The following is a 144,179-nucleotide window of genomic DNA, read 5'->3' as shown; positions in this document are numbered from 1 at the left end:
TGTACAAATAAATAAAACAAATCATTATCATGATCATGATTACTTCCCGTTAAAACAACAAACATTTGTATTTACGTAAATATGCATCCTGGTTATTTCATAGAAAAAAGGAAGCTTCTGATTTTTTTAATTACTAATTCGTAGGTTTACTAATCCCTAATATCCCTGGTTTAATGACATCATACATAATACATTCATGTTTCTGTTTAAATGATTAGATATTTTGTAGTTTACTAGAATTGTCTTGTCATGTTGTTGGCTGTTGTCTTGCTGATTTTTCAAATTATATCACAATTTTTAATCATCGAATAGAAAATGTAGTAATTTAAACACACAAAATCTGAGTTAAAGCTAATTCTTAGAATAAAATGAAAAGTAGAATAATTGATATAGAGATGACTGCCAAAAATACATGAAATGTGACTAGCCCAACCTTGACCCATGACCCAAATGATACTAAATGCACAAAACTATGTTAAGTTACTATAGAGGTGAAATATATCTTTGATAATTTAGTGAAATATTCTTATCACTAAAATTCTAAATGATGATCTAAACAACTTAACATGCTTAACAGTTGTTTTAAACTATTACAAAAGGCTTGTTAGATATTACCCTTAACCCTTCATTTGGACCAAACTGAACTTTTCATGGTGTTCCAGGGGTAGGATACCCCCCCCCCCCACCCCCCACCCCCCAATCAAAATGGCTTGCATCTGCACCTGTTTCATATTTGTCTTTTTCACATGATTGTACAGACTTCAGATCACTTGACCAGATTGCATGCACATGATACAAGAGAGTGTGTTCTTTATAAAGTGTTACAAAAACCAATAATGCCACACTTTTGAAGTGCTCTTAACTCATGTAACTGTAGAGTATACACAAAGTATATAACTTAACATTAATGGTACACTATAAAATATCAAGGCTATTTACATTTCTTTGACATTGCTTTTTTATATGAAATAAAATTGAAATTTTACTTCTAATGTCAAAATGATGATAGATGTTGCATAGAAACAAATTTAGAATACGCCTTTTGAGCATAGTAAAAATGTTCAGTTCCTTGCATTTGGAACTTAAAATGTCAAAGTCATTTATCAACTTCATATACACTTAGAATGAGTAGGTATGGCTTGTATGCAATGGATACAAAAATGTGGTTTTTAGACCATTCCTAAATATAAAAAAACATAACCAGTCACTAAAACTATGAAATATTTGACTGATTCTAAAGCCAATGATTTATCTTATTTTTACAGAAAATATATATACTAGTATGTATGACTATTATAGGAGACCTATGCTTGTTTACATCCTACTTATTGGTCAGACTAGATAACAAATGGTAATGTCAGGGTTATACTTGGATAACATTTGTATTTGCATACACGATGTACACCACAGGTAAAATGACTGGTATGCAGAAATATATCATACCTTAGACACTGCAGTGATTTAAATTTTCTGTGTTGACAGTTGACCTACATTTTTTGTTAATTAACAATGCATAACAACACTGAAACTATGTTTAGAATGTTCCTGTGTTGTAAAGTCTACAGAACTAAAATTAATTCATGTCTAAACATCACAAGTGAAATGTTGTTATTTCTGACCTTTTTTAAGGTAAACAATTTTTCACAGGTAAAATATCTATATCTAGTCTCTTGTGACTTAAAGCAATGTTAACAGATTTAACTATTGCTGGAGATAATTTTGAAAATACTTAACTTTATAGTCTACATTCAAATAGACCATATTCTACAGTAGCCCTCTTGTTACTTAGACTATTAAAAATATTCACTATAAAAAATGTCAAATATTTCGCCTGTTTCTGAAGCCGTTTAATTGTGATGAAAAAATTGTATTTACTATAATTACATGGTAGATACATATATATTCATCTCTATTATAGGAGACCTATGATTAACTAACCTAGTTATTGATCACAAACAATAGTTTACAAATGGTAATTTTAGGGTAATACCTGAATTACATTGGTTTTATATATATACACCACAGGTAAAATAACTGATATCCAGAAATAAACCATACAGGAAAAATTGCAGAGATTTAAATTTTCTGTATTGACCGGTTGACCTACATTTATGCAAACTAAACAAGCAGTATTTCAGATTGTTTACATATATATATATAACATTACTGAAACTATGATAAGAATGTACTGCCTAGAAAACGTAAGCAAGTCTAAACATCGCAAGTGAAATATTTTTTTTAAGTAACCAAATTGTTACAGGTGAAATCTATATAGTCACTTGTGACTTTAATCATTCTCAGCTGATTAGTCCCTTACTTAAAATGTCAAAAACCTTGGGTGTACAATGTACATATTTACACAATTTGTAGTCTATAAGTGGGGGAAATGTCTTACTAATAATATACTTAAGTGACCTCAGTCTAAAATTAGAGTAGAATCTATAAAAGCAATCAAATAATGTTGTTTGAATGCTGAAATGGAAGTGTCAATTCACAATTATACGACAATACATGTATTGCAGATGTGTGTACATGATGATGCGGTTCCATCATTAGCTATACATATATACTTTAAACATTGTTGTGAACATGCTCTGAATTCAACATTTACAGCATCATTCAAACATTTTTCAGTTTGTTGGCAAATATGATTCAAAATTAAATCTTGTAATTAAATTTTGAAGAAAGAAGAATGTATCAGATCTGTTTTTGTTTTTCAGGAACTTAAAGTTGCAGTTTTTACTACTATTTTGAATAAATATTTGTTTCTCAAATATTGCCACATGTCTCTGCTCTCTTTGTAATTTTTGTACTTTGTTAACTGCATGATTAACATAATTTAAAAATCTTTCATTCTTGCATTTGCTTTAAGTGTAGGTAACTTATAAAATACCAGACAAATCTTTTATTGTGCAAGAATAACAACAAACAATATATAGCTAAGACTACAAGACTATTTAATAAAGCTACCTACCTTTTTTCACATATAATATAAATGTTGACACATAACACATGTATCTGCTTACCTTACAAAAATTTAAATGATTCTGATAATAATTATTTAAATAGTAAAAAACTTCCTCTTTTGCTTCTCAGACAGGATGTGTGTTAAAAGTATTGCCTAGAGGAATTAATCAAATTTTCTCCCCATCATTAATTGTTAGGATCATGAAGATAAACCCTGGATGCATTTCTTTAACAATCATGTATATTAATAGAAGGTCTATATTTCTTACCGATGTGTCAATATCAACAGAATTGTATGCCTTTGGTTTCCATTGGTCTTGTTCTTTAATTAAGTTCTGCCTAAGCATCTGCATTAGACACTCAGCATCTATTCCATTGTGAAGCCTCATCCTGACCCTCAACTGTGCACCAAGATAACTAGAAAACAAACAACAAATCTAATAAAAACATTCCAAAAGTTTAATATACATGTATATGTAATATAAATATTATGTTCTACTTCTAGCATGTCTAGTCTTCAACTGAGTTCATAGAAAGTTGCAATACAACACTTTTTAAAAGCAATTAAGGGTCATGTTTCTAATTCTCAAAAGAATGACCATGTATGCCTATATAAATCAAAGAGCTGAAGAGCTCTGAGGGAAAAGACGGCCATTGTTTCAATTTTTAGGGGGGTATCTTTTGATAGTCTACAAACAAAGAATGAGCAAAAGAACAACTAGAACATATAGAAAGGCTAACAATAATGAAACTAATTGTTGTTTATTGTTATTTCATTTCCTTAGTCAAGAATTCATCATAGAGACAATTTGGACCAATGAGATCTGCACCTTCTAAATCAAAACATTTGATTAAAGTTGGGAGTTAATTATCTAAAATTCAATTGAATTTAACAACTACTACAATATATTTTAGAATTTTAATTATGTACAACTGAACGGCAAGCTAAGACCATTCTCAATTTTTTGTGACAGTATTCTCAAGAAAGTGAGGACTGAAAAATCTATTCAGTTTTAATTTTCCATTGATAAAGTTCCCAGTTACAACTCTCATCACAGGGATACATGTACTTATAAAATCAAATATGATTGATATAAGCTGTGTGAAGTTTGTTTCCAGATCCCATATTTTGATATATCTGTAAAATTCATGAATAAATAGCTTTAAACTACAAAAAGCAATATTTAAAAAAAAAATGAAAAAAAAAAATGACCACTTCAATAATTATGTTGGTACTCAAAATTTATTTTTTAATTGATGACTACTTATCATATATATACTTTATGTGACATTTTTAGTGTTCAGATACATAAACTTTCATTTTAGTGGGTAATTACTCATCAATTGAGGTGCTCCTTAATTGGAGAAGGATTCTAAAAACATAACTTTACAACTGCAGTTGCTCTCCCCAATCTCAATAGGTATAAACTACAAAAAGCAACATTTATTTTTTTTAATTTTTTTTTAACCATTTCAATAATTATGTTGGTACACAAATTTTTTTTATATAGAAGACTACTTATCATCTACTAAATGTCACATTTTAAGTGTTCAGAAACATTTACTTTGATTTTAGTGTATAATTACTCATCAATGGAGGTGCTCCTGAATTGAAGGAAGATTCTAAAAACAGAACTTTACAGAAACAATGAAAACTGTCGTTTCTCTCCCCAAGCTCAAGTATCCCCATTGACATTGTTTACCACGAAAGTTGACCTACAAATTATCTGATTATAGCCTCAGATTAAAGCATTGCATGTTGGTGTGTGAATAATCTACACTACAGCAAACATCATTAGGTTTACATTTAACAAATACGGATTTTAAATTAGTATACAAATACTGTGACTGGTTTTTATAATGAATAAAGGATATCCCTGTGTGGCATTCCAACAATGACGTCACTAGGTTAGATATATTTAGAATATTTCGTAATAATGATTTTTCCGGACTGTAAAAGAAACGTATATAGTGTAAGGGAAAGCTCAATATACGATAATTTCACGAGAAACAGAAGGGAAATGTGTAAAAAATGTATTTAAAGTCAATCTGTTCTCCTTGTCATCAATTTCAGTATGACATTTTGAGGGGGTTTCCAAACTATCAAAACAAAATGATTGACGTGAGGGAATGATACTCTGGCCAACCCCATTAGGGAATTGACGGCTTGAAGCCGTCTTTCCCCAAAAGAAGATTTGACTGAACTTTTATCTTTGAAAATATCCTTCATTTGACAAATGTTTGAGGTAAAATTCATGTTATTTGAAAAACTTCCCTATTCTGTGGAATATAATTCTCAAAAGAATGAACATGTATGCCTATATAAAAAAAAGATTTGACTGAACTTTTATCTTTGAAAATATCCTTCATTTGACAAATGTTTGAGGTAAAATTCATGTTATTTGAAAAACTTCCCTATTCTGTGGAATATGCCTCACCTAAAACCCATAAATTGGGGGACATTATTATTTCACAATTACATAGACACATACAAAATACATTATTTATTATCAAATATTTGTGATGTTAAATTACAGTAAAATGAGAAGTATAGCCTCTAGTCTGTAAGAAAAATTCTGGAATGTTCCACCTTAAAAATTATGAAATCCTTAGAAATCATTGATATAAGAATATGGTGAAACTATTAACAACATGATTAAAGTAAATTAGAAATAAGTAATTACCTTAACTAAGTCAAAACATGTTTGTATAATTATGTTTAGAAATTTATTGTCAAGCAAAAACAGCTGATGCAGTAAAAATGCCTCTGGGTATATGCCTATGGGTGGGTTGTCATAAGAAGTCTGATGAAATAAATTTAATGGGGAAAACAAAATACTATTTTTTTATTATTAAATACTGACATCTGACTTACAATTTTCATAAAAGTCTTCAGATGGATTTAGAAACAACATTTCATCATTCAATTTTGACATTTCTTATCATCTAAAATGGCTGCCATGACAAAAATTTGTTTCTGAATACACAAATTTGGGTGGTAACAGTGTATTATAAACTCACCTGTGCAATATCTAGGAACAGAGCCTGGACAAAGATGTTCCTTTGGCCCATGAAAATTAAAACGACCTCTTAATCTTCTCTTATACCTCCATGGTTTTTAGTATGCGAAATTTACGATATAAAAGGAAGAAATTCTTGTTGATAATGAGATGTAAAAGAAGTTCGCGGAATACACAAAAATATTTACATAATAAATTAATGCGCAATGCTACTAATTAACTTTTCGGGAAAATGCTTCGATTTTTCTACATATGCATCAACTTAAAACGAATAGAAATGGTTTTCGTCTATACATCTTTTGTATTTACACAAGTTGACTTAAAACTCTTTGGATACTATTGAGGCTTCAATTTTCAAGCGCATGCTGAATACACTATCTGTAAACAGGCTCCGTATCGACTGAACTGTCAAAACATAGCAGGTGCCCGTTTGGTAAGATATTTTCGTTAAACTGCAAATCTAGGCAAAAAATTGTTACATGCATTCTAAAAAGAAATTTATAAAGTTCTTAAATAGAATTATGGGCGTTAGAAATACCTTTTATCTACAAATTCTAATTTTCAAATTGTTTATTTACAAACTTTTATTTTATTTTTAGATCAGAAGAATTGATAAAGTTTCGACCAATGAGATAGCCAGGTTATTTTGTGAACCAATCGCGGCGAATGTTACAAACACTGGCTGTCCGCCAAGATTTGAATTTGCAGATGATATTGACAGCTGATCGTCTGCCAAGAACCACCAACAAAATAACCCAGATAATATTAAATAGGAGAAGCTGAAATCATCATGCTAACACAGTAAAGTAAGGCGGTTGTTGTAACCTGTGTGAGCTAATTTTGCCAGTTTAAAATTGAGTCAAGATGGTTAGTGGTCAACTTGTTGCGGCGTTACCATCGACATGCAATCCCAAAGACTCCGAGATCGAACAAAGGGATGAACGAAAGGTAGAATTTCTGCTTCTTTTGCAGCCCCTTACATAAAGTTGAGAATGGAATATCTTGTTCCATTTTGTTTTTTTAAAGTTGTTTTTTAACAAAACGTCTTCAAAATTTTATTTGTGTTACAAAAAATTTAGATAAGAAAAAAATCATAAAAATGTCCCTATAAAAAAAAATGTTAAATTTATATAATTTAGAATTTCTTGATATATTTAGGGCCACAGTTATATCCTGACTATAGGAAAAAACTTATGTCAGTTTTTTTTTAATTTCTTCAAATTTTGAACATATCAAGTATTCCATGTACATTCCTTGTTCATTTAATTGAAATACTATTTAAGGACCCCCTACCCCCATTTAAGATGAGAAGAAATTTTTATTTTTTGTATTATAAAGCATTGAATTCAAATGAGGAGCAGTCAACGGATACATGTCACTGATTTGCATTTTGTGAGTTCAGCATTTAGTCACAAAAAAAATCATTATAAATTTAGTTAAATATTCTTTAAATGAATCGATATCTTGATATATTTCTAATTTTGAAGTCAATCTTCTTGAATAATCAGGACAGTAGTATTTTCCAGATTTATCATTATTAACATTGATAGCAATAAAACACTTATTTAACCTAAAAAGCAATAAAACACTTATTTAACCTAAAATGGAATTTTGAACTGGGGAATTCTTTTATTCAATTATATTTTAACTGATCAAATTAAACATGTTAAATGAAAGGAAATGAAGTGTTAGTAACAATGATTGACAGACATAAAATTTGTTATTCATTTATCATGTTTATAGCAGTTAAAACATAATTTTTTACAATATAGACATGTTTAATACATATGCATATATATAGGTAATGTATAATTTACCTGTGAAAAGCCTTTGTGGAATGTTAGTGAAACTGATACAATAATTAAGAAATTGTTCTTTCATCATGTTTATTCAAATTTATGCCAATAATATAAGCCAGACAGCCTCTAGAATAAAAATTAATTACTTTTTATTAAATTTCATTAACATGAACAAAATAAGTACATGCATTATCATGATTATGGGTTAATGGTCGAGATATGTAAGATGAACAGCCCCTTTTATTGCTAATTCCTACATTAGGCTAAATTCTTGCTAAGCTACATTGTACATCTTTAAAATTTGTACTATTACATGTACATGCAATGCTTAATATGCTTAACTAGATCTGTCACTTGGAATATATGCTAACTTAGTCTTAAATGAAATTTATTGCTTAAGCATGTTACATATCAGACAAACAAGTTTCTGCTGAAAAAAGCACATACAGGTTTCACTACCAAATGTCCATGCCAAACATTTCTTCTGAGATTAAGTGTACCCACAAACATTGAAAGATGTGTTTTATTAGGCAACCTGGTTGTATATAAATACCTTCACATTAAGCAATTCTTCAGAAACTTGAAAGACTACTTAGTCAACACATATTTTTGTTTTAATTTAGGAGTCGATCTTGTATAAAGATCTGATGAATGATTTGGTGAAACTGGCAAAGTGTCCATTCAGAGAAAATCTGGTGAGTTTCTATTTTGAATTACATTCATGACATTACTGGTAATCTTATGAAATATGATTTAAACATACTCAGATATTCAATTTTAGGAATAATTGTTGCTTTCATGATATGTTCCATTTCATTGAATTAAAAAAGTATTTCTTGCGCTTGAAAAATAGTCCTTGTTTTGACATGTACATGATGTATAGTTATTTGGAGAATCAACTCATTCCTGTTCTTCATGTAAAGAAAGTAATTAAGTAATCTACTTTTTGCTAAAACTCTTCAAAGGCGCAGAATTTTTTAATCTTCCTAATCCTTTCCAGGTGAATTACATTTGTGTAGAACTTGAGACATTTTTCCTTAAAAATCCACAAGAATGTTACCAATATTAAGCTGAGACATCATCACTATTATGATTTTTATGCCCGACCTACGATAGTAGAGGTCAGTATGTTTTCTGGTCTGTGCATCTGTTGGTTCGTTCATTCGTCTGTCTGTCATGCTTCAAGTTAAATATTTTAGTCAAGGTAGTTTGTGATGAAGTTGAAGTCGAATCAACTTGAAACTTAGTACACATGTTCCCTAACAGAGTTTTTACCCCAATTTCACGGTCCACTGGACATAGAAAATGATAGTGCGAGTGGGGGCATTGTGTAATGGGGACACTTTATTATTTATACTTTATATAATTATAGGCTGGGAAGTTGGAGAATATGACAGACAATGACCAGAGGGACAATGCAGTGTCATCACTGAGATGTTTGAATCAGTTCTACAACTTCAGCTCCCAAACATTTGCAACAGCTGTACAGTATTTAGACTTTGTTCTCTCAAAAGTAAAGGTATGCAAATTAGTTATACATTTTACAATGTACTAAATAATAATATTCATTTAGATTTGGGAATTTAAGGTTAATGTTCACATGATAAGCATAGTTAATTTTCAAAAAACAAATTAATGCAGGTTTAAGGTTTACATGGAGGCTAAGCTAGTATCCAAAAAACAAATCAAGAAATTAATAAAATACAAAATTCATTCTTTATTCACACCTTAGGAGTCAACAAGAGAAATTGTTTTGCTTACACATGTCTGTAATTGGCCACCAAAGATTCTACACATGCATGTAAATTGAAGGTAATTGATAGCATTACAATAAAAAATACAAAGTATTCTTCTACTGACTACAAATAAATAAACTGAAATTCCTCCAATTACATCATGCAACCATTTAAACATGTTAAACAATGAATAACTATAAAGTATTGAGTTTTTGTATAACAATAATATTTGATTCCTTTCAGGTTCAGAACAAGTACCTGTCCTGTTTAGTTGCAGCTTGTCATTATATTTCCACAAAAATTAATGAAGAACCAGAGGTAAGCTCATTTATAAAATATCAAGGAATTTTAAATTATGTCAACAAATTAAAATCTTGTGACTTATTGATACTCTCCCAACATTAAATTTTTCACAGTAACTTTTTATTTGTCTTTTCGTCCTGAAAAGACAAATATAAAGTTACTGTGAATAATTTATTGATAAATGATAATCATGATAATCTAAAAATCAAAAAAATTCTGGCTTCAGCATATCTCAACATATTACTATTAAACAGCAGGTTCTTAGCTCAAAGTATTTGAACCAATAATTTCAGGTAAAGTGAGGCATGATCAAACATGTCAAACCTATTTTGAAATTTCATAGGTTTGTTGGAAAATATAGAGATGAACTTAGTATGGAAAGAAACTGTAACACAGGAAGTATACATTATTAATCCTAATGAAAAGTAGCCAATATGACAAAATAATCATGATAATTCTGTGTTTAAAATATAAAAGACTACTGTATCTTACTGAAATTTAAAGTTTTACTATGTTGTATACTTGTATAATTCAGGATACCCCATCAGCTACAGAGTTATCCCACATTCACAGACAGATGTGGAAAGCCTCAGATTTAAAAAGAATGGAACTGGTGGTACTCCAAAAGATGAACTGGAAACTCTGGCCTGTTACCTGTTCTAGTATTCTTAAACACATCTGTGATATAATGAGTAAAGTCAATCCAAGTCTTCCAAGCTCTTTACTAGATGACCTCCTCCAAAAGTTTGAAGTTTGCATAAACTACAATAACTGTGTGCTTTATACTGTAAGTACATTATTAAATTTGTTTTTATAACATGTATAGCTGGTTATTTTATTTTTTGATATGCATGATGAGAAATTGTTATGTAAGTCCTATCTGTATATTTGTACTACTTGGGAATGTAAACAGCTCCTGTGGTTATTTTATTTTTTATGGCGGTGATTTCAAAAATTCAAAATGTCAGCCTTCCTTTGTTGCAAACAGATGTAGATTTACCCCCTTTAGGAGGTGATCTATTCAAAATAGATTTTTTTCTCTTGATGAATTGGAAATTTTAGAATTTTTCTTGTTTTGGAATGAGGTATTTTAAATATTGTCATTTCATGAATTTTTAATATAAATGTTTTGACAAGAGTATCAGGATACAAATGTTATTACTAATATTAGACTGAAATTTGTATCTTTGTCTATTTGTTTTCAGAATGAAATAAATCAAATCATGATTAGGAAAATAAACTAAGAGTATACATCATGTAAATGGGCGTTAATGTATGTTTCTTAATTTCAGATTCCAACTCTTTCCCTTTCCTTGGTACAGTTACATTTGAAAGAATGTGATCTATTAACACCAGCTTTAAGTCTCTGTCTTCTACAGCTTCATGAAATATGTGATGTAAGTCTTGATATAGAAATCAATAGTATTATTATACGACCGCAAAATTTGAAAAAATTTTCGTCGTATATTGCTATCACGTTGGCGTCGTCGTCGTCTGCGTCGTCGTCGTCGTCCGAATACTTTTAGTTTTCGCACTCTAACTTTAGTAAAAGTGAATAGAAATCTATGAAATTATAACACAAGGTTTATGACCACAAAAGGAAGGTTGGGATTGATTTTGGGAGTTTTAGTCCCAACATTTTAGGAATTAGGGGCCAAAAAGGGCCCAAATAAGCATTTTCTTGGTTTTCGCACTATAACTTTAGTTTAAGTAAATAGAAATCTATGAAATTTTGACATAAGGTTTATGACCACAAAAGAAAGGTTGGGATTGATTTTGGGAGTTTTGGTTCCAACAGTTTAGGAATTAGGGGCCAAAAAAGGGCCCAAATAAGCATTATTCTTGGTTTTCGCACAATAACTTTAGTTTAAGTAAATAGAATCAATGAAATTTAAACACAATGTTTATGACCACAAAAGGAAGGTTGGTATTGATTTTGGGAGTTTAGGTCCCAACAGTTTAGGAATTAGGGGCCAAAGAGGGACCCAAATAAGCATTTTTCTTGGTTTTTGCACCATAACTTTAGTATAAGTAAATAGAAATCTATGAAATTTAAACACAAGGTTTATGACCATAAAAGGAAGGTTGGTATTGATTTTGGGAGTTTTGGTCCCAACAGTTTAGGAATAAAGGGCCCAAAGGGTCCAGATTTAAACTTTGTTTGATTTTATCAAAAATTGAATAATTGGTGTTCTTTGATATGCCAAATCTAACTGTGTATGTAGATTCTTAATTTTTGGTCCCGTTTTCAAATTGGTCTACATTAAGGTCCAAAGGGTCCAAAATTAAACTTAGTTTGATTTTAACAAAAATTGAATCCTTGGGGTTCTTTGATATGCTGAATCTAAAAATGTACTTAGATTTTTTATTATTGGCCCAGTTTATAAGTTGGTCCAAATCGGGGTCCAAAATTAAACTTTGTTTGATTTCATCAAAAATTGAATAATTGGGGTTCTTTGATATGCCAAATCTAACTGTGTATGTAGATTCTTAATTTTTGGTCCCGTTTTAAAATTGGTTTACATTAACGTCCAAAGGGTCCAAAATTAAACTAAGTTTGATTTTAACAAAAAATGAATTCTTGGGCTTTTTTGATATGCTGAATCTAAACATGTACTTAGATTTTTGATTATGGGCCCAGTTTTCAAGTTGGTCCAAATCAGGATCCAAAATTATTATATTAAGTATTGTGCAATAGCAAGAAATTTTCAATTGCACAGTATTCAGCAATAGCAAGAAATCTTCAATTGCACAGTATTGTGCAATAGCAAGAAATCTTCAATTGCACAGTATTGTGCAATAGCAAATATTTTCAATTGCACAGTATTGCACAATAGCAAGAAATATCTAATTGCACAATATTGTGCAATAGCAAGAAATTCCAATTGGATTTCAATTGGAGTTATCTTTCTTTGTCCAGAATAGTAGTTGAATCAACTTAAATCATTGTTTTATACAATATACAATGTATATTCACTTTTACTACCAACTGATAGATTAAAACAATCTTTACCATTCAGTGATAACAAGCACTTTTTTTACATTTTAATATTTTATGATGCATTTAAATGAGTAGTTATTGTTGCAAACTTCATTAGAAATTTGAATTGAGATCAGTTTTGAAATAAGGGAAAGGGGGATGTGAAAAAAAAATTGGAGGGTCAATTTTTTTCATTTCAGATTTCATAAATAAAAAGAAAATTTCTTCAAACATTTTTTTGAGAGGATTAATATTCAACAGCATAGTGAATTGCTCAAAGGCAAACATTTTTTTTTAAGTTCATTAGACCACATTCATTCTGTGTCAGAAACCTATGCTGTGTCAACTATTTAATCACAATCCAAATTTAGAGCTGAATCCAGCTTGAATGTTGTGTCCATACTTGCCCCAACCGTTCAGGGTTCAACCTCTGCGGTCGTATAAAGCTGCGCCCTGCGGAGCATCTGGTAGTAATTGTTGTTGGTAGTTTTTCATATAAAAGTAAAACTGATCCATCTTGATTTCGAAAAAAATATGAAAACAACACTATAAATTGTATGTGTCATAAGTGAGCCCTAATAGCTTTCCTGAATCTACCATCGTCTGGAATTCTCAAAGTCAAATATATGAAACCCAAGGAGGTATAAAGACAGAAACACATGATTCCATGAAGAAGAGTTATAAATATGATTAGGAGTGACCTAAAATAATAGCAAAATCCATCTATGGTCAACTCTGATTCAGGGAGATGAAAACTAAGTTACTTAGAAGTAGACAATTTAAGAAAAAATATTTAAAATAAAGCCAGAAATAATGCACTGACTTCTGATGCCAATTTTCAAATCTGCTAAATGCTATCTCATACCTGTTGATGGGAGTGTAAATTTCTTCAAGTGGTCAGATGTTATATCTGTTATCCATTTGTAAAAATTCTTATAACACAAAATGTGTTTTATTTTGTTTTCCAGGTTGGAGATTCTGAGTTTTATGAGTGCTATGAATCAATTACAAAGATTTTATATAATTATTGTAATTATCCAAGCAGTCATCCAGCTTGTCTCCCCTTGCCAAAACCTCAACCAAGGATCAACTTGATGACAAGACCTAGTGCCTATGGAGATACAGATCTACCCACTATTTATGAAAACCCTGTCACTACAATTTATGTGTAAGTAGACCATCATTTTATCACATGTCTGTTAGCATACATCAGTCAGGTTATAGAGTATGTTCTTCATAACTTACAAAGTATTTTTCAAAGGAAAATGCACAGTGCATGAAGTAGAAAAAATTTGCACCAAAACTTGAAATAATCAGAAAAAAAAGGAAAGCAGTCAATTAAGCATGAAAAATAAAAACCAGAAGACATTTTATGTATTCAAACAAAGTTATGAACACATGAACAGGAATAGCTCATTTTTTTCCTAAAGAAAACTACTATTTATATATCATTGAGTTATTATTTTAGGTGTTCAAATGACCACAACTTTCATGTTTTTATCTAAATTTAAAGTTCATGCTTGTTAGGGAAGACATCAAAAGATCGATGTAGGATAAAAAACTTAAATCAAATAGTTTGGGGGTGAGGGGGTCAACATTGCTGCAAGTTTTGTTAATCTAAAATCAATTTTACATATATCCCTATTGGTCAATCAATTTTTCCTAAATTAAGTGAAAAAACTATGTGAATTAAGTTTTTTATCCTTCATTGAACTTTTGATGTCGTCCCTTATTCAGTGTGCTTTATACTTGTCAATCAAACTTATACAGTTCAAGGTTTTTGTCCGGTCAACACAAGGCAATCATTTTATGTACATGCTCAAATTGATTCTTGAAAATCTGAATAAATGACAGTATTAGATATGAGACAGCATCCCAACAATACAAAACCAGAAAACATGAAATTTCCAGTACTTTTTTGAAAATCCATTTTCTATTTTCAGGTCTACAAGTGATTCTGATGAGTCCCCAGTTATAAAGAAAGAATATGACAGTTGGAGTTATTGTGTATTACCTAGAAGATGTTCCATCACAGCTGAATGATCACTATAAATCTTCCTTATATTCCAATGTAGGCAGCAGTTATATACAATACTCTGGAATTCTTATTGTTATTGTTTCTCTGTACTAAATCTTTCCTCCTTTGTTGACAATGATTCCTGTTACATTTTTATATGTGTATGTTTGTTGATAATCAATGCAAATCATATGTGTACCTGATATGGAGGATATAAAAAAGAAGCTGTAATTGGAAATTAGTGTGTGAATGTGTCAGTGTTGTATGATTGTTGTTGTGTAGTATAGTTGTTAGAGGGCAGATAGCTTAAAGTGTGATAGTATTATAACTTAGAGATGCAAAAAAATATCTAATGTTTTATTATATTTTATTATTTAATTTGTTTCAATTATTTGAAATTTTAGGATTCAACAGTTAACTGTTAAAAGAATATTTTTAATAAATGTAAAATTGAGCTTGAATGTATCAGCTGAAATTTGTTCTTAAAATAGACAGAAGTAGCCAGCTGGTTTATTATTAATTTAATTTTAGTTTCAATTTCACATTTTAAATTAATTTTTAGAATATTATTTCCCTCAAAAGAATATTTTCAGTCCATTTCTAACTATAAACAACAGATTTTGTTTCTTTTTAATTTTTGTTTTATATGTTTTTTAAAATATGCTATTCATGTTCTATATTTTAACAAATGTTAGTACCCATTTACTTACACTTGTATTTATTCTTTATATAAGACAGACCCAGGGTGATAGAAAGGAAGGTGGAATATTTCACTTCCAAAGAACAAATCAATCACGAACAATATATCTAATCTGGTACCTTCTTTTTTTAAGTAGAGGAAAGATAAAAAATATATATATATACCCTATTATGGTTGTGCCTGTCAACTTGCCAAAATTAAAAACAAATGTGTAAACTTTTAAAAAAAAATGACGAACAAATTTAACCTTGAACTTTTAATTTTTATATCATGGGCGACCAGAATTCTTTGGATTGAGATTAATGATGGATTAGAGTAAAAAATCTTAAAAGAAATAGCTTTCAAAATGTGTATTTATTTATTTCTGGAATGGAAGAAGCTTTTTATTGTAAAATATTTTTATTTAACTTACATTGTTTGATTTTATCAAATGGCAAATTGTGTAATTACCGGTATTGTACATATTTTTTTAACGACCAAATTATAATTACAAGTTGTGCAATAACTATACTAATTATCCCTCCATACTGTTGAGTCAGTATTGTTATTAATCTGTTGATTATGTTAAAATTTAACATTGTCAGATATTATTGTTATGTGTAAATATATCTATTATTTATTGACATTATGTGTAGTGCCATACAAAATAATTGTTGAATGACAAGAATGGAACGATTTACATATCAAAGATTGCATGTCACAAAAAAAAATTTAAATCGCTTTTTTTCTGAAAATTGGTGCATACTGTACTTCAAATTAAGATTTATTACAATTTGGTTGTTTGTAATACAAATTATAACATTTAGAGTTTGCATGACCAACCTATCCTTTTATAACCTCATTAAGGAAGGTTCAAACGAGTAAGAATAATGAAAACAAAATTGTACTTTTTACTGATCTCACATGTGCAGAAAAACTTCTGGAAAACCCTTTAAATTTTGGCAAAGTTTCTCCTAACCATGGCTAAACTGAGTGTAAATTAAGCAAGACAGACTTTGTTGCAGTTTATGAAATGTGTTAAATACACAGTTCTAGATATATACAGTTTTATTGATGCATTTAGTTAGATTAAACAACTGTTTTGTATGGCAAAATGTGATTGTACTCGTTCTATGCAGTAAGCATGAAAAAAAGTTTTATACATTTATATATTTTTAAAATGCAAAAATGGTGCAAAAAAGAATAAAATTTAAAAACAATGTGCAGTTTTTATTTTTACTTACTCTCTTACAGATTTGCTGAAGGAAAAATAGATAATTAATTTTTTTACAGACTTCTTAATAGCAGATGAAGATTAATGACCCATTAAAATTTTACCAATGTTATATTACCTCTTGAAATTGCACTTTATTGACATATTTGTACAATTATATAGAAAGAGACTTCCCTCCCTGTGCATAAACTGTTCACCTTGTGTAACTTTTACCTGGATTGTCGATTTGTCATTGAGTATGATCTAATTTTGAAAAGTGAAGGTCTGCTTTTTAAAGAGAAATAATTCAATACCTGCGTCACCAAACGCGAAAATCGGTCTTGTATCTGCCAGACTCCTTTCCGTACATCCATCAGAAAGAAAACATTTGTCAAACTTTTCTTATTTCATTTGTGATGGTATAAATTTATATTTGGTATGCAGGTTGATCATGTAGAGGTGAAGGGAGTAAGCAATTCATACATTCACTGAGTAGCCATTTCCTGTTTCGCTTGCTGATAGTTTGAATATTTACAACATTCGCTACAGAAAAAAAATCATCTTTTGGTTTGCTCCTATCAAAAAGAATGATTAGATATTTGGTCTGCACTCTGCAGGATGATGATTATGAGTTGTAGCTGAAAGCAAATACACATGTATTACATCTACGGTGTAACAACTTCCTATTTGCCAACAGTTTGAACCACTCATTGTGCAAGGAAAATTTGAGTCAAACTTTTCTTGGCTCCTTTTGAAATGAATGATTATATCATTTGGTCTTGGAATGATAAGTTATGCTCCAGTATACATGTTACCTCAATCAATTGCATGAATCAATGCAGATAAAGGTCTTGTTATAAAATAGAACTCCACCAGATTTAAAGCATAAAATGTTAGTCAGTGATGTTCTTTTTGTCAAATTCTTGTAAAAAAAAGAATGTGTTCATAGTGCAAGGATGCCCCACTCACACTATCATTTTATATGTTCAATGGACTGTGAAATTGGGATACTAACTCTTATTTGGCAATAAAATTAGAAGGATCATATCATAAGGAACATGTATACTAAGTTTCAAGTTGTTCAGACTTCAACTAAATAAAAAATTACCGTGACCAAATACTTAAACCTGAATCTTGACAGAAGGATGAACAAACAAAGGGATGCACAGACCAGAAAACATAATGCCCTTTTACTATTGAAGGTGGGGCATAAAAAAAATAGAAACGCAAAGTTTATCCTATCCCCTGGCATTAATATTTGTTCATAAAATGTTTATTCAAAACTATAACAGCAGAGGTACAGATATAACATTGAAACTTGCTTGATAATTTACTCCCAATACCATGACTTTGGGGGCAAGGCCTTGAAACTGATTTGTACTGATAGTTATGCAACTTCATACAAAATATCATTGATCTTTCACAAGTAGATCTTATCAAACTAATGTAAGTATATTCCCCTGTGTTTTTCATTCATTTTTTTGTTTGAACATGAATTAGGCCATTAGTTTTCTCGTTTGAGTTGTTTTACATTTGTCAATTCATGACTATGCTGTATGAGCTTTGCTTGTTCTTGAAGGTTGTACGGTGACCTATAGTTGTTAATTTCTATGTCATTTGTTCTCTTGTGTATAGTTGTCTCATTGGCAATCATACTACATCTTCTTTTTTATGTTCAAACAGAAAACTTTAAACAATTATAGACACTGTCATCCTCATCAGAAAAATAATACCCATGTTTTACCTCCAACAATTTTCATTGCAGGTGAGACAAAAACCTCTTAAAACAGAACTCTCTATGATCTAAACTTTCAAAGAAATATTGCTTTGGCTTAAACAAAGTTATACAACATCTAATCTTTATATTTTGAAAATTTACAAAATGTTATATAAAATGTTAATGTGTAGTATTAGGTGAATGTAGTTTCCAGTGTCCGCCACAAAGACAACTTTTCTGCCATCTTTGTTCCCACGCTTTCATGATTGACGACTTCGCCACACTTGACAACAATGAGAACGCCCCACATCTACAGCACTGCCGAACTAATGACGATAGTTTAACACCCAGGTGAATTTGGCGAACAATGTCATGATGTTGATGGTTTTCTATTAATCCATCAGGAATAAACATGGAATTAGTCTTCTTAATGTTATACAGATAATCAGGTTCTTCATCTAGAGTCATCATTTGTGGAAATTGTTGTAAAAACAAACTATATCCTTCATTTGATAACCGAAAACTTTGATTAATACCTGGAACTAGCATTTTACTGGGCAACACTAGACATTCATCTAAAAGTTCTTCGTCCAGATCGAGTTTGACATTTTCTTTGCAACATAACCACGCCTTAGTTAACAATTTGAAGAGGTGTGGTAGGCAGTCTAGAGATGATGCTGTGGTGAATACAGGTTGACATGACGGACATATGATACCCCAGATACGTATGACAATAATCAATTCTCGTAAGATGTTAAGTATCAGGTTGTCACTGAGTAAGGATGCTCCAGGGAAGTTGTTGTATGACTGAAACAGTGGTATGGATGCCAAGAGATGTAAGGTGAAATCTGCCACCCACTGGATCAATGGCTGTATTGACTGCAGTGCCACTGAAATAAACAAGTGCGTTAATTATAATTAGTCATCACATTTGCTGTAATCTAAAAAAACAAACGTGTAGATAATGGTAAATCTTAAGTAAATTTTCAATTTAAAAATCAAAAGTAGACAAAAAATAAAAAATTGGAGAATTTTTAGGATAGAAAATCAAATATCCATAAAAATACAATTTTCTCTTAATCATGTTAATCTATGAAAATTGGTTGTCATGAAATGAATAATTCTTTTTTCATTATTAGAAGTAATGCCATCATGTGATGCTATTAGTGATTAGTATGTATAAATTCCTGACTTAATCTTAAGCTTATTACATTTAATATGTCATTTAATACAAATACAGATATTGCTACATGTACAATGATGTCATTAAAAAGTGTTTGACACATTAATGTTACAAACCTCCCTTTTAATCTTATCTTATTAATCCTAAAACGATTTCTAACATAGGATTAAAATTATTAAGTTATTCCCATATTGAGTTTCCGATGTGTTGTTGAGCTTAATAATGATAACACATGCTTGTTCAACACATTTGTGTGAGCATTCCTTATCATGAGAATATAATAAAAATCTTATCAATTCATTTCTTTATTGAAATTGGAGAATGTGTCCATGATGAGTTATTGTTACTGGCACAGAACATGATGATCATCATCAACACACACATGACACATGTCATCATCACAGAATTATATGACTGTTCAAACTTTCATTTTCTCTCTCTCTCCTCTTTTTACTTATGACAGCTAGTATTATAATCTATTAACTGTTTGCCTTATATGCATGTCCATTATACAATCATTGGATTATACTATTATTGTAATTTTATATTGTATTATGGAGAAGACTTCATAAGTATGATTTACTTGTGTCTAATCCATTTTGTTTTAATTCAGCAAATAAAATATGTTTAAACTAAACTAGATGATGTCCCCACCAACATATATTGTTATCAAGGGGCATAATTTAAAAATTGTAAAAGTGACACCAGTAAATTAAAACTTGATCTGTGTTTCTTAAAGTTTATGATAATGGATGACAGGTGATGGCAAAAGCTCATATGGCTATACCTGAGCTACAAGTATACAAATCCATATAGAAACAAGAATATCCTTATATACCAAACCCCTATATCATACTAATGTCAACAAGAGTGCACACACTGAAATGTCTCGCCTTCTTTACTAATCATTGATATTATGTTGATAGACCTAAATATAAAGCTTTATTACAACTGTCACATAAACTCAACATTAACAAAGAAAACGAAACATTGATCAATGAACCATGAAAATGAGGTCAAGGTCAGATGAACCATGCTAGGCAGACATGTACAGCTAAAAATTCTTCAATACAACAAATATAGTTGACTTATTGCTTATAAATTAAGAAAAACAGACCAAAACACAAACACTTAACACTTAGCAATAGACCGTGAAAATGAGGTCAAGGTCAAATAAAACCTGCGTAACAGACATATAGATCATAAAATATTTCCATACACCAAATATAGTTGACCTAACGCATAAAGTATTAGAAAAATAGACCAAAACTCAAAAACTTAACTTTGACCACTGAACCATGAAAATGAGGTCAAGGTCAGATGACACCTGTCAGCTAGACATGTACACATTACAATCATTCCATACACCAAATATAGTAGACCTATTGCATATAGTATAAGAAAAACATACCAAAACACAAAAACTTAACTATAACCACTGAACCATGAAAATGAGGTCTAGGTCAGATGACACCTGCCAGTTGGACATGTACATCTTACAGTCCTTCCATACACCGAATATTCTAGACCTATTACTTATAGTATCTGAGATATGGACTTGACCACCAAAACTTAACCTTGTTCACTGATCCATGAAATGAGGTTGAGGTCAAGTGAAAACTGTCTGACGGGCATGAGGACATTGCAAGGTACGCACACACCAAATATAGTTATCCAATTACTTATAATAAGAGAGAATTTAACATTACAAAAAATATTAACTTTTTTTCAAGTAGTCACTGAACCATGAAAATGAGGTCAAGGATATTGGACATGGGACTGATGGAAAGTTCGTAACATGAGGCATCTATATACAAAGTATGAAGCATCCAGGTCTTCTACCTTCTAAAATATAAAGCTTTTAAGAAGTTAGCTAACGACGCCGCCGGCGGATCACTATCCCTATGTCGAGCTTTCTGCAACAAAAGTTGCAGGCTCGACAAAAACACAATTCAACAAATGGATTTAAAACTGATGCTTTCACTCCTTTCATGATCCTAATTGTGTTATTTTCATAATAAGCTGTTCACCAGACACCAGTTAGTGAGCTAACTATTAACCCTACATGATGATCTGACGTTTGTGATAACAGCATTACACAATATTATTATATATCTAACTTAAAATCAATGCCATTTATCATCATCCGACAGTAAAAAATAATCTGATTATATGTAATTAAACTGCTAAATAGTGATGTATTGACCAATTTATCTAGCTTTTATTTAATATCTATTATTATTTGTCATACCATTTGGATTTCCAGAAACTTTTCTGGTATCTATGAGAAATTCTTCTACTTCAAATTTAACTACCAAACTTTCTAGATCTCCATCTTTAGACTTAAGACACATAAGATTCAATCTCTCTGAGGGGCTCTAAAATAAAAACATACATTTTATCATGGATGAGTCATGAAATGGCAATTACCAATATAACATGCAGTAAGAATATAATTTTACAGTAAATCTGAGCTCCATGAGTACAACATATAATTGCCATATACTTTAAATCAAATTATTTTCCGCAGATACTTTATTTTGCATTTAGCTTTTTGTCACTCAATTAACAGTTATTCAATTTAGCAATTTCCAGATTTACTTGATCTAATTAGACAAGGGAGAGCAAAGTTTTAAATGTTTGCGAAGATTTATATTCGCATTATTTTTCTTCTGATGAAAGTTGTGAAAATAAATTGCTTGCCAAAATTAGCTGGTTTACATTACATATTACTTTCTGGATGGAGTGATGATGCTAGGAATAAAATCTGTAACATTCTTTGTTTGAGAAATCACCATAATTAAGAAGTAATATTTTTTTCTGACATTCCTAAGACTGAGAACAACCTTATTTTCCTGAACTATTTTCGTGTATTGTATTCTGTTATAAAAGTCACAAACAAATTCTTAATTAGGGCTTTTCCAGAAAAAAATGTATGGGGGGTTGGGGGGGGGGGGTGGGGTGGGGTTGGAAGGCACATTATATTAATAATACATGGGTGATGGGTATCAGAGCAACTTTTCACACTATAATGCACTATTATTCTCAATTACAATTGTCTGGGTGGCAGGTGCTGACAAAAACTGCCTTCCAACCTCTCCATACATTTTTTTCTGGAATAGCCCTTACAAAAAGGATGTATTTGTCAATAGGACCAGTCAACTTATCATAACTCAAAAAGATTATTAAAAAATATACTTATTTCCATGATCATAAATAAATGTATAGTAGATGAAAAAAAAATTTCAAAATCGGTGCAATTTGGGAACCCTCACGTTTGAAATAGCCCTGTAAGAAACATATTTGCTATGTTTGGTTTCATACCGTTCAGTGGTTCTGAGGAATATCCAAGAAGTGAAACTGTGAGCTATAAAAGCTCACTGATCATACCCCAGCCACAACTGGATAATTTCAATAATGTAAAAATATGCAAGTGTTTGGTAAACAATGGTTAACAGGAAGTTGTTGAGTGACGAATCTGAAAATGAATCAGACGGTATAGCAGAGTCATATAAACCCTGAAACCAAATTTAAGAAATCATTGTAATGTAGTTCCTGAGTAAAATGTGACGAACATTTTGAACTTGGATGTCAAGTGTTATAAGATTTTAGTGTTAGGTAAACAGGAAGATGTTGAGTGACGAATCTGAAAACGCATCACACAGTATAGCTGACTTATATAAACCCGGAAACCAAAGTTCAGAAATCCTTGAAATATTGTTCCTAATACGTAAAATATTCATGGAACTGACAGACAGACCAAGGTAAAACAGTATACCCCATTTTTATAAAGTGGGGGTAAAAATATGAGAAGCAAACACACAAAGAAAACCAAATGATGAAATAAGCTGACACTGGCTCTTCATAGTCTGTCAACTGAGCTAAATACGATATCAGACTAATTACTGTAATTGAAAAAAAAAATAAAATAAATACAGATTCTGATCATTCAGATGAAATCATTTCAGAAGTAAAAAAGCCGTAAATTTGGAACTCACACTGATGTATGGCTATACCTAATACAAATTTGGACAAAAGCTCAATAAAGGTTGTGATTTATTCCTCTATTCCAATCAACTAATGTTTTCTTATCATATCTTATCTATTGCTTTTCTTATTTCCAAAACAGACATAAAATGTCAGGAAAGAAAGGAAGTTATAAAAAATTAATGATTAAAAGTCTTTACCACATCCTGAATGGTAACATTCTTGGGTCTAAGTAATGCTTTGAACACAGCATACAGTGACAAGAGAACAAGTTTGGTATGACAGTCTGTGGCCTTCTGGTGACCAACACTACTACAGCAAAACAGCGCCATCTTCAGGGCAAGCAGACGTTGACTGAATACTTCTTGTGTAGCTACTGCCTGCTTGTTGTGCGTTTCTGTCAACTTCTGACAAATATTTTCAATCATACCTGAAATTCATACAGTTTTGTGATATCAATAACCTTTGACCAGGAAGATATTAACTGACACGACTAGTTCATAATAATATGACCATGGAAAAATAATTGATGGTTTCCCCTAACCCGCCTGGGCCATTAAATTTAACACTGAGTAAAAAAATTGATTTTTTTTTTTTTTTGCAGAGACAACTAAAAGTGTTGGAAATATGCAAGATTATAGTTCCGATATAGAAACAAAACATGTAGATATAAAATAATGCATGGTTACAAAAAAAAAAAAAAAAAAAAAAAAAAAAAAAAAGCCTGCCTGCCAGGTTTTTAAAATTTTCCCATGTTAGGGGAAATCAACAATTAATTTTCCATGGCCTATTGAAATGTAGTATGACTGCTAATGGTACAACTATCCACCAAAAAACAAAGGACACAGCTGAAAAAAGGAACATGGGAAAGTTGCAAGGATATCAACTTCATCAACTTCTAAACTGACTTTGCTCGTATCCAAAGAGCACTACAAATTAAATAATGTTGTCCTTAACCATGTTAACTTGGAAAATATTATTAGATCATGTACAAAGGACTTCAATCATACCTGTAAGAAGATTAATCCAAGAAAAAACTTTATACACAATTAATTTATTGTTTACACAAACTGGTATCCTAATAACAAAAGCGTAGTTATAACTCAGGTTTCTCGTTAAGCACATACATGAACCGATGGCACATGATTTTCTGTATAACCAAAACGTATCATGAACAAGTTCATTCCCTGGATGTGTCTTGGTGACACTAACTGAGTAATATCATCATCATAAAAATTACCCTTTAGCTGTAAAAATGAGGCAAAAACATGCTTCTTGTCAATATTTGTTTTTACCAGAAATTGACTTCCATTATTATTCCTGCTTGCAATAGAAATAGAATCTGAGAGGAAGGTGCAATTGTTATGTGCTCAATTCATAAAGATTGGAATGTGAACATATTGATCTAATGTAAGAAACAAATATTTGAATTTATTATACATTATACAAAAACTAACCTGGCTTGACTGCTAATAAAATATCCCACCAATCCTGACCTGTTATCATTGCATACTCTAACAACAAACACACATGAAGTGATGCCATTGTCATGCTTACATCTCTCACATTATAAACCTTTAACACAGATATCTGTCCATCATGTACGGCTATCAGTCCACATCCACTCAAGGTCTGAATTAAGTTAGTTATATGAACCGCTGTTTTCTGCCTCTTGCTTGGACTATACCCTTGAACCTGTTTTTGTAAGATATCTGAACTCGATTGCAAAACTTGATGCGTGAACCTGTGAATAAATTTGATACTTCCATCCCGATATGATACAGCAATGTATGGAGAAAATCCTGGTTCCATCTGGTTACTAAGAATCATGGGTAATCTTGGATTAGCTATAGAAGTTAGATAGGAAGCATGTTGAATCGTAGCTTTATGCATCCATTTTGGAATTTTGAAGCCAGCATCTTGTGTCTGTGGTATAGGGAACAATTTGTTCAATGGCATGTGTTGTTCAAGTAACTGCCAGACTTCCATACAACTGTAACCATGACTACCACAACATAGTATCAAGGTGTCGCTGGAGTCCATGTTTATAAACTCAACGTTAGTGATCATCATCCTCTGAGTACTACTGCTCCCGTACTCAATCTGACTTTTCATGTGAAGACTCGCTCCAGCACGGATTTCAATCTTTGCACAGGTACCATTCAGACTTAATGATACCAGATGGCATTGTATGGCAGACGACAGTTGACCATCAGTGGTTGCTATCATGACATCACCATTACCAGTGTGAGCCATACTTGCTATGTTGAGTCTGTTGTAAGATTTACCTAAACATTCCTGAACATACTCCACACTTTGATCAAGTTGATTAATGATGCCTGCTTGGACCTACAATAGATATCACGATTAAACTTTAACAAGAAAGTGTCTATAGTACATGGATGCCCCACTCCCACTGTCATTTTCACTGTTCAATGGACCATGATATGGTCAATGGGTCTATTTTTTGGCATTTAAATCAGAAAGATCATAATATAGGGAGTATGTGTCAATGTACTTAGTTTCAAGTTGATTGGACTTTTCAACTTCATCAAAAACTACCTTGAACAAAACGTTTAACCTGAAGCAGGACAGACATACAAATGGATGGACAGAAGGACAGAACGAAAAAATGTAATGCCCTTCCTATGTGGACTCACACAAAAACAGAAATCTTCAAATAACAACTTGATGGAAAATATCCTCAGTATTATTTGAAAGTATAATTAAATGCAATTGTTTAATTAATTTGTCAATGATATTAAATACTCCCTCCGATCCAATCGCCTTTTTAAAAATAAAATACATGCAACCTTATAGAACAGTTAGATTAAAACTGAACCAAGAAAGACAACTCAAATTTAATCATAGTTACTATAATGCAATTTCTCGTTGCATTGAAGACCTGTTGGTGACCTTCTGCTGATGTCTGCTCTATGGTCGAGTTGTTGTCTCTTTGACACATTCCCCATTTCCATTCTCAATTTTATAGTGTATTTAACTACTTTCTCATGATAACTTTAACTGTAGAAAAATAGATTTAATAAAACTGTTTTAAATTAATATTAACATTAATAAGGTTTTTCCATCCCCAGTCTTAGCAGGGGCGGATGCAGGAATTTTCGAAAGGGGGGGGTGCTAACCCAGGGCACCCAGGGCAAAGGGGGGGTGCAAAACATATGTCCCGATACAAATGCATTGATCGGCAAAAATACCCCCCCCCCCCTGGATCCGCCACTGCTTAGATTGCCTAAGCATTAGTTGACAGAACATTAGGAAATTTTCTGGTCTTTAATACTCTTCAACAACAATTCTGATTTTATTTGGAGTTGTAACTGTTTAGACTCTAGCGCAATTCATGTCGTTCCATTTCTAATATAAATAAGAAATGAATCATTTCAATAAGCAGATGAGATACAAAAGGAACACACAAAAATCAAATCAAAGAGAAAATCTGGAAGACAACCGATTTTCAACAATTCAAATAAAGGAAAGTGTGTATACTTATATAATTACTGCCTTATTTTCTAAAGTTGTTAACAAATTCAACAGAAATTACAAAATATCTCCCATTTAACAAAATAACCAAATTGCTTAACAAAAATAAAACATTAACATATAACTTAAGAAGTCACTTGCAAGGTTCCTGATTTGATACAGGCACATCTGACAATGTTCCTGGGTTGATACTGGCACATGTGACAAGGTTAAACTACATTAGTTTTTTTAAGCTAAGATTTCCAAATAACAAAATAATATTGAGAGAAGATTTGATCCATTAAATATACACAATAAGACAATTTAACCTACCAGTCCTGTAGCAGTGAGAACCAACCAACCATCTTCTGCTTTTCCACCAAACTTTGTTAATGTTGGACTGAATGATTTTGATTTTTGAAACTTTTCTATATAAGAATTTGTATCTTTTTTATCTGGGTTGAAAATAACCTGAAAGTATAATTTCTACTTGTACAAAAGATATGATTATAATTTGTTTTTATACAATGTTTTTTTTCCAATTCTAAATAACTCAGAACTAGTTTTGATTCATAATATGGCTTCAGATGCTCAATTTTATTATTTGCTGAAATCATATTGATATTCTCTCAAAATTGTGTGTAATGGATGAAAATCCAGGATGAGGGTGACATGGTCGGCAGAAAAAAGCAACAGGATCAGAGTCAAGAGTTGAACATGTGAAAAAAACTATAGAGGGCTACTCTCCCTAGATACACATCTGCCTTCATCTACTGACACCACATCAGTGTTATAAATAACCTATTCTTCATATGCACATTGAATTTTTCACTTCAAAACATTTTTTTGGAAGCGGAACCTATATACCTGTTTTTATACATCATATCATACTTTGCACTAAGTCCTGAATACTCCTGCAATTATAATTTTGTTGGTGTCATTTAGAATTGCTCTTGACCCAAATAGAAGGTCCTTTGTATGGTAGAATACCTACGAAATTTAACTGACAGCACCAAAAAATTAGGCCTTTTGATCTGGAGCATATTGAGAAGGTACGTGGACACAAAATCAGTATTAAACCAATCAAATTAAAAAAGGTTTTTTACCTGTACACCAGAATGAAACCAAACAGCAGACAATATTTCTTCTCCATGAAGTACACTTTTCCCAATATTCTTCCATTTATTCACTAAAAAATCCTACAAAAGATAATGACTTATGTTTAACAATTGTTCATGTTAAACAACCCAAGTCAATTGTTCATGTTAAACAACCCAAGTCAATTGTTCATGTTAAACAACCCAAGTCAATTGTTCATGTTAAACAACACAAGTCAATTGTTCATGTTAAACAACACAAGTCAATTGTTTCACATTTTTCATGTCATGGCCTTTTATGGATTTGATAATCATAGTTGAAAACCTTACATTAACCTATTATTTCTTACATCCACAATATTTAAACTATGATGAAAATTTGTCTCATTGGCAAACATACCACATATTTTATTTAAACAAGAGTGCACACACTGAAATGTCTCGCCTTCTATACTAATCATTGATATTATGTTGATAGTCCTAAGTATAAAGCTAAGCTTTATTACAACTGTCACATAAACTTAACATTAACCAAGATAACTAAACAAAGACCAATGAACCTTGAAAATGAGGTCAAGGTCAGATGAACCAAGCCAGGTAGACATGTACAGCTAACAATGCTTCTATACAACATATATAGTTGACCCATTACTTATAGTTTAAGAAAAATAGACCAAAACACAAAAACTTAACACTGTGCAATGAACCGTGAAAATGAGGTCACGGTCAAATAAAACCTGCGCAACTGACATAAAGATCATAAAATATTTCCATACACCAAATATAGTTGACCTATGGCATACAGTATTAGATAAAAAGACCAAAACTCAAAAACTTAACTTTGACCACTGAACCATGAAAATGAGGTCAAGGTCACATGACATCTGCCCGCTAGACATGTACACCTTACAATCATTCCATACAACAAATATAGTAGACCTATTGCATATAGTATGAGAAAAATAGACCAAAACACAAAAATTTAACTATAACCACTGAACCATGAAAATGAGGTCAAGGTCAGATGACACCTGCCAGTTGGACATCTACACCTAATTACAGTCCTTCCATACACCGAATATACTAGCCCTATTGCTTATAGTATCTGAGATATGGACTTGACCACCAAAACTTAACCTTGTTCACTGATCCATAAAATGAGGTCGAGGTCAAGTGAAAACTGTCTGACAGACATGAGGACCTTGCAAGGTACGCACATATTAAATATAATTATCCTATTACTTATAATAAGTGAGAATTCAACATTACAAAAAATTTGAACTTTTTTTTCAAGTGGTCACTGAACCATGAAAATGAGGTCAAGGACATTGGACATGTGACTGACGGAAACTTTGTAACATGAAGCATCTATATACAAAGTATGAAGCATCCAGGTCTTCCACCTTCTAAAATATAAAGCTTTTAAGAAGTGAGCTAACACCGCCGCCGCCGCCGTAGCCGCTGCCGGATCACTATCCCTATGTCGAGCTTTCTGCAACAAAAGTTGCAGGCTCGACAAAAAATTGTAAAAGGTGTAGACATAACTTGGGTTATAATTGACAAGGAATTGAAGGTTTGAAAGTTTTTCAGCATAAAGCCCTGGTCACAACGAACCTATGACACATCTATACAGCGCCACGACATGAAATTTGGTCAAATCGCGGGTCATCTGTGGTCGTCGTAAGACAATCGCAAATCAGTCACAGGTTATTTTGAGCATCTTGGCGCTGTTGTGTGACTGAAAATTGGACATGCACCTTTTTTGCTCCCTGATTTTTTATCCTGTCACTGTCTTGTGGCTGTCGTGAAGAAGTCTTACAATCGTCGTGCAATAAACACATTGTCGTTTGTATCAATATAATGCATTTTAATCAAACAATTGACGCACGGCTGTCGTACAACAATCTCACGACTGTTGCAAGACACTCGTGATAGTCGCATGATTGTCTCACGAATAAAAATTTTCGTACGATGATCGCACAACATTGATTGTCTGTTGTACGACAGTGATACATTCATCGTGCAACATATTTTCGTTGTATTTAGAAGAGCACAATTCGGCGGGAATGAATGTTTGGAAAATCATACCATCTACCATTTAAACAAGACGACGATTGTGCTTGGCCCTGCTGAATAGCTGCCTTGGCTGATTACAACAAGAGAAAAATATAGTCCTGTTAGAGTTCAGTTCATTCGAGCCCCTGAACAGTATAGGAACCAGCGAAATGTCCGACATTTGTGGGTTAGGCCAGGGATCGAGCGTCGCCTGAAGTTTTGGCAGTATAGTACACTGATGTAAGAGTTAGAGCGAGAATCTGCTGGTGATTTCGTTGGATTCATGCGTATATAGCCTTGCATGTTTCAAGAGCTTTTGTTGAGAGTCGCATCACAGTGACACTACAGTCGTACGACAGTAACACGCACATCCCATGACATGAAAACCTGAAAAAAAGCCCTAAAGAACTCACAATTGTCATACAATTATCGCACGACTGTCTCACAACCTACTTGCGACACATACACAACAGTACAATTACAATTTTTTTTCTGTTTTGTACCCATTTTGGAATCATCAGGGACATGTCGTAGCTGATGTGACCACTCCAGCTGATAATTGTTTTCAAAATAATTTTTAGTATCATTTAGAAATGCTTTCCAAGCTTTAGGGAAAAAAATCATATAAATTTATTTTTTTTTCTTCTTCAGAACTGGTGTACAGTAAGTGAATCCCAAACTCTGTCTGACTGACAAAAAGTCGACAATAAATTCATTCTGCAGAACAGGTGATTTTAATTTTTTAGTTAAAAATATAGTAAAAAATGACAAATTTTATTTTAGGTCAGAAGTGTCCTAAAACAGTTTGGTGTATACTCTACAGTGTATGAAACAAAACAAGTAGCTAATACCCTCAACCACTTATAGAAATTGTATTACATATCTATACCTCCATTAACCATACAGAACAGCAACCATCCACAGTGGTCAGAAGTAAACGATGACCTGTTCTGTCCCATATCATACAGGTTACAGCGGATAGTCCATCTGTGACAATATAGGAGTCCCATGGTCTGTCTAAATCTATCACTTTCACTTCATATGTTGTTGATAATGGTGTATCTCCCCTGAAAATAAAATAACAAAACAGAAACAATGAATCAGAACTCAAAAATATAACAATACATTTGTATGTACATGTATAGCAGTTTAAACAAAAAAATATAATAAATAATACACCTGTATAGCAACAAGGATTAGTTTGCTGTAGCTAATATCAGGTACCTATCACTGTTGAAGTAATGCTCTGACCAGAGAATATAATTACATCTTCATCATACTTCTTAACTCCAATATATATGATGCAAAGGTTACAAGGAGGCACATGCTCATGGCAAATTTAAAAATCTGAACATAGATATAAAAAAATGTGGTATGAGTGCCAATGAGACAACTCTCCATCCAAGTCACAATTTATAAAAGTAAACTATTATAGGTCAAAGTACGGTCTTGAACACGGAGCCTTGGCTCACACAGAACAGCAAGCTAGAAAGTCCCCCCCCCCCCCCCAAATTACTAGTGTAAAACCATTCACATTGGAAAACTAACGGTCTAATTTATATAAAAAACAAGAAACGAGAAACACTTATGAACAACAACAACAAACGACAACTATTTAAAATCAGATTCCTGACTTAGTTAGTATACATGTATTAACAATAAATTTGGAAAACGTCTTTAAAAAGAAAAGGTGTTTGTATATCTATAAATAAAATAGATAAAAAACATTTAATTGTTTTCTCAATATAAATGGGATTTTGAACTGGACTTAAATGTGTATAAGTCAGGCCTAAATACTGGCTACATGTACATGATTTAGGAAGGAATTCCACAACCTTATTGTTCATTGTTGTTCTACAATTTGAATGTCATTTGTGGAAGAGAATGGCTATACAAATGCATGCTCTCTTGATGGTAAGTATTACTTGTTGGAAACTTATTGATGTTGGACTTTGTAGAGTATGCTGGCTAATCATGTAAAATTTCTTTTTTGTTGGACTTTGTAGAGTATGCTGGCTGATGCAAAATTTCTTTTTTGTTCGACTTCGTAGAGTATGGTGGCTGATGCAAAATTTCTTTTTTGTTGGACTTTGTAGAGTATGGTGGCTGATGCAAAATGTCTTTTTTGTTGGACTTTGTAGAGTATGGTGGCTGATGCAAAATTTCTTTTTTGTTGGACTTTGTAGAGTATGGTGGCTGATGCAAAATTTCTTTTTTGTTGGACTTTGTAGAGTATGGTGGCTGATGCAAAATTTCTTTTTTGTTGGACTTTGTAGAGTATGGTGGCTGATGCAAAATGTCTTTTTTGTTGGACTTTGTAGAGTATGGTGGCTGATGCAAAATGTCTTTTTTGTTGGACTTTGTAGAGTATGGTGGCTGATGCAAAATTTCTTTTTTGTTGGACTTTGTAGAGTATGGTGGCTGATGCAAAATTTCTTTTTTGTTGGACTTTGTAGAGTATGGTGGCTGATGCAAAATTTCTTTTTTGTTGGACTTTGTAGAGTATGCTGGCTGATCATGCAAAATTTCTTTTTTGTTGGACTTTGTAGAGTATGCTGGCTGATCATGCAAAATGTCTTTTTTGTTGGTTTTTGTAGAGTATGCTGGCTGATGCAAAATTTCTTTTTTGTTGGTCTTTGTAGAGTATGGTGGCTGATGCAAAATGTCTTTTTTGTTGGTCTTTGTAGAGTATGGTGGCTGATGCAAAATTTCTTTTTTGTTGGTCTTTGTAGAGTATGGTGGCTGATGCAAAATTTCTTTTTTGTTGGTCTTTGTAGAGTATGGTGGCTGATGCAAAATGTCTTTTTTGTTGGTCTTTGTAGAGTATGGTGGCTGATGCAAAATTTCTTTTTTGTTGGACTTTGTAGAGTATGCTGGCTGATCATGCAAAATTTCTTTTTTGTTGGACTTTGTAGAGTATGCTGGCTGATGCAAAATGTCTTTTTTGTTGGACTTTGTAGAGTATGGTGGCTGATGCAAAATTTCTTTTTTGTTGGACTTTGTAGAGTATGCTGGCTGATGCAAAATTTCTTTTTTGTTGGACTTTGTAGAGTATGCTGGCTGATGCAAAATGTCTTTTTTGTTGGACTTTGTAGAGTATGGTGGCTGATGCAAAATTTCTTTTTTGTTGGACTTTGTAGAGTATGGTGGCTGATGCAAAATGTCTTTTTTGTTGGACTTTGTAGAGTATGGTGGCTGATGCAAAATGTCTTTTTTGTTGGACTTTGTAGAGTATGGTGGCTGATGCAAAATTTCTTTTTTGTTGGACTTTGTAGAGTATGCTGGCTAATCATGCAAAATTTCTTTTTTGTTGGACTTTGTAGAGTATGGTGGCTGATGCAAAATGTCTTTTTTGTTGGACTTTGTAGAGTATGGTGGCTGATGCAAAATTTCTTTTTTGTTGGACTTTGTAGAGTATGGTGGCTGATGCAAAATGTCTTTTTTGTTGGACTTTGTAGAGTATGGTGGCTGATGCAAAATTTCTTTTTTGTTGGTCTTTGTAGAGTATGCTGGCTAATCATGCAAAATTTCTTTTTTGTTGGACTTTGTAGAGTATGCTGGCTGATCATGCAAAATTTCTTTTTTGTTGGTCTTTGTAGAGTATGGTGGCTGATGCAAAATTTCTTTTTTGTTGGACTTTGTAGAGTATGGTGGCTGATGCAAAATGTCTTTTTTGTTGGTCTTTGTAGAGTATGGTGGCTGATGCAAAATTTCTTTTTTGTTGGACTTTGTAGAGTATGGTGGCTGATGCAAAATGTCTTTTTTGTTGGTCTTTGTGGAGTATGCTGGCTGATGCAAAATGTCTTTTTTGTTGGACTTTGTAGAGTATGGTGGCTGATGCAAAATTTCTTTTTTGTTGGACTTTGTAGAGTATGCTGGCTGATGCAAAATTTCTTTTTTGTTGGACTTTGTAGAGTATGCCATGGTGGCTGATGCAAAATGTCTTTTTTGTTGGACTTTGTAGAGTATGGTGGCTGATGCAAAATGTCTTTTTTGTTGGTCTTTGTAGAGTATGCTGGCTGATGCAAAATGTCTTTTTTGTTGGACTTTGTAGAGTATGGTGGCTGATGCAAAATGTCTTTTTTGTTGGACTTTGTAGAGTATGGTGGCTGATGCAAAATTTCTTTTTTGTTGGACTTTGTAGAGTATGGTGGCTGATGCAAAATGTCTTTTTTGTTGGTCTTTGTAGAGTATGCTGGCTGATGCAAAATGTCTTTTTTGTTGGACTTTGTAGAGTATGGTGGCTGATGCAAAATTTCTTTTTTGTTGGACTTTGTAGAGTATGCTGGCTGATGCAAAATTTCTTTTTTGTTGGACTTTGTAGAGTATGCCATGGTGGCTGATGCAAAATTTCTTTTTTGTTGGTCTTTGTAGAGTATGGTGGCTGATGCAAAATTTCTTTTTTGTTGGACTTTGTAGAGTATGCCATGGTGGCTGATGCAAAATTTCTTTTTTGTTGGTCTTTGTAGAGTATGGTGGCTGATGCAAAATGTCTTTTTTGTTGGTCTTTGTAGAGTATGGTGGCTGATGCAAAATTTATTTTTTGTTGGACTTTGTAGAGTATGGTGGCTGATGCAAAATGTCTTTTTTGTTGGTCTTTGTAGAGTATGGTGGCTGATGCAAAATTTCTTTTTTGTTGGACTTTGTAGAGTATGGTGGCTGATGCAAAATGTCTTTTTTGTTGGACTTTGTAGAGTATGCTGGCTGATGCAAAATTTCTTTTTTGTTGGACTTTGTAGAGTATGGTGGCTGATGCAAAATGTCTTTTTTGTTGGTCTTTGTAGAGTATGGTGGCTGATGCAAAATGTCTTTTTTGTTGGTCTTTGTAGAGTATGGTGGCTGATGCAAAATTTCTTTTTTGTTGGTCTTTGTAGAGTATGGTGGCTGATGCAAAATTTCTTTTTTGTTGGACTTTGTAGAGTATGGTGGCTGATGCAAAATTTCTTTTTTGTTGGACTTTGTAGAGTATGGTGGCTGATGCAAAATTTCTTTTTTGTTGGACTTTGTAGAGTATGGTGGCTGATGCAAAATGTCTTTTTTGTTGGTCTTTGTAGAGTATGGTGGCTGATGCAAAATTTCTTTTTTGTTGGTCTTTGTAGAGTATGGTGGCTGATGCAAAATTTCTTTTTTGTTGGACTTTGTAGAGTATGGTGGCTGATGCAAAATGTCTTTTTTGTTGGACTTTGTAGAGTATGCTGGCTGATGCAAAATTTCTTTTTTGTTGGACTTTGTAGAGTATGGTGGCTGATGCAAAATGTCTTTTTTGTTGGACTTTGTAGAGTATGCTGGCTGATGCAAAATTTCTTTTTTGTTGGACTTTGTAGAGTATGGTGGCTGATGCAAAATTTCTTTTTTGTTGGACTTTGTAGAGTATGGTGGCTGATGCAAAATGTCTTTTTTGTTGGTCTTTGTAGAGTATGGTGGCTGATGCAAAATTTCTTTTTTGTTGGTCTTTGTAGAGTATGGTGGCTGATGCAAAATTTCTTTTTTGTTGGACTTTGTAGAGTATGGTGGCTGATGCAAAATTTCTTTTTTGTTGGACTTTGTAGAGTATGGTGGCTGATGCAAAATGTCTTTTTTGTTGGACTTTGTAGAGTATGGTGGCTGATGCAAAATGTCTTTTTTGTTGGACTTTGTAGAGTATGGTGGCTGATGCAAAATGTCTTTTTTGTTGGTCTTTGTAGAGTATGGTGGCTGATGCAAAATGTCTTTTTTGTTGGTCTTTGTAGAGTATGGTGGCTGATGCAAAATTTCTTTTTTGTTGGTCTTTGTAGAGTATGGTGGCTGATGCAAAATTTCTTTTTTGTTGGACTTTGTAGAGTATGGTGGCTGATGCAAAATTTCTTTTTTGTTGGACTTTGTAGAGTATGGTGGCTGATGCAAAATTTCTTTTTTGTTGGACTTTGTAGAGTATGGTGGCTGATGCAAAATGTCTTTTTTGTTGGACTTTGTAGAGTATGCTGGCTGATGCAAAATTTCTTTTTTGTTGGACTTTGTAGAGTATGGTGGCTGATGCAAAATTTCTTTTTTGTTGGACTTTGTAGAGTATGGTGGCTGATGCAAAATGTCTTTTTTGTTGGTCTTTGTAGAGTATGGTGGCTGATGCAAAATTTCTTTTTTGTTGGTCTTTGTAGAGTATGGTGGCTGATGCAAAATTTCTTTTTTGTTGGACTTTGTAGAGTATGGTGGCTGATGCAAAATTTCTTTTTTGTTGGACTTTGTAGAGTATGGTGGCTGATGCAAAATGTCTTTTTTGTTGGACTTTGTAGAGTATGGTGGCTGATGCAAAATGTCTTTTTTGTTGGACTTTGTAGAGTATGGTGGCTGATGCAAAATGTCTTTTTTGTTGGTCTTTGTAGAGTATGGTGGCTGATGCAAAATGTCTTTTTTGTTGGTCTTTGTAGAGTATGGTGGCTGATGCAAAATTTCTTTTTTGTTGGTCTTTGTAGAGTATGGTGGCTGATGCAAAATTTCTTTTTTGTTGGACTTTGTAAAGTATGGTGGCTGATGCAAAATTTCTTTTTTGTTGGACTTTGTAGAGTATGGTGGCTGATGCAAAATTTCTTTTTTGTTGGACTTTGTAGAGTATGGTGGCTGATGCAAAATTTCTTTTTTGTTGGACTTTGTAGAGTATGGTGGCTGATGCAAAATGTCTTTTTTGTTGGTCTTTGTAGAGTATGCTGGCTGATGCAAAATTTCTTTTTTGTTGGACTTTGTAGAGTATGGTGGCTGATGCAAAATGTCTTTTTTGTTGGTCTTTGTAGAGTATGGTGGCTGATGCAAAATTTCTTTTTTGTTGGTCTTTGTAGAGTATGGTGGCTGATGCAAAATTTCTTTTTTGTTGGACTTTGTAGAGTATGGTGGCTGATGCAAAATTTCTTTTTTGTTGGACTTTGTAGAGTATGGTGGCTGATGCAAAATTTCTTTTTTTGTTGGACTTTGTAGAGTATGGTAACTGATGCAAAATTTCTTTTTTGTTGGACTTTGTAGAGTATGGTGGCTGATGCAAAATTTCTTTTTTGTTGCAGTGTTGACCAGCTTAGATGTTCCAGCAAAGCAGATACTCTTCTTTGGTAGCTGTATTGATTTAATGCATACCTGGCAGCTTTTCTGCTTATCATTGATAATTCACCGTTTCAAAAGCTAATGCATTCTGGGTAATATATCCAAAAGCGTACACCAAAACGTTGAGATTGGTTTACAATGTGATGAACAATGGAAATTCCACCAATGACGTAACGTAATTTTCATTTGGTGTACAACATGTACAACAAGTGAAACTGCGAGCTACTGCTCACTGATGATACCCCCGCCGCAAGTGGATAATATTAATAGTGTAAAAATATGCAAGTGTTCAGTAAACAGGAAGTTGTCGAGTGATGAATCTGAAAACGCATCACACGGTATAGCTGACTTATATAAATCCTGAAACCAAATTTCAGAAATCCTTGTATTGTAGTTCCTGAGAAAAATGTGACGAAAATTTTTAACTTGGTTATCATGTGTAAAATCATACAAGTGTTCGGTAAACAGGAAGTAGTCGAGTGATGAATCTGAAAACGCATCACACGGTATAGCTGACTTATATAAATCCTGAAACCAAATTTCAGAAATCCTTGTATTGTAGTTCCTGAGAAAAATGTGACGAAAATTTTCAACTTGGCTATCATGTGTAAAATCATACAAGTGTTCGGTAAACAGGAAGTTGTCGAGTGATGAATCTGAAAACGCATCACACGGTATAGCTGACTTATATAAATCCTGAAACCAAATTTCAGAAATCCTTGTATTGTAGTTCCTGAGAAAAATGTGACGAAAATTTTCAACTTGGCTATCATGTGTAAAATCAGACAAGTGTTCGGTAAACAGGAAGTTGTCGAGTGATGAATCTGAAAACGCATCACACGGTATAGCTGACTTATATAAATCCTGAAACCAAATTTCAGAAATCCTTGTATTGTAGTTCCTGAGAAAAATGTGACTAAAATTTTCAACTTGGCTATCATGTGTAAAATCAGACAAGTGTTCGGTAAACAGGAAGTTGTCGAGTGATGAATCTGAAAACGCATCACACGGTATAGCTGACTTATATAAATCCTGAAACCAAATTTCAGAAATCCTTGTATTGTAGTTCCTGAGAAAAATGTGACGAAAATTTTCAACTTGGCTATCATGTGTAAAATCAGACAAGTGTTCGGTAAACAGGAAGTTGTCGAGTGATGAATCTGAAAACGCATCACACGGTATAGCTGACTTATATAAATCCTGAAACCAAATTTCAGAAATCCTTGTATTGTAGTTCCTGAGAAAAATGTGACGAAAATTTTCAACTTGGCTATCATGTGTAAAATCAGACAAGTGTTCGGTAAACAGGAAGTTGTCGAGTGATGAATCTGAAAACACATCACACGGTATAGCTGACTTATATAAATCCTGAAACCAAATTTCAGAAATCCTTGTATTGTAGTTCCTGAGAAAAATGTGACGAAAATTTTCAACTTGGCTATCATTTGTAAAATCAGACAAGTGTTCGGTAAACAGGAAGTTGTCGAGTGATGAATCTGAAAACGCATCACACGGTATAGTTGACTTATATAAATCCTGAAACCAAATTTCAGAAATCCTTGTATTGTAGTTCCTGAGAAAAATGTGACGAAAATTTTCAACTTGGCTATCATGTGTAAAATCAGACAAGTGTTCGGTAAACAGGAAGTTGTCAAGTGATGAATCTGAAAACGCATCACACGGTATGGCTGACATATATAAATGTTGATACCAAATTACAGAAAAGGTGGATGTGTAGTTCCTGAGAAAAATGTGACGAAAGTTTCATGGGACGGACTGACTGACGGACTGATGGACGGACGGACGGACAGACAGAGGTAAAACAGTATACCCCCCCTTTTTTAAAGCGGGGGTATAATGAGATTACCCATAGTCCTATAGATTCTGAAAAGGCGAATTGATTCATATAATGCTGTAAATTATAGCCAATATAACTAGAAATTCTAATGTAACTATTTTGTATCAATGGTTCTGATTGGATGACAGTAAGCGTAAAATTATCTATCTCCTTGTCTAACTAAGGAAGCCGACATTTTGAATTGCTGAATGTATTGAAATGTAATTTCTACAATAATAAGCCAAAAAGCTTACATGTTGCACCTAAAAATCTTCTTTTTATGAAATTTTATTACATTCTGAAGCTGCACAGAAGCCAGAAAATGCCCTATGTTTATGTTTGACGCCGGAAGCATACCTATGACATCACCTTGTGTAGGGACCAAAGAAGATAACATCTTTTCGCACAATTTTCTTTAATGAAGATTTTACACAGAAATAATGTTTTAAATTTAATTATATACTTGTTTTGCATTAGAATAGAGATAACTGTATTGTATTTGAAGCTTTGTGGAAGTCCATCGGCAGTTTTACTGTCGCAAATACCCGTTTACCGGTCTCCGCTACGCGTCGCCAGGTAAACTAAATTTGCGACAGTAAAACTACAGATGGACGTCCTTAAAGCTTCAAATACAATACAGTTTTCTCTTAAATGATGTGTTGCTATATTTTGCTTTAAATCCAGTCTAAAAAAATATCCATCTACAGGATTATAGAAGGATTATCCCTCTATACAGGTATAAACACCATACAGAGGGTTTGTTCCCAACCTGTTTTATTGATGACCTGCAAGTTCCATGTACATGTAAGATCAATAGTTATGGTAACACCATTGCTTTGTATGTTGATATAGATAGGCATTCATGTGGTGTATATTTGAAAATTATAGGTTTTTGAGGGTCCGTCTTTTCACTGACCAAACACCCAAACAGACCAATAACCCTTAAGAAAAATAGTAATGTTACACAATACAACAATAAAATTGATTAAATTACGTATAATTATTTCCTATTCTCATGTTTTTCACATTTTTTATTGAGCATTAGTCAGGGGCTGCTCTGGCTCCCAAAAAGTTGGAGCCAGAAACATCGCCAGATCCTATAAATATTTTGTCGCCAGTTTAGGAAACTTAGAGCAAACTTTAGAACCAGCTAGAGTCTTTATTTCTTCTACCAATATTTTAACTATGTTCAATTTAAATTTCTTATGCACTCAGCCTGCTCTTTACATCATTTAACATGTCATACTTTTGTAAGTTATTGCATAGGGTTTATATACATACAACAAAATAACATGTGTACTTTATTTTCTTTTGTCAGTATTTCATATGTAGAAGAATATAAATTAGCTCATGGTCTGTATATACATTGTATGCTACAGAATAGAGAAAATGTCTTAAATTAAAATATAAAGAATAGAAAATGGGTATTTGAATGAAAAAAACAAAATAAGAGGTGTTTAAATTTACAGAATAGTGAAAATTTGTATTAAAAAAAAAGAATACAGAAAAAGATGACAAAAGGCATCCTACCCATACTGCTACTAAGACCCTCTTTAACTCTTCCCGTAACTCAAAAGACCTAAACACATAAATTCTAAGGCAGCAACCATTTGATTTTCTGGGGGGGGCTATGGTTTTTTTTGGAAAAAAAAGTTTGTTTCCAGTTTTTGGAGAAAAAAATAATTTGTTTTTGATTCTGAGAAAAAAAAATTGTTTGTTTCACCCCCAACTGCCACTATATGTAATGCTAAAATTGAAAGAAAAAAATTGTTTTCGACTTGTCGCGAAAAAAATAGATTGTTTTTCGCCGCAGGCGAAAAAAAAAGTTTGTACAGAAAAAAAAACCATAGACCCCCCCAGAAAATCAAATGGTTGCTGCCTAAAGCCAGAATTATGTAGACATATCTTAGACATGTCTAAAGTAGGTATCTCAATGATACGAAAAAGTAGAATTGAGTTACTTTTCTTTATTTGGGTGTGCTCCTTCATTGGAGGATTGTACACAGTACGTAGAAGAAGTAAATATGATCAACATGGCCCTGTATTTGTTATTTTGGTATCATAACTGCCGGCAGTGAAAGACCAATTTCGTCTGAATTTGCTACTTTTTAATGGAAAACAAGTAAAATGATGTTTTAAACAAGTTGATTTTGGTTTTCGACTTCCTGTCAATATCGCTTTCTTCATACAACTACTGTCAACATTGCAAATTGTGTTGTCGTATGAACATTTCTTCAAATGAAATAGACAAAATGCCGACTGACCAATTCCATTTGATTTAATTAATGTGGATGATCATTAATGACCTATCTGATAAATAGATAACCTGTAACAACAGATTATGACACCTGCTGTAACTGTTGTTTAGCTTGGGGTCGTAAACAAAGTCATACACTTGTCACCAGGTAAAATTTTGTACAATTTATCTTTTTAACTTTTACCAATTAAAATGAAGATCTATATAGTCAAGAAATGAAATTTTTTACATAAGAAAATGTTGGCGCAAGAAATATTGCCAGCAGCCATATTTTGTAGCCAGGTGAAATAAAAAAATTGTAAATTGTGACATTGGCGACACACAACCGGTCCCTGTTAGTGATGTAATTAATAAAGTTATGTTAAATTAAAAAAAAAATGCTTCCAGTTCCATCAATAGCTTTCCAGATTAACACTGTATTTCATTGTACTTGTATAGATTATATATTATATGTATCTTATGGTCTTTTACTTTTCAATTTTTATAATGTTCAGAAGAAAATTCAATATATATATATATATATATATATAAAAAAAAAAATTCCCGAAATTTTCATTGTAATCGTTCAAACTTTTTTATGTCATGTTTTGAATTCCCGCATCTGTGCAGAAATCTAAAATGTTCTTCCTTTTTCTGGTCTCGTTTGCATGAAATTTTGAGTAAAATATATATTTATCAGTCTAGTATAAAATAGGAAGGAACGCAATATCAATTTCATTTTTAATAATTCCTTGATATGAAAAAACGTTACCTAATGATAGCGTTTCTTTGTTTACATTGCACATGACGTCATAACTTAAATAATGTCAAAACTAAAATCCCTAACAACAGAACCAAAATCAGAAACGTTACGATATTTCCGTTTTAAAATTAAGATATGTTTGAATTAAAAAAAAATCATACAGACTTCGTCCCCTTTCACACAGGTAATGCCTGCCCCATATTAGAAACGAATTGTATAAGTTAAAACATTTTATTTAATGTGAAAATATCACAATAATTATATTTTAAAAAAACGTTAGACTTGAAAGTGTATTGTTCTGTCAACAGCCCTGAAAGACTGTTCTTTTGGGTTCTTTAGATATCATTTTGTTTGAAGGCATGACAGGACTAAATATATAAAAGTTAACTTTTTTTGTTTGTTTCAAGATATCAATTATTATCAATTTGTGCATCAAATAAAGATGAAACAATATATTTGTGTTAAATGGTATTTTAATGTGTTCAATGGTGTTCGGTGTTGAAAAGACCTACCAGGTTTTTGCTACACCATGCATGTGGAGATCTGAGCAATGAAAATTTGAAGGCATGACAGGACTAAATATATAAAAGTTCACTTTTTTCGTTTGTTTCAAGATATTGAAATCTTTTTTTTGAATGATTTGAGCTGAGATTCATTATTTAAAACGTCAGTGCAAAAAACTTTAAATGAACACCTCTACTGTGAGTACTGAGGCTCTAACATGTCTAAAGAATAATGTCTAAGACCCCGTTCACACGAGGACATTTTTATCGATTTAAACTAGACCGGTTCACTTTAGATCGATTTAAGGAGGTAGACCTAGGTGAAGGGAAATAACTCTTAAAATCATCAGTACGTTTGTGTCAACCATTTTCAAAAATATATTCTAAGCTTCTAGGTTACATAGATTATTTTCAATCTGTTTCAGGTAAATGCTTAAAATACATTGATGAACTTGACTTTTACAAACGCTTAACTGATTTAAAGAGTTATCTCCCTGAACCAAGGTCTACCCCCTTAAGGGCCAATGTGAACGCTTTGAATCGATCTTCAATCGGTCTGAACTAAAACACCAAAAGAGGTACTTTAGTTTGAATTAATCTAAAGTAAACCGATCTTACATTAAATGTGAACGCAGAGATCAGTTTAAACTAGTATGATTGAATCAAAAATAATGTACAACTGTATGTGCATGTGCAGCGCCAAACCTATCTCAGAGGTTCGTTGTTTAACCCATATTTTTCTGTTTACAGACATTTAAAACAAACTGAAAACATTTCGTCTTCACATCGCATAGATTTGCGAAATCTGTGGCTTCTTTTCTTATGATGATTTTCTTTCTTTCCAGGAACCGCAATATTTCGTCATGTTGTAACTTCGTTTCTACTGATATTTTTTTCAAAATTAAAGAAAACGGCAATAACACCTGTACCAAAATGTTAACTTCTGATTCAGGAGAAACAATAACTTTATCCTTTTTTTTTCAAGTGTGTGTGTCAGAGTATCAATAGATGAATTTAATAAATCAGTTCTATTTATACACAATGTTTACCATGTTTACCAGTTTTACGGGTAAAAAGGTTAGATCGATTGCGTTTTTAATTGTAGTGTGAACCCAGTGGATCGGTTTAGACCGACAAAGAGAGTTACGATTAAAGACAATATGACCAATAACTGGTATTATTTAGATCGATTAAAAAAAATGCTAGTGTGAACGGAGTTTTACTCATCTATCTCACCTATTCACAGTTATTTCGGTCGAAAAAGCCAAAAAGTTTTGGGGTGATAAAGAACAGCATGTCTTTTTCTCTGATATCCAATCTTTCTCTCCGCCAGGAACATCACAGTCCACCGTGTAAACTAACTCCATCCTTTTCCAATATTCAATTCCCTCCTTTCGATGTCAAAATTTATGTTTTATATCCAACCAAATATCACCTTTCATCAAGCACTTTGAAGACATAGATATTTCTTTTATAGGTGCGTTCTAAATTTAGTCATAAGTTACAATTATAAAAGAACGCGTTCTAAAATCTACGCTCAACAGCTTTACTCTCCAAGGCCGTAACTACCCTTGAGGCAAGTGAGGCAATTGCCTCACTAAAATTTCGACACTGATTTTTTTTATGCATATTTAAAAATATAAGTCATCTGTTGTTCTGTCTCAACCTTAATTTCTATAACTTGTCATAATTCCTTTTAAACCATTCTTCCTGGATATAACTCAGCATCGCAACGGGTGATGTTTCTCGATTACATTAACCTAGTAACGATAATCATCATGGATCTCTAGTTAAAAGCAGGCTCTTGCAGAAAAGGGAAAAGCGACACTGAAGGTAAAGAAGGAATAATTCTAGTATACTAGCTTTTTTGTGAACAGAGTCTGAGTATTGCATATAACTTCATTAGAACAATAAAAAAACGATAAGTAGACTGACAAATCAAGTACAGGTCTTCGGAAGGTGGCAGTCCTGTCTGCGTATTCATTTCTCCGTTTTCACCAACTTTTGACAAATCAAGTACTGGGAATCGCAAGGGGGCAGTCCTGTCTGCGTATTCATTTCATGGATTAGTTTTTATCCATGTTTCTTTAACCTTAAAAATTTAAAGAATGTATCCCATATTCCAATTTGATATTAATGAGGAATGGTAGAACCTTCAACACAGGCTTTTGTCTTTACTTATTCGGGACTATGGACATTCGTTTCTTTATATTCGGGTTTTCGGAATCGGACACCCCAACCCCTAAATTTATAGATTCTGGAACTAAAATACCACCAACTATTTCCAGAAATAATTTGAAATTACGGACCTACATGTAAACGTCCAAAACTCCATTCCAATTCCCCTGTACCCATATCATATATACTTACTCTATAGATAGAATCATATACATGTATCTTATCTCATTCTATCCCTAGTTTGTCTACTCTTTGTCAGCATAAAAGCGAGTTTAATATTTTGTAACTGCGACTGTATGATGGTGCTTACAGGAAAGCTTTACTACCGATGCTGCTACCGAATTGCTGATGGAGTAGATTGTGCGGTCTTGCTATGCTCCATGTTCATCGTGATATGAATATCAGTAGACCAAATTATGATTCTGAAACGATTTGACTGAACCAGCCATAGGAAAATTTGGCAAACTCTACTGACTCGATGTTTGCTCTATGTTCTGGCAGCAGACTCAATTAGTGAAATTTTGATGATTATCTTGCATATGAATTTAAATAAAGTTGTTAAAAATTTGGTGTTAGTTAAAGTCTTTAAATATAAAAAAATTATTTAAAAAGTGTCCAAATTCAAAACATTATCAAACTCTCTAAAAATGCCTAGAATGCAGGATTTTGCACCATTCATTTCATACACTCCAAAAACAATTTTCGCCTCGCTTCGCTCGGCTCAATTATTTTGCCTCACTAAAATAAGATGCCTAGTTACGGCCTTGCTCTCTTTCATCTAACATCGGCGGGTCCAGGAAAGGGGGGGAGGGGTTCCGGGGGTTGGAACCGCCCCTTTTTATGGCCGATTAAAAATGGCTGGATCCGCCCCATCTAAAGGAGCTACCATTTGATTTTTATGGGGGGCTAGGATGAAATTTGAAAAAAAATAGGCAGGACAGGAGTTTTGAGTAAAAAAAAGGCAGGATGAGACACTTTGCAAAAAAAAAAAGGCAGGATGACAATTTAGGTAAAAAAAGTCAGGATAAACTAATAAAAAAAAAAAGGCAGGACCGAATAGAGTGAAAAATAAAAAGGCATGACAGAGATTACAACTAAAAAAAAAATGCAGGACAAAATTTTTCATCCAAGCCCCCCCCATAAAAATCAAATGGTAGCTCCCTAACCTCTTCTTTTGTTTTCATAATTTTATTACATCTGGTTTTAAAAGGCCAATTTTGAAAATGTTAGTTTTTGAAAGAAAAAAAGGTGCCAAGGTAAATGTATGCAAAATCCAGAGACTCAGAGAATTATTTTCTGCCAAACTTTTGATTATGTATTATTTGTTTCAGATGGCATACATCTCCAAAACAACAGACGAACCCTTCATTTTTCTGCTTCTTAAGTTCCTTTATTTAGCATATTTACCCTGGGAACAGTATATATGTTCCTGATTTACCTGACGATATCGGGATATTGGTATTTAGTCGGATCTTAACATGTACTTGTGATTTGTTTCAAACCGGTATTTTTTAAAATAAACAAACAAATATCGAAATGTTCAGGGCTTAATTAAATTTGTATTTAGGTAACATGATGCAAGCATATGATGTTTATTGAGTCTTACACTTAGAGAGGCAAATAATCTTTTACTACTTTATCAAAATATTGTGTCAAAACGTTAATTATGAGCTATGAAAGTCAAGTGGCTCGAGCATTTTTCTGAGGAAGTTTTAAAAAATTTCAAAGAAATATATTTTACAGTGGGTTAGCTTTCATTGGTCTTCACTGAGACTAGCTGTTATAGTAATCTGAGGTCTTCACCATCCTATAGATTAACAACTTTTGGTTATACCTATAATTTAGAATCTTCATTGAAGGCGCAGCACGAATGCACAGTTAAAAAAGTTATTATATGGATGTGCCATTTGTATGCAAGAGTGACATTCTTTTGTATTTTGTGCCGATTCAAAAAAAAATATGCGTGTATTGTCTCCCTTTAACAGGTTCATTATTTTATCATTAAGTATAGGATTCTGATATAATTTTGAATAATTTAATTTTGGATGTAACGCGTCTACTGATTGGCTGACGTTATTTTGTTATCAGACCATAGACATAATTTAGTCATGTGACCGTGACGTCATCAACGTTTTTTCAAGGTTTTCTACGGTTTAAAATGGAATTTAGAATTAAGGAAGCTGGCTTGTCATGATTTAGATTTTTTGTCAGATTTTCGGAATCCTCTGGTTTTATCCATTTAAATGCCTTGGAAAAATTTGACCGGTGACCCCCATTTTTCTTTTATTAAATCTTTTACACGTATAATGATAAGCCATCTGTAAAAGTCTTATAAAATTTTAATTACTTTTTAAGAGTTTTTGAGAACTTCATCTTGTCAATGATAAAGCTATGAAAAGTCAAGAGAGAATATTTTCCCGCCAAAATTTCAATTGCTAATATCTCGAAAACAAGCACGGCGACCTATATATATTTTTTGCTCTTTGGATTTCTTTATTAATCATCTACCTATATAAACTAGTGTTTTGAAAAGTTAATTACTTTGAAACTGAGAAGCGAACTCCCTTAAGGTGGTACCGAACACTACAGGGAGATAACTCTGTAAAGTCATCTGAACGTTTTAACTACGTTATGTTGTAAAAGGAATATTAAGCTTCTCAATAATCAAAATTGGTAGTTGTCAAATTGCTATATATAACCAGTGTCATTTTTCTGACAAAACGGTTGGTTCAAAAGTTTTTAAATTTTTATATTTTTGTTAAAGTGCAAAAGTAAATACTTTGACAAAATTTTATGAAAATTGAACGAGCCAAATTAATTTTAGTGAAAGTGTTGGGTACCACCTTAAATTATAAGAAATGACTGTAATATTTTTTCTGTCTATTCGAAATAACATAAAAAAAATGTGGTGCACACTGTTAAATAACCCGCTACGTGCATTATTCAGTGTGCACCAAATTTTTTATGCTATTTCTTCATAGACAGAAAAAATATTACAGTCATTCCTTAAATAATAACAAAATGTATCAATTCAATATATTTCAGTTTTTGTTATTGATGTATCAAAAATATTGATGAACGAATATAATTACATAAATTTGAAACATTTAAAAGGATTACATACCAATATAAAGAACCGTTCATCATTTTTGAAAAAGACTATAAATGAATGTCGGATTCTTTCATTCCATTCAGTCACGTCTCAGTCATTACAGCTGAACGGACGTGCTGGGCCAGCTCTCCTTTACCTGCTATCTTCGATGAGGATTTACAGTTAATTGATCAACGACTTACTACTTTAGATGACAGAAACCAACCCAACGCCGTACAGTAGACGTAGTAGTTGGCGTACCCGCGTTAACATGCACTCCAAATACCATTGTATCATGGGGGAGTGTTATGCCGATTATTGTCCGAGGGCTGTATCCTAGGTGTTAGATGATTGACCTTCATTTCACTGCCTCACGGCTTTGGTCCTGATAACGCTTCCTGTCATCTTTAGAACTACGTCCACGACTCATCTACCAGTACTCTATCATCGAGGTTAGCGGGCTGCCAAGCTGACCAAACTGGCCCTGAAAACAGCCGTTGTGAAGAAATAACACCAAAATAGTCAACAAACCAAAACCAACTCACCAAAACCAAAATGGCGACCTCCAAAATGGCGTCCTCTACTACCTGTTCCTGACCCACGGCAGAAAATATTTAAACGCTCAACAATCGCCTTCGGGCACCGAGCCGACCGTGCGAGGGCTGTATAACCAGTCAAGGTCGTTACACACTTCCATTTGTTTGTTGTCAGATTGTTTCCGATCGTGCGAGGGCTGTATAGCCAGTCAAGGTCGTTAAACATTTCCATTTATTCGGATTGTTTAACTCCCCTTCATGACAGATTGATTGGGATATTAACCAGAGTTATCTAATATTAAACACAGAGAGGGCCTAGAAAGCAATTTTTTATTGTAGCTTATTTAACGTTAAAACAATTATGCACTATAAACGGATGTTACTTTACAAAAATATAAGGACTTCGTTAGCTAAATCTACAAATTTTATTAGATATCATAAATTTTTATTACAATAGATTAATAATATGCTACTTTATTTATATACTTTCAATTTAAAAACAGTCTTTTAAAAAGTCTGTAATTTCAGTTTAAAACAGATTAATATATGAAAAATGATCAAAGATATGTATAAATAAAGTTGAGAATGGAAATGGGAATATGTCAAAACAATAAAGACAATAGCCCTCCCAAAGAGTAGAAAACAACCCAAAGTTTTTCTTGCCCAGGTTCATCCGATGTTAACGATCATTCCCATTTCAAATGCATGTGATCATAAACAGACTGACTGACATGCTCTCAGAGGACATGCTAAATAGATATGTGGAAATGTCTTTATCCTACCTGCACCAATAGCATAAACTGTTTATCTGTACTAAAAGCACAAGTAAGTAGAATGCAATTGACACCAAGGGATGAACATTCTCATCTTTAGAAATTAAAACAAAAAATGTTTTATTCAATATCTTCCATCCTCAATGTGTGTTCTTCAATTTGTGCTATTAAAACAGCAGGTCTAAAGACATTTATGTTGTTTTTTCTTATTGCCAAAAAATTAGACTTTTTCAGATATTGTCTCATCTGTATAAGTAGCTGAACCAAAAAGTTTTTTCCCATATACAAAGGCATAAGAGAATATCGTTCTTGATTCCACGGGGTTGAAGGCCTCTACGGAGTCTATATGCACGACGATATCCTGGGGTTAATTCCATTGTATGCACATGAAAATTGTGGTGTTTTATTGTCCTGAATTGTTACGATGTTTTGTTGTTATTGGACAGTTGTCTCTTTGACAATCATATCACATTTTTTTTTATTTGACGCAACAGTCTTGAAAAGTCATTTGTATCAATTCATGTTGGAGGAAAGTTGTTGATGTAAAATCGACACCAATCTGTACACTATGATCAGTTGCAAGATAATTCGCTCTTTTAGTTACTCATGTTTTCTCAGCCTTGTTATTGACATTTTTGGAAGGCAATATTTATTAATGCCTGGCTCTGATAAATTATTATATCCGAAGAGTGGTTATTATTTTTATAAGTATGAATAGTGATTAGATTACTTCAAAGAAAATAGATATTAACGTCAGTACTGGAGTCTCATGCCGCGTGTTCGAAGCAACTGAATGGTCTAGATCTTTACAGAAAGTTTAAGCTATCAGATATGTTTGAAAATAAAGGCAATTTATTTATAGGACATTTATTTACATATAAAGTGCTTCATAAGTCTGGCTGATATCTGTATTGTAAATTGTATAATCATGTATATATTCAGGTTGCATTATTATAAACAAACTTATATATATGTATTTAATTGAAAATGCATATCCTCTGGCAATTAATGTTAAAACAATTTTTATGACAATAACCATTATTAAAAACAATTTTCTGATTCATTTAAACACAAGTATTAAAAATGAGGTACACCAGTTAGTGTATTCTTATAATTATAATACTTTTAAATTTCGATCATTTAGTTTTTCTAATCACATAGATTAAGAAGTGTTTTGCAATGTGTACAACTATCGTTACTAACAAAAGATGGAAAGTTTGTTCAACTCGTAGCTTGGATAAGGGGTCGATCACCGGCAAAGTAAACTGAAATAATTATCCAATTTTGATGTTTTTAATCCGATACAATTTCAGGCTCCGTTGTATCTAAAAAATAGAAGGTCGGGGATGATATTTACACGTTCTTGAACATGTTAAGTATCTTGCTGAAGTGTGACAATATTAAGATTGTTTGTATTCACACTTTCCACATTTTTTCTTCACTGTAATTGCTGATTGGCTATCGTGTAAATATCATACTTAAATAAATTAGTTTGTATCGATAAATTGTAATTTATATCAAGCACGTACGAATACTTGTTGATATATATTCAAAAAGTCACTAACTTGATTATAGTTTATCTGGTTTTTTTTTATAAATCATATCTCAGTTAGAATTACGCCATTTCGATTTAACAGTCGTAATATTTTCCGAATGATAACACAGCTAAGCAATTGGCCAATTTTACCCTTTAACACTGCATGCATAATTAAACAAGTTGAGGACTTCGCTCTTCTGAAAATCATCAAACGATAAAAGCATTGACGATGGAAGGTCGTTACATTACTACGCTATTCTTCATTATACAAAATGGATTTTTTGCACTGGTAAGTTATTTAATATGTTAGTTCAAACTCTTTTTATCTAATAAATTATTGTTAGGGGAAAATATACTCATGGCAAAGTCAAAGGATTTTGTTTCAAAATCTTTTTTGCAATTTTAAAAGAGAAAACTTTTTAAATCGGTACCATATAATTTGAATGGACACGTTTGGGCATGCACCCGATTCTTATAAATTTATTTTGCATTTTACCATTTTGTATTCAATTCAAGTTTTCTTAGGAGTCATTGTAAAACAAATAAGATAGAAACTTGCGTATTGGTAATATGTATTGTATTTATATGTTGCTCTCTTGATGCTTTTGCAACACATCTCTTTTACCAAATTCTATAACATGACATCAAAATGTTGTCTTTTGTCTCATTGTAACTACCTTTGATATAGTCATAGTTTTCAAGGAACTGCTAACACTTCCAGAGGACATGAAATCAACCTTGGTTTATTGTGGGGTTCGTGTTGCTCGGTCTTATTATGTACTTTATTTTAGGTAATAGTGCGGGTTTTTTTTGCCATGTCATTGTCAATTTTGTCATTGTGGTTATTTTCAAAGTTTTGCCATGACATTGGCCGATTTTTGTCATAGCTATCTTCTTTTTTCCCCTTTGTGTTTTTTGTTGTTGTAATGGCGATATTTTTTTTTTTTTTTTGCAAAATTCGCGTTGTACGTTTTCCTTCGACTTGAGGTTTGGTTATCATCCTGGCCTTTCGCCTTTTTTTACGGTGTAAAGTTCTTGTAATATGTTGGTTTTTTTTGCAACAATTTTAGTGTTTAATGCATACGTGGTGTTCTACAAATACGACTGGTAAAAAGTTCTTAAAAATTCACCAAGAAGTTAATAAATTTAAAAAAAATATCATAGATTAGTTTAATCTTATTTGTTTCGTTAGCTGGAGATATTAATTCAAGACTAGGGTAAGATTTCTGTTTACCATTAGCTCCACACAGTTTAAATAAACGTCTTGAACCAAATCCCATACAAAGTGAAGGCATTGAAAACACATTAGCTTGAACTTGGTATTTTACCAAAATGTAATACTGATAAGGCTGAGATAACATGTAAACAGTTTACGTCAGTTCTTATCGCCTCGGATTTTTTTCTTGTAAATATTTATTTAAGAACACCAGCCTTGTCCTAGATATATACGTACGTGCACTGTATTGAGAATCACGACTTTTTTGCCTGAATAATGCCTGCACGATACATTCGAAAATACTTTTATTTTGCATAAAAAATGTGTTCAATTAGTAAATATAATGTTATCCAGATAAAATTCTAAACTATTTATTTTAGTGATTAAGTTTTATGTACATTATTATTTGTATCGATAGTTTTACAGGACGACAAGAAATTGTTTACTGGACTTCATAAATGCACCCTTCGTCCATTTGTCCCTTAAAAAGTTTAAAAACAAAATCCCATACTATACGTTTATATATAAATCATAATGGAGAGAAATATTTGTAGTATTTGATGTTTAAGTGTGAAGGTGTATAAATCATTCACCTAGTATATACTTACTGCAGCTACTCTCAGAGTGGTACCTTGTGTTTTTTCCTTCTTTTTGTTAGGTCTCTTGTGTCAGTACCTTTCCGACTGATTTTAACCTTTAGTCTTTTTTGTGCTGTTTCACCGTTGTCAGCACTGATAAGGGCATCTTCGCTAGACAAACTACGATCCAATCCCTCCTCTTCCTTGGCTAGCGATGATGAGATTAGGAGAAATTCCGAGAAAGACTGTGCAAGCATGCTGATGTCACCTTCCCAAGTTAGAAGTCTATGTTTTCATGTATTGTTTTAGCAAAAATCAAGCAGACAGAAACCTTCGTTTATTTGTTGTTTTTTTTTTTGGTATTTATTCACATCTTGTCATGAAGTGTATTTTGAACAGATATATCATGTTAAGAAGGGGTATTTGCGAAAAATACCAGTCGAGAGAATGTAAAATTTCACGAGCCGAAGGAAATTCATTCTCATTTTTAACAGAAAATTGGTGAAAAATTCACTGGCTATCAACCAATCAAAACCCAGGATTCTTACATAAGGTGTAATTACATAGTTAATTGTACAGTTCGGGTTTTGTTTATTGGAAAAATCTATTATAATATTTTCAGAATGCTTAGCTTATTCGCTGCTCGATAAAATATCAATCCTTTTTAAACTCGGTCGCGACGTTTACTCTACGAAAAGCTGAAATTTTACAGTATAAATATACTGCTGATGACTCATATAGCACATTAAAAAAATCGTTTGCTCCCCATTATATAGAAATTAAACATGTGACTTCAAACTAACTGTTTTTGAAGTGTTACAAAAAGCTTAAAATCCTCTAAAATTTCACTCATATCTGTGATTTTATAAATGAAATAGTACTAAAATAAGTACAAACTGTAAATAGTTAAAAAGTCCAACCACCAAGTTTGCTCTGGAATAAGTTCATTGAAACGTTTTTTCAGTGATTGTGTTTTATATCTCTCTTTCATTTACACTTTGATATATATTTTACAGGCAATATCTCCGGAGATTCTCCGATCAGCTATGAATACTCCGGACTTTCTGCATAACTTCGTACGCATGCCAGACGGATCACGTCTCAACGTTTCCAGTAAGTTGAAGACCTTTGTGGCTATGATTTCATTACATTGATTTCACATTTATTCTCTATAAATTTACAAAGAGCCAGATTTAGGGGGGACTCGGGGGCGGAGTCTCCATTATGATGTTACATATATGATAAATGCATAGAACTTTTACAACTATCACTCTTAATGTTGGCTTGCCAGGGGTGTGTCCCTTTTTCAAAATCTGGATTCGAAACTGGGATAGACAAGATAAAATAATTGAAATTGATCAAACCAGTTCAACCAAGTTAAACAAGAATTATTTAAGTGGAAGATCAGAATTAATAATCAGTACATAGATTCTGGCATGCATGTCGGTTTATGTTTTTCATGTGGTTCTTCCATGAATTATTTAATAATACATATATCAAACACTTGACCACATTATATTTTTGTTTCAGACTTGGTGCATGAAGATGGCAACACTGACGCTATGCACATAAGTGGAGGTAGTACCTTAACACTGAATAGTTATACAATTTTTATGTCATATGATTTGTTCTGACACTGATAATTATAAATTATGATGAATTGTTAACTTGGCATTTTGTGTCCGTTGATAATAACAAAGTTATTAGAGTCTAAATACAGTGCTATGTGTTAATGATATTGTCTATAAAGTAACACAATGATTAATTTCTGAGTGGTAAATTTCTCATATATAATGGAAATATCATTAAAGAAAAGTGCTGCCTTTTACCACTGATCTTAAGAAGTTTAAACAATTAAAACTATACATGACACAAAGAGAACCACATTATTCAAATTAAATAAGAATTTAAAAAATGTTTGATATTACAGTCGGAACTGCTAGGTTGGCGTCTTATGATCGCTGTGAACCACGCTTTGTGACAGTTATGTTACCGAAAGATATGGACTCTAATGTTTTGTTATGGCCTCCATGTACACGTATTGAGAGGTGTTCAGGATGTTGTCCCTCAGACGTGTTGGTCTGTGAGCCAGTACAAACAGAATTAGTCACTTTCAGGGTATATATTATATCTAATTAGTCACTTTCAGGGTATATATTATATCTAATTAGTCACTTTCAGGGTATATATTATATCTAATTAGTCACTTTCAGGGTATATATTATATATAATTAGTCACTTTTAGGGTTTATATTATATCTGTTATATAGGATAGCGGTATGTGATTAAATGTCAATAAAGTATTCTCAATAACAAACATATAAAGAACCTTGAGCCTTTATTTTTACTTGGAATCGACCATACATCTAATCCCGTTGCAATTATTTGCACCTGTCCTAAGTCAGGAATCTGATGCTCAGTGGTTGTCGTCTGTTTATGTGGTTCATAAGTGTTTTTCGTTTTTATATAGATTAGACCGTTGGTTTTCCCGTTTGAATGGTTTTACACTAATAATTTTTAGGGCCCTTTATAGCTTGCTATTCGGTGTGAGTCAAAGCTCCGTGTTGAAGGCCGTACCTTGACCTATAATGGTTTACTTTTATAAATTGTGACTTGGATGGAGAGTTGTCTCATTGGCACTAATACCACACCTTCCTATATCTATGTTCCAAGTGCTATGGCAGCAGTTTTTGACAATCCTTAAGTTACATTGATTGAATTTTTCTAAAATGTATAAATGAAGAGACCATAAAAGACGAAATTATTCAAACGGAAATAGTATTCAAACATACTAATGTTTCAATACCACACTTGATCAAGAACATTGTATTAGATTGAGATTGCCATGTCTCATAAATAATGTAATGTCAATCTACTAGTTACTCTAAACTATTTGAACTGAATATTTACAGGTAATCAAAAACATAATGCCGTACCAGGGTTCTCCCGAGTTCCAGTATGGTGGAATGAAGGAAGTCACTGTAGAGAGACATACAAAGTGTGACCAACGATGTCGTGTCAAGGCTCATCACTGCAACCCAAATATCCACGACTATTTAGAAAGGGACTGTAGATGTCGTTGTAAAAATCGTGTAACATGTGCATCATCTAAACATATTTGGCGGGAAAACAACTGCAAATGTGAATGTGTACAGAAAAAGCCATGTACTGGATTTGCTCGCTTTGATGAGTCGACTTGCGAGTAAGTAGTTGCTTAAAGATAGGTTACAACTCATAATCAGATATATAGAGTGACTCAAATTAATATTTAGAAAAAGGGGAAAAGGTTGTTATAGTTATCTAGGGTTAGTAAGCATTGCTTACAGATATTTATCGACCAGAGCACTATAATGTTTGAACTTTAGCTTGCAATATAGTACAAAGGACAAGGAAAACACGAACTTGATTAAAAGTGTAGTGAAGAATACAATAAAGGACTTAAAGGACAATAAAATTGAGAATAGAAATGGGGAATATGCCAGGGGGACAACCACCTGACCAAAGAGCAGACAACAACCGAAGGCCACCAATGGGTCTTCAACGCAACGAGAAATTCCCACATCCGGAGATGGTCCTTAGCTGGCCCCTAAATAAAATTGTGTACTAGTTCAGTGCAAATGGACGTCACAATAAACTCCAAAACATATAAAAATGAAGTAAAATTAAAAAAGCATACAAGACTTACAAAGGCTTACAAAGGCTTGAGGCTCTTGACTTGGGACATGCGGAAAAATGCGGCGGGATTAAACATGTTTTGTAAGTTCTCAACCCTCTTCCTATACCTCTAGCCAATGTAGAATTAAAGAAACCCATAGCAATACGCACAGTAAAACTCAGTTTAAAAGAAAGCTTATATTATCGTCTTAATTTTGAAACTAATTTGTTACCCAATTTCTATAATTTCAGCTATATCGAAGGTATTGTGTATTTTATAATACAACATTGATTGATTATCGTACATTTCTAATCTGTTAGAACTGCCATTGCCGTTTCCCCGGACTTTCAGATAAACTATTGACACGTCTATCCTTCCGGAAATCTATCAATTTCCCACTGCCTTTCATGAATTACATAATAAATAGTACAAGGGACAGGTGAACATTGATAGAATAAAGCAATGGCCACGAATGCAGACAGATGACAAGTCATTATCGTTACTTGACCATCAGTTGACCATTGACAAACGAATGAATGAGTAATTGGATAATGGAATATTACGGTTCCATTATAAGGACAAAGATAAAGTTGAAATCTTGTATAGATATCACGCAGGAAAATCAACAATCCAATTACTGTTACTTGTTCTATACAATATCACTTCGATATATGCTAAAAAGACTCCGAGGATAGAAACATGTCCATCGTAGACAAATACCTAAACATATGAAATGTGTTGGTGCTATTTTTAAAAGCCGGCAAAGATGTTTCTTAATCATGTTAATTTGATGACCATTTCTTTGAACTAGTATAATGTTTGTCAAGAAACAAAAGTAAAACATCTTCCATGTTCAACCCGAATATCACTGCTAGTTTTATTTTATCTACCTTAAACTTTTCAGAAGAATTTGAAAACTTTTTTTAATAACCATTGAAGTTTCTATTTTTATCAAAGTATTTCTATTTTGGGTATTGATATTCGTTCTTTGGTCTTTTTTTGGTGTTTTGTATAAAAATGAGAATTTAAGGTAATGAATAAAACAAATAAGAATAATGAGGTGTAGTGACTGTAAGCAGATAACTCACCGTATTATTATTATTATTTTTTGATGATCTTTACGAATTTAAGCAAAATAACTTAAATATTTTTTTGTGCATTTACAGATGCGCCTTGCGCCAGACTATCATGAGCGAAATGACTGATGCAGAAAGAGAAGAGTTGAGAAATATTCTGTCCGGAAACGAAGGACCAGAACCGACGACGACAACGACAACGACTACGCCAGCACCAACAGGGTGTCCTTCTATGCATTGCATTGCTGGATGGGCCCCGAGAAGATTTGGTACCACTTGTAGATGTTTTCCTAGTTTCGGATGAGGCCGGCGTCGACGTAGAGAAACGTAGATAATTCCTAAATGACAATCTGTGTGATTTAAAAAAAAATATGCAAAGAGGCATTGGGTTTCACATGATTGCAAATCTTTTGACACACATGTCTTTCCTTTTTTAACACCAAAAGGGTAATATAATTGTTCATTTTTTCAGTATATTCTTCTCTGTGTATGACGTTTATGGACGCCACTTTGAGATTGAAAACATTTTATGCAAATAAATTAAAAAGAAAGTTTTATTTATTATGTTTTTCTCTATATAGATAGATAAAAGAAGATGTGGTATGAGTGTCAATGAGACAACCTTCCATCCAAGTCACAATTTATAAAAGTAAACCATTATAGGTCTCTTTGTTTTCCGATGAAGGAAATATTTCACTGTAAGTACACTCCATCTTCTGTGATAGATAATTTTAAACCAAAACGTTGATATGATGACTTGGGTATAGTGACAAAAGGAAGGACGATTTTTAAGTATGCACCGATCTTGAACTTTACAATTTCCATATACCAGCGAATTTTATAAACAAAATAATAAATCGAAATGATCCGCACACATACACAGTTAAAAGGAACGAAAATGAGTAGAAAAAGGATGAAATGACATTCGCTGTCAAATTCATGCTTATTTATCTGACTCGGATTCTCCTATACGATTTACAACATACTAAACCGTATATTGACATTACAAAAGAAAAAAAAAAACCTGTAATCTATGGAATCGTTATAGTGCTTTAGCATTTCGTATTTACTGCAGACAAGGTGCCATTCAATAAAAGAGGGGCAAAATACACCAAAGAGACATTCAAACAGATAAGTCGAAAACAAAACTGACAACGCTATTGCAAAAAAGAAAGACGACAAAAAGACATTATACAATATAAAAAAGAAGATGTGGTATGATTGCCAATGAGACAACTGTCCACAAGAGACCAATCCGACACAGACATTAATAACTATAGGTCACCGTACGGCCTTCAACAATGAACAAAGCCCATACCACAAAGTCAGCTATAAAAGGCCCCGATAAGACGATTCAAACGAGAAAACTAACGGCCTTATTTATATAAAAATATGAACGAAAAACAAATATGTAACACATAAACAAACGACAACCACTGAATTACAGGCTCCTGACTTGGGACAGGCACATACATAAATAATGTGGCGTGGTTAAACATGTTAGCGGGATCCCCCTCCTAACCTGGGACAGTGGTATAACAGTACAACATAAGAACGAACTATAAAAAATCAATTGAAAAAGGCTTAACTCATCAGATGGACAAAAGTACAAGTGGACGTGGCCGGGTACTTATACATCCCGACACAAAAAGACACCATGAACAGATCTGAGAGTGCTCGCAGTTATCTGACAGCTAGTTCAAAGCCACTAACAACTGATAAAAAACATCATGCATCTAAGACAAAACTATCAATCCATTGGATTTAGTGTAAAGACGTCATAAACAGCCAGAGAAAAACATGACCTTGTTCAATGTCAAGTTACAGGTATCGACAGATTGAAAAATGACAGGATTGTGGTTACGACAATTGGAACATATCCATCGTTATCTGTGAAACAGATATTCATTTACAGTCAACCAACTCGTGATTACGTCCTTAAAATTTTCGAAGGGTAGATTTCAACTTCGCCACTTGGAAATCTCTATATTCTACAAAATATAAATACAATGTGGTATGCGTGCCAATAAGACAGCTCTCAATGTATTTGTATCAATAGATGAAATTGAGAATGGAAATGGGGAATGTATCCAAGAGACAACAACCCGACCAAAGAGCAGAAAACAGCCGAAGGACACCAATGGGTCTTCAATACAACGAGAAAATCCCTTACCCAGATGCGTGTTTCAGCTTACCCCAAGACTTAATATGCTTTTTAAATCACAATTGGATTTGATAGTTTTAAGATTTTTACCCATTAAGTGAAACAAATACACGGGACATTGGTGCTACTTATAATAAAAATAATTTCCCGATGAAAAAACAATTTTCAGCCTGGTTTCCAGTCTCATCATCAATAATATTACCATTCAAATTAATAACCAAATAAGTATTGCAAACCGGAAGTCGGAATCATTGAATAATTTTATGTATAAATGAATTGAAATTCGATGAAAAAAGGTGTAGTATTGTTTCTAAAGTAGTTAAAAAAAATCTTGCTAAATCACTGCATTTCCCCTTAGAAACAATACGACCCTTTACACTAAAGTAGCCACTTGAAGCAAGGAAAGGGAAGCTAATTGTTATAAAAAAAAAGATATACTAATCACGAAATTGTATAAAATGATTCAATTAAGAGGAACACAATCAATGGTTCATGGAAACCATTAGTCTGTAAGCTGACCTTTTTTCGATTTTCGATTACTCAAGGTTTGAAAAATTAAACATTATTCTCTCTGATAGATTTTATATTTAATATTGATTTAAGAAATTAAACACATAACACATACTTTTAAATGCATTCAAATTTCTTCTCCTTTTTTATTCAAAAGATAGACATATAAAACTCATACGCCTAACTGACAACCACAGGAATGCTTCTTACCTGTCATATAAAGAAAAGAAAATGTACTGCACCAGAGAGACACGGTTAGTAACAATTGGATTACAAATGAAATAATCGAAAATCAAAAATATCAAACCAAAATTAGTATTAATTCATACTGAAAATTGGTCATAGATTTTGTTTGAATTTTCATGTTTCCATGTTTAATGTAACTGTCTTTATGCGCGATGTATATGTTTGTTTTCATTCGCCTGAAAATAAAAATCACAAATGAAGCTGTAAATATTGATGTAAACTATTTTGCTGTATGAAATTATGTTGTTGCATCAATTGTTTTCCACAGCACATCGTTTTCTGCATGGTCTAGCGAACAGAGTATCGATGCTTCATTGTGTTTTCAAAAGGGTTTCTATAATATTGTTTTATGAGGAAGCTTACTGAGATACAGAATGCTCTAGAGAATACTCATTCACGTCTGTGCTTAAACGTTACCTATTCCAATTAGATTTCTATAATGTATAACTTTGGAATTTTAAATGTCTATAGTTGCTAGTCTCGGTTGCTAGACTTTGAGTATCAAGTATCCTGGTTCCCGGTACAGTTCAGTTTCAGTTCAGTTTCTTGTTACTGTATATTCCACAATTAATTGTGGATCACTACCAAAAAGGGTATAATTTTAGCATTTATATACACCTTAAAACATAAGGAAACATTTAATTATATACAGATGACTGAATTTGGTTATAATAATCACTAAATAATAAATATCACAATGCATTCATAGGATTATCATAATGAAGTTGTTTCTATAATATAGCTTTCCAGGGTAAATACTGAATATTACGATCGGAAACCAGTCTGAGTATTTAGTTGTTGTGTGGGACGTTAAAATCCCCGAACTAACTTATTTTTATAACACTGCGGTTAGATAATCAAAATACTTTTTTAAGGAAAAACACAAGGAAGGTCTCTATATCTTGCAACGACATACAAGGAAAAACTTCACTTTCACTGCAATAGCCAACGACACAATCTCGTTTTGAAAGTTTCTTTCAACAGAAATGTTGCAGACGACAGCATGTCTAGTATTTTTATATTTGGTGCACTCGATACCTATAGATAATTTGCGATCGTCGACTACTCAAGAGTTTTTACACAGATTTGTACGTATGGCGGACGGGACACCTTTCAATATTTCCAGTAAGTTTCAAGTACAAAATTCATTCAGTTTTTTTTTAATTTGATATGTTTTTTTTTTGTATTTTAAAAAATACTGTATATATTCGTTGAAGTTCATACACAAGTTTATATATACCATATTACGAGTAGTAAATTCGTTTTGAAATAAAAAGAAGATTTGTTTGAAAAGTAATGAAATTCAATCATCAAATATTATAAAATTGAATGGGTTAATGACCAAAAAGGAGTTTTAGATATTGCTTCCTCGAAAAATCATAAATATATAAGACACAAAAACTAAGAATAGGGATTTCCAATAAAATGTTTTAATATTTTGATCCTTCTACAATTACAGCTGCAAAGTATCCTTTAGCAACGCTTGACCGTTGTGAACCACATTTTGAGACAATATCGTTACCAAAGGACACGGATCCAAAAATTGTAATACACCCGCCATGCACAAGAATCGAGAGATGTCCCGATTGTACTTCTCTGGATATGTTGGTGTGTGAGCCCACAAAAACAGAAACAGTTACTTTTATGGTAACAATGTTAAAGTATACTAAAAATATCTTAAGTCGTTTTTCGTCTGGTTTATCTTAAATATAGTTTTACCTGCTTGACAACGTAGATCACTTAAAAATATTTGTAAAATATTTGTTTGTTTTTATTGTAGCGCTATAAAACCAGGTTCAACACATCATTTTATACGTAAGAAAATGACTTTCCCAAGCCATAAATATGGCAGTTGTTATCCATTCGTTTGATTGTTTGAGGTTTGATTTTGCCATTCGATTAGGGACTTTCCGTTTTGAATTTTCCTCGGATTTCAGCTAGCCTTAAACTTTCGCCAAACCCCAGTTTGTATTATCAGGTAATACATCGATGAAACCTTAAGTCACAGTCTTTAGTACTTATGTACTTAGTACGAGAGCCAGGCGATTTTCAATATTAGTACCTTATCACTGTATTAACTCAAAAACATATCTTTCATAGATCTGAAACCTAAATCTCGACAGATTTTAAGGGACAATTCACCTTATTCACACAAAATGAAAAAAAATATAATTGCTGAAAGACCACAACAGGGTACAACATCAACCATTAACACTGACTCATTCGTAATAAAACCCAGACCCAGACATGCAAATAAGAAGAGTTGACTTAAAGTTATTTTTATACGTTATTTGTGGAAAGTTGTGTCATTGGTTATCATACAACATCTTCTCATTATTATATATAAAAAAATCAAGAAAAAAAAAACCCACGACTAGGCACATGCACAAAATATGTTTATGTTAAACAAGTTTTATGTGGCACAAACCTACCCCTCCCGTTAGCCTGTCTAGACTTAAGGTCACAAAAATATATATATATAACAGCACAATGCAGCTACCAACAGGATGATTTCTAACTTTGACCACGAAATAAAAAAGTAAAATAATTTGCTCGCTACTATAGGAAGCTAACTTAGGTGCCTACAGCTGTTGATTGGACAATAACGGTTAAGTTAACGGTTTTGTTTCTATGTTAAGAATATGCAAGTAACTCTGTTGGCATACATTTGTGGATAATTTTGCAAATTTTTTAATGGTTAATATTTTTTTCAACTGCATGTTTCATTTTTGACAATTTTATCTGTTTAAGGTGACTTTACTCGGGAATTAAAACTATGTAGCTTTTATTTGTGTTGCAACTGAGTACTTTATATCGAGTAATGTCTTACACTGGTTTCTTAAAAATATAGCTATTGATCGATTCTAGTTGTATATTTTCAGATAAATTTATTAAAAAAAACCCAAACTGAACATCTTTAAGAAAAGTTAAAACTAGATTACTTTTCTAATTAAGGAATGACTGTAATATTTTTTTTCTGTCTATAAGAAATAACATAAAAAATTTGGTGCACACTGAATAACGCGCGTAGCGGGTTATTTATCAGTATGCATCACAACTTTTATGTTATTTCGAATAGACAGAAAAAAAATATTACAGTCATTTCTTATAATTCAATTCTAGATTTCATTTAAAACCGTAGAAAACCATGAAAAAACGTTGATGACATCACGGTCACATGACTAAATTATGTCTATGGGCTGTCTAACGTCAGCCAATCAGAAGACGCGTTACATCTAAAATCAAATTATTACTTCTTATGCTTTAGGTATTATCTTAATGACGTTTACCCGATATACTGCTTTAGTTATTGTTTTTTTTCATATCATCTTCCTGACATTGATCTGATATATTTCATTAGTTTAACGTTATAACCATAACAAATATTTAATTTTCGTGTTATCGAAATAGTAATTACCATTTGTAGGTTCTTAAGTTTCGATTGGAATCTGCAGAATTCAGTTTTATTGGAACTAAAGAAGTTCAGGCTGTGAGACATCTAAAATGTGAACAACGATGTCGTGTAAAGGCTACGGACTGTAACCAAGGTATACACACATGTCGATGTAAAGTACGCCAAACGTGTGCGTCAGCAAAACACATTTGGCGGGAAAGCAAGTGCATGTGTGAATGCGTACAGACAAAACAATGCAGGGGATTTGCTAGGTTTAATGAATCCAAATGCGAGTAAGTATAAAAATACGAACATCTTGAAAGTAAAAAAGTTACCTAATGGGACTATAGATAAACAAGCCGAAAAGAAAAACACACAACATGGTGACAAAATAAAAACGAAAAGACGAACAACTGTCATCAAAACACTACTGGTAAATTTAAGATTGAGCTACACGAGCCCCGCTAAAAAAGAGGGTTTAGTCAGGTGATTCGGAATGACCGGCAACCTCTGCTTAGAGACAGAAGAAACCTAACCGAAACAACACATACCTCAGACACATACTTAGTGCTACTCGCTTTATAATCGTATATAGTTGTTTTGGTGTGTGTATTATAATTTTGTAAACATATTCGTTGAAGAATTTTCGTGTGCTTACATTACAAAAATTGTTAGAATGGTCCTATTTCTCCAAAAATTATATATATATACTTGTATTACAGGTGTGATCTTGCTAAAGGTACCAGTTGGAATGTCAAAGGAAAAGAAAAATCACTTGGAAATCATTATTGGAACAGAAATGTATAGGGAGACATGACGTAATACAAACACACAGTAGATAGAAATAAAGATATTTTAGATATTTGTATTATTTTTATGATAAATACTACTTGCCTTCATTAGGAATGCCCCCTTCTACCCCCAGGAGAAGAAAAACACGTCGCACATGATACATAGGTACTTAAGGTGCTTTTCAATTAATATTAGCAAACGGAACGTATAAATTGATGAGCAAAAACCATTTACGGTCAACTTTGCCTGAGAGAGTTGGACTCGTGGTTTATTTATACGAGACGAGTTTCTTGTAATTTTAATGTAATCGACATTATTGAATCAATACATACATATCAGTCAAACTAAGTCCTTTTTTATATTTTCCATGTGTTCCCAGTTGTTTATTAAACTTTTCCTTAACAGTCAGTTGTTAGATGATGGTTTGCATTACATTTGTTATTTACGAATCAGTTATTACTGTTTACCTTATATACAGTCAAGCACGTTTTTGTTTTGTTCTTTTATTAAAGTTTCTCAGCTCGAACATGTGATGGCCAACGTTCTAAGAAGAGCTCGCAGTTAAGGTCACTCGTTCAAAGAAATATTGGCGAATTAGTGTACGGGAATACAAAAATTCAATAGCAGTACATTGTTCTTTTACAAGATAGTTGACAAGCACCTGTTTTGAAGTACTTCTTAGCCATTCAAGTATATAAAATATATTAAACTTTTGTTTTTAAAATTTTTAGAATTTGTATAACTTTAACATACTGGGAAGTTGATTTTAAATAACATCGGTACCCGTCTAGTGCTAATAAATGGAAATAAAATACTACAAATCTTCAATTCCAACAGTAAGATACATATTTCCAGATGTTGTGTTAGTATAAGTAAATGACAAATCAGTAAACTGAACTGGCACATCGGGAAATTTGATTACTTCAGTCCAGAGGTTACAATATATGATGGATTATATGTAAATTGTTTCTGAATAGATCTACAATTGAGGAACGGAAAACCAATTAGGCTTTTTTGTGCAACATACTCAATCAATATATGGACCTTGGAATCAAAGGGGAATATTGCTTTGTTATTGATAATTTATAACCATTTATGATCGTTTATGTATATTGATAGTGATGGTAAGGACTGTTGTTTTCTGTGTTTTCCTCGTATTGTTGATGTGTTTCCATCGGGTTTTAGTTTGAATCCCGGAATCCATTTTCTCTAAATCGATTTATGACTTTTGTACACAGGTATACTACTTTTGCCATTATTGATAGAGCCCTTAAACTAGATACGACCAATGTAGTACACTCATTGATACTTAGAGTTTGGAAAACAACTTATTCATACAGGTTATCAATTTAACACACTAGTAAAATATTTAAATATTGTTTTTATCGGCACAAACAGTGATTTTAATTATGACAAATTAAAACACAACAAAAAATATGTTACGATATAATTTACAGTTATAGTAACTAATGCGGCTACATCCTGACGATATTTTTATAAATATTTTGTAGCATGAATGGCAATTTTTCCTATGATCTTCGAGTTAGTTAACTTCTGTTATTTAAGAGGAATGCGTTTACTGCATTTTTTTAGTTATAGCACTCTCTAGTCCCGCCGTGTGTCGCTTGTTGTAGAAAATCCAAAGAATGGGATGAGCTTAGACCAGCGTTCTTTATTTTGTTTTTGTCACTGTCTAGCTCCGCATCCCTGGCTTATATTAGTTAACAACGAAATCAATGAACAAAAGATATCATCTTAGTTTTAAACAAAAAACACAACAGTAAATGAATAAAACAAAAATCGTGAAAAAGGCTGGGATTGCTTACCCTAACATTAGCCAAATTTGTAAACCTTATCTTAAAATTAAAAATGTTTTCCCATACTTGAAACAGCTAAATGCCAGAGGAAAGCCGCAAAAGGAATAACGTGGTCTATAAAAAAGAGGCGAATATATATTGAACAAGTGAGAGGTTTAGCGCTATAAAACTAGGTTCAATCCACCATTTTCTATATTTGAAAATGCCTGTACCAAGTCAGGAATATGACAGCTGTTGTCCATTCGTTTCATGTGTTTTATCCTTTGATTGTGCCCTTTGATTAGGGACTTTCCGTTTTGAATTTTCCTCGGTGCTCAGTATTTATGTGATTTTACTTTTTGATGATAAGGTGAATACTTGTTTTTAACGTGTCAAAATAAATATTCACCAAAAAATATGTCACAAAATAACCTCTGGCCCAAGACCACAATTAATGACCCCGCTTTTCGTTGCGAATATAGTTCCCTTTAATTATAGTGTATTTTTTCTTTATTTTTCTTTTTTCCCTTTCTCATTCATTTCTTAGCTTTTCTGGGGTGGATATGAAAGAAGAGAGCTGAAATAAACTTTTAGATGTTTTATTTTAACTGATTTTAATAAGGAAAGAGTGATCAGGCCAGGTGCAAAAAGGTAATATTTACACTTTTCGGATCATCTCTTGACTTGCCTATAGGGGTATGGATGTGTAATTGGCCAAATTTGTATGATGTAAACATGCAATTTTTCTGAAAATTGCATATATTTTTGGACTTGTACTGTACATTACACACACAAAAAATTAGACAAAAAGAATAGGCAAAACTTTTTTAATGCGAAAAAACGTTATAAAGAAATGATAGAGAAATTAATTGTGGTCTCGGGCCCTCTACTTGTTTAAGGTATACATCTCCATGAATTTATCATGCTTAGAATATTTATCCCTGGATCTTACGCAACCAACAGTCCTTCTATTAAACGATTATTTTCATAACGTGACGAAAGGCAGAATATCTTCACAATTACAATGTTCCCGTGTTTACCTCTCCTAAAACAACACGTCATATTGGGTTTGAAAGCGGACAGCATGGTTTATATCTAACAATATTTTGCATCTATCATCTCAAATTTTTTCGCCCGGGTATAAAGAGGTACCCTTAAATAACGCATAGATTGCTATCTGCTTTATATCATGATGAAAGTACCAAGGCAACAATTCATTTAATTCTAAATCTATCATTTCAGCTAAAAAGTCTGATCCTTTTTGTCATATAAAGAGACTTTTTTTTATTGACATATTTAATTCTTGAAAAGTACAGTTAAGTTTTACCCCTGACATATGCCATCGCCAATTAATGTTACAAATTGTATATAGCCACACCTTACTCATTAAACTATGTAATCCATCAAATGGTCCGAGACCACAATTGTCGTCCCTAGTCCCTGGTGTTGACAGTGGGTTACTTGCCAATATTTTTCATACCCCTTCCAAATTTATTTCTTCATGTGTTATGCCTCAAATTGGAAGTAGAGGGTGAAATTACACTGTAAAAAAATTTGGGTCCAGAATTTTAAAGGGAAGTAGTGATTTGGTCCAGCTGAAAAAGGTTAAAAATTAGCACTTCGGAAGATGCCAAAAGATTTCAAGACGTCCTAAACATAAAATTGTTCATATTTTGAGTTAGAGCCGATGACGTTTCTATAATTTTGATATAATTTGTCCCAAAAGTAGTTCAATGCTATCTTGAGAGCCGATATGGAAACTCTTCCCGGTAAACAGTACGTAAAATATTTAAAACCGTATTGGACAGAGACTGTGAAAGAATATCATACAATTATGAGATTATAACGTCGAACATGGATTGAGAATGGTAAATTTCATGACCGTAATGACAAACATTACAGTGATTACAAAAGCGCTAAACTGAATTTTAGAAAACAGCTTGAGCTAGCATATGAAAACTACATTAGTGAAATAAATCGTAAAATCGAAGAATCTGTCGACTGTGATCAACGTTTTGTATGGTCTGTGATAAAAAGTGGACGCAAATATGTATCGCATTGTCAACAATTAAATATTAACGGTATTCAACTCATTTTTTCAGACGAAATACGTGACGGTTGGGTGACTCATTTCCAATCTGTATTCAGTTTCGATAGCAACTTGATCAACCCTGTGAATGAAAAAGCTATCGATAATACTATCAACGACTTGTTAGAAACCGTCCGTACAAACACAAACGAAAATATCGAGGAATTTACTTTCGACGAACTATATAAACTTTGTGACAATTTGCCGTGTAACAAATCTCCAGGGTTAGATGGAATCTGTTACGAACATTTGAAATACGGCGGAAATAAAGGCAACAGTAGTATACCGCTGTTCAAACTCATAAATCCATGGACAAAAAACAAAATCGGGGTAACAAACTAAAACTGAGGGAAACGCATAAATATAAGAGGAGAACAACGACACAACACTACAATGTAACTAACACACACAATTGTCTAAGAAGATCATTAATGAACACTAAATAAAAAAAAACAACAGACAGCACCCCACTTTGTCTTACGTCTCTTTTGAGGTTGAACCATTTTGAATACTTTCCTTTAAATTGCACACAGCTTCGCATGTTCTGGTACATTTCATAGATCAACAGCCTACTTCAGCGTCATCTTTGTAGTTTGTTTAATCTTGTATTGGAAACATGCTACACACCGATAAGCTGGAAAGACAGTTGTATCATACCTCTATTCAAAGGTGGAAACAAATCAAAGTCTGATCCGAATTCATATCGGGGAATTTCTCTTCTGTGTAGCATATCAAAACTGTTTGAAAAGGCACTATATACTCGTTTACCATCGCTTCATCACAACTTTCCACACCAATCACAAGTTGCCTACCAGAAGACATTATCTAGCACACATGCAAGTTTTAACATGTAAGAAGTCGTACACCATAACTTAGAGCGTCATAGCAATATTATCGTCACACTTCTGGACAGCATGAAAGCATTTGATACTCTATGGCACAAAGGACTCTTAGTTAAGTTGTATATATATGGAGTTCGGGGTTTAACTTGGCTGTTGAGCTTGGGTTATTGCTAAAACTAAGGTAGCAATACACAGTTAGGAGTTTAGTTTCGCATTTTGGCCCCTGTGGATTTTTAAAATAGGAAAGTTATTGTGTAATAAAATTCATTGTTTGAGGGGTCTGTAGGTAAAATGACTTTAAACATAACTTTTTGAGGGGTCTGTATGTAAAATTAATTCTAAATTATCTGTTTGGGTGGTTTGTAGGTAAAATGACTCTAAAATAACTGTTTGAGGAGTCTGTAGGTAAAATATAACCGAAAGGTAACAAGGTCAACACTCATACCAAATCCACAACAAGTTATACAGACATTTATTCAAATAGAAAAACTCTCCAAAATCAGTTTTTCTCACATTACTACTCATTTATCAGAATTATAGTCTTAAAGAAATCACTGTGTATACTCTTAAGTTTTTCTTTACTATACATTTTATACACTCCCCTGTTTCAATTTTTTAAAGAATTTGAAAACAAGACTTTAATTATTGCCAGCTTACCCTATTTGCATATTTTCTGATAAAAAATGCATAGAACCTGTTTAAAACTGTTTTGATAACATATTAAACGCATATCAGAATACTATAAATGTAATGTTAAGCAGTCAATCATTACAACATTCAAGATTATATAAAGTATCCAATCCAGCCTCTATCTCCAGTCCACATCTTACTGTATGCCTATTTGTTGATTAAAGAACACATTTTTTGCCTCACATGGTCAATTTAGAATTCTTGTCACAGCAGTATCATCTGTAACTATATATCTGACACAATTTAGCTAATATATATACCAAAAGTGTTCAAACAAAGCCATATTTGCAATAGTTGTATGTATGCAGATACCAGTCTGAGATATAAATTTACTTAAAATGTTGTAGAGATGACTGCTAACATCTGAATTTTGCACAACTTCCAAGCATAGTTATTGTTTTCTATATCAAGAACTTTATAATCATAAAATCATAGCAATTAAAAGATAAATTATTTGTTTTATGACCCAGGGGTCAGGTAATTTTTTATGTTTTTTTTGCCCATGAGGCCTCAAATTTCCTAAATCATTCTTCTTTTTCTAGCAATTTGGAATATTTAGTACATATTCAGGATAGAACACACTATTGTAAGTTTTTTTGAGATATTTTTGTTTTTCTAGCTTGTATTTATTATGCTGTGGTTTCAAAAAAGCAGATTTAGATATTGCGGCTTACTTTTGGGTTATCGAAAGGACACAAATACCCCATAAATAATATTCAGGAAGAATCTATGAGTTTCAATGACTGCGAAGAGTAATTCTAATGCAACAAATTTGTAACGTTCATTTTGATTGGATAACGTCACATATTTACATGACATCAATTGACAATTTGATGCTATGGGACGCTCAAGCGCAGACGGCATATGGCAAACTTAAATACATGTTTTAACGTTGTTTTCAGTCAGTTTCATTAGAATGGAGATAACAATATTGTATTGTAAGCTTTGACGGCATTAATTGGGGATTTGATGGTCGCAAATACCCGTTTACTGTCTCCGCTAACGCGTCGCCAGTAAACTTAATTTGCGACCATGAAATCCCCAATTGATGCCATCGGAGCTTAAAATACAATTCAGTTATCTCCTAAATATAAGCACTTATTAACAATTTAACTTACAAATATGCAAATATTATGAATTAATTTTGTATCCAGGACTTTAAGTAAACTATGCATACTGTAAACTGTGAATTTATGCTAACATCATATTTAAGGCCCAAGATTCTATCAATCTTCATTAAATATTTATAAAACTTCATATTTGAGTTAATTTCTTTAAAATCTATGAAATAAAGCAAATTTGGTTAAATTCTGAACGTCCCCCTTTTTCACCCTATATAGTAGTTTGCATTTCTGTAAATATTGACAATGCAATTTCTCATAGGAACTCCTTTTACGGCTAAAACTGTACCACTTTTACTATGAAGTTTTGAAAAAAAATCTTATCCTAGACTTGAAAGTTCATATGCACCACAATTTTTTTAAAGGTCAAAATATAGGGCTGTGCGGCATATTTTCAACGTTTATATGCCCTGCAATTCTCAGACAAACTAACACTAATTTTCTGAACTACCCCTACTTCGAATGAAAGGTTACCACAGATTTCAATGTAAACGATATGCACATGTTTATTTACTGGTAACATTCCCAAGTTATGTCTCTGTGAGATGCAACACAGAGAGCATAATTGGGAACCAGTATGTAAACAAAATTAATTTTCTATGAATATTCAAGATCTCCCCTAAAGAGGCGTGTTTTGAGAAAAACTGTATTTAAAAAGTGCAACCTATAGCTATTTTAATGTTTATGTATTACAATAAAATATTTCTCAGTGTTTGTATGAAAACATAATTAAAAACTTCTTAGCGGCACAAGATAAAGCATAACACAAAGGTAAAAAATACGAAATAATATCGCCTGAAAAATTTGTGAAGTTTCTGGAAAAAATGATCAGCTGACGTGTAACTGGTATTCTCCCACCAGATATAAGGAAACCTTGGAGTAGGTTTCAACTCAACTCATCATCTCAGTTACAAAAATAACAAAAAGCAGCATTTTCTAGTATATAAAAGCGAATTCAAACATAATGACTGCGATATATAGAAAGCTCTCAATTGTGCCTTTGTATACAAGAACTATAATGGCTATTAGAAAAAACTTAAATAATTGATTGAATGTCTAAATGCTTATGGCATTTGGGATTGCCGATGGTAGAAGCTCATCATAAGGATGTTTCCGTTCTTTGTTTCTTTCGTCAATGGTCTTACCAATCTCCCGTAGATTCTGTTGAAACCTACGACGAGATGAATAAGCATAACAATGAGAATACTTAAAAAATAGTGCGAAGTAGTCGTTAATAAGAATATGTATACTTAAACGTTGATGATATTTATTTGTTATTTATTTTTATAAGCATAAATGTGGCTGCTTGTTTTCTCGTGAATTATTTCACATTTTGTCATGTAGACGTTGTTAATAGCTCACTATAGGGCATATACTTTGGTCATTCTGGAAGGCAGTACAGTGACATGTGAAATGATATATCTTTGTCCCTTTGTTGTTGGTGTATAGCTAGTTTCTTCGATGGTGATCAGTTACTATAGTAACTAAATCACAAGAATAGTTGTCTCTTTTCTCGACGACTTATGAAATTAGCTGTAGCTTGGTAAGATGATACGTGACGTATTGCTTTGACATATTTTTGCCTTCTGAGATTTAGGCGTTTCAATTAAACTCTAATCTAATGTTTAGATATATTAATCAATGAAAGTCTACAATTTATGCAACATGTTTGAAAATGAGAATAGGTTTTGACGGATAACGGTAAACCAAATGTTATATCAACTATTTTGATATATATTTAGTTTTATGTTAATACCTGTATGTATTACTTTTAAACAACTATCGTATGCATAAGTGTGTTATAAAACTTACTCTTCAACAATTTTCATTGCTGGTGGATCCACTATTAACTGTTTCTCAAAATCACCCAGACTTTGTGTTGCTTTCTCACTGAGAACCTTATTGATGGTCATTGTCTCTAGAAGCTTCATTCGGTTTGCAATAGACCCAAGGACAGTTTCTATAGTAACTGGATTCTATATAATAACAATAAATAATTATATATATATATATATATATATATATATATATATATATATATATATATATATATATATATATATATATATATATATATATATATATATATATATAATATCTGACTTCATAAAAAGTAACTACAGAATAGAAAATAATAAATCTGTAAACATTAATTTTTTTTTTCTGAAATTGTTATAAAATAGAGGTTCTCTATGTGAAATAGAGTGGTTGAACTAATGGTGATGATGATTACACAAACATGAAACCCTCTCATCCCTCCGTCTGATATTTTTATGTAAGAATATCGTTACCTCAAACTTTTTGTAGCAATATTGTAAGGTAAAAATGAAGAAGTGTTTGTACAAAATAACCAAGATAAGTCTTATCACAGTTATATCTGTAATTACGTGTCAAATTCAAATTTTTGGGTTTGTAAAAAATCTTAAGTAGCTTTATTTGATTTTTCAACATTTAAAACAACTTTACACAAGATTGATATTAAACTGGTTAGGTTGGTGTATTGTTTGTCTTTCATTAATTTGTTATTTGTTCTTGCTCCCTTTTGAGAATTTTCCTATATTGTTTTTTCTAAACACCAGCACTTACCTTATCTTTTGGTGGACTTCCAGCCATAAAGTATGGGTAATGAAACGGAGCACCATATTCATCAAATTGCTGGAAGTTGGCTGCGGCATGACCAACACTGCACGTGTAGATAATGGCTGTCAATGCTAGGACAAGTTGGTCTGTGGCTACAAATTTACCATTATTTGGGACTCCCTGTAACAAAACAATAAGATGTAATCTGGTTGTAAAGTTGTGTAACTGACATTAACGTTTGCAAACATTGTAAGACTAAGGGACGACATCAAAAGTTCAATGAAGGATAAAAAACTTAATTCACATAGTTTTTTTCACTGACACCCTCTCCCCCTCTTAACTTAATTTGGGAAAAATTGATTGACCAATAGGGATATATTTAAAATCGATTTTAGATTAACAAAACTTGCAGCAATGTTGACCCCCTCCACCCCCAAACTATTTGATTTAAGTTTTTTTTTTATCATACATCGATCTTTTGATGTCGTCCCTAACAAAAATCGAAAAATTCGAATACTGTGGTATTTAAATGTGCTTTTATGATTTTTTGAAATAATCGTAAATAAAGGAATATCTCCATCAAACGTAACTCTGTTGAATTGCCGTATTTCGATTTACCAGTATACCTATATGCAGTCAACTTTATGCGCTACTGTCGCTTTCGTCTTTATGGTAATTTCCTAGATACAAACGAAAACAAAACACTTGTTTGTGGACTACTAGTATTGAAATATTTTTGATAAATAACACATCGCCTTGTATACTTGAACTCACACATGATTTATCTACATACCAAGATTCCGATACCGCCTTCATCCCTTGATTTTACAAGTTCTGCACCCCAGTTCTGTAGTTCGTAATCGGTGGTCAAAGAATTGTGTGCGGCTGCAGAGGAAACAAATTGTAAGACATTAAAATATTCTGAAAATGCAACTTTGGTGCACCAAAAATATATTAACAAAGACAAGGTTAGCAGTCAATGCTTTCAATTTGTAAGGACAAAGACAAGTGGAAATAAATAAAATCATATAGACCTGTAATGATTATCATTAAGTTAAATGAGGATTGATGCCTCTTTAGTAATGTTAGCGGCCAAAACTTTATAAAAACATTATTTGATACAAATGCATCTTTATAAAACTCAATCATTAATTATATCAAATCCATAATGAATCTATTTCATACAGTCAAAATAACTGAGAGTAAAGAAAACCTTTTAGTTTTTGATTTAACAATACCATGTATTCAAATCATGTTTAGCTCCAATGTGGTCCTAGTTGAAACAGGTTAAAGTTTAATGCAACAATGAACATCACCATCAAATTCTATAAAACAACCATAAAAATTAAACAAGACAGATACTTCAAATGAGGTTCCAACTTCTAATGTTTAAATATTGTAATTTTAAGAAACCCAATGTCAAGGTTTGATCATTATCGTAGTATCGACGTTTACAATTAACTTACAATAGTAGTGCACTACGTATTTATTTACATAGGTTCTAATGGCGTCATATAACAACAGAGCATCATCTCTCATATGATAGGCTCCGTTCAGTACAGACTGGTCAAATACCTATAAAATATTCAGAGAGACATTAGTTAGAAAAATGAAGAATTTTAAACTAAAGACATGAGATTGATATAACTGACTTCTATTAGTGCGAAAAAAATGAAGGACCTGCTGTGTAAAATAAAACTCCATCACTTCATTCAATTTGATATATGTGTGAAAATGTTTGTTTTCAACTACGGATTTAAGGTATCATCGAATATCTGAAAGCATCAAGTAAAATATCATGCATCTAAAGCGCATTTCTTGATTTGTATTGACCAGGAAATTCAAAGACAAAGATTTGGAAGCCCTGGATGTCTAAGAATCGAAACAGTGAACGAACTATCTGACCTAAAAATCTTGAAATGATATAACATGAGTTGATGTGACTCACACCTATCCAAGCTTAGAAATGTTTTATCCAGATAATGTAATTCTAAAACACATTTCTGTTTAAAGACTGACACAAACACTTTTAGAAAACAACAACTGATAAATCTCCAGAGTTTATGTCGACTTCATGCCTTTAAAATCGAGATTACTATCTTAATGTTCAAAATAGAAACGAATGAAAGATGCCGATTATTAAAGCCAAATCAACACCGTCTTTGAGATGAATAATAACTCAAAAGATGATTTTATTTGCTTGTCCATTTCTTTTTTTTTGCGTCATAACTCGTTATACACCAATATTCCTTCCCTACCATGCAGTACATCATACACAGGCGTTCATAAACATAACTCTATCTACGAAGTATTTATGTTATTTTATGTGTTTTTTTTCTAGTTGTTGTTTGTCTTAGTATGTATGTATATTTGCCTGGGGTGTCAAATGTAAAAAAAATTTAGAAAGAAATGAAACAAAATAAGGAAGCGTACCCTTCGCCTCTTCAAATCCTCTGGAAGAGAACCATGTATATCCAATCTCCAGAAAGCCATACTAAAAAGTTGAAGTTAATATATAATTATGAGGAATTGAAAATAATAAAGGAAGACATCAAAACATTAATGACAGATTAAAAATTTAATTCAAATAGTTTGGGGTTGGGGGTAAAATTGCTGCAATTTTTGTTTATACAAACACGATTTTACGTATTACCATATTGGTCAATAATTTTGTCCCAAGTTAAGTTAAGAAAGGAGGGGGGGGGGGGGGGGGGGTGTTCAATGTAAAAACTATGTGAATTAAGTTTTTTTATCCTACATTAACCTTTTTATGTCGTTCCTTATCATATAACGCAATTATTAAGTTGACACATGTTGTAATATTTTGTTAATGTAGCACTGCAGACTAAATTGTATTTAAAGAGTTTATAAAGATAAACAAAGACAAACAAACTAACATTTAATTTTATTCATAATCTCTTCAAGTTATTTATATATTGACAAAATGTAACTTTTATGGCGACTAAAAAAAATATGTACACCGTTTACTTTGCTAATTTTACAAACAAAGCAGTGATCCGACCATATTTGCAAGACCCGTATTTTTTTGAAAATGTTTTCATAATAATTAAATGCAGTCTGCCTAAGTAAATGCAAACGGGATTTTATTGATAATACTTTGCATTTAAGAGGAGATAGTATCAAATGATTCGATTTTTTTTTTGATTTATTCCACGCAAAATTGTAAAATGGACAGATTCAAAGGTGTGAAAAGAACCCGACCACGTCTCTTCTGTGTAGCATTTGTATTTGTATCCATCTGATGAGTTATTCCTTTTTCAACTGATTTGTATAATTCGTTCTTATGTTGTACTGTTACACCACTGTCCTAGGTTAGGGGAGGTTTGAAATTCTGCTAAAATGTTTAACCCAACCACATTCTGTATGTATGTGCCTGTCCAAAGTAAGAAGTCTGTAATTCAGTTGTTGTCGTTTGTTTTTGTGTTACCTGTTGTTTTTTGTTCATTCTTTTGTACATAAATTAGGCCGTTAGTTTCCTCGTTTACTTGTTTTACATTGTCATTTTGGGGCCTTTTCTAGCTGACTATGCGGTATGGGCTTATTATTAAAAGCCGGACGGAGACCTATAGCTGTTAACTTCTTTGTTATTTGATCTCTTGTGGAGAGTTGTTTATTGGCAACCCCATATCTCAACTATATATTATTATGCAAACGCGTGTTCCCTTGTACCCTGAAAATTGGGCAAAAATTAATTAATTACAATAAAAGTATTCTTTCACAACAATAAAACAATGTCTACAGCTAAATTTCTCACCTCTTTTTCATTATGTGAAAGTGGCCGTTGATACCTGCACTTGAAACTTTGTCTATTGCTCCACCAGGATTAATCAATGTGCCAAGTGCCAAACTGAAAAAAAGAGACTTGATTGCAGTCACCTAAGTATATGTCCTTTGGCAAAAGCTCTAATATACTAGCATATTTAAGTTAAAAGCATAAATTTACCGGAAGATCACAGATATTACCAGATCGAACGTTTAATTTTTACCCTTGTTTCATTTTACCAATTAAGAACTATCAAAATTGTTCAACAGCATGGGTCAGGATATATATTTAGCTGATTTTCAGTATTAACATTGCGTATTGACAAGTTAAACATCAAGTTCCTGTTCGAACGTAAGAGCTTTCAGGCTAAAATTGTTTTACTTTTGTTAGAATTTGAATAATTGGTTGTCATTAAAAACATGGTGTGAATACCTAAAATACGATAATTTGAATGAAACATATACCTATTTATTGCCATGAGATATAAGAAATGTGCATTTAGTAATTTCATAATTGGATGTGCTGGCGCTAGATTTCTCTTAGATGCGAGACTTATTCCTTCCATCATCAAATGAGTAAAATCTGAAATTAATAAAACAAATAATGAACAAAATATCTATATAACCAAGTTTAAAGATCAAAATGGCATTTCAAAACATGTCATTGTTCAAATCCGCGACAGCTACCTACAGAGATCATCCAAAATGTAGATTTAGTATCCGGCTTTGGTGCTATCTAAATTAGCAATGTTTTCCTTCAAAACTAGGAGTAAAAATAAATGATAATTGAAAAGATCTAAAAAAAATTAATTGTTATTTACTTTTACACTGTCATTACAACAACTTCAAGCTATTGATGATTACAACAAAGGACTACACCAGAAAATGTTTTAAGTGTATGCACGAAGAACCAAAACTGGACACTTACAATCAGAAGGTAAATAGATGATCGGCAAAACATTCAGAGTCTCATTCAAAATCTTAAGTCAAAATATTCACTCGAATATCTTTCTAAAGTTCTTACCGCCATTATTTCTTCATTTGGTGTTCCAAAACATTTTATTATCTAAATGCAACCAATCAGTGGATTTTTAAAAGTTCGGAGATTTACTTCGAAATCTTCAAACACAAACGTTATACAATTTTGCAGCAATATCAAATTATCATTTTCTCTTTTAACCATGGTGTTGTCTATTTCTTTTCGATTTCTGGGTTTAAACGTCCTTCTAGTATCTTTCCCTCTCTTTTAATGTAAAATATCAAGCATAAAGAATCAAAATGTATTAAAACGTATCCGTAAATTATCCTTTATTACCCATGTTCAACCACTAACACTTATTTGATTTTTTACATTAAAAGAGAGGGAAAGATACTAGAAGGACGTTTAAACCCAGAAATCGAAAAGAAATAGACAACACCATGCATAAAGAACCAAAATGTATTAAAACGTATCCGTAAATTATCCTTTATTACCCATGTTCAACCACTAACACTTATTTGATTTATGTTTCATTGTGGAGTCGATCATAATGTATTTTCAAATTGCCTTTCCTGGGTTCAAAGAACTGCCAGTGTTTTAGTGGAAGTATGCTCGCGTCGAGTGAGTGTAGACGTGGGATCGAAACCGGTTGTGTCTAACAAAATATTTTATAAGTGTTGTTTGCATCTCTGCTAAGAACGAGGTATTAAAGCTGGTCGACACGGAGTAGGAATGCATTATGTGGTATCTATTGTAGTATGTCAAAGCTTCCTGTGGCCTAATATCTTTGAAGTAGGACATTGAAATCCTGAACATCGTTTTGGTATAGTACAAACAGGGTTAGTATTCATCTATATATGCATTTAATTTTCCGATCAACCATCACAATCACCCCTCGGTTGCCTACCCATTAACATCAACTAGAGGTTGCATGTATGCCCGAATAAACTTTTTTCCTATTAATTTTTAAAATGACCACTTACGAGAAAACAATGCAATGATAAAGTTTTAGAATATTGTTGAAAATGTTCTTCTGTTTTATTTTTCTATTAATTTTTCTCAGAGAAAAATATAATAAAAACAATAAGAACCAGGTAATTCCATTCTACAAACTGTATCTTTGATTGAAAAATGTTCATACTTAGATGAGTAAGTGATTGGTGATATGTAGAATCAGCTAGGCTGTACCACATCTTTGCCAACATCCAGGTGTAAGTAGGATCTGATGGTAAGAAAACCTGTTTATAAAATATGCAAAAATTAAAATAGTATTCCAGTAATGACTAACGAGCCCATTGAAATGGTACATCCTTCGATCTAGATAAAAAAAAAAAGGCAACAGTAGTATACCGCTGTTCGAAATTCATAAATCGATTGAGAAAAAACCAAATCTGGGTTACTGACAAAAACTGAGGGAAACACATCAAATATAAGAGGAGAACAACGAAACAACAGAAATACTAAAATGAATCACACACAGAAACGAACTATATAAAACATAGACATGAATGAGTCTAACTCAAAATTAAAGTCAAAACAATTATCCTTTGATAAGGTGTTAAAAAATGCCTTAGCATTAGTGTTCTGTTTTCATAATTTTGCATCAGGAGGAATGCCAATACCTTAATTTAAAAGCCTTTTGATTATAAATACGAATAAACGTTAGTAGTTATATGATATCACAAGGTAAAATACCACAGTAAGGTATATCATTCTACCAAGATACATGCATATATTAGTTTTTACCACAAAGGACCTTAAGAAAACTATGCTTAATTCTGTGAAGGCCATTTTTTCAAGAGAACTACACACTTGGTTAAAAAAATACTTATCAACAGTGTTTTTTTTCATTTTTTTTTTAGAAAATTCTGTTATAAATCATGTCAGTACCGAATCATTAACTAAGAGTTTGAATCTTTATCATTTTCTCATAAGAAATATATCCATACGGTAATACGACCACGTGTAGTTATATTTAAGGTATCCGCCACTTACCGGATTACATGGTCCTTTTTTCTGAAATAGCTGTATGGCTATTGGCATAAGACATTTGGCATCGTTAAAATAAAATAGAGCAAATGGACAAGTCATCTGCAAAACGTAAAAAGATCTTCAGTAATCGTGTTTATAATATTTTGGATTTTTTGTCGTCGTGTGCTTCAGAAGTTTTGATAAATGACTTCTTTTAAATTCTTACTAACTTCCCAACTTTTAAAAGGATTGTTGTAAAGTTTTGTACATACAGCGAATCTTGGCTGATTTTCTTATATATATCATACTGAATAATTTTGTTGTTGATGCTATTTGCATTACAGAGAAGCTTATGGCAACAACTGATAATTTGAATTCTCATAAGGACTGACACTTCATACATTGTTATCAGTTATTCTCATTGTCGAAGGCAAAACGGTGGCCTATACTTGCTTTATTGTAAAATAAAACCACATCTCTTAATTCTTCAATTAACAAAATTATGAGAGAGAATGTTAATGTATCCACTGAATTAATTTGAATTGACAAATTATAAGATTACCGTAATTGTGTTTTTATAGTATAATTGTTAAGGAAAATGTTATACTGTATAAGTTATATTTTATATATTATGTTATCATACGGAACCAAAGCTACAAAAATAAAAATCTTATACAATTAAAAAAAATATACTATGAAACAAGAAACCCTCCATGATTAAAAACCAAAACTAGCGCACAAATGTCAATTAAAAATCATACAAGTTTATGGTGATCTTCTGCTGTTGTCTGCTCTATGGTCGGGTTGTTGTCTCTTTGGCACATTCCCCATTTCCATTCTCAATTTTATTATGAAGCAGACAAAATTAACAACTAGGTACCTAATGTTCAGTGGTTGTCGTTAGATGATGTGGATCATAAGTGTTTCTCATTTTTTATATAGATTAAACCGTTGGTTTTCTTGTTTGATAATTTTTTGGGGTCCTTCAGAGCTTGCTGTTCGGTTTGAGCAAAGGCTCCGTGTAGAAGACCTTACTTTGACTTATAGGCCGAGTTCACTTGAAACTCTAGAGTTTACTTTATTTACTCGGACCACACGAGTTAAACCCTCTTATCCCGGTTCCAACGCTCACTGAGCCAGGGTTAAACTCGAGAAACCCTCGAATGACGTCAAACAAATCAGATGTTTTCCTTTTTTATGCTTAGTCAGGGTCTTACCCTAGATTTACTTCCAGATGTTCCGAATAGCAACTCGAGTGCGTTCACGTGATACTCTTGAAACTCTGAAGCGGACTCTAGAATTTCAAGTGAACTAGGCCATAATGGTTTACTTTTACAAATTGTGACTTGGATCGAAAGTTGTTTCATTGGCACTCTACATCTTTCTCTATCTTTCAAACGATCGAAATTTTCTTCAGTTGTTGCTTCAGAAAAGAAACCATCTTCTACTTTAAATATTGAACAAATGGTTTTACGTTTGATCAAACTTATTTTTTTATAGACTTTGTAACACATTAAATCTGGTGTAACGAAATATGTAAATGTGCTGCATTGAGTAAATCATCATGACACATCGTCAAAAGATGCTCATGATTACTAATGAGTACTTAGTATCTACTGCTAGAAATGCAACACAATTAATAGTTGTCAAAGGTACAATTAAGATTGATATATACTTCTTACAATGTTATCCCCTGTAGTTGGACAGCCTTCTAATATTGCCAAGTCTATGATAAACAGCCTTTTAGCGTCCATGGCTTGTTTCATTGTCTTGCCTTCTAAAAAGGGTTTGACCATTGTTTCAGTCACTCCAAAACTATGAAATACAAATATTAAATGCAAATATTCTACGACAAAAAGTAACACTAACACAGTAAATAAAAGTATTGCCTAACTGGAAACATAAAGCATCGATTCATGTTAGTGCCAATGTTGAATACAAAATATAGTTGATTATGACAGATCATAAGTTAATTAGAATGAGTACCAGCTTTATTAGAATTTGAGAATACTATTGTCCAAATACCGATGATATATGCGTGTTATGCAGTTGGTACTAAGAAAATACTTCTAATTGAAGACATTTTTAAGAGAAAGAATTAGTTAAAAAAATCTTCCCAAAACTGAAAAAACAAGCAAAAAAAAAAAAAAAAATAAATAAATAAATAAATAAAAAAATAAGTCAACTATTTCGTAAAGTTCTTTCATTTAAGTTTCGGATAAAAGATACAATACAAAAAAATCATAGAAAAATGACGTGATGTATAAGTACAGAGCCACGTCAAATGAATACCACCAAGTTAAGTAGGTGTAAATGGAGATGATTCAAACATAATGTAAGTGGATTTTATTGAAATTTAAAGTACAGGCTTTCTAACTTTCATTTCGACACTTTTATTGTGATTCAGTGTATTAAGTTTACACACCAAAACATAAAATTCCATTTCACTCATCATTTCTCATATATCCTTTTTATGTATGATAGCGTTTCATAGCGTTTGCTTCGTGTAAAATGATTATTGAATATATCTACACTTACCTTTCAGGAATGTTGGTACAGAGATTCAATATCGAAGGATTCAAACCGTTCAACCTCTGACGTCCAAATGCAGCATCATCATTGAAGGTTTTAGATCCCTGTTAACAAAACAAGTACTATAATAACATAGTTATTCTAATTGTGTATTTCTGTATACCAGTAGTTCTTTTTTATTTTTTCATATACTATATATATGTCGATGATCATCCAGTCACATAAAAATAACAACGGCATCCTGAGGGTTAAAAGGAGCGGAAAAGGGGGGAGGGTTTCACGTTGTAAACACTTTTTGAGGGTCATGTTTTTCAAAAGATAGTGTGTTGACAAAAATATGTATATTAATGTCTATGATATCTTTAATACACGCATATATAACTTATCTATCACAACATTTGTCTTTTAAAATATTCCATAGAATGAGTTATTTATTATTATTAGTTAAAAAAGTTGAAAGGACCGTTACTTTTTATGTTTTTAAAGTTATGATAATTTGTTTTATATAATTAATTTCACATTATCATTGTAAGTCAAAATTTGGTTGGAAATTTTCACATGACCTAGGCCTTAATATTCGTACTTTATTCCAAGTGCTAACAAGAGATCTCATTAAGGAATATGATGGCGCATGTCTAAATGATACCTACTCTATGGCTTCAATTAATTATTTCGACTCTAAAAAGTCTAAAACTAAAGGGAAAATATGTGTGCCGGATTTGAGGCTGTTGGTTTTTATTTACTGCAAAACACATTTTAAAATGTCTAACAAATACATTGCATGAATTTTTCTAATAATAAAAAAAAAAAAAAAAAAAAAATAAAAAAAAAAAAAACAGTAGAAAAATGTGGAACATCTTTACATCCTTTTAACCATGATATGCGCATTTAATAATAAAAAAATTCGTTTATATGTTTCTATTTCCTATAAAATCTAAAAAATAAATTGTCCTATCGAAGAAATGAGACGCTATAATGTCCTGCTGAAATCTAAAAATGTTCAATAAATTCAATGGAATTAGATATGAACCAACTCTATTCTTTAAATTCAATTTTTAAAGAAAACATATCGGAGCATAAATGGACAGTGCTCATTGTTGAAGCCGTACGGTGACCCGTTATTGTTAACTTCTGTGTCATTTGTATTTTTGTAAAGACTTCTCTCGTTGGCAATCATACCAAATCTGTTTTTTTTTGTATATTGAAACGTACAAGAAAAGGAATAACTGCCAACATGAGAGGTTTTATTCGAATGACGCCTGTCACGATACACCATTTTCGTAAGTTTATTGTATTTCAATATTCAACATTTATTGCAAGCTCTAAAGCACAAATTCTTCTCATGGTGCGTTAGAATTAAAAAAAACTACTGACCTTTTTTAATTTTTTTAAAGCAAAGTCGACAAAGTGGTTGTAAATATGATTTACGTGTGAATTTACATGGGAAGGGAGGAATGTAACAAACTTGATCATATATATTCTGCTGTAAATGAAATCATATAGTAGTAATTACCTGTGGTATTCCAAACACTGGAGTATACACAGATTTCACGTCTTCAACATCCTTCCACTCGACGCCGCTAGCCAACACCAATCTCTGACTTTCTACCTGGTAAATTTTGCCTTTCAGACCTATGTTAAACTTTACAAGAGAAAACAAGTTTTAACATTATTCAAGCAACTAACAATAAAAATGAAAGGATATCCATCCATGACCTTAAATAAGTACTTGCGAAGCAAAATAATAATGATAATAATAAAAGATAACACTCAAAGCAAAGGCAAATACATTGGGCTCGCATTGGTGTTCCCAAAGTCTTTATTATTTTTTTTCAACTCAGGTTGTTCAAAGATCAGTGTAAGTTTCAATTTCAGTGGAAAGTTGAAACATCTTGGCTCACATTATGCGTTGACCTGAAAGAATAGTTACGCTATTTCCTGTTTGAAGTCTGTCTCGATCTTGGCGAATTGTACGCGAAATGATATTTTCTTAGAAATGATCTAATCTTAGTTTCATAAATGTATAAATATTAAGAAATGACATATATTATTATACATTATATGTACATTGTCAAAAAATATAAAATTTACTTGTATCAGCTTAAGAAACAGGAAGAAAGTTGAAGCTCGCCGAGCTTGTATTCTGTTTCACAGCGAGTACAAATAAAATTTTATATTTTCCGACAATATACATATATTGTTTTTATCCTGAAATTTATGCCCAACTTTAGTTAAAATCTAAATTATTGTCTCCAAATATCAAAGCAATTGGAGACATAGTTTAAACGCGGATCGCGAAGAGGACAAAAGCCTTGATCTTTCACCCATTAGATTTAAAATGGCAATACATATACATATTTATACTAAAACAAGATTATTTAAACTTATTTTGTGATATCCTTGAATTGAATGATATTTTCATGCTACTTTTCGTTAATTATTCATAAATCCGTGTTTATCTTATAAATATGAAAACTTGTCAAAATTAGCAAAATATACATTCATGTTTTCTGATTGACTATAAATACACTCGACATTTACTGTATGTTCATTTATTTTGATGTTTGCCATATTTGAAGATAATTCAGTTTTTATTAAATTTAGTTTTATTTATTATAGATCATCATCTCAAACTCGGTATTCTTTCTCTTCTGTGTCGTTTAAGCCAGTTTCCGTTCCATTATACAAACTATCCCAACTTCCAAACCCTGAACTATTTTTGATTACACTAGTTTTTTTTTACTATTTATCTAGTATTTAAATTTCTTGCACCGTCTCCAATGTGCGCTTCGCAGTTTAAAGAAATTTTAACTGACATGCAGTTGCCCCCTATACATATACATGCCGCCATTCCGGCTATTTAATTTATAGCACCGACGTGCACGTGTCCTTCACTGTTCCGGCTATGGTACCTGACCATAAATAAATACGGAAAAATTAAACAATTGCTTTGGTTAATTAAACTTACTTGATAATCAAACGAGAATCTCTCATCGTCTGGTAGCTCTTTTACCTAAAAGTATCATAATTATCCTTGTAGCATCATAACATACTATTATTAAATAAAATAAGATTTTCACAACCAACATACCGGTAATAAAAAAAACCCAAAAATTGATTCTATAGTACATCTGACCTTCAAATTTCTTTTATGTATGAAAAAAAACAAAAACATAACACCCTGACATACTGCTCTTTTTATTTGGTTCTGTAATGACTATTTATCAAATATATGTTCTGCCTTTCCATAAATATTTTTTGGACAATCGAATTCTAATTATGGCAGATTTTTGATAACATTAATAATACCATTGCTAATATCTAGCCAATACCATGATTTTCATTGGGTTTAAAGTAAAATCTAAAAGAAAAAGCAACTGAACTGCGTGAAAAATTCAAAAGGGAAGTCCCTAATATGATGGCCAAATCAAAACTCAAACATATCAAACGAATGTATAACAGCTGTCATATTCATAACTTGGTTAAATCATTTCTCATGTAGACAGTGGTGGATTAAACCTGGTTTTATAGCTAGCTAAACCCCTCAGTTGTATGAGAGACTAGTAATTAATCACAAACTTGTCAAGTATCATATGCATCACCTCTTTGCAGGGGCATAGGTAGACAAAAACTTAAGTATTGAATTAAGTTAGATAAAAAGCCCTGTTTTGAACGCTTAACTTCAATGGTACAAAATCCCGATCTAAGCACGATGCACTTCGGTCATTCTATATCTATCATGGTTTATCAATACGCCAACAATTTAATTCATCTTTCAAATGATGAGGTTAGTTTTAGCAATATATTGTTTTTTGTTAAACCAATCCCGAAAACGATTTTGCAAAAATTTACAGATAACAAATCACAGTAGTTACTACAATTTTTATGCATTTGACCAATTAGGAATCAATAGATTGTAGTGGTCAATAACACGTACTTCCTGGTGATTTTCTGGTAAAATGGAGATAACCTAGTTTGCAAAATGTGTTAATATGATACTGACGTTAGGTACAACACACTATAAATAGTTAGTGGAATATTCACGACACTCTTAAAGTTTTGAGCTCATCAACTGTATCCTTACCTGGGCAGGTAATCCAGGTACCTTAACTTGAATCTGATAATCTCTCTGCATGCTCTGAAGCTCGAACATTCTCTCCTCTTTGAATGGATCGTTTTGTGGTAAACATGTATTAATGTGATTGAAGAAGTAACGCTGGTTCTCTTTGATCCATTTCATTGCTGGGAATATTGATGTGATGTTGGTTGCCAAGTTAGTTACTTCAATCAAATCTAAATACCAGTTGCTGAACAAACCATATGCATCTCGCCACAGCTCAATTCTTTGCACTTCTGGTATGTTAACTTCAGAATCAACAGAATAGTTGTCAATATTACCTCTTTCGAAATCATTTTTAAAAAATGTATCAAGAGTGTACTTGTTTGTCTGGGTACCTTTTCCGTGAAGTATAATATAAACATTAGCATCGGTCCCAGCTCCCTTTTTGTCTCCAGTTTTCACCGTTATCTTGTAGGAAACCATATTACTGAATGTTGTAGTTGATCACCTATACAGTAAAAAACAAAACAAACGTACACTACGTTATTTGAAATGCTTGAGTAATCAACATTACCTTATAAGAAAACGCTCTTAAAAATGTAACACATAATATTTGCTAGAAAAATTGATATAGGAAGATGTGGTATGACTGCCAATGAGACAACTCTCCATCCAAGTAACAATTTATAGAAGCAAACCATAGGTCAAGGTACCGTCTTTAACAAAGAACCTTGGCTCACACCGAAGTGCAAGCTATAAAGGCCCCCCCTCCCAAAAAAAAAAAAAAAAAAAAAAATACTAGTGTAAAACCATTGAAATGGGAAAACCAAAAGTCTAATTTATGTAAAAAACGAGAAACAAGAAACACCTATGAATCACATAAACAAACGACAAATACTGAACACCAGATTCTAAATTAAGACAGGTGCAAACAATTGCAGCGGTACTAAACGTTTTAACGGTACCAAACCTTCTCCCTTATCTGAAACGATAGTGAAACATCACAAAATCATACATGTTCCAAGTGTAATCAAAAATAAAATAGATCGTGTATGATATACATGTAAGTCGCAGATTTATTTATTTGACATATGTAAACAACAAAATCAATTTATTTAGTTTAAAATATGTATAACATATAAATAGTAAAACACATCACAAGAATGGATAAAAACTGTCATATTTCTGACTTGGTAAATGGGGGTTTTCTTTTGTAGAAAACGGTGAGTTAAACCTGTTTTTTTCATTTATTTGAAAACGATTTATGAACAAAAACTGACACAATAGGTAAAAATATCTAAAACAGCAGTCATCATTTTGTTATGTATTTTAACCACAATAAAAACAAACATATATGAAACACTAAAAGTCATATAGGCAAAGGGCATAAGCAAAACCTAAATACAAGAATACAAAAATTCACCATAGCGCAATAACACCATGACGGGATGTACAAGTACTGAGGCATGTTATATCCCAGGCATAGATTACCTTAGCCGTATTTGGCACAACTTTTTGGAATGTTTGATCCTCAATGCTCTTCAACTTTGTACTTGTTTGGCTTTATAAATATTTTGACATGAGCGTCATTGGTGAGTCTTATGTAGACGAAACGCGCTTCAGGCGTACTAATTTATAATCCTGGTACCTTTGATAACTATTGAGAAACTTTGGGTTGTATTCAGTGTTCAGCAAAGATTAAGAGATCAGTTTATTCAAGATGGTCAACAGAAATGAACATTTCGCCCAAGGGGCTGTGTTATAGATTGTACAAAAATGTTTTTAAATTTGAACACTTTTAATCAGTACTACCATTTAATTTATTAATAACCTTATATGAATTTAGATGTGGGAATAACCGTTTGCCCATTGAGACGGGAAGTTGGCGCAACATCCCAAGATCTTAAAGATTGCGTCACCTTTGCGTCTCAGCTGACATTGGTGATGAATACCATTATATCATGTCATGTAATTATTTCAAAGATGAAAGATGCAAATACTTACCACAACATTGTAATAAAAATATAAATGTTATCAAATTCAAAAGTATATTTTATTGTCAATTAAAGACGCCCATTATAGGCAGAATAATCACAAGTTAACTTTGGTACAAATGATTACAATGATTCAACATCATTTAGATTGATTTAAGTCGTATGTGAGAAAGATGCATAAATAAGCTTACCTTGATAATAGGACTAGCTGCCTGAGCGTCGAAAATATAAGATAAGAGTACAGACATTTACTCAGATATAAACCTCAAGTAAAATCCGTCATTGTGATGCATTTGTCTCCGTTACAGATTCCGACGGATACATTAAACGGAAAAAATACATTTTAAACATATAACCTCAGGATGCTTTTTTTTGATTAAATAAACAACATTAAGTAGTTAATCATCGGTTATTAACTTAATATGCTTGTTCATGTTGTTTTTAATTTCCATTAGATGTCAATAAAAGTAGAAAGTGTTTTTTTTTGTATTTAGATAAAATGTTGCAATTTTTAATGACACAATTATTTTTTTCACTGATAGTTTTGCAGAACGATACTAATTTGAAATTCATGTGGTATTCCAAACAAGTGTCAATCTTTAAATGTCGATTCTATATAATGTTTCACTATACTAATATCCGGATAAAGTGAAATCCAATTCAAGTGATCTTTAAAAAACAAGAATATGCCTTGCTTTACTTCAGTCTAATGTTAAATTATCATAATTATATTATATGATAATTGACGCATTATCATGATAAGGAAACCTCTAATCGAAACTCAAAGTATCAAGAAAGAAGAAAGATTGTGTCTGACGAATCCAAAAATGCGTTTATATGTTACAACCTATCGATGTTGAGTTGCTGACCAAGGTTGAAGGTATAACGTTCCTTTCTATTGGTGAAATATAAGCTTCAGGACCCTGTAATTCAGTGGTTGTCGTTTGCTTATGTGTTACATATTTGTTTTTCGTTCATTTTTTTTACATAAATAAGGCCGTTAGTTTTCTCGTTTGAATTGTTTTACATTATCTTATCGGGGCCTTTTATAGCTCACTATGCGATATGGGCTTTTCTAATTGGTGAAGGCCGTACGGTGACCTATAGTTGTTAATGTCTGTGTCATTTTGATCTTTTGTGGATAGTTGTCTCATTGGCAATCATACCACATCTTCTTTTTTATATTAATTAACATATAACAAATATGTTTCTCCGAATATTGCATTATTATACATATGTTTGCATTTCTTTGTTGATAAATTGCATATATCTTTTGAAACTCAATTTAAATAACTATATAGTTGTACAAATGTGAATAATTAAACACCTCGAACAACATTTTCATTGAGAGTAAACATCCATTTAGAAAACTACCAGTTATATAGAATGTTATCTGGAAAATGTATCATTTTGCCCGATAATATTTCATCTTTTTTTGAAGATTACGCCACGTGTCCCCTTCGTTTCAACAATATTTTTTCATATCACTCGACTCCGCTGCAAAAGGAAATGATCATTCAGCGAAGGGAAATATCTTATTATAACGAATACCAAATTGACCATTACCGGCTCAATAAATCGCTGCCACTTCAACCCTTTTAAATTTTTGTAAAAAAAAATATTCCGAGAAAGGTTTGAACTGGCAACGTGTCATAGAGATGGTAATTATTAATTTAGTTTTCAAATTTATCGTCTTTCCCTACGTCTATATCACCATGCTCTGTCGCTCAGTAATTTTTGTATCAATAGACCAGGCATTATCACCGACGTCACAATATGAGAAGTGAAGTTATCAGCGACATCACAATACGAGAGGAGACGTTATCAAGCTTGCTTTCGTCAAGCTTAAAACTGTCTTAGGGAGAGTGAAAAAGACCAGTAATAGAACGGCAAAAAGATAATCGGGGTTTCGTCGTATAAGTATCGTAAAATATCAGCCGCTCGACACAATGAGAAACTTTTTGGCTCGTTCGCTACGCTCACTCGCCAAAAAGGTTCACATTGTGGCTCGCAGCTGATATTTTACGATATCAATGTGTAGAAAACCCGATAATTTATACATATCTGTTGAAAATCATCTACTGAGTTGATAATGATGATAACATTTTTGTGAAACTTACTTGACTTATTAGTTGTTTATATTTTTCAAATATCATTTCTATTGAAACAAGTAACAACCAAGGACACCAAATCTCCCTTTCAGTATTTATAAGCTTTTAGAAATTTGTATTATTATAAAAACTAACTCTGTAAATACTTAAAAGGGATCATTCAACATCAGGTGCATACTTCTCATTGGTGAATGAACATGTCTTGTTTTCTTTTGTCCAAAAAGTTTCTGCGGTTAATATATCAACAGTCATTGTTTTCTTTGAAATAATCATTGTCTAATGTCTGGCATGAAAATTAAACAAAAAATTTATTAAACCTTCACTTTTGACCCTTTCTAATAGCAGTTTGTTTTGTTCCATATATGTACCATCATAAACGTTTGCAATATTCAACTTGTTTTTATATTATTCTATCCGCTTTCATCTTTTTTATTTGGCTATTTCCCAATAAAATTTCATAGTGCATTATATACTTTATAAGTGTAGCGATCTTTAAAATGTTAACTGTCATAATTCTAACATGACGTTCTGCAAACGCTGTGAGCACACACTCGTGGTAAAATATAAAATATATTGTTTGGGCTAATCCGATCGTACTCCAACGTCATATGCTTTTTTATGAATGAGCTACCGACATCATAGAACGATGACGTAAGAATATCAGCATTTTACGGGAAAATACACGATAGTGAAATCGAAAATCATCACAACAAAGACACGTAAACAAATGATGTTATATGTGTTATAAACATTTTGTTCTTACTTATAAGACCTTTAAGTACAATTATCGTTTAAATTCATCCAAACCTATCTAAATACATTATTGTTAATAGCATAAGCATAACACTTATTCAGTTTATTCTTTTCTTTTTCGTCAACTTTTACCTGATTTCACTCCCAGTTTTTAGTGGAGTTCGTGTTGTTTCTTAATTATTATTTATAACTGTTCATGTGAATACCCTTTGGTGTTGTGAGTCTTTGTTTACTCCTTGGTTTTGATTGTTATTGTCTTTAATACTGAGTATATTTATGGGAACGGCAAATATTTTCCTTCACCTAAAGCGCTTCGATCCAAAATAATTGCCATATTTGTCCTGTTACATTAGAAATAATTCACAGGGGCTTTTATTTATACTGACTTTACAACGGGTTGGCCCTTTGTGCCGATTGTTCATCCCTGGCTGTCGCTCATGGTAAAATATTTAGGATAAAGGGCCAACCCGTGGTAAAATCAGAATAAAATCAAGCCCCTGAATTATTTCTTAATTATTCTACAACGAAAAGTCATTCTTGTATAGTATTTTATAGTGCATTGGAAGCAATGTGTTAAGAAAATTAGAAAGGGGAAAAACTTATTTACTATTGGACGATTTTGAAATAAATTTTTAAATTTGAATAGTACGATACATATTTCCATTTGATATTTTATTATCAGTAAATTGTGAGCCAGTTAACTAACTCAGACAATATGATAAGTACTTCAGTCCAAAGGTTACAATATACGATGAATTATATTTGATTTGTTCCTGAATAGATCTACAATTGAGGAAGGAACATTAATTAGGATTTTGTGTAATCTAACGAATCAATATATAGCCTTTCAAACCAATATTGCTTTGTTATGGATAATATATAAGCATACAAGAACATCAGGTTAGTTTAGCGTTACCTGTAGAATTCTTATTAAGATTGATATATGGACTAGTCTACACGATTAATGATATAAATAATAAAAAAAAAATTAAACGTTCGATGACATTTTATATACATTTGGACATCTGAACGTTTAGTGACAACTAGATATACATTTGAATTTAGACATCTGAACGTTTAGTGACAACTAGATATGCATTTGAATTTGAACATCTGAACGTTAAATGACAACTAGATATACATTTGAATTCGGACATCTGAACATCCTTTGACTGTTTCATACAAAATCGGCCAACCAAATATCTGGTGACATTTGTAAGAAAATGTGGACATTTGAACGTTTAAGGGGTCTGTATAGAGAATATTACAGAAAAATATTGATAGTATATTACCGTTCTAGCATAAAACAAAACACAAATATGAATAACACAAAATAATATCGTCCGAATGATTCCTCTGGAAAATGACTTTAAGTACTTAATCAGTAACTCGTACCCCACCACTCCCCTCAACCACATACAATGTATACTGTAAGTTGTACTTTGGTAGAGGTTGCATTCATCTAAAGTTTTCTTCAGTAAATGCTTGGACCAAGTCGGAATATGACATATGTTTTCTTGGACTAAGTCGGGATATGACATATGTTTTCCATTTTCCCGTTCGTTGAAAAAGTATAACGTTAGTGTTTGTCAGTTTTTATCGACTTTTGTATTTACCCTTGGGTTCAGTTTCTCTTTTGTATTTACCCTTGGGTTCAGTTCCTCTTTTGTATTTACCCTTGGGTTCAGTTTCTCTTTTGTATTTACTCTTGGGTTCAGTATCTCTTTTGTATTTACCCTTGGGTTCAGTTCCTCTTTTGTATTTACCCTTGGGTTCAGTTTCTCTTTTGTATTTACCGTTGGGTTCAGTTCCTCTTTTGTATTTACCCTTGGGTTCAGTATCTCTTTTGTATTTACCCTTGGGTTCAGTTTCTCTTTTGTATTTACCCTTGGGTTCAGTTTCTCTTTTGTATTTACCCTTGGGTTCAGTTTCTCTTTTGTAATTACCCTTGGGTTCAGTAGTTTTGTATTTACCCTTGGGTTCAGTTTCTCTTTTGTATTTACCCTTGTGTTCAGTAGTTTTGTTAATAATTTTATCTATACAGCTTATGTTCATAAGATTAAAAGTGTTAGGACTTCTTCACAAAGGCAGTCGTTCAACTCAACTGAGCAACTCAGTTACAAACTAACACATACATGTATGGCAGTTGTATTCTAATATATTTAAGCAAATCAACACACACTATTTTTCAACCCATCTAGGGACTTTGTCTTTGCCTACATAAGCTATAAAGGCTATTTTTAAAGACAGAAATCATCAATTGTGTGTCTAAATGCTTATGGCATTTGGAATTGCCGATGGACGAAGCTCATCATACGGGTATTTCCTATTTTGTTTCTTTCGTCAATGGTCTTACCAATCTCCCGTAAGTTCTGTCGAAACCTACAATGAGATAAATAAAAATAACAATGCGAAAGCTTTAACAAAAGCGTGAAGTAGTTTTTAACAAAAAACATGCTAAAAAAATGATGATTACCAGATAAAAAACATCGTTTTGAAACATATTTACAAATTTGTATGAGTACATTTCTTTTATTTATACTAGAAGCAAGGAAAGTGTTATCTAGAGGTTGTTTGCTGGCCGTTGTCAGCCATAAGTTTTTTCATGTATTGTTTTTAGCATTTATTAGGCTGCCAGTTTCTTTGATGAATTATTTCACATTGTGTCATGCCAACATTTTTTTAGCATAGGTTAGGGACTCAGATTTTCTATAATCGAGTAGTGCTTAATCCTTTGATGGAAAAAGCCACGATTGTGAACTTATACGTCTATCTTATGTATCATATGTAAAAATATGTCCTTTAATAAAAGAGTCAAATGGCTGATTTTGGTGGTCAGTTATCTAATTCTGACCAGAATATTTTGTCTTTCATTGTCTCACAAAGACTTTAAATCACCTCTTTATTCATTGGATAATATGTAACTTATCGCTTTGATTTATTTTGACCTATATCATTACCATCCCTGTTTAAGGTTTTTACCTTCAACTGGATCGAATTTTAGCTTTAGGATATTCGACCAGGTCAGTATCGAAGTAAGAAAATGAAAATAAATCTTTATAATAATGTGCTTCCGAAACGCTTTTTAGGATTTACTTTATCAGAAACGGTAAAATTTAAACATTTGAAAACCAAGAAATGGACCGATCTATCGATCGTTATTAGTTAATCGAAAATTAGAAAAGGGGTTTAGATTAAACCAAACTATACGCTATAGGACTAGTCCCTACCAAACCAAACCGTGAACTGTGACCTGCTCATGTTACATTTATATGTTTCGGAGTTAAGTGTGACTGAAATAGATTTAGGAAGATGTGGTGTGAGTGCCAATGAGACAAATCTCCATCCAAGTTACAATGTATAAAGGTAAACCATTATAGGTGAAGGTACGGCATTCAACACGGAGCATTGGCTAACACAGAACAGCAAGCTATAAAGGGCACCAAAAATACTAGTGTAGAACCATTCAAACTGAAAAAGCAACGGTCTAATCTACATAAAACGAGAAAAACCTATGAACCAAATTAACAGACGACAACTATTGAACATCAGATTCCTCTCTTAGGACATATATCAGACGTACTTATAAATATAATTATTTTCTGTGACTGTATCTTACATTTGTAGGATCCTTTACTATAGATAATTTAGCTGATCTGTAACAATAACATCTTCATGCCTTATATATCATGTACTGCAGTACGCCGCTAGATTAAAACTGACGTGGAAAGGTAACACACGGCCAGCGAAAGCTCTTTTTTTGAGAGCCCAGGTGGTCGTGTGGTCTAGCGGGACGGCTGCAGTGCAGGCGATTTGGTGTCACGATATCACAGTAGCATGGGTTCGAATCCCGGCGAGGGAAGAACCAAAAATTTGCGAAAGCAAATTTACAGATCTAACATTGTTGGGTTGATGTTTAGACGAGTTGTATATATATATATATATATATATATATATATATATATATATATATATATATATATATATATATACCTATTTTGGTTCAGGGGCAAGCTGAAGCCCAACCCCAAGTACGTGATGTTCTTGCTGTGTTGAAGACCTATTTGGTGGCATTGTACTGTTTTCTACTCTCAGAGGTCGGGTTGTTGACACAGTACCCGTCCATTATCAATTTTATAATTCAAAACTTTGAATTTTTCGAAAAACTAAGAATTTTCTTATCCCAGGAGTAGATTACCTTAGCTGTATCTGACATAACCTTTTGGAACTTGGGTCCTCAATGCTCTTCAACTTTGTACTTGCTTGGCTTTTTAACTGTTTTGATATGAGCGTCACTGATAAGTCTTATGTAGACGAAACGCACGGCTGGCGTATTAAATTATTATCCTGGTACCTTTGATAACTAATTATATAAAAATTACTCTTCAACAAATTTTATTTCTGGTGGATCCACTATTAACTGTTTCTCAAAATCACCTAGACTTTATGTTCCTTTCTCGCTGAGAACCTTTGTGATGGTCATCGACTCTAGAAGCTTGATTCTGTTTGCAATACACACAAGGACAGTTTCTATAGTAACTGGACTCTATAATGGAGATACAACTATTTATATGATAACTATTTAATTCACAGAAAGTAACTAAAGAATAAAAAATAATAATTCAGCTTATATAAAATAAGATCACCAATGATCCTAAAAAAATAAAAGCAACGTATAACGCTGTTCAAAAGTCATACATCGATTGATAGAAAAAAATAATCTGGGTTACATAGTAAATCCGAGGGAAAAACAACTGTGTTTTGCTACCTTAAATTGTAAGCTGTTTCATCTAGGGACATCGTTGAGCTGGAGACTATTTATATACACGGTTTTGTCATATCATCAAAAACCAAAACGCTTTCGAAACTCTCACATGTTTTAACTTTATAATATAATTCTCATCCTATTATCACTTTGATATTATTTTATACATGAGTCTTGCGAATTTGCATTGGTATCAATCGACGTTTTAATTAACTTTAAACCTCTAACATTACTAAATAGACATTTATTGTCGAAACGCGCACCTTGTTCAGTAAATTCATGGACCTCTTTCTGTTCTTCGTGCACGTGACAAAGCCGGTAATGCACCAATCAAATTTCATGAGGGAGAACATGATTCTTTTTATTCTATTATATGTCATTATGTTATAGTTCTATTATAAATTAGAAAATACGTTGAACGACAAACGACAAAATTATTTTAATCGGGTAGAGTATTAACCATTTGTGGATTCTTAGAAATTCTAAAGAACTTCTGGACAATTTTAAATCTCGGTCTATTTCATGTATTTCTGAAATTAATTCTTATATACTTTTGATTTCTTAACCCTGTATGCCAACATTCCCCATGTGAAATTATAAAATTGTTTTGTATAACATTAAATGACAAAATTTCTTCCTACGTGACGTATAAATATTCTGACGTCAGACACGCGAAGAAATGAATGTGTTTTTTATTTGATAGATACTTTTGTGCTTTTTTTGTAAAATTGTTCCTTTTAAAATTGTAACACAGTGATGACTGCTGTACCCATATTCCGACTATTTTATTTATTATGTCTGTTTTGTTCACGCATCGTTGTAAATATAACGGAATTTGATGAGACTGTCATACAAGTGAGAGGTTTAACGCTATAAAGCCATGTTCAATCCACCATTTTCTACATTTGCAAATGCCTGTAGTCAGAAATATGACAGTTCTTGTCCATTTCTTTTTAATGTCATTTGATTTTGCCATGTGATTAGGGACTTTCTTATTGAATTTGCCTTGGAGTTTTTTTGTGATTTTACTTCTTTCTTCTGTTACTGTATGTTCATCCTACTTGCCTTAAATGTAAACAAGTCTATATGAAAGCATTTACTGTCAACCTTGTCTTTGGGATATATATATATATATATACCAATGCAAATTGCATGTAAAGGAAAGGTAAATTTCTAATTTACATTCTGCAAGGGAAATGCCTAAAAGAACTATTTACTATATTCTTTTCCAACTTTGAACGACAAAGTTATTTTATATTTCAACCTGTGTGACGTTTACCTCCAACGTCATAAAATGACCTTGTATACTTAATGTATGTCATTTATTTGCCTCTTATAGATGATTATGCGGTAAAGGATTTGGTCATTGTTATAGGCCGTGCAGTGACCTTTTATTGTTAATTTGTTAATTTCTATATCATTTGGTCTTATGTGAAGAGTTATATCATTGGCAAGTATTAAGTATGATGATAAATTTTCATTTCTGTTCAGATACTATAAACAATAATTTTGTGAAAAATATTTCCGTACTCCATGTATACTTTACAACATAAATACCTGTGTTTGTTATTTTATTTGTCGGTATTTTTTCCAAGGTTACTGTTGTCTTTCTAATATTTTTTAACATCTAAAACCCCTTTTTGTTAATTTTGAATGATCGTTTTTTCATAGATGAAATTTATTCGTTCAGTGACTGTTCACTTGCTTTTGTTAATATGTATTTTGAATGAGTTCAACCATTTCAATTAATATTTTATGATGCATTTTTTTATGTTGTGATGTTACACTCTTGATTTATGTAAAGGTGAATATTGGCGCCTATCAAAATGTCTAAATCTGCTGCATTTGTTTGTACTCGTCGTCCTTAGCATTGCAACCTGATGTCCAGTGATTGTCGTGTGCTTATGTGGTTCATAAGGAGTTTTTCGTTTGTTGTATAGATAAGACCATTGGTTTTCCTGTTTGAATGGTTTTACACTAGTAATTTTTGGGATCCTTAATGTCTTGTCATATGATGCGAACCAAGGCTCCGTGTTAAAGACCTTACTTTGACGTATTATGATTTACTTTTAAATATGGTGACTTGGATAGAGGATTGTCTCATTGGCACGCATACCACTTCTTCTTATATCTATGTTAATCAAAAGCAATGTTGTTTCCGTAAAACACCACATAAAGTTGTATTATTTGTCTATTGGAGCTGAGAAAATCCTAGTTATCTCAGACTCACTTAATCCGTCAAGCATAGCATACTATAAAATTAGTTCCGTTTTATTTATTTCATAAACCATCATCTAAAACTGCATTCTTATTTCTTTGTCGTTTATAGCTAGTTTCCAATCCGTGATATCTTTTAAACCATTAAAACTTTCAAACCCTGAATGATACCGATATTCCGTTTCCAACTTTTAATCATTCACACCGATTTGCAATTGGCCTCCACAGTTCCGGCTTTTCAATATCGTGCACCGTCTTGCACCGACTTGCAATAACTCTTAACCGTTCCGGCTTATGGTACATGATCATAAAATATTAATATGGAGAAATGAAACTTACTTGATAGTCAAATGAGAATCTCTCATCGTCTGGTATTTCTTTTCCCTACAAGTATTAAAATTATCTATAGATTACATCATAGAATCCTATATCTTAATACAGTTTTCACCGAAAACACGATACAAAAATAGATAAAAAATAAAGTGTTTATCGTACGCCTGACCTTCTTCGTTTAAGTATAAATATAAACACTGAAAAAACATAACACACTCAAGTCATGCCATTTTAACTTGGTTCTATATTGAGATATTTTCGACCTTTCCATCGTCCTTTTAGGACAATTAAAGACTTATAACGATAGATTTTTGTTACCATTGCTAAGAACTATTTCATAAACGTTTATACACAAATGATGTTATTAATCTTTCAAATGAGAGGTTTATTTATTTTGCGAAACTAATACCGTCAACAATTTTGCAATTATAAACAGAATAAAAGTACAGTTATTATTACCATTTTAACGCATTTTGGATCAATCAGGAATTGGTTCATTGTAGTTGTCATTAAAACTTATTTCCTGGTGATATTTTTCCGGGCAAAATGGAAATATTCTAGTTTGCGTATTGCGTTACCGATGTTCATTTCATTCATAAAAGCAGATATGGATATACTCATAAAATGTATTTATGTTTCGTAATGTTTGTATACGTAACTTCATTATGTGTGTATCAAAGAATTGGTTTTGTTAAACATTAATTCATTGTACCAAATCCTTTCTACAAAGGTATGAACTAGTAAGTCGAATATGTACGAAACTTGCAAAGTTTTGAGCTCGTACTACTTATCCATACATGAGCAGGTAATCCAGGTATCTTAAATTGAATCTGGTAATCTTTTTTTATGTTCTGAAGCTCTAACATTCTCATTTCTGTGAATAGATCGTCTTGTGGTAAGCATGTGTCTATGTGGTTGAAGAAATAGCGCTGGTTCTCTTTGATCCATTTAATTGCTGGAAATATTGATGTGATGTTGGTTGTCAAATTGGTAGCTTCAATCCAATCTAAATACCAGTTGCTGAACAAACCATATGCGTCTCTCCATAGCTCGATTCTTTGTACTTTTGGTATGTTGACTTCAGAATCAACAGAATAATTGTCAATGTTACCTCTTTCGAAATCATTTTAAAGAAGGATCAAGGGTGAACTTGTTTGTCTGGATACCTTTTCCATATACACATTAGCATCCGTTCCAGCCCCCTTCTTGTCTCCAGTTTTCACCGTTATCTTGTAGGAAGCCATATTGCCGATTGATGCCTTTGGTTTACCTGTTCATGTTAACACAAACAAAAGGTAAAATATGTATATTTGACATACTTGAGTAATCAATATTAACCTTATTCAAAATAGATATAGGAAAATGTGAAATGAGTGCCAAATGAGACAATTCTGCATCCATATGTAGCGGGCAGGGGCTTGAAATGCTTCGACCCAAAGTTTTACTCAAATTTTATGAGTAGTTTGTAAATTACAAAGTCAGTATGACAAAATATGAGCTGGTCAGTATAATATAGGCATTTGCTAAAAGTCACATAAATAAGTTTCTATATTTTATTTATTTCAAGAATCATATGTTTTTTATTTATATTCAAGATAAACAAGAATTTTAACTAGTAATATACTTAAATTATAGACTTAGATGATATGACTAGAATCTATTTAGTATAATACATGTAGTAATTTATCTCTAAACTCAAGAGACATTTATTAACTTATCTCTACACTCAAGAGATATATATTAATTTACCTCTACACTCAAGAGATAATATGTTGGTGTGTTAGAAAAATACATAAAAAGGCTGAGTTCTGCTATCTTGATAAGAAAATAAATTACCCTAAGAGAAAATCCTAACTTCAAGTGAATTTAATCAGAATACCTCTTTCTGACATTTTGGTATATAGTTGTAACTGATACCTCACCAGTTACATAAAAAAGTTTATTATTATTAGTTATATTCAGAACCTTTCCTGAATAACAACTAACAATGGACAACAGTTTATAACCTTAAATAAAATGTTTTGTTTATCATAATTTCCAGACCTTTTAAAATCCAGGAAATTATCCCTTAACTGCCTACTATCCTATTCAATTCTATTTATTAGAAAAAGACAAACGTTAACAGTAAACATGAACTTTAATGAACAATTTCAATAATCCTAACTTTAAAAGATAAACTAGAAATAAAGATTTTGCCAGCAATAATACGATAATTAACCCAAAAAGATATTCTAAAACGATTTTCAAGAACTTTCCTAAATTTACCAAAAGAATAAAAAACTTTAAGCAAATGATCAAAATTACAGGAGTCCGGTTCCAAAGAGTCCGCTAAAATGAAATATTCCTTTTTAACTTTAAAAACGCTAACTTTACTATTTTCCTTTACAATTTAACCTTTAAAAAATGAATGACAAAAATCACAATAATATACAATTTTAGTAACCTTTATATAATAAACAAATTTTGCATGGTACTAAACAAATTTCTATGGTAACTAAAAATACAACAATATATACAGCGCCACCGGAAGTAAACAACAAAAAGTAGTGTATCTGCGTGTCACCAGTGGATGAAAATGATAAATATCAAGGATAATGAACATTAACATCTACAAAACATTGAAGACGTTGACTACAAATACTGAAAGGAGTTACAAGAAGTATGTGAAAACAGTTGCCTCAATGTTAAAATAGTGTTTTAATTGAGGAATCGTCCCAAGTGACACATTGGTTCTACTGCGCATGTCAATACATTGCTTTCAAAAATTCGATCACAGGTGCGTGGAATTTACTACGATTTACTACGATCTACTCTAGTTGCTACAATTGGATTATCGCAAAAATACAAGACCTTCAGTTGGATTATTCAGTGGATTATTACTATAAACTGGTAAATTATAAACATGAACTTCAAATAGTTTTTCAAATATACAAATCACAGTAATTCAATATTTCTAGAAAAATCATAATATTGTAATTGTTCTTACTATACTTGATATATATGATAATTAACTTATTTGCTTCACTTATCAATATGTTCCAGACTACAAGGACCATACAAGTAATAAAGTACATCTTATGTCACACAGTTACTGTTTCCTACATAATAAGATTTTCATAAAAATACAGAATATTAAACAATATGCTTTATTTATACCAATTAAAAAACATACATCAAAATATCTTCCATGTTTATTACACGTCACAATAAAATACATCTACCCTGTCTTCGTACTCTACACATGAAACAATTTATAAAAAGTAAACCATTACAGGCCAATGTTCAAGATGGAGCCTTGGTTAACACCAAACGACAAGCTATAAAGGACCCCCAAAAAAATCTAGGGTAAAACCATTCAAACGGGATAACCAACGGTCTAATCTATAAAAAATACTTGAAGAAAAGTAACCCATAATATTCGCTTGAAAAGCATACATTTTGCAAGTGTTTACAAAATTAAATAGATCGTGTAGGATACAAGTATATTTTGTCTACCGTAGATTTATGTATTTGGCATATGAAAATAACGAAAACATTATTTTCTACAGATAACAACAAAAAGTAAAGTAACAAAAATACAGATCTCCAAGGAAAGTTCAGATCAGATAGTCTGTAATCAAATGAAAGAAATAAAAAGCTCAAACACTTTAAACGAATGGAAAACAACTATCATATTCCTGACTTGTTACAGGCATATTTTTATTTGCAAAATGATTAAACCTGGTTTTATGGCTAGCTAAACCTCTTCTCTGTATGACAGTAGCATGAACTTCCATTACATTGACAACGATGTGTGAACAAAACAATCAGACATAATAGGTTAAACTTTAAAAAAAAGTAGGGACTCATAAGAACTGTTGTAATCTTAATTACTTTAAAAGCAAACAAATTTGAAACAAAGAAGCACAAAAGGCATATAGAAAAATAGTAAATTTATAAAAAGGACCATGTAATTGATGTGCATGTCAACACCGATGAACAGACTTACCACAGAGTAAAAAAGAACACGTAAAATAAAAAAAAAAAACAAAAAAAACAAAAAAAATCATATAAAACAGCACAAATTTACCTTTCATTGTCACCGATAGGATAACGCTACGAAATGACATCACATGTAAAAGTGACGTCAAAATTTCGAAAAGTTTGATATAGTTGACAATCAGGGTTGTAATTATGGCATTTAATGTATAATACAACAATTACAATTCAATTAATATAAAAGTGTATTAGCAAGCAGATAGTTAATTGTATTATCTAGCTATGAAGGTATTAAATTTATAAATCAACCTATAAAACAAATAAATCGTATACGTTAAGTTGCCCCAAACTAAAATTTTATACATGAACTGGGTGATTAATTATCTTTACTTTTACATACGAATACAATTTAAAAAAAATTAGAACCACAACCACAAACAACAACACATTTAACAATATCTGATCAGCACTACAAATATAACATCATAACCAAGTACATTAATTGTGGATAGCAAAGTACCCTGACACGTCTTACGGAAATCAAACTCAACAAAACAGTCAAATTCGGAAATAGGTCACGGTCGGTGCTTAAAAGACAAGCGACGTTAATGGCAAACAACAATCTAACACGTGATAAGAATATCCTTAGTTATTTTAGACAGAGACACATCGTATGGATCAACCAATTCGTGATGGTGTCAATAAAATTTACGGAGTGTCATTTATAATCGTTCCTTCTCATAACTTTAAACATATACGAACATAACGTATAAACTGAGATATGTAAACACCATATGAAGGGACAGAGGATATGTTATGGTTGGGAAATAGGGGACTGATAATTTGGAAGTTTAAATCGTCCCGTTTGTCATATAATACGACACAGAAACATTAATATTGCCAACAACATCAAGTTTACAATCAGGTTCTATGGGGCCACGGAAAGTCAATATACATACGTGGCATCAATCGGGTCACTTATGCAAAGTAACCATTCGATAATGAGTTGAATTCGGTAATGTTACAAACGTAAACAACAAACACTTGATAAATTTAATGCATACGATGCGCTTTGTTGAATTTGATCTTCAAGGTCGCTCATAGCTAAATATTTGGATGTATTTATATTAGAGGTGACAATAAATAAATCAATATTGTATTATTATTCAAAGGAATATTTTGTAGTTGTTATTTAATTTAATGGTGAACGCGAGTGCAACTAAATATCTTAACATCGCGCAATTTTGCATTATTATCGTCGACGTCTTGTTTATGTCGGGTACAAAAAGGAGTTCCGTTTATGACATTGATAAAAAAAACAATAACTTCAAGAGCTACTAAATATAATGGTAACCTCGCCCAATTATGTTAACGTATTCATTAATATGCAAATCGTACAAGAATTATCTCTTCAGATATGTCAGTATGAGTATTATAAGTATAGTGTAGTTTTGCACTGTTCAAATTCCATGAAATCGATTAAGAAGACAAATCAAAGTCAATGTCGCAAAATTTTGACCACCAACTAAGCTTGCTATTGAAAAGAAGAATGCGATTTCTCGCTAATGTGTATATCGATAACCAAAAACTATTTGCGAAAAATAAAACAAACATGCACCACATTATGACTATGAAGAGATCATGATTTAAAACATTTGCATTATACAAGTATCAGAAAAAAACTTCAATCACATTGATTTCACAAGATTCAACATATTTGAGCTAGATGTATTGTCGTATGTGATAAAGATACATAAATAAGCTTACCTTTGTAATATGAGTGGCTTCTTGAACGTCGAATAATAAAAGATAATAGTATAGAAAATTACTCATATATGAACCTCAAAAAGAATCCGTAAGGGTGTGATAAAGTTGTCTCCGTTTCAGATTTCGACGGATACAAAAAACGGGAAAAATACATATTAAACATTCTACCTCCGGAAGCCATGTTAGATGACAGATACAACTTCTAGCAGTTAAATGTTGGCTATTAAAAACATATATAAATTCATGTTGTTCTTATTTTCGTTAGAGGTCATTAAAAGTAGAAAGCTGATCTTTTTAGATCCTTTATTGATCCTTTGAATAAAATTATTCATAAATGTTTCAATTTAAAACTGAAATGAAATATTGGAAATTTTGTTTTTATCGGTACTAACAACAGTTTTGTTTTTTGGTACTTTATTCCGCCTTTTTAATATTTTTTTTATTCGAACGTCATTGATGAGTCTTTTGAAGACGAAACACACGTCTGGCGCAAATATAAAATTTCAATCCTGGTATCTATGATGAGTTGATCTTATATATGATCTCTATGTGTCGTCTCATAGAGACATAACTTGTGACTGTTACCAGTATAAAAACATATTTTTACGGTGAAAAATGTATTATGAAGTCGGCAAAAAGTAAAGGAAGGGGTAATACATAATTTTAATATAAGTTTAAACTTTAACAAGGTCAGAGCAATTAATGTTGAAAATATACAGCACAGCCCTCTGTTTTGACATTTGAATATAATAGTAATGCATATTAACTTTCCATTCTATGATATATTTTTTTTACGAAACTTCGTAGTAATAAAATCAACGGTACCAATTTTGTTGCACCAGATGCGCATTTCGACAATTCATGTCTCTTCAGTGATGCTCGTGGCCAAAATATTTGAAATCCAAAGCATATATAAAAGTTGAAGAGCTATAATCCAAAAGGTCCAAAAAGTATAACCAAATTCGTGAAAGGAATCAGAGCTTTGCATGAGGGAGATACATTCCTTAATTTATAATAATTTCTAATATTTTGTAACAGCAAATTTTAATAACACAAAAAATCCGTATTTTCATGCCAGTACCGAGGTACTGGCTACTGGGCTGGTAATACCCTCGGGGACTAATAGTCCACCAGCAGAGGCATCGACCCAGTGGTAGTAATAAAATCAACGGTACCAATTTTGTTGCACCAGATAGTGTCACACTTTTAGCCACAGTGGGAGTTCCTATGAGGAATTGCATTGTCTATATTTACAAAAATGCAACCTTTATTAGCTACTATATAGCTCGAACCCCTCCCGTTGTTGATGGTTTGGCTAACTGGCCTGTGTATTTTCATATGCTAGTGTAGGTTGTTTTATGTAAATAAACTCATTATAGATACCAGGACTAAATTTAGTATATACGCCAGACGCGCGTTTCGTCTACAACAGACTCGTCAGTTACGCATCGTACTGTTTCCATTTTTATATTGTAGTTAGTCACAACTTGGGTTTTATCATGTATGTCTTTTATATAGGCATTTTATAAAATTTGCTGTTGGCAAAAGTATGAAATATTCTAAATAATAAGGATGTTCTGATCCCAGGCAGAAAACCCTGGTCGTATTGGTCGCAACGTTTTAAAAGTTTTAGACTTTTGTGCTCTTCCACTTTGTACTTTTTCGCACTTTTTTCATCTGAGTCACTGGTAAGTCTTGTGCGGACGAAACGCTCGTCTGGTGTATTAAATTTTAAATCTGGTACCGTTTGTAAGCTATTATTCTTTTTTTTTTTTTTTTTTTTTTTTTTTTTTTTTTTTTTTTTTTTTCCAAGTAAAAATAATAAGCTATTATTCTAGTGTTTCTCTGTCCTATATGTTCGCCCATTTATTTGTATTGTAGTCCTGTCATGTAATGTTGTCATCTTAATGTTATATTTAACATTGTGATAAAAGTGGGAGTGAAATGTCCTGTTCCAAGTCTAGAAAATTTTGTTATATTATCTTTCTTTTCTGTGTGTTTTGCATTTTAATGTTGTATTTCTGTTGTGTCGTAGTTTCCCCCTTATATGTGATGAGTTTCTCTCAGTTTTAGTTTGTAACCTGGATTTGTTTTGTTTTCTCAAACGATTTATGAATTTCGAACGGCGGTATACTACTGTTGCTTTTATTTGAATCATCTAGAGTTTTCTTCACAAAATGCCTGGACCACGTCGGGATATGACAGCTGTTTTCTAGCATTGTCAGTTTTTATGGGCTTTCTATTTTTTTATTTACCTTGGAGTTGTTTTGTTATAATTTTTTTCTTCAAACATTCTGTTCATAAGATTGATAGTGTAAGGAGTATTTCAAAAAGGCAGTTGTACATGGTGGATTAAAACAATGTAAAATGAGAAACCAAGTAACAAAATAACAAATATATATAGCAGCTGTATTCTAGTATATTATAGCAAAGCATACACAACGTTCTTAAATCAAGCTCTGAGTATTTTTGTTGCCTACATAAGCTATAAAGGCTATTTTTGATAAACTGATATACTTGATTGAGTGTCTAAATGCTTATTGCATTTGGTATTGCCGATGGATGGAGCTCATCATACGGGTATTTTCTATTTTTGTTTCTTTCGTCAATGGTTTTACCAATCTCCCGTAAGTTCTGTCGAAACCTACAAAGCGATGAATGAAAATAACTATGAAAAAGCTTTAAAAAAGGGACGAAAGATACCAGAGGGACAGTCAAACTCATAAATCTAAAACAAACTGACAACGCCATGGCTAAAAACGAAAAAGACAAACAAACAACAGCACACACGACACAACATAGAAAACTAAAGAATAAAGAATAGTGTGAAGAAGTGTTAGTAAGAAATATACTAAAAAGTTGAAGATTACCTGGTACAAAAACATCTTTATAAAACACATTTACATAAATTATGGGTACAGTACACCACCTTTTTTATATATATGTTAGAAGTTAAGAAAGTGTATTTTAGGCGTTGCTGTTGGAGGTTTTCAATAATATTGTTCTTAGCATTAATTAGGCTGCTGGTTTCCTTTGATAGATTATTTCTATTTCACATTTAGAAATTTACTAATTTTACAGCTTTAACTTAGTATCCCTCATCCCTATCTACTTTCATTATTTATTGGTACTCCCGATAATTAAACTGTAACACGAACACTGGTTTAAAGTAGAATGAGTAGAATTTGTTTAATAGTTGATGCTGTTTTAATTTTGTACTTTGCTTTAATAAAAGTTGTACTTTAAAAATCTGCGTTTTAAAGTCTATTGAAGCTTACGAGAGACATAAGCCAGCACGAGTACTCAATTACACGGTGAAGGAGTAGTACCGAATACCACCGTGTACTTGGACCTGCTACAGTACATTCAAATTTCTTTTATTTACTTCGTGATTTTCTTGCTTGAAGATCTGGGTTTTTTCTGCTCTTTGGTCGGGTTCTTGTCTCTTTGACACATTCCCCGTTTCATTATCAATTATATAAAACTCACTCTTCAACAAATTTCATTGCAGGTGGATCCACTATCAATTGTTTCTCAAAATCACCCAGACTTTGTGTTCCTTTCTCACTAAGAACTTTTACGGATCCCATCAACTGTAGAAACTGGATTCTGTTTGAAATAGATCTGAGGACAGTTTCTATAGTAACTGGACTCTATAATCACAATAACGTTACATATAAATATATGAAATCTGACCAAAAACAATTCTAAAAAAGTAACTGAAGATTGATTTAATATTAAAAAAATATCGTCATAGCACACATCCATTTAGCTACAATTGACTTCATTAATGTATTTAGTTAGCGAAATTTCCCAAAACTCACAGCGTTGGTTGACCGAACAGAGACAAATGTTAGTCATTGACTTGTATGCGACTTAATGTTTGTAAGTCAAAATTAGAATAACAAAATATACAGAACACCAAGGAAAATGCCAAACAAAAAGCCCATCGGTACTGGCATGAAAATACGGAGTTTTTGTGTTATTAAAGTTTGCTGTTACAAAATGTTAGAAATTAATATAAATTAACGAATGCATCTCCCTCATGCAAAGCTCTGATTCCTTTCACGGATTTGGCTATACTTTTTTGACCTTTTGCATTATAGCTCTTCATCTTTTATATAAGCTTTGGATTTCAAATATGTTGGCCACGGGCATCACTGAAGAGACATGTATTAACGAATTGGCATCTGGTGCAGGGAAATTGGTACTGTTAATGTTATTAGTAAATGGCAATATCAAAAGCTCAAACACATCAAACGATTTGGAAACATTTTTGTGAATTGTTGAACAATTATGTTAATTGTTTGAAACAAAATAAATTTGAATAAAAAATAAGCAGCCAGAACTCAGTCAGTAATTTTTACAGAATTTATAAATACATATGTGTACCGAAAAAAATGAAAAAGAATATACTTGCTTAGATATCTAACACTATATATAATAACTTAAAACTGAAAAGCGCAATAATATGAGTACGACACTCTTGCATAAGGTAATACATAAAGTGTTTTGATGATGAAATATGTAATGGTTTGAAGCGGTTCAGAATGCATGACCAACAAGAGTGTGTCCAAAGTACAGGGATGCCCCACTCAATCATTTTTCATGTTCCATAGACCGTGAGATAGGGTAAACATCTAATTTGACATTAAAATTAGAAAGATTACACTATAGGGAAATTAGAAAGAGCATATCATTAGCAACAAGTGTACTAAGATTCTAATTGATTGTAATCAGCTTCATCAAAAACTACCTTGACCAAACACTTTAACCTAAAACTCCCACTTTCATTTTCTATGTTCAATGGACCGTGAAATTGGTGTCAAAAGTCTAATTTGGCTGTAAAATCAGAAGGATCATATCATAAGCAACAAGTGTACTAAGTTTCAATTGATTGGACTTCAAAAACTACCTTGACCAAAGTACACGGATGCCCCACTCAATCATTTTCCATGTTCCATGGACCGTGAGATAAGGTAAACATCTAATTTGACATTAAAATTAGAAAGATTACACTCTAGGGAAATTAGAAAGAGCATATCATTAGCAACAAGTGTACTAAGATTCTAATTGATTGTAATCAGCTTCATCAAAAACTACCTTGACCAAACCTTTAACCTAAAACTCCCACTTTCATTTTCTATGTTCAATGGACCGTGAAATTGGTGTCAAAAGTCTAATTTGGCTGTAAAATCAGAAGGATCATATCATAAGCAACAAGTGTACTAAGTTTCAATTGATTGGACTTCAAAAACTACCTTGACCAAAAACTTTAACCTGAAGCGGGACGAACGAACGGAGCTACAGACCAGAAAACATAATGCCCCTCTACTATCGTAGGTGGGGCATAAAAATCTTTGGTCATATAAATTGTTTTGTTTTTTGTGCTACACTGTGCCGACCGCGAAAGTCATGAAAAGTGAACGAATTTAACAAGACTAACACCCCTTTTTATTACTTTTTTTTACAGTGTGTCATAGGTCAAATCTATTCGTTCAGACAGTTGAGTCGTTTTTGTTAATATATTTATTTATTTGAGGCATTTTAATTGATATTTTGTGGTGTGTTTTTCTATGTTGTGATTATTATATCAGGTTAAGGTAAAAGATGGCATCTGTTTAAACTTTTACACCCGCTGCATTTATTTGACCTGTTCATAAGTGTGGAACTTGTTGTTCAATGGTTTCCATTTTTTAAGTGGTTCTAAAGTGTTTCTCGATTTTCGTTTTTAATATACTTGTATATTAGATCGTTGGTTTTCCTCTTTGAAATGCTTTACACTAGTATTTTTTGGGACTCTTTATAGCTTGCTGTTTTCTGTGAGCCACGGCTCCGTGCTGAAGGCCGTACTTTAACCCTAATGGTTTTCTTTTACAAATTTTGACTTAAAAGTAGAGTTGTCTCATCGACAATCATGCCACATCATCTTACATCTAATACGTATATACATGCCTGCAAAGAAATACAAACATATCACTGGGCAACTTGAAAAAAGTACAGTAAAATATTAGAACATAGTTATTTTAATCTTTTAGTAACATATTACAAGTTGAATACCAAGAAGTGTATAACATAACCAAGTCCAGTCACATTTATATCTCTATTACACGTAAAAATCCAATTTCGGGTTTGTAAAACATGTTTTGTAGCTGTATTTAATTCTTCAAAATTTAAAACAACATCACATAAGATTGATATCTACTGATTTGATCGTTATATTGTTTGTTTTTCATTAATTTGTGATTTGTTTTCTGCCCCTCTACAATCTTCCCTGTATTTTGTTAAACACCAGCCCTTACCTTATCTTTAGGCGGTGTTCCAGACAGAAAGTATGAGTAATTAAACGGAGCCCCATATTCATCGAACTGTTGGAAGTTTGCTGCTGCATGACCAACACTACACGTGTAAATGATGGCTGTCAATGTTAGAACAAGCTGGTCAGTGGCTACAAATTTACCGTTATTTGGGACTCCCTGTAACAAAACAATAAGATGTAATTTAGTTGTCTAATTATAGACTATCGTTGGTAATCTGTATGATATTGATGTTTTTGCTCGAGTCGGTCCGGCGAAAGTTAGAAAAGCAATCGAGTTGAGATAACCAATGATGATTTGTTTATCGCCAAGTTGCCAATGATGACGTTGATGTTTACATTGACAACGGCTCATGCCCTCATAGTTTCTAGCTTTTCATATCGCTCTACTGTGCTGAGAAAGAAAATTTTCAGTCAGTAAGATCAAAGGAAGATTTCGTTTAAAAGCGATAACTTAAATGAACGTTAGAAAGACAAATGTAGCATTGTTATAAAATTGAAATTCATATTCTTACCAAACGAATTTGTAAATTATCGACACGACTATCTGGTGCTGTCATATATGTGCCAAAGGCGAACAAATAAGGATATTGTGGTATTAAATATTATGTTAAAAAGTTTTGAGATAATCTTAAGTTAAGGAAGACCGCCTTAATGCAAAGCTCTGATCATCTGTTCGCTGTCGCTTTACTTTCTTTTGTCCTTGTTTTTTCAGCAATTTAACGTTTGTATTTTTGGATTTTTTGCTACATCCAGAATCATTGCAGGTACATTTATTGAAGAAATGCGCTATGTTTCATATCCACATTTATTTCAATAATATCCTCTTTTTTTGTATCGGTATCCTATTTTATGAATAATATGTACAGATATATACATGTATCAATATAGTTCATTTTACTAATATCCTAGTATTTATCAATTTAATGCGTTATTTCTCTCTCTCGTCTTCGTGGTAATTGTTTTCCTAGATACCAACGTAAACAGACACATGTATGTTGAAGGCAGTACCCTGACCTATAATGGTTTACTTTTATAAATTGTTATTTGGATAAAGAGTTGTCTCATTGGCACTCATACCACATCTTCCTATATCTACTTGTATGTGATTGATTGCGCAATGTTACAAATGATTATCTACATACCAAGATTCCAACCCCGCCATCATCTCTGGACTTTACAAGTTCAGCTCCCCATTTCTGTACTTCATAATCAGCAGTCAAGGAATTTTCTGATGCTGTAGAGGAAATAATATTACAAAATACTCAAATATTCAAAAAAATTATTTGGAGGCACCTATTGTTTAAAAAAATCAAAATCACAAAAATACTGAACTCTGACAAAAATTCAAGACGGAAAGTCCCTAATCAAATGGCGAAATCAAAAGCAAACACAAAATATAAAACAAAGAAGCACATTATTGCATAAAAACCAAACATATTAGCAAACATTCAAGACAAGAATACACAAATTTCCCACGGTACAATTACACAATGAAGGGAGGTATAAGTACAGAGACACGTCATATATGTATCAAAGAAACACAAAAAGGCATACAGACAAAGCATATTAGCAAAAATGAAAGAAAGAAATACAAGTATATCATAAACAATAACATAATGACAGGATGTACAAGTACCGCAAATATCTTAATCACAATAAAAACAAACAAATATTTTATAAACAAGCACAACAAGGCATGTATCAAACGTAACAACCTCATTCATTGCTTTCTCATCTATTAATTTTATTTATGTATGTTAAATCCACCCATCAAAAGTAAAATTACAAAAGCCAAAACGGAAAGTCCCTAATCAAATGAAAAAAAAAATCAAAAGCACAAACACACTAAGCGAATGAATAACAACTGTCATATTCCTGACTTGATACAGGCATTTCTTATGTAGAAAAATGGTGGATTGAACCTGGTTTTAAAGCTAGCTAAACCTCTCACTTGTACCGCAGTCGCATCAAATTTCATCATATAAACGATTGGAAGATTTGAAGTACTGGGACTAAATGGTTAGAATAACATTGACTCTGACGTAGAATCGCGCGTTTGACGTTGGAGGTAAACGTCACACAGGTTGAAATATAAAATAACTTTGTCGTTCAAAGTTGGAAAAGAATATAGTAAATAGTTCTTTTAGGCATTTCCCTTGCAGAATGTAAATTAGAAATTTATCTTATTATATTATATATATATAAGAGAATTATTAAAAGATAATAACGGTTTCAATGCATCACTTTTTTACTAGTACTTTCACTGTTTCCGCAGATCTTATGGTAATGTGACTTGTATATAAATAAAACAATTGATTGACGTTAACAATAGTATGACGTTATATATATATATCCCAAAAACAAGGTTGACAGTAAATGCTTTCATATAGACTTGTTTACATTTAAGGCAAGTAGGATGAACATACAGTAACAGAAGAAAGAAGTAAAATCACAAAAAAACTCCAAGGCAAATTCAATAAGAAAGTCCCTAATCACATGGCAAAATCAAATGACATTAAAAAGAAATTGACAAGAACTGTCATATTTCTGACTACAGGCATTTGCAAATGTAGAAAATGGTGGATTGAACCTGGCTTTATAGCGCTAAACCTCTCACTTGTATGACAGTCTCATCAAATTCCGTTATATTTACAACGATGCGTGAACAAAACAGACATAATAAATAAAATAGTCGGAATATGGGTACAGCAGTCATCACTGTGTTACAATTTTAAAAGGAACAATTTTACAAAAAAGCACAAAAGTATCTATCAAATAAAAAACACATTCATTTCTTCGCGTGTCTGACGTCAGAATATTTATACGTCACGTAGGAAGAAATTTTGTCATTTAATGTTATACAAAACAATTTTATAATTTCACATGGGGAATGTTGGCATACAGGGTTAAGAAATCAAAAGTATATAAGAATTAATTTCAGAAATACATGAAATAGACCGAGATTTAAAATTGTCCAGAAGTTCTTTAGAATTTCTAAGAATCCACAAATGGTTAATACTCTACCCGATTAAAATAATTTTGTCGTTTGTCGTTCAACGTATTTTCTAATTTATAATAGAACTATAACATAATGACATATAATAGAATAAAAAGAATCATGTTCTCCCTCATGAAATTTGATTGGTGCATTACCGGCTTTGTCACGTGCACGAAGAACAGAAAGAGGTCCATGAATTTACTGAACAAGGTGCGCGTTTCGACAATAAATGTCTATTTAGTGATGTTAGAGGTTTAAAGTTAATTAAAACGTCGATTGATACCAATGCAAATTCGCAAGACTCATGTATAAAATAATATCAAAGTGATAATAGGATGAGAATTATATTATAAAGTTAAAACATGTGAGAGTTTCGAAAGCGTTTTGGTTTTTGATGATATGACAAAACCGTGTATATAAATAGTCTCCAGCTCAACGATGTCCCTAGATGAAACAGCTTACAGTTTAAGGTAGCAAAACACAGTTAGAAGTTTAGTTTCGCATTTTGGCCGTGGTGAATTTTTCAAATATGAAAGTTCATACAATACAATTGATTTTTAGATAGTTGGAGAATAATATAGCCTTTGAAGTGTTCTTCAACATCGTACTTTATTTGGCTTTTTTAACATTTTTTTATTCGGGCGTCACTGATGGGTCTTTTGTAGACGAAACGTGCGTCTGTCGTAAATATAAAACTTCAATCCTGGTGTTTATGATGAGTTTATTTATATGAACATTCAGATTGTGTTTAGGCATGTTTTATATGCCATTTTTTGTTTGACAGTTTTCACATTCATACCGACCATAGTTATTGTGTTGTTTTTCATCAATGATTTAACGCACGACCTACTCAATTTAATTTTCCAGAAAAACGAGCAAAAAATGCAGATGATTTATTTTAGACCTCTTGATTGATTAATGTCTATGGTTTCATGAAAGGTATCACTGTAATGGATTGAAATTCTCCTTTGGAACAAAAATTGAAGACTTTTGTGACCCCCCCCCTTTTTGAAATAATTTGTATCAAAGAAATGCAGATTATTGTCATGGTTACGCCAAAAAGAGATTATATTTCACCATTATGACTATTGGAAAGCAAATCTATGGTAAATATTCTTTCCATAGATATGCACATGCATAACACAAAGGAAGGGAAAGAGGACGGTTAAAGATTATGAGTGTCGATTTTAAGTTTTTTTCCTAACAACCTCCTATTCATGTTTGTAAGAAAATTAACGGTACCAATTTTCTTGGACCAGATGCGCATTTCGACAATACATGTCTCTTCAGTGATGCTCGTGGCCAAAATATTTGAAAACCAAAGCTTATATAAAAGATGAAGAGCTATAATCCAAAAGGTCCAAAAAGTATAATATTCATAAAATTCCTTTTTTGCATAAATTTCTGTTTAACGTTATTCTTGGTGTAAAGCTTTATGTAGAGTTTCCCTGTTACATTTATTTCTAAATATTCACGGGGATATTTAACCGTATTAATAAACATAATAAAAATTCTAGTTTTAAGTTTCTTTATCGTAGTATACAAATCCATGATAATACTATTTTTCATAAAAATATACCCCATTATAAACTCACATCAGCTTCAAATGAGATTCCACTAAGTTATGGTTAAAACATTTTAATTTTAGGAACCAAATTCTGAATTGACATCTTCGTAGTTTCGACAGTTAACTTACAATAGTAGTGCATAACGTATTTCTTTACGTAAGTTCTGATGGCATCATATAACAACAGAGCATCATCTCTCATATGGTAAACTCCGTTCAATACAGACTGATCGAATACCTGCAAAAAAATATCATTATGAACATGATCAGTATTAGATGAGCTCTTTTATGGACAGTTGTTACCAGAACGTCCATAACCAATTATTTAAAAGACAAGGATGTGTAAAAAGAAACTAAAAGAGCTATCTGACCAAAAAGTACGTAAAATAAAAACAAAATATCATCAAAAGGAATTCCTGCCCAAGGGAGTTGAAACCTGATTGTTTGAATAATTTATACATCTAGAAACAAACAATTTTAAAAAGGTTTGTATCACATTGCCTCACATTCTCATTAAGAAAAAAAGTCAGAATGTGAATATATATGTTCAAACTCTTTTAGGTCATTTTTTAGTAGCAATAGACAAAAAAACTATGTCAACTGGACATGCTTTGTTACTTTATCTGCCCTTGAAATTTTACTAGATAACATTTTTGTTCGCGCTGTAGATTCCGTATATCGTCAGGTTATTGGAATTCCAATGGGGACTAACTGTGCACCACATATTGTGGACCCGTTTGTTGTATTGCTATGAGTTACCATTTATGACAAAAATCAACAAAGACCCATAGAAACAACATCTGATACACAAATTTAATTACTGAAAAATTATTACACCAGGGTTTTCGATATTACAAACTAGTCAAAACATTTACTAAATTTTATCATCGGTATAAGGACATCATTCGTAAATATAGCTCAACATGCAGACTTCTTTTACTTCTTATATTCTTTATAAAGCACAAAAATGTCAGTATTCACCTCAGCAGCTAACAAAACCTTTAAATAGACTTATTAAGAAGGGATATAGTTACGATACTGTTGTCAGGTCATTAAAGATTGCATATTTTGGCGTTAATATTAATTCACTTATAGGGTCTTTGCAGCGGAATTAAACACATTTATTATTTATAAACCAGTTGTTAGCATGACACGGGTTATGTTCTTCTCATATATGTTATGATGGTATGATACTAAACCCCTCACGGGGAGGATTGTGCCTGATATTCATATGATGAAGACATAATATTTCAACCAGTTTAATTGAAGTCTGGAGCTGGCATGTCAGTTAACTGCTAGTAGTCTGATGTTATTTTTGTCATTTTGTTTATTTTCTTTGGTTACATCTTCTGACATCAGACTCGGACATCTCTTTAACTGAACTTTAATGTTCGTATTGTTATGCGTTAACTTTTCTGCATTGGCTAGAGGTATATGGGGAGGGTTGAGATCGCACAAACATGTTTAACCCCGCAGCATTTATGCGCCTGTCCCAAGTCAGGAGCGTCTGGCCTTTGTTAGTCTTGTATTATTTTAACTTTTGGTTTCTTTTGTACAATTTGGAGTTTAGTATGGTGTTCATTATCACTGAGCTGGTATATGTTTGTTTAGGGGCCAGCTGAAGGACGACTCCGGGTGCGAGAATTTCTCGTTGCATTAAAGACCTGTTGATGACCTTCTGCTGTTGTCTGCTCTATGGTCGGGTTGTTGTCTCTTTGACACATTCTCATTTCCATTCTCAATTTTATTGTAAGCAATCAATTTTTGGAGACAGATAATCCAACAGTAACCATATTTACTGAGTGTAAAATTTGAAAGCAACATTTTAAAATTTAACAGAAAAGCTTTCCTAGATTTACCTCAATCAGGAACGCTCGAAGTCGAATATTTTAGAACGGAAACAGTTCAAGAGCTATCTGAACAATGGGTCTTTAAATGATATCAAATGAATTGATGTTATTTACAAATAGTCATGTTTAAAAATCTTCAATCTATTGAATACAACAAGTTGCAGTTCAAAGACTGGCAAAACCAATTTTGAAAAACCATAACTGATGAATCAAGCGGTAATGTGAATTGTACATCAATGCCATTAAAATCGATTTACTGTCTATTTTGCATTTCTTTTAAATTTACCAAAATAGTTGAAAACGATTCAATGATAAGTTAAAGTCAGTTACGCATCATAAGCATATACAACCATCACTTTATCTGCCACGTTTTAGTAAAATCTATCTTTTCATCATTTGCTGTCGAATAAAGGCAACAGTAGTATACCGCTGTTCGAAATTCATAAATCGATTGAGAAAAAAACAAATCGAGGTTACAAACTAAAACTAAGGGAAACACATCAAATATTAGAGAACTACGACACAACAGAAACACAACATTAAAATGTATCACACTCAGAAACGAACCTTAATATAACAATGGCCATTTTCCAGACTAGATACAGGACATGTTAATAAAAAAAAAATAATGGATTGAACCTGGTTTTGTGGCATGCCAAACCTCTCGCTTTTATGGCAATATACTGTACGCATTAAGGATTCACAATGAAGGTTATGAGTAGATGTTTTGATTTGTTATTTGTATGATTAACTTAATCGCCGTAATGATAAAACAGACAGAAGAGGGGAAGTATATAGAAGTACAACTGATTTGAGTTCCGCAACATTTGTAGCGTCTGCTGTTGATTTTCTTTGTATGTCTATTTTGCTCGGAGGAGTCAAATGTTGGTGGTTGTTTTAGGTGATAATTCCATTCTCTATTCTGTTATTCTGTGTATGCATTGTTATTCTAAGCACATCATGTTTAATGTAACAAAAACAAGAAGCAAAAACATGTATAGAGATGCTGCATCAATATGCTGAAATTTGTTTTCGCAAATAATTTAGGTGAACAAATAAATTAATACAATTATCTTTTTAAAAAAGGAAACATACCCCTCGTCTCTTTAAATCCTCTGGAAGAGTTCCATGTAAATCCAATCTCCAGAATTCCATGCTAAAAATTAGTTTTATAGATCATATAGATTGATAAGTCTTAAACGCCACTGTAAAGCAATTGTGCTATTTCGGGACGGTTTTTATAGATAGAGTGCTCGATGAGAACCGACCTTTGGTAGGAAAATTGACGATCCTAGTCAATTAAGATTGGAGACGAGTGCATCTGCCCCTTGTGAGAATCGAACACACCACCTCAGTATTGGCAGGCGAGTAATACAGTAGTTTGACTATCTAGGCAATTCCATTTTATGTTTTTTCTATTTATAAGTGACATTTTAATGTAATGTTATTTCTTCTGTCAGTATTTTTTTTTTAATTTAGAGTAGGGTTGTGTGCATTGTTTTGATTGTGATATATGATTTGTATGATGTTTTTGTGATATATGATGTGTATGATGTTTTTGTGATATATGATGTGTATGATGTTTTTGTGATATATGATGTGTATGATGTTTTTGTGATATATGATATGTATGATGTTTTTGTGATATATGATGTGTATGATGTTTTTGTGATATATGATGTGTATGATGTTTTTGTGATATATGATTTGTATGATGTTTTTGTGATATATGATTTGTATGATGGTTTTGTGATATATGATGTGTATGATGTTTTTGTGATATATGATTTGTATGATGGTTTTGTGATATATGATTTGTATGATGTTTTTGTGATATATGATGTGTATGATGTTTTTGTGATATATGATGTGTATGATGTTTTTGTGATATATGATTTGTATGATGTTTTTGTGATATATGATTTGTATGATGTTTTTGTGATATATGATTTGTATGATGTTGTGATATATGATTTGTATGATGTTGTGATATATGCTTTGTATGATGTTTTTGTGATATATGATTTGTATGATTATCAATTGACATTGTTTTATGTTCTAGACCAGATTTGACTTTCATGGCAACTTTTGAAAATGTGTACCCTTTATTTACCCTGACAATTTGACTAAAAATGAAGTTGTAAATACTCTGTTTTTATACAAGTGTATTAGCAGTATCAACTATTTTGATGTATTACTGCAAAGTTTTCAAAAGGACACACTAAAAGGGGGAAACACGTTATTCTTGCACAAAAATTCTACTATAACTAAGTTACCCTACCTTTAATTCATTATGCAAAAGTGTGTACCCTTGTATCATGCCAATTGAACAACAAAATAAACTATTTATTTCACAACAATACAAACAATCTTATATAACTTAGTTTCTCACCTCTTTTTTATTATGTGAAAGTGGCCAATGACACCTGCACTTGAAACTTTGTCTATGACTCCACCAGGATTAATCAACGTGCCAAGTGCCAAACTAAAGAATAAGGATTGCAGTTAGCTAAGTATATGTCTTGGGTTATTTACTATATATCAATTAATTTAAAGCATGACTGTTCCAAAATTGGTCAGTCGAACCGGAAACAGACTGGACAATTAGTTTTTACTCTTATCTTGTTCTAACGACTAAGAACTATCAAAATTGTTCAGCAGTATGGGTCGGGATATTTAGCTGATATTTAGTATTGAACTTGCGTATTGACAATTTATGACAAAAATAAGCAAAGACCCAACGAAACAACATCTGATAAACAAATTTGATAATACTTTTAGATATTTGGATGATATTTTGGCTCTCAATAATGACGACTTCAGTATGTATATTAAAGAAATTTATCCTGCTGAACTTACTTTAAATAAAGCTAATACTAACAATGACCATTGTCCTTTCCTCGATCTTGATATCTATATCACTAACGGAAAGCTGAATACTAAAATTTATGATAAAAGAGATGATTTTTCATTTCCTATCGTTAATTATCCATTTTTAGATGGTGACGTTCCCTTGTCACCATCTTACGGTGTTTATATATCCCAACTTGTACGATTAGCTCGTGTATGTAACAATGTTTTAGATTTTAACGAGAGAAATTTATGTTTTACTGAAAAATTATTACACCAGGGTTTTCGATATTACAAACTAGTCTAAACATTTACTAAATTTTATCATCGGTATAAGGACATCATTCGTAAATATAGCTCAACATGCAGACTTCTTATACGTTCAGGTATTTCACATCCAATTTTTTATGGAAATATTCTTTATAAAGCACAAAGGTGTCAGTATTCACCTCAAAAACTAACAAAACCTTTGAATAGACTTATTAAGAAGGGATATAGTTACGATACTGTTGTCAGGTCATTAAAGATTGGATATTTTGGCGTTAATATTGATTCACTTATAGGGTCTTTGCATCAGAACTAAACACATTTATTCAAAAACCAGTTGTTGGCATGACACGGGTTATGCTCTTCTCATGTATGTTATGATGGTATGATACTAAACCCCTAACGGGAAGGATTGTGCCTGATGTTCATATGATGAAATCATAATCTTTCAGTCAGTTTAATTGAAGTCTGGAGCTGGCATGTCAGTTAACTGCTAGTAGTCTGCTGTTATTTGTGTATTATTGTCATTTTGTTTATTTTCTTTGGTTACATCTTCTGACATCAGACTCGGACATCTCTTGGACTGAATTTTAATGTTCGTATTATTATGCGTTTACTTTTCTACATTGGCTAGAGGTATAGGGGGAGGGTTGAGATCTCACAAACATGTTTAACCCCGCCGCATTTTTGCGCCTGTCCCAATTCAGGAGCCTCTGGCCTTTGTTAGTCCTGTATTATTTTAATTTTAGTTTCTTGTGTACAATTTGGAAATTAGTATGGCGTTCATTATCACTGAACTAGTATATATTTGTTTAGGAGCCAGCTGAAGGACGCCTCCGGGTGCGGGAATTTCTCGCTACATTGAAGACCTGTTGGTGACCTTCTGCTGTTGTTTTTTTCTATGGTCACATTCCCCATTTCCATTCTCAATTTTAAGACATTTAGTAATCAATTCGTTCTTGTTTAATTTTAGTCCAGTCAATCTAGCCTAAATTTTGACCATAACCTTAAAGTAATTGCAATAGAAGATTTTTAATTTTTAATCTTTAGCATTATATCCCAGATAAACACAGAAGTAGTCCCATAAATTCTTACTAGAGGAAGATTAAAAAAATCACCATTTAAAATTCCTATGGAGATTTGCATTGAACAAGAAAGATAGCTTTGCAAAAAAGCCAGAAATAGCAATAAAAACTGATATAAAATTAACATTTAAACGCTTCTATTCAACAGAATGTTATGATTCTTGATATTTTAGCCGTCTTTACCATATGGTATAAAAAACAACTCTAAAGATGTTGTGTCGTATTATTAAGCATATATTCCTTTATTTGTTGTCAAATGTTTCTTTGAAAAAGGTAGATGCTGAACAAATATAATATACAGATATAAACAACACCAAATTTTTACAGTGTTTTTTTTCAAAATGGTAACAAAGCTACAAATTTGCAATTTCTTTAATGAAAAATGCACACACAAAAAAAATAAAAATAGCAATAACACTATGATTTTGTACATTTCATGAGCAGAAGATTATATAATATAATCAAATACAAACTTATAACCCTATCAGAGTATCATACTTTACATAAATTTAAAGAAAATCAACCAAAGACTGACAAAAAATATACTCATTTTTGCGGAGTTTTCTCCCTTTCCAAATTTAATTTCCATAGGAAATTGAAAATGCTGATTTTGAGTTTTCCTAAAGTTAGATTTTTATGGGACTTTCTTCCGTGTATATTTAGGGCTTAATGCTTATAAAAAATCTCTAAAACATTTCTTGTTGCAATTAGCATGAGTGGACTATTTGCACTTACGAACTTCAAGACTAAAATTAAATTGCTTAACTTTTGTTAAAAAAATTATAATAATTTACCGGTTACCTCTAAACTTGGTGTGATCAAATAATGTTCGATAATTTGAAAGAAAACATATTTGTTCTTTGCTCATTTTTTTTTTATATAAATAAGGCCGTTATTTTTCTCGTTTGAATTGTTTAACATTGTCATTTCTATGCCTTTTATAGCTGACTATGCGGAATAGGCTTTGCTCATTGTGGAAGACCGAACAATGACCTATAGTTGTGAATTTCTGTGTCATTTTTGGTCTCCTGTGGACAGTTGTCTCATTGGCAATCATACCACATCTTCTTCTTTTTTTTTTATATATACCTGTTTATTGCCATGAGATATATGAAATGTGGATTTAGTAATTTCAGAATTGGATGAGATGGCGCTATGTTTCTTTTAGCTGCGACACAAATTCCCTCCATCATTAAATGAGTAAAATCTGAGAAGAAAAAAAAAAGAATGAAAAAATCATTATGCATATGACCATATTCAGAAATAGACATGTTTTTTTTTGTTCACAACAGTAAAACTATGAATTAAGATCAGGAAAAACAAAAATATTTTTATATAAATTATGCTATCACTGGGTTGGTGCTATCAATTCTAGCAATGGTTTCTGTACTTATACATCCCGTCTTTGTGTTATTGAGCTATGATGAATTTTTGTGTTTTTGCCTTTCATATTTAGATAATGTGCTTTGTCTATATGCCTTTTAGTGCTTCTTTATTGCATATTTGTTTGTCTTTATTGTGATTAAGATTATAACATAATTTTTACTGCTGTAGCCCTATTTTTGACATTTTTACCTATCATGTCTATTTGTTTTGTTCACACGTCGGTATCAATATAATTGAATTTGATGCGACTGTCAAACAAGTGAGATGATTAGCTAGCTATAAAATGAGTAAATTGTGTATACTTAGATGAGTAAGAGCTTGATGATATGTAGAATCCGCCAAGCTGTACCACATTTTTGCTAACATCCAGGTATACTCTGGGTCTGATGGCAAGAAAACCTGTTTGAAAAAATGAAATATTCAAATCATAAATTGGCACTTTTGTAAATGCTTAGAAAATTCTACCCTAAAACTTTGATCTGGTTAGCTGTATTTGCCTAATCCTTTTAGTTTCAGTTTCCACTACTCTTAAAGTGTGTATTGTATTTGGCCTTTTTAAATTGTTTGATCCGGCTGTCACTGATGAGTCTTTTGTAGACGAAACGCGCGTTGGCGTACAAAATGCTAAGCCCGGTATCTTTATGGAGTTTCTTTTTAAATAGAAAACATTCATTAGCTTTTAATTGCTATCCCGAATGTTTTGTACTATATTTACCTTAATTGGGACTTCTCAAAACTAGAATTTTAAAAGCCATTGATGTATAAAAATTAACCCACAAATTATTAGGCTACATGAATATATAAAAACATATGAAAATATGAAATAGCCAAATTCATTTACGGTCAATTTTACCCGAAGTAAGTATGAACCTTAGTATCTTAGTGTTATAAATCATGACAGTACCGAATTATGACTTCTGAAATTTAAACTATTAATTATTAGCTTGAGAAATATCCTAGCCATACAAATATACGATCATATGTTAATAATAATTGTAAATAACACGTCAGTAGAATGATAAATGATCTTGATTAACCATGACAGAAATATTTGTGAAAGGTTTAGTCTTGCAAGTATGTTTTTAATTTTAATGGCCACATTTATTTGCTTGTAGGCTGATAGAATAACTTGACACAAATATAAGTTATATATAAGGCATCCTCAACTTACCGGATTACTTGGTCCTTTCTTCTGAAATAGCTGTATGGCTATTGGCATAAGACATTTGACGTCGTTAAAATAAAATAGAGCAAATGGACAAGTCATCTGCAAGACATAAAAAAGATCTTCAGTAATCGTGGTCAATATTTGTGGATATGTTGTATGATTCAGAAATTTTTATAACAGCCTTCGTCTTTAATTCAAAACTTTTAAAAGGAATGTGTATGAAAGTATTGCATGTACAAAACTGAATAGATGTATAAGTATTCAATGTTTAATTACAGGACAGTTCCCAATACACAACTGATGTTCACACTATTGGGTAACCAACGTATTTTGATCATAGTGAATACTTATTACTGGGTACGGTTGGAATAACATTAACAGTACCAAATTTTCTGCACCATGTCTCTTCAGTGATGCTCGTGGCCAAAATATTTGAAACCCAAAGTTTATATAAAAGATGAAGAGCTATATTCCTAAAGGTCCAAAAAGTATAGGGAGATAATTCCTTAATTTATAATAATTTCTAAGAATTTGTAACAGCAAATTTTAATAACACAAACCATCCGTATTTTCATGCCAGTACCGAAGTACTGGCTACTGGGCTGATGATACCCTCGGAATAGTAAGTTTATTGTTTCAGAGGTGCAAGTTTTGCCCTGTGAGGCGTAGTCGAAGTCAATAGTTGTATCCGAGGGGACAATCAACTTACTATTACATAAATATTCAGTCAGTAAGTGTTTTATTATATCAAAATAGACAACAGACAATACATGGCGGTGAAAAATCAACGATCGTAATATCTACAACAGAAACCCAACCATAACGTTTGCTTCATAAATATTCTGAAATGCTGAGACTACGTCTTGCACTTATGCAACACTAGTTACAATAAGGTAAAAAGCCACGTCGTAACTACTGTGGTATTTTCAAAATCCCGTAGCCGCATTGGAAATTCCGCTAAATATGATGACAGTTGAGGTGAAATAGTTTCATCGAGGTCCAATAGATGGAAACTATTGACCGATCCATTAGTTCAACGCTTGCAATTTGAAAAAAAGTAATCATATTGTCTATTCATTTTATATAGAAAATGATAACTAAAATGAACTTATAAATTGATCAAGTTTTTTTTAGGTAAAATGGCAGTATCATTTTTGCAAAGCATAGATTAATAAAAACAATCCACAGGTGAATTCAGTTTAGTTGGTGATCTCGTTCATAAAAACTGAAAAAAAGAAATTGTTAAAAAAATATGCCACGTGAATTTTGTTTTTGCATGTATGATGAAAAAGTTTTCTTATAATTTCACGTTTATTTATCAAAGTTCTACATATATCGATGCAAGTTTGTTTTATTAAATGTAGACGTGTTTATTCTGTTGAAAGATAGGCGTGTTTGATTCGATATGTAGAAGTTTACGTGTAGAAGGGTTGTTTGATATTAGTTTTAGTCATTCGAGTCTCTGCATTCCAGTGCACCATAGTTTCTTTTTCCGAATGAATAATTATAAAAATCATGTATTTACAGTTTGATAATCCAAGATGGGTTGTATTATACTGATAAATGTTGTATGGTCGGTTGAGGTTACGAATTAGAAAATAACAAGGTTTTATATAATAGCATTGATCAAATTGAGGTGAATATATGATCTTTAAGGCTATGTGTTTAGCTGAAAAAGAGCTTAAACTGATTACAAAATCATTGGGTCTTTTCTTTAAAAAGGGAATCGTGTTGATATTCGTCTAACATTTCGATAGCTACTTATTAGATCATTTCGTGACATCACTATTGTGAATAAAAAAAAACCTAGAAAAAGTACTCCCGGAAAGAGTTGATGTGGTGGTGACCATTTTTTTTAAACAGTGAACAAATCTTTGACGATTGGATGAAAGTAATATACTTAACTTTTTAAAAGTTCGATCGTAAAATTTGAGTATTTTAATGCATACAAATTTTGGTGAAGATAAACACGCTTGAACACCGATTGAAATACCATATATTGGCTTCATAAATGACTTTAAAACTTATACAAGGGGCGTAAAGGGTGGTATCTGCACGGAAGAACACAAAATAAAATGGCCGTTTTACGATGAACGATCAATTAAAAATGTCTTGCCCTTTGATCTTTTTACCGATTTCACGAAACACGGTGAATAACGAACCTTTTTCACAGCTGCACGTACAATAAAAATGGCAAAACACGTTGCACGAATATAAACCTTTACCACCCTCTTTTACATATCATTTCATATCTGCGTCTAGTGAATATTCATCTACATTTGTTTTGGACACATAATAAACGTAGTATTATTTCAATACGAACTTATTTCTACTTTAGATTTTACACCCTTTTTAGAGTTTGATTAAAGATTATAAATATGATGTAAAGGAGTATGAAAAATAATTTCACGGAATTAATTATACATAAAGTATTGCCAATGGATACTAAGGATAGTTGTGTGTCAACTGTTATGAATGCAACACCATAAAGATTTATAACTACTTCTTACAATGTTTTCCCCCACAGTTGGACAGCCTTCTAATATTGCCAAGTCTATGATAAACAGCCTTTTAGCGTCCATGGCTTGTTTAATTGTCTTGCCTTCTAAGAACGGTTTGATCATCATTTCAGTCACTCCAAAACTGACATACAAAGAGAAAATTCAAATATTCAACGATAAAAAGTAACTCAGGAACCATATAAATGGTTAACAAGAAACCATAACTCATTAATTCATATTTGAACCAATGTTGAAATAGAAAAAAAAGTTGATTATGACAGAAAATAAGTAAATTCAAATGATTAAAAGATAAGCTAGAATTTAAATATGATTTTATCTCGATATACATATGTGTCATGCATTCAAAATATAGTTGGTAGTTTATTGTGTCCTAAATAAACACCTGTACTGGACGACAACAATCAATAGATATTTCGTTAAGTTCTTCGATTTCCGTAAACAACAACTGTTCAAACAGAGTAATAAAGAACAAAAAACGACGAAACCGACAACCCATATGTCAAGAACTGATTGGCTGATTATATTTAATATCGATTCTGATTTGATGACGCATTGTGATTTTGATTTGTCTACCAAGTTTACACATCAATGCATAACATTCCGTTTCACTCATATTTACTTTTAATGTTCAGAATCGTATCATAGCGTACGTTTAATTGATTATTGAATATACCAAACACTTACCTTTGAGGAATGTTGGTACAGAGATTCAATAATGAAGGATTTAAACCGTTCAACCGCTGACGTCCAAAGTTAGCATCATCGTTGAAGGTTTTAGAACCCTACAAACAATGATAATATACTTTATTTTTATTTTGTGTTTCTTATACTTAGCTATAATGTTGCAAATACAATATTGAAATACCTTTTTTTCATATCTTATATATGTATATATATATATACAAATAAAGGCAACAGTAGTATACCGCTGTTCAAAACTCATAAATCCATGGACAAAAAACAAAATCGGGGTAACAAACTAAAACCGAGGGAAACGCATTAAATATAAGAGGAGAACAACGACACAACACTAAAATGTAACACACACAGAAACGGACCAAGCATCAGACAAAATCCCACGAGAATAACAAATACTGTGGATTCATTTTTATTCGTGGTATACCAATTTTCGTGGGTTTCGTGGGTCACAGCGAACCACGAATTTAAGAATTCAACGAAGAATAATCCCGAGAAATGTGTATGGAGTCGGATGTTTATTTCCGGTTATGTTATGCAGTTCTAGTATAGTGTTGACTAACGATAAACATTGTAACATAACACGTGTTTTTTATTGAAAGAAGATACAAATATTTTAATTAAATCAATAATAAATATATCGAATATCAGTGATAATTTACTTTCTAAAATTGATTAACACTGTTCATGGAAAATAACTGCAAGTTCTTAATTACCGTGTCATAGTTTGGTTACTAGTGATTTAAAATCAATAGGATTAAGTACGGGGATATTGCCCGTAGGTAATATTGTTTATGACAGGAACATTTATTTTCACACCTTATACTTATACGACTGTTTATTATATCGTGATTAGGGAAATGAGCTTTCAATCATAAAGTTTTGAATGCCTTATAGAATTCCGACAAGAATTTATAAATTGTAAAACAAACAAATAATTAGTTGTCTCTGTCCATTATTGTAATAGCAGTTATCAATGAACACTTTAACCTAGAATGACCAAGCGAGGATTTTGACAATTCAAAACTTTTTCAATGAATTCCTTCTTTTTTGTTTGTTTTATTATTGATCAAACCAAGGAGGTTATATGATCTCCTAAATCAAAAAGAAATCCACGAATTACGTATCTGAATTTTTTTTTTGTAATCAGCGATCCACGAATTTACGTATACCACGAAACGTCTTTTTTTCTCTATCCACGAAAATTGATACCCACGAAAATAAATGAATCCACAGTATAACATCAAAACCTAATACATGAATTTGGGATAGACAAGTACCGTGACACGTCTTATCGCAATGTGAAATTACACTCAAAAATAAGAGAAAACAAACGACGCAACGTTAAAATTTAACACACACAGAAACGAACAATAATATAACAATGGTCATATTCCTGACTTGGTACAGGATATTTTTAAAGGAAAAAATGGTGGGTTGAACCTGGTTTTGTGGCATGCCAAACCTCGCACTTTAATGGCAATGTTAAATATAACATCGAAATGACAACATAATATTACAGGACTACAATACAAATAAATAGGAGAACGTATTAGACAAAGAAACACATGATTAATGAATAACAAAAAGCATCAGGTTTAAAATTCAATACGTCAAAAACGCGCCTCGTCCACACAAGACTCACCAGTGACGCCCAGATATAAAAGATCGAAAGCGAAAAAAAAGTACAAAGTTGTACAGCACTGAAGATCAAAAGTTGAAAAAGGCTGTGTCAAATACGGCTATGTTTTTATGCTTGGGATAAGAACATCCTTATTATTTAGAACAATTAATGCTATTGCAAACAGTAAATTTTATCAAATGAATATAACAGATATACATAATGAAACTGAAGTATTAACTCATTACAGAAAACAAACACGAATACATGCAAAGACCAACACAGAATAGACACACCCGACTCAGTCCAGGCTTCAACGCAGTAAATTGTGAAAATGACTTCACATACGATGGTGAAAAGGCATTAAAAATTACTTCACATTTGAATTTATGAAATTTCTGAAACAGCAGAAGAATGACGTCACATATGAAAAACTATATCTCAAAAGTAAGATCGAATTAGGATTGATTAAAGATAATAATAGAACCAAATACTGATATTGCATTTAAACACAATGCATATTGCAATACTTATCAATAGCAATTAACTATAATATATATATATGTCCAGTTTGTTATGAATCCAACTTCAAACGAAAATTATCGTACAGATTACGTTGACCAAAATTAAATCTAATAAATGACTGCGGTGATTAATTTTTCTTTCCATAACACATAAATATAATTGTTTAAATACACATTTGACAAAATCTGATGAGAATTACAAATATAACATTAAACATTTAAACTAAATACATGAATATGGGATAGACAAGTACCGTAACACGTCTTATAGTAATGCGAATTCACACTCAGCAAAACAGTCACAATCGGGAATAAGTCACGTTTGGTAATTAAAATATTAGACGACATAATGACAAACCACAATCTACCATGTGGTAAAAATGTCCTTAGCTAGTTTGGTTAAAGACACATCGTATGGATCCACCAATTCGTGATGGTGTCCATAAAATTTACGGAGTGTCAATTTTAATCTGTCCTCCTCATAACTTTGTTGGAGTAGTTTCTGCGTAAGGAGCACACTCCTGTATATGAAGTCCGTATAGTGTGAACAAGCACGTAAATAACGTATCAATTGTGATATGTAAACACCATACGAAGGGGCAGATGGTATGTTACTGCTGAGAAATGGGAAATTGATAATTGGGAAGTTGAAATCGTCCCGTTTGTCATAGATTTTTGTGTGAATTCGTCCATCTACGTCAATATTGAGGAAAAGATCAAGGTATGAAGCAGTCCTTCTAGTATCAGTAGTATCCTTAATTTCAAGTTCACTGTGATATATGAGATGTGAGTATTGGCTGAAGTATGGGTTATTCAATGATAGAACATCATCAATATATCGGAAAGTAAAATCAAAGAATTTCGCAAGGTGCTTTTTCTTTTTGTCTTTTAGAAGGTTCTGAATGAACTCTGCTTCATACGAGTACAAAAACAAATAAGCCAGCAGGGGTGCACAATTAGTACCCATTGGAATACCGATTGTCTGTTGAAATATAAATCCTCCAAACTCAACAAATATATTGTCGATCAAAAAGTCCAGCATTTTGATAATATCATCTTCAGTATATTTTCTGGAAGATTCAGTGTGATTCTTCACAAAATATGAATTATTGTAACCCAAAACAAGAAATTTGTATCTACGATTCCTATTTTTATAGAAAAACCTCTGTTTAATTAGATGGTGTAGTCGATCTTTCAACTGAGCATGGGGAATAGTAGTATATAGCGTAGAAAAATCAAAAGTTTACAACGAGTCTAAATTGAAAACTACATTCCAACATATGATTGCGTTGGATAAAAACCGCAATTTTTATACGTGTGCATGTAAAACAAATTTCGTTGTAGAAGGGCCTAAATACAGCACAAATAACATTTTCCAAAATACCAAAAAAGTGAAGAAGTATATTTAAACAAAATGCATTTGACTAACAGGTCGAACAACTGATGTTCTTTAACCCTGCTGACTGCCATCGGCGATTGCCAAATAAAATTGATCACAAGATGTAACAAAATGGATCTTAATATAAATTTAATACTAAACAGAAAACAATTAACTTGTGGCCACGATATTATGCCACAAACGTAAGGTGTTAATATTTTTTTGTACACTAGATCCGGATTTTGACAATAAATGTCTCTTCAGTGATGTTAGGGATCGAAACGGTATTTGGAAGGCCATATAAAATGTACCCTCATTTTTAGATAGAATTTTAAGAGTCAATATAAGATGAACGGATCATATAAACCGGAGGGAAAATATGATACAAGCCCAAACAAAATATATAAACGAGTCTAAATTGAAAACTACGTTTAACCTATGATTGCGTTGGATAAAAATTGCAATGTTTATACGTGTGCATGTAAAAAAAAATCGTTGTAGAAACAAACAACAATTTCCAAAAGACCAAAAAAGTGAAGAAGTATATTTAAACAAAACGCATTTGACTAAATATTCATATTGTGATGTTCATCCAGTCACACAAAAGCACATGATCAACTTAGGGAGTAGTAAAGGTTGTCACGCTGATAAATCTTTTTGGGTCATGAATTTCAGGATAAAAAGGATGAAAAAAAAACAGAATTCAAAGTTCCAATTTATATTTAAAACAGCTAGGACCATTACAACCTGACAAAACGTTACACTACATTGTTGGCCAAACCGATCCGAAAAATGGCAACAGTAAGTATAAAATTCAAACAAAACAATTCAAATTAATCTGAGCTAAAATATCACTTTTATCAATCACATTTTTGTGTGTTGCACGAATAGTTCTTAAACTTAAAAAAAATAACAGTAGAAAAGTGTGCTCAATCCTTGTAATTTGCAACTAAAAAATGGTCATTCAATTATTAATATTTTAAATAGGCGTCTATAAACCGTCAAATCTAAAATTAACTTGTCGTATAAATGAAATCCACCTATTTTGACTTGCTGGAATCTATTTATGTGCGATTAATTCGATAGATTTGGAAATCAAGCAACAATTCAATTTTAAAAGCATCTCAACTGCTACGTACAAGAGAATAAATGACAGTAAGCTTGAGAGCTTTTATTTGAATTACATCATGGTTTTTTTTATTCAGTTAAGCCTTCTAATTGATATTTTATAGTGTGTCTTTCTAAGGTATGATGTTATACTATTGTTTCAGAAAAAGGATACAGTTTGGTACCATTGAAACATTTAATCCCGCTGCAAATGTTTGCACTTGTCCTAAGTCAGAAATCTGATGTAAAGTAGTTGTCGTCTGTTTATGTAGTTCATACGTTTCTCGTTTTAATAAAGATTAGACCGTTGGTTTTTCCCGTTTGTAAGGTTTAAACTAGTGATTTTTAGGGACTTTTATAGCTTGCAGTTCAGTGTTAGCCTAGACTCCGTGTTGAAGGCCGTACCTTAGCATATAATGGTTTACTGTTATACATTTTGACTTAGGTGGAGAGTTGTCCCATTGAAACTCATTCCACATCTTCCTATATCTAGGAAATTACGTCCATGTGAAAAAATTAATCATGAAATTGCGTAATGTTTATTGAATCCTAATTTTTAACATTTTCCCAAGCTCTAAAGTAGAATCAATCAATCTAATCATGCATTTGAACTTTTTTAATTTCTGCTGTCTTTGTTTTCTGTCTTGATTTTTATAAGTAGTAATTACCTGCGGGATTCCGAACACCGGAGTATACACAGACTTCACGTCTTCGACATCCTTCCACTCGACGCCGCTAGCCATCACCAATCTTTGACTTTCTTCTTTGTAAATTTTGCCTTTCAGACCTATGCTGAACTTTACATGAAAAAATCGTTTTTAACATTATTGAAGCAATAAACCATACAAAAACAATACATGCAAAGCAATAACAAAAAAAAAAATCACAAAAAGTAAAGGCACATGTACAGCACTTGTATGTATTGCTGATTTTTTTAATAATTCATTTCATTCAATTTAGTTTATTCAAAAAGCAATGTATGTTTCATTTTTCGCTGCAATTCCTTTTTGGGATGATGAAGTTTCGCAAATATTGGCTAATATCACTCTATGATTTGATGTATTTGTTCATTTGACTCTTTTGCTTAGGGACTTTTCGTTTAAATCTCCTCGGAGTTCTGTAGTTTTGTTATTTTACTTTTTTCGTAAATATATTTAAGTTTTAGACGCAAGAAATCTTAGTTTAATGATTTATACTAACACAATATTATTTAAACTAATTTTTGTGATATGCTTGAATTGAAGGATATTTTCCTGTTGAATACAAAACCACTTTTTTTTTATTATTTACATTGCAGATATAATCAACACAACCTTTGGAGGAAAGAAAAGTACTTTAAAAAGTGTATGAATATTATTATATTCTTTTGGTGTTTGACTAGTCAACCTTATCTACTACTAAATTTCGTTAATAATTCATCAATCCGTGCTAATTTAATAACAATGAATGCAGGTAAAAAAATACAATTTCGTCTTTGGAAAAAGAATTATTCAACAAATACGCTATGTATAAACTGCATTTTCAGTTCTTTGGATAGTAAAAAATTAAAAATCATGAACATTATTCTGTAAAATATACAATGTATATTTCAATCCATTACCCCTTCAAAATATTGTTAAATGAGCCTTATTTTAGGTGCAAGTTTAACCTGCATCTCGTTTATTTGAATGTTCCGGCCTTTAAATATCTTGCACCGACTTTCAATTGTCTATGGTACATGATAACATAGAATATGGAGAAGAAAAGAAACGTTTGTCTATAAAAAAAAGAAGATGTGGTGTGATTGCCAATGAGAAAACTCTCCACAAGAGACCAAATGACACCGAAATTGACAACCTTAGGTCACCATACAGTCTTCAAAAATGAGCAAAGCTTAGTTTGATTAAACTTACTTGATAATCAAATGAGAATCTTTCATCATCTGGTAATTCTTTTATCTAAAAATAACATAATTATTTTTGTAACACCATAAGCTATAAAAGTTATAAATCAATCAACGGTGTTTAAAACAAAAATAATGCACAAAAGGTTTAATCTTATTTCTGATCTGCAAATGTCATTTCTATTTACATGTAGTATAAAGACTGACAAAAAAAAACCTCACTAACACCATCCTTGGTTTTATAACGGATCATTTAGATATACGATCTTTCTATGGATCTCTTGGGACAATCGAATTAATGTTGTTAATGTTGCCAATATCGAGTGAATATTTTTAGTTTGATTTGAGATTCTTGTACAGAATCCACAACTGGTGAATTATACTATGCACCAATTATATGCAAACGTCATGTTTATTGATTAAAATAGTTTCATATAAAAAATATATGCAGGTATCGTGCACATATACACCAACTTATATGATATGTAATATACTTAATCAAATTCGGTATTACTGAACTCAAATCAAACACCAGTAGCCTATACAATATGCTGGTAGCCATACAGGGTGAGTAATTGTAAGTGATCATAGAATAGCACGCAGTAGTATGCATGATTCTTTATAGCGATGGTTTTCATACACTACTAGCTGTTAACTCATGAATGTTACAGTTACATGAACATGAAAATTGATTCTATTTTGTCTAGCTTAAGGTAATATACTGAAAGGATTTAAAGTGCAGATTTTTTTTATTACTTTGTAACTTACTGACTCGTAAACAGACTGATATTTTAAAAGTACCCAAACTGGTTTTTTTTCCAACTTGTACGATCTCAATTAATGCAAAATGGTTACAAATACCGTTACCAAAGTACTGCAAAGATTAAATTGAAGAAACAGACGAGAATAAATAAGAAATACATGACTGTTTTTAAAGAAAAAATATTTTTTTCTGAACGCCTCAATTGTAAAAATAGGATAAAAGCACGATGTACTCAGGGCACTTGAAAACTCATGATTTATAACTTTAGGGACGTTAAGGTGCACAGAAGCAAAATACTGTATTTAATAGGTGTACTTGTTTTTATTTCCATTATTGACCAATGGCCTAAAATTCGAGATGAATTATATCAATTTCATGAAAGGTTGTACATTTATAATACTATTAATATTTGAAACGTGAGGTATTAATAACTTGCTTAACCAACGATTATACAAAGATAAACAGATTAAAAAAATCACAGTGATTATTACCATTCAACGCAGTAGGAACAAAAAAATAATGATGCATTGTTGTTGCCAATAAAACGTTTTTTTCTGGTGATTTTTTTTTTTAATGGAGATACCCTATCTTTTATTCATAAAAAGTAGATATACTTATAAAAGATATGTATATTTTATTATTTTTTTATACTTCATGTAGGGATGCATTTATCAAGGAACGTCAATTCATTTTACAAACAAGAATATGAAATTTTTAATGAAATATTCTTGAAACCTATAACGTTTGTAGCTCATTAGACTGTATGCTTACCTGAGCAGGTAATCCCGGTACCTTTACTTGAATCTGGTAATCTCTCTGTATGTTCTGAAGCTCTAACATTCTCATTTCTTTGAATGGGTCGTCTTGTGGTAAGCATGTGTCTATGTGGTTGAAGAAGTAACGCTGGTTCTCTTTGATCCATTTCATTGATGGGAATATTGATGTGATGTTGGTTGCCAAGTTAGTTACTTCAATCCAATCTAAATACCAGTTGCTGAACAAACCATATGCGTCTCGCCACAGCTCGATTCTTTGTACTTCTGGTATGTTAACTTCAGCATCGACAGAATAGTTATCAATATTACCTCTCTCGAAATCATTTTTAAAAAATGTATCAAGGGTGAACTTCTTTGTCTGGATACCTTTTCCATGAAGTATTATATAAACATTAGCATCTGTCCCAGCTCCCTTCTTGTCTCCAGTTTTCACCGCTATCTTGTAGGAAGCCATAATATCAAACAATGTTGTATTCTCACCTGTACAGTAAACACTAACCAATAAAAATAAATAATATGTATATTTGAAATGCTCCAGTAATCAAAATTACCTTTATTAAAAATAAGTTTGTTTAAAAATATAGTGTATTCGCTTGAAAAAGCATACATTTTTCAAATGTTTACAAACTAAAAGATTGTGTATGATCTTAGTACATGTTGTACAGTACATTTAACATCTATAAACAACAAGATAAAAATATTCTATAGTTTGCAAAATTTATGACATATCACAAATGGGCAATATGGGGAATATTTCTTGTACTTGTTCGTCGTTTTTGAATTTGGTAATGTTACAAACGTAAACAACAAACACTTGATAAATTTAATGCATACGATGCGCTTTTTTGAAATGTTGAATTTGATCTTCAAGGTCGCTCATAGCTAAATATTTGGATGTATTTATATTAGAGGTGACAATAAATTAATCAATATCGTATTATTATTCAAACGAATATTTTGTGTTTGTTATTTAATTTAATGGTGAACGCAAGTACAAATAAATATTTTAACATCGCGCAATTTTGCATTATTATCGTCGACGTCTTGTGTATTTCGGGTACAACAAGGAGTTCCGTTTATGACATTGATTAAAAAATCAATAAATTCAAGACTACTAAATATAATGGTAACCCTGCCCAATTATGTTAACGTATTCATTAATATGCAAATCGTACAAGAATTATCAGTAAATACTCCTACAGATATGTCAGTATGAGTATTATAAGTATAGATAATAGTAGTTTTGCACTGTTCAAATTCCATGAAATCGCTGAAGAGGACAAATCAAAGTAAATGTCTCAAAATTTTGTCCATCAAGTAAGCTTGCTATTGAAAAGAAGAATGCGATTTCTCGCTAATGTGTATATCGATAACCGAAAACAATTTGCGAAAAATAAAACAAACATGCACCACATTATGACCATGAAGAGATCATGATTTAAAACATTTGCATTATACATGTATCAGAAACTTCAATCACATTGATTTCAAAATTCAACATAATGGAGCTAGATCTATTGTCGTATGTGATAAAGATACATAAATAAGCTTACCTTTGTAATATGAGTGTCTTCTTGAACGTCGAATAATAAAAGATAATAGTATAGAAAATTACTCCTATATGAACCTCAAAAAGAATCCGTAAGGGTGTGATAAATTTGTCTCCGTTTCAGATTCCGACGGATACAATAAACGGAAAAATACATATTAAACATTCTACCTCCGGAAGCCATGTTAGATGACAGATACAACTTCTAGCAGTTAAATATTGGCTATTAACAACATAATTAAATTCATGTTGTTCTAATTTTCGTTAGAGGTCATTTAAAGTAGAAAGCTGATCCTTTATTGATCCTTTGAATAAACTTATTCATAAATGTTTCAATTTAACACTGAAATGAAATATTGGAAATTTTGTTGTTATCGGTACTTACAACAGTTTTGTTTTTCTGTAGTTTATTTCGCCTTTTTAATATTTTTTTATTCGAGCGTCACTGAGGAGTCTTTTGTAGACGAAACACACGTCTGGCGCAATTATAAAATTTCAATCCTGGTATCTACGATGAGTTGATCTTATATATGATATCTATGTGTCGTCTCATAGAGACATAACTTGTGACTGTTACCAGTATAAAAACATATTTTTACGGTGAAAAATGTATTATGAAGTCGGCAAAAAGTAAAGGAAGGGGTAATACATAATTTTAATATAAGTTTAAACTTTAACAAGGTCAGAGCAATTAATGTTGAAAATATACAGCACAGCCCTCTGTTTTGACATTTGAATATAATAGTAATGCATATTAACTTTCCATTCTATGATATATTTTTTTTACGAAACTTCGTAGTAATAAAATCAACGGTACCAATTTTGTTGCACCAGATGCGCATTTCGACAATTCATGTCTCTTCAGTGATGCTCGTGGCCAAAATATTTGAAATCCAAAGCATATATAAAAGTTGAAGAGCTATAATCCAAAAGGTCCAAAAAGTATAACCAAATTCGTGAAAGGAATCAGAGCTTTGCATGAGGGAGATACATTCCTTAATTTATAATAATTTCTAATATTTTGTAACAGCAAATTTTAATAACACAAAAAATCCGTATTTTCATGCCAGTACCGAGGTACTGGCTACTGGGCTGGTGATACCCTCGGGGACTAATAGTCCACCAGCAGAGGCATCGACCCAGTGGTAGTAATAAAATCAACGGTACCAATTTTGTTGCACCAGATAGTGTCACACTTTTAGCCACAGTGGGAGTTACTATGAGGAATTGCATTGTCTATATTTACAAAAATGCAACCTTTAATAGCTAATATATAGCTTGATCCCTCCCATCACACATACAGCAAGTTGTTTGTTGCAGTAAGTCACGGCGTTGATAGTTTGACTAACTCTGCTGTGTATTTTCATGTGCTATATTTTTGTAGTATAGGTTGTTTTATGTAATGTTTCAATTTTTATTCTGTAGTTAGTCACTACTTCGGTTTTATCACATATGTCTCTTATATAGTCATTTTATAAAATTTACTGTTTGCAAAAGTATGACATATTCTAAATAATAAGTATGTTCTGATCCCAAACAGAAAAAAAAACCCTAGCCGTATTGGTCGCAACGTTTTGAAAGTTTTAGACTTTTGTGCTCTTTCACTTTGTACTTTTTCGAACTTTTTTCATCTGAGTCACTGGTAAGACTTGTGTGGACAAAACGCACGTCTGGCGTATTAAATTTTAAATCTGGTACCGTTTGTAAGCTATTATTCGTGACTGTGTTTCTCTGTCCTATATGTTCTTCCATTTTTTTGTATTGTAGTTCTGTCATGTAATGTTGTCATTTTAATGTTATATTTAACATTGTGATAAAATGTCCTGTACCAAGTCTAGAAAAACTTTGTTATATTATCGTTCTTTTCTGTGTGTGTTGCATTTTAATGTTGTGTTTCTGTTGTGTCATAGTTTCCCCCTTATATTTGTTGAGTTTCCCTCAGTTTAAGTTTGTAACCTGAATTTGTTTTTTTTTTTTTCTCAAACGATTATGAATTTATACTACTGTTGCCTTTATTTGAATCATCTAGAGTTTTTTTTCACAAAATGCCTGGACCACGTCCGGATATGACAGCTGTTTTCTAGCATTGTCTGTTTTATGGACTTTCTATTTTTTTATTTACCTTGGAGTTGAGTTGTTTTGTTATAATTGTTTTCTTAGAACATTCGGTTCATAAGATTGATAGTGTAAGGAGTACTTCAAAAAGGCAGTTGTACATGGTGGATTAAAACATTGTAAAATAAGAAACCAAGTAACAAAATAACAAATATACACTAGTAGCCAGATTTAAGTCTGAAACGGTCATTTTGGTCTGATCAAGTCTTAATCGACTTAATTTACCGCTAGAGAAAAACGTTAAGACCTGTTTAGACACTCAGACTCTGTTAAGATATATTGTGTTCAATCAGATCAGTCGTGTCAAGATAAACAAGACAGATTCATCTAGCATTCAAATAAGACTTGATTAGATCACGTTCAGATCAAATAAGACCAAAGGTGAACAACTTGCTTAGTTGCTGTAAGATCGTGCTCAGTTGTGTTAATTAAGATTTTAAATATTTTGAATAAAACGGGCGACACTTTATCTGTTTTTATCAGGGGTTACTCCCCCTTTATGAATAAGATCTCTATATCTTGGATGATATTCTTTTGTGATCTTTTAATATGACTGTATATCTATTTCATTAAATAAAATATGCAAACTTTCAAAACAATTCATTTATTTCCGATAGAATCTTTAACATTTCATTGGTTAAATGAGAAAAGATTAATTGTTGTAACCGGAAAATTTGTCATAAAAAACGTATATTTTAAGTATATAATTTACTTTATATTTTAAAATTTTACACAGATGACAGATGCTTGGTGAAAGTTATTTACATTTAACAAACGGATTATTTAAGCAGTCAACCGAAACGGATGATCATAAACTACTTAAATAATTACCCATTCGTGTCACTGGACGTATAATGAATGAAGTTCCATGTTTTATCTTTTATATAAGATGTATAAGGTTAAACCGGGTTAAATTATTACATTTACAAATAAAACATTATTTCATTTTTTTTTTAAATAAGTGAAACAATTATATAAGCACATTTTAAAAATTTAATTGACAGTTTATATTGACCATCATATACATATAAAGACCGATGTCGATAACTCTTTTGAATTTTTTTTTCGCCATTTTTTTTTTATCCCGAACTAATATACAAGTGTAAATCATATCATAGAAAAATATCAAACAACGTTAGTTAAGACACGATTGATAAAATCTAATGTACGGTTTATATTTCTGCTTCGTATCAGATTTTTTGAAGCACCAGTGTTACTACTCATTTTGAAAAACAGTAAGACGCTTACTTGCTATTTCGGAATTGACCAAAAAGCTATAAAATAACGTAGCGAAATGACCGTACTTATAGATTAGACTTTTGTTTTTCATTTTTAATTGTTTTTACACTAGACATTTTAGGGACCGTTATAGCTTGCTGTTCGATGATGGCCAAAGCTCCGTGTTGAGGTCGTACCTTTGACCTCTTATTAAATTATACCATGTGACTTGAATGATGGAGAGTTGTTTCATTGACACACATACCACATCTTCTTATTTATATTAACTGGGAGCAGTTTACAACATTTTCATTTAGATAAAAAAAATATATAAAAATTCAGTAAATCAAATGGATTGGTACCACATTGTTACATTCAAAAGTCTTTAATTTTGATTGATAGTATACATTATATGTATTGCATTGCTCCAAAAATAATGTCCAGTGTCAAATATTACACATCGATGGCCACTTAGATTAGTTACTTTATAGAAATTCATTTCCTTGGATGGTAGTACACGCTAGTATTTTGTCCTTTACATTTAGTCTGTCTGTTAAATAATTCACAGTTTAAGGAGAATTCTTCGTCATTTGCAAATAGATAAAAAAAAAAAAAAAAAAAAAAAAAAAAGTAAAAAAAAAAAAAAAAAATTGCTTACGATTGCATTCAGGCAGAGAGGAATATGTTTTATTTTATTTCAGATTATTTAGTACAGATATAAACATATTCTTAATCTTTTACAATCTACAAATATAATTTGATAATGTTTTTTATGCACATGGTAGATGAAACTTGTATGATCTAACTTTTTCAGAGGTCTGTGAAATATTGAAAATAGGACGTTCCGGAAATCAAAGTCGCTATATAAAATGCTTGTAAAATTCCGTTGCATGTTGTACGCTCATATTTAAATACCTTTCTGTTTAATAAGAAAGTGAAAAAAAAAAAAAACAGTTATTGAAATTCACCTAAAAAAGAGTAAACGAATAGCGGCTATCTAAGTTATTTTTCAAATATCGAATAAACAAATAAATCTCTAATTTATCCGGCCACGCTTGCAATTTGTTTTTTACTGAAGGTGTCTGCTGGTATTCTATTGGACATCAGTATCCATGTAGGCGTAACAACCTATCATATTTATCCAATCAGCTGTCTTGTATAAAGTAAAATGTATTCGATGACATACGGTCCACATAGTTTAGTTTTTTTTTTAAGTTGATTGCAATAAAAATTATTCATACACTCTAAAACAAACAATATCCTGCCCAAAAATGACTTACAAGACACTATATTCTACTTTTAAAAATAACTAAATTAAATTACAAATTAAGACAGCGTAAAAATAAAATAATAACATTAATAACAATTACAGTACTATTTAACGGCAGAGCTCTGATTTAACGGGGACTATTATGCTATAAGAATGATAGTCCCAGCAAGTTAACAAATTGATCATCAAAAGGACGGTTGTGCTATTGTGAGCCATGGACTTGCCGTTACGTCTAAAAACCATCTAGGCCGATTTGGTACACTAAGCTCTCGCACATGCACTAAGACATTGATGGAACACTATAGCGAACTTTCTAGACTAATGAAAAGTCCATGTGTGGACTTGTCAGATAAAAATAGAAAACGCTTATATTTAAGAATTAAAAAGTCATGAAAAGAAATATTACTATACATTGTACGGACATTTAGACTAATTCACTTGCTTTGATACAGCGACTATGAAAACACGATACATTTTTATCAAGTTTTTATTTTATTTACTTGTGCACTCTATTGTGGGACCTCGTGTCATCATGAATGATACATTTTATTGTGTATTGAAATTGATTAAGGAATAACGCACGAAGCCAATTAGAATAACGTATTATAATGAAACATACATCTAATGTTATTATAACATTGTACATGTCCTCCTAATGATACATCTAATAGTTGCCACTGGACATTAAACAGCTAACTATAAATTCATCCGTCATAGTCTTAGTTTTGTTATAATGTGAAAATCCAACAACATGATGAAAAAATAATTATTGCAGATTTCACCAGGGATATACGTGGGAAATAATTGTAAACAAAACCACTCAATAACATCCCTACGGCACAAATTAAAGTCTAGCCTTTTCACATTAAAATACGTTATTTTCATAAATCTGTTATAAAATAATTTTAAACAATTTTAAATCAAACGGTAATTTTTCTTATTTGCCATAAAAAAAACCACAATTATTTGCATTTCTTATTTTAAACATATCGATTGTTTTTCAATGGTCGGTGCCTGTCAGTATTTATAAAACTGTGTTTGCCAGAAAGAAAGCTACATAGAACAGGAAAACAACAATGTATTAGAAATACTTCAAGGTCCTATGTGTATTTTCTAATTTCTGTTGTAATGTGGTGTAATGCAAAAAAAGGTAATTCCTGAATACTGATTTGTACCCATCAATTAAGCATTTGGGGTTAATAACAAATCTATGGTAGTCTCTTCTTCTTTACTCGCAAAGTATTCGAATAAATCATGTTTTATTTATGAAAATTGCTCATTGCTGGCGAATGTTAAACATTGATCTTAAAGTTTCAATTGTTTAGTTGTTAGGTTACTGTCTAATCTCGCAAACCTGGTATTTATGGTCTTTATTGTTTGCATCCAAGTGCACCAATGCATTAAAAAGATATAAACGCGACACCGTACGAGAGTCGTTAATCGTTATTTTACATAAACTATTAGTGTTTTTCTTTAACGAAATACGAAACCACTTCTCGCAATTCGCTTTGGGGTTATTGTGCTTGTCTTTTGACAAAAAATAGCCTTGTTTCAAAAACAAAACGTATAAGAGTAATATATAAAACTGAACTAGAGTGAAGAGATAGGAAGTAGGAATGCCGAATTTTAATTGAATGTTCAGGCTAAATCTTAGTGTATTTCTGATATATGATTGCACAGACTCAAAAATGTCTTTGTTTTTCTGAAATAGATAAATAGATTGATAGATACTTTATTCTCTAAATACTAAATGCAAGTTTTCAGAGAAACATACAATATAATTACAAATACAATAATTGAAATGAAAGGCCACGGTCACCGTCACCAGCCAATGAAAGCAAAATGGATATAGTAGATCTTTCTAATTTTGAAAACAATATTTCTCTTGCTTCGTTGATAAAAGGGCACTTAAGAAATAGTGAATATTATCCTCAACAGGATGACCACAGCTGCTTGCAAAATTGGGTTTAATATTGATAAAGTTTATATCTGCATTTGAATAAATGTACCATATTTCTCAACTGCACTGATATTAAACTGATAACCGTAATTGGAATTACGACTATCCCAATATGGCGACGGCAGATATATGTAAAATCTTTACAGCCATTTTTTTCTCAAATGTAGCATGTTTTTGTCAAAAGTTACTCAGCTTCAAGGTTTTTCTATACCATTACATCATATTTGAATCGTAACGGTGCACTGGAATTGTCTAAGCGCTTTGAAAATTGCCGTTGAAAATTTTTGCCAACATCTGTTACAAAAGAAGGTTGTCAAAGTTGAGAAAAACGCTTGGTACTTTTATATACTTGCATGTGGAAAAATAGAAAAACACTATAATTTTCGTCAGAACTCAAAGACTCATCACCAGAGAACAATACATAAATTGTAATATTGACAACAAAACATTGATTTCATTTATCATTATAAGCCTTTGTGAATAAAAATTGTTATAATATAATAAATAAATAATGATTCTTTGATATGTCCCATTGTCTACTGAATATTTTTTAAGATCAATAATTTA

General features: G+C 32.1%; 6 protein-coding genes across 8 annotated transcripts in view; 2 read left to right on the top strand and 4 right to left on the bottom strand.

The window, feature by feature from the left end:
* Window positions 1–6,154, bottom strand: part of LOC143084940 (cyclin-I-like) — a 9,990-nt gene extending 3,836 nt beyond the window's left edge. The window contains exons 1-2 of the mRNA XM_076261019.1: window positions 5,989–6,154; window positions 3,237–3,384 (exon numbers count right to left, since the gene is read on the bottom strand). Coding sequence (XP_076117134.1) covers window positions 3,237–3,356 — 120 coding nt within the window. The 5' untranslated portion in view covers window positions 3,357–3,384; window positions 5,989–6,154. The remainder of the gene's footprint in view (window positions 1–3,236; window positions 3,385–5,988) is intronic.
* A 182-nt stretch (window positions 6,155–6,336) lies between these two features.
* Window positions 6,337–15,335, top strand: LOC143084938 (cyclin-G1-like). Its single transcript, XM_076261018.1, has 9 exons — window positions 6,337–6,420; window positions 6,587–6,935; window positions 8,410–8,481; window positions 9,159–9,305; window positions 9,766–9,840; window positions 10,361–10,612; window positions 11,118–11,222; window positions 13,774–13,973; window positions 14,749–15,335. The coding sequence occupies exons 2-9, from the start codon at window positions 6,852–6,854 to the stop codon at window positions 14,846–14,848; spliced, it is 1,035 nt and encodes a 344-aa protein (XP_076117133.1). The 5' UTR covers window positions 6,337–6,420; window positions 6,587–6,851; the 3' UTR covers window positions 14,849–15,335.
* A 3,221-nt stretch (window positions 15,336–18,556) lies between these two features.
* On the bottom strand, window positions 18,557–44,056 carry LOC143084937 (mediator of RNA polymerase II transcription subunit 16-like). Its single transcript, XM_076261017.1, has 8 exons — window positions 43,871–44,056; window positions 31,120–31,297; window positions 28,185–28,277; window positions 27,412–27,549; window positions 25,059–25,950; window positions 23,802–24,031; window positions 21,866–21,992; window positions 18,557–19,321 (listed from the first exon to the last, which is right to left on the bottom strand). Exons 1-8 carry the CDS (start codon window positions 43,999–44,001, stop codon window positions 18,612–18,614), a joined length of 2,499 nt encoding a protein of 832 aa, XP_076117132.1. The 5' UTR covers window positions 44,002–44,056; the 3' UTR covers window positions 18,557–18,611.
* A 6,825-nt stretch (window positions 44,057–50,881) lies between these two features.
* On the top strand, window positions 50,882–57,831 carry LOC143084936 (uncharacterized). The gene is made up of 6 exons (XM_076261016.1): window positions 50,882–51,038; window positions 53,560–53,656; window positions 54,074–54,121; window positions 54,474–54,661; window positions 55,456–55,745; window positions 57,365–57,831. The coding sequence occupies exons 1-6, from the start codon at window positions 50,979–50,981 to the stop codon at window positions 57,576–57,578; spliced, it is 897 nt and encodes a 298-aa protein (XP_076117131.1). The 5' UTR covers window positions 50,882–50,978; the 3' UTR covers window positions 57,579–57,831.
* Window positions 57,832–71,567: 13,736 nt separating this feature from the next.
* LOC143084935 (allene oxide synthase-lipoxygenase protein-like) lies at window positions 71,568–89,139 on the bottom strand. The gene is made up of 16 exons (XM_076261015.1): window positions 89,009–89,139; window positions 86,848–87,331; window positions 85,732–85,776; window positions 84,277–84,405; window positions 82,770–82,867; window positions 81,914–82,046; window positions 80,256–80,351; window positions 79,402–79,498; window positions 77,747–77,864; window positions 77,274–77,366; window positions 75,932–75,992; window positions 74,965–75,073; window positions 74,292–74,383; window positions 73,505–73,678; window positions 72,731–72,894; window positions 71,568–72,089 (listed from the first exon to the last, which is right to left on the bottom strand). The coding sequence occupies exons 2-16, from the start codon at window positions 87,304–87,306 to the stop codon at window positions 71,975–71,977; spliced, it is 1,983 nt and encodes a 660-aa protein (XP_076117130.1). The 5' UTR covers window positions 87,307–87,331; window positions 89,009–89,139; the 3' UTR covers window positions 71,568–71,974.
* Window positions 89,140–100,133: 10,994 nt separating this feature from the next.
* On the bottom strand, window positions 100,134–137,180 carry LOC143084933 (allene oxide synthase-lipoxygenase protein-like). Of its 3 annotated transcripts, XM_076261013.1 has the most exons (17): window positions 137,054–137,180; window positions 135,496–135,994; window positions 133,972–134,016; window positions 132,748–132,876; window positions 127,438–127,535; window positions 126,742–126,874; window positions 124,235–124,330; window positions 123,366–123,462; window positions 122,767–122,884; window positions 119,868–119,960; window positions 118,571–118,631; window positions 115,755–115,863; window positions 112,203–112,294; window positions 111,044–111,217; window positions 108,231–108,394; window positions 107,259–107,385; window positions 100,134–100,266 (listed from the first exon to the last, which is right to left on the bottom strand). In XM_076261013.1, exons 2-16 carry the CDS (start codon window positions 135,952–135,954, stop codon window positions 107,271–107,273), a joined length of 1,983 nt encoding a protein of 660 aa, XP_076117128.1. In that variant the 5' UTR covers window positions 135,955–135,994; window positions 137,054–137,180; the 3' UTR covers window positions 100,134–100,266; window positions 107,259–107,270. The 3 variants fall into 3 exon arrangements, with proteins under 3 accessions (XP_076117128.1, XP_076117126.1, XP_076117127.1); XM_076261011.1 differs by lacking the exon at window positions 100,134–100,266 and having other exon boundaries at window positions 106,499–107,385; XM_076261012.1 differs by lacking the exon at window positions 100,134–100,266 and having other exon boundaries at window positions 106,499–107,385; window positions 135,496–135,980; window positions 137,054–137,104.
* Between the last annotated feature and the right edge of the window lie 6,999 nt (window positions 137,181–144,179).

The sequence above is a fragment of the Mytilus galloprovincialis genome, chromosome 8, assembly GCF_965363235.1.
Source record: "Mytilus galloprovincialis chromosome 8, xbMytGall1.hap1.1, whole genome shotgun sequence".
Lineage (NCBI taxonomy): Eukaryota > Metazoa > Mollusca > Bivalvia > Mytilida > Mytilidae > Mytilus > Mytilus galloprovincialis.
The sequence above is the reverse complement of the archived record's forward strand: the minus strand, read 5'-3'. Positions and strand labels throughout refer to the sequence as shown.

Coding starts and splice junctions, on each gene's coding strand:
- LOC143084938 (XM_076261018.1), top strand. CDS start 6,852: ATGGTTAGTGGTCAACTTGTTGCGGCGTTACCATCGACATGCAATCCC. Junction 9,841..10,360: donor AAATTAATGAAGAACCAGAG/GTAAGCTCATTT, acceptor TGTATAATTCAG/GATACCCCATCAGCTACAGA. Junction 11,223..13,773: donor AGCTTCATGAAATATGTGAT/GTAAGTCTTGAT, acceptor TTTGTTTTCCAG/GTTGGAGATTCTGAGTTTTA.
- LOC143084937 (XM_076261017.1), bottom strand. CDS start 44,001: ATGGAGTTAGTTTACACGGTGGACTGTGATGTTCCTGGCGGAGAGAAA. Junction 31,298..43,870: donor ACCGAAATAACTGTGAATAG/GTGAGATAGATG, acceptor TTTTATTTTCAG/GGGAGATACACCATTATCAA. Junction 19,322..21,865: donor AGTTTCTGGAAATCCAAATG/GTATGACAAATA, acceptor TGTTTATTTCAG/TGGCACTGCAGTCAATACAG.
- LOC143084936 (XM_076261016.1), top strand. CDS start 50,979: ATGGAAGGTCGTTACATTACTACGCTATTCTTCATTATACAAAATGGA. Junction 54,122..54,473: donor CGCTATGCACATAAGTGGAG/GTAGTACCTTAA, acceptor TTGATATTACAG/TCGGAACTGCTAGGTTGGCG. Junction 54,662..55,455: donor CAGAATTAGTCACTTTCAGG/GTATATATTATA, acceptor GAATATTTACAG/GTAATCAAAAACATAATGCC.
- LOC143084935 (XM_076261015.1), bottom strand. CDS start 87,306: ATGGTTTCCTACAAGATAACGGTGAAAACTGGAGACAAAAAGGGAGCT. Junction 80,352..81,913: donor CAACTACAGGGGATAACATT/GTAAGAAGTATA, acceptor TACGTTTTGCAG/ATGACTTGTCCATTTGCTCT. Junction 72,090..72,730: donor GCAATGAAAATTGTTGAAGA/GTAAGTTTTATA, acceptor ATCTCGTCGTAG/GTTTCAACAGAATCTACGGG.
- LOC143084933 (XM_076261013.1), bottom strand. CDS start 135,954: ATGGCTTCCTACAAGATAGCGGTGAAAACTGGAGACAAGAAGGGAGCT. Junction 123,463..124,234: donor AGAAAGGACCAAGTAATCCG/GTAAGTTGAGGA, acceptor TTTTTCAAACAG/GTTTTCTTGCCATCAGACCC. Junction 112,295..115,754: donor ATACGTTATGCACTACTATT/GTAAGTTAACTG, acceptor TTTCCTCTACAG/CATCAGAAAATTCCTTGACT.